This window comes from Thamnophis elegans, chromosome 6, assembly GCF_009769535.1.
Source record: "Thamnophis elegans isolate rThaEle1 chromosome 6, rThaEle1.pri, whole genome shotgun sequence".
In the NCBI taxonomy this organism is placed as follows: Eukaryota; Metazoa; Chordata; class Lepidosauria; order Squamata; family Colubridae; genus Thamnophis; species Thamnophis elegans.
Window position 1 is genome coordinate 37,505,650 of NC_045546.1, and position 144,179 is coordinate 37,649,828.

Here is a 144,179-nt window from a genome sequence, read left to right on the forward strand (position 1 = left end):
AGGAGGGGAACAATCACAGAAAAGCCACCCACCATAACCATTTACCTCGCTGAGTATTATACCCTGAAAAAAAAGATTTTATATATATTCCAGGTATTGGACAGATTCATAAGAAAAGAAGCAGTCCTTCAGGGACCCAGGTTCAATTTAAAAAAAATATATGTTAAATACAATAGACTGAATTTATACACACTGGGAATGTGAATTTATGTTAAAATGTACTGTTGGTTCTCCCATTGTTCTAACATTCATGGGCTAATTAGGTGCCAGTTGGTTCTTTTAGGATTCCAGACAACAAACAGACTTGTTGAGCTAAGGACTCACAAGTGTAATGAAGCAATATCAATTCCAAAATTAGATATACCCAAATGCCTTTTCTGCAAGCAAGAATTCTCAGAAAGACTGAAGAAAGATCCCTTTTTTCATGCCAGCTGGAACATAGTATCTATCCAGTTAGGCCTTTGCTTAATTTCCCATTCTCACACTGTCTTCTCTTGGCTGTTTTCATGTGAGGACAGTAATATGATTGAAAAACTGGAGATGCCTATCAAGAGCATTCCAGATGAGATGTCTTTTCTCCGCATGTCTCAACTCATTCTCCATTTTTGTTAGTTATATACTGGTAGTTGTTAACTACAGTGATAAGGTTCAGACAAATAATATACCTTTTAGGCTAGCAGATGTATATACAACAAGGTCAGTACACAATAAGATGATTAGGAGGCAATATTCTAAGTAAGTATAATATAAAGTTATCAGAGGGTGATTAAGAGAAATACAGCATTTAAAAGCAAGGACATAATACAATATTTGGTTATACTGGTTAACATGGAGTTTATATAGGATTAACTTATATTAATTTATGAGTTCACATCCTAGTACCTCCTTGTCTTTTCTTCCACATGAATACTACACATATCATTAGGTGGCATTTTATATTAGCTAAAACTTTTGAAAGACCTTTTAAAAGACCATATATAGATAAAGGTAAAGATTTCCCCTATCCAGTAAGATCTGATTCTAGGGGGCAGTGTTCATCTCCAAGGGAACCAACTTTGTCTGAAAATATTTCTGTGGTCATGTGGCCAGCATGACTATGTGTCAAGGTGCATGTAATGCTGTTACCTTCCTCCAAAATAGTATCTATTTATCTACTCATATTTGCATGCTTTTCAACTTCTAGGTGGGCAGGAGGCAAGTAAAGGAGCTTATCCCATTGCGTGGCACTCAAAACTGAAACCCAAGCTGTCCACTTTGTATCTAACAAACTCTGCATCTTTAACCACTGAGCCATCGCACCCCCCCCCCCATTACCATGGTGTACAGTAATCAACCTGGGAAGATACTAAAGTATTGAATAATCTTGATAAATCCTTATATATCAAGAAACTATTCCATTTATTTATCACCTAAAATTAGAAATAATACTTCACATTATTGATGATTTAGGGCATTGAGATAAGTTCAAATTAAGATGTATAAAGTCCCTAGATAAAAAATATGACCTTCAAAATCTGTTTCTATTCCTTAGAAACTGTTAAACTGGCCATCAGGACTGCCTGCAAATTATACCTTCAATTTTTATTCCCTAATTCTCATTGTTGGGGATAATCTATTTTAGGTGTTATCTATATCTGTATAACCAACCTATCTTCTCTCCCTTTTCTTCCAACCATCTTCTCTACCTCATCCCAATTTATATCTTACACCACTCCATGTGTGGGGTTTGGTAGCATCCTTTCTAACTAAAAAAAATGATTAGTACCTGATTATTATTATTTTTTATTATTTGCCACCATAGTTTAAAACCGCTCTCCTCCTGCTTTGATTGTGATAAGTGATAAAAGTGATGAATTTGTGTGAAACTTCCCTTACCTCCCCCTCCCCCTCAAAAAATCTTTGCATGCCTTTAATATATAACATAATTATATATGTTACAGGAAAAATAGCCGTAGGTTCTATTTAAGAAGTTGCCTTATGCTAAATCAGACAATAGTGGTTATTTTGGTTAAAAAGATAATCTATATCAGGGTGGCCAATGTATAGTCCTCTGGAGTCTGAACATTGCTGAATTAAATTTACAGAGGTTCAGACAATCTAAGCAGTTGAGGACCAGCTAAGTCTCTTAATTAAGAACATAAGAAAATATGAAAAATGAGGCTGGATTAGGTCAAACGCCCATAGTACAGTATCTTGCTTTAGTAGCAACTGGAGAACCATATATTACCCACTCCTGGCCTATAGTGACAGCAGAGGTTTCATTCATGTTTCTCCAGGCTAATTTAGGGATGTCACAAATTGAAGGTAGGATTATTCACATGAAAATGTGTATTCTAATTTGAAACATCATCTCAGGAAATGAACTGAGTCTTATATTAAATTGCCTTCTGTTTGCCCCAAATCAGAATTTTCATTTGCCAAAACCTTTTCCATTGTAGCTGAAGGAAGCCAAGATCAAGCATTATGGGACGAGCTCATAGTGGCTCTATTGACTGACAGAGATCAATGGAGGGACTCCATTTGTTTTCCATGCAGACATGAAATAACATTGAATCAGGCCCACTTCTGCTTAGGAACCCTGTGAATCACATTAAAGTATAAGTTCACATGACTACTTCCCCTTCTCTGTACAGTGTCTACATATAATGGAGTGTCTGCATGTCTCCTCCTGTAATTGATTTAGCAATGCTTTCTTCGTTTTACTTAATCATGTTTCCACTGTCAGAGATTATGCACATAACGTTTAGTGTAGTTTAATAGTGCACATATGTGGGTGGGGGATACAGGGACATTCTGCCTGTCTTTGTTTTGTATTGAAGAATTTTGTTTGTGTGTGCTGACCCAAGGTTGCTCTTCGTGTATGTGAAAGTTTAATTGCATGAAGAACTGATAGACAAGGCCCTTCTAATTAATGCACCAAGAATGGTGCAAACCAGAGCTCAAAAGATGAAAGCCTGGCATTTGACTGATTTAACTAAATCACATATTCAAGCATTGCATTGCTTTAAGGACAAAACCCTTGCCAACCCCTTTCACGGTCTTTGAGAATTATTCGCTTTTCTTCAGCAGGATCTTATAAGCGCCTCAGTGGACTTTCAATGTTTAAAGTTCTTTTCATTTATTTCATGTTTTCAGATCTTATTAAAACTCTCAAACTTCCAGGCTGACAGTTTGCACATTAGAAAAGGGAAAAGGGAAGAACTAAATCTTTCTACCTCTGGGATCTCCTACAGATATTTCAGAGTGCTGTGAAATATGCTCTGGTATTCACCAAGAGGGTGTTTTGGTGGGGAAAGTCATTCAGGCAGACATGCACAATAACTTTGAATTTTATAGCATCATCTGGCAATCTCCTGCTGCACTGTTTCCTCCAAAACAATCTCAATTGCAGAATATAGAATTTTCCATATACTCTGCCAACGAACTCATCATGTTTAATTGAATAACTGTCTGGGACTGAAAGATTGGATTGGGCATTACAAGATATATTTTTTTATTCCAGAAATTCAGCTGTTAATAAGTAGAATGGACTTTCAGCTGAAAAATCTACCCATTATCATTTAACCTACCAAGAGCTTATAAGTAGGCTTAATTTTAAATGCTGGACTGAAAAGTGGAGATGGTGACTTCTGTGCTCTTGCTTGCTGGATGCTTGCAGACTCCAGGCAGCCTGATCTCATTGTTCACTGGGTGAGAAGGAAGCTGATGAACTATGAAGGACTCCAATAGCGAGAAGTATTGCTCAGGGTGGCTCAGGAGAAGGGGAAAGCCTTGGGAGACCTGAGGCAGATGACCTTGGACCTTGGTACTAAGTCTCCTCCCCTGAGGCCCTATGTGCTCTGCTTAATAATCAATGTGTTCATTTAATGGCTGCATCAGATAAAACAGAGGTTGGGGGTCATTAAGCAGTGCCATTTCACTTAACAACTGTCACTACTTGCAGAGTCATTACAGTCATATATCAGGGACTACCTTAAGGAACAATAAAGGGGCAATATGCTCCTGAGTATTCCAGGATTTATGCTAATTTACATCTTTCTTATTTTTTTAAAAATGTGTACATGGATTAAGTTCAATGTATTATGTAATATTATGTTGTTAATATTTTAAAATGCATTACCCTTTTCTTTAATATATCAGTATTTTTTTTCTTCAGGCAAACTTGTTTAATATCAAAGAGCAAAGCCAAATTCAGTATGCCTCTATTCTCATATAACTATTAAAACCAAAGTATAAAATAAGTCGGCTGCACTTCTAGACATGAAGTAATCTTATGTTTCTATTTAAGACAATTTGAGATCATATCAGAAAGCTTTATTCACTAATCTTAAATCTATGGAATCATAGGATATTTAGTTTTCAAAGATTGCCATCTTGTTTATCTTCTTTACTGCCACCTCAAAAGTCCAGAAATAGCATCAACACAGAGTTGCATACTGCTGGACAATGCATGCAATTTTTGCAAGATTGGGTTATAAAATGCATGTGCATCTCCCACATATTTGAATATATGTCAGCACTAGATTTTTTTAAAAAATTTGAGAACTGCATTATTTTTATGGGTTTCAATCTGTGATGATAGAATGGACAAGGCTGATTTTTCCCCCCAGCCTGCTTTGGGGTAAAGAATGGAAATGGGTGTACTTTGTGTCTCAGAGGCTTAGCACACACATTTCCTATACATAAACTGTCAAAAATAATCCCATGGTTATACTGAAGTTCATTCTCTGGAATGTATCTAATGTTTAATAAAGAATACATGAAGGCTAGAATCAAATTCATAAGAGGTATCAAGAGGTATGTATTCATTGTCTGAGAAGTGTAAGTAAAGAATCTGTTAAGCTATATCTCTAATCTTTTTGTCCTACAGTGCAAAAAAAGAGCAACAGGGCAAAGGGTAAAGGGCAAATCTTATTTTTTTTCATTTGGGGAAAACAAAATGAGGGGCCTTTAAAGCTACATTTCCAACATTTTCATATGTATTTTAGTATTATTCTAATTCAAACAACACATATCAACTACATTACTGATGAATGACAGAAATGTGATCTTGAAATGCTTTTGGGGCTCCAAATTTATATTTTACAATATAAATGCACTGGTAGATTGTGGGTTTCCAAACTGGCAAGTGTGTTTAATTACTTCTGATTAAATTAGTTGAATGGCAGCATTGTAGTAACAAGTAAAATTTTAAAAAATTATAAAAGCTATCCTGAGTTATGTAGCTATTAGAAATATATTAATAGGATGTGTTGGTTTTAATGTTTTAAATTTTAAGAAACTGTTTGGAGCACTGTTGATTTTGCTCCTTATAGTTCTCTCTGTGACTTGAATCTATTGCAGGGCCATCCCAAAAAGATAGGGAAGATCTTACAGAAACATAAATGTGAGAAGTTTAGATGAGCACCAAAGATATTTTAGATCTTGCTAAATTTCTTTCTTTCTTTTTTCAGAGTGATCGTATCATTTTCTATAGATTTCTGATGGATGTTGGATATTTTTTTTTTAGGAACTTGCTGTAGAAAGACAAAAGAAAACACCAGTGTAATAACTTATTTTCTCAGCTGAATATTTTAACAGTATTCTGGGATTGGGAATTGAGCAAACGAATAAAATATTTAAAGACCGCTGTAAATATTTTACTCTTCTTATATCGAGCCCAAATATTTTCCTGTAAAATTGTAATACAATTACTGAACATATTTAACTTTTTTAAGCTAATTTTTTAAATCTCTGTTTTTGTTTCTGTTTTTTGCTAATTTCTACATAATAATAGATATTGAAACAAATGAATGAATAAATAATGCTGAGAAATTCATTTCAGGGCCTATGTTTATATATGTTTTCTACTAGTAAAAATTTTATATGATTTATAAAGGATAAAGTACTAGACAAAAATATGTTATGACATGCTCAGAAAATTTGAATGAAAGAGCCAGACAGCTTTATAAATACAAATTGTCTGCTGTTTCTTTACTGTTAAATTTCAAGATGAAATGGGATCTTCCCAATATGTTCAACAATATTTTATCATTGTATCAATTTTTTATCTGATTGGTTGGTTGTTGAATTGAATTAATGTACCCTAATATTCTGCCAAAATATGGTTTACGTGGCAGATTTCTGCTAGACTTCTTTGAAACTAGAGAATTTAAAGCAGATTTCAAAAATCTGCTTGGGAAATATGGAAACTGATTTGCTGATTTAGACTAACCTGTGAGAAGTAATTTAGTCACAAATTATCACTTTTGTTGATATGCCAGAATTCAAGCTAAATGAGGGAAAGTTCAAGTCTTATAAGACAGCCAGTGTTTCCAAGATTGGCCTCTTTAAGCCATATGGACTTCAATTCCCAGAATTTCCCATTAATTTCCAACATTTTTAATCATTGGCTATGCTTGCAAAGAATTGGCTATAGCACTAAATTACACCATTTTATTGAGAAATTCTTTACTTTTTTATATTGTTAAACATTGTGGTTTATCTGGCTTGGAAATATTTCTCACAAAAGAAGCATCAAATTCTTCTCACAAAACAATATTTAAGGGGTTTCACTCAGCAGAAAGTCCACCCTCAGCTGATATAACAAAACATAATGTTGCGATTAGACAAAAGGATTGTTTAGTAAAATAAAATACTGTTTATACCATTACCAGCTAAATGTTTTCAAAAGCAGTGATGCTTAAAATAGGAAGTTAATAACCTTTTACTGATTTGCTCACCGGGAAGTGATTCTTAGAGATAAACTGCTTCTTAGCCTAAATAAGTTATTTATATAACTTTGCATATTTGCCTTTGGACAATATCTTTCATTCTGTAAGGTATTAAGAGTTGAAAAGGAGGAAAGATGACATGGACAGAAGAATTCATGAAAGGATCCTTCCCATGAGGTTAAAATACAGATTTAATGACCAGAAAACTGCAAAGATTGCTGATGAAACCATAAATCTGACTCCACATCTGCTATATGTGGACTTTCCTTCACACACAATCTCCACATACAAAAAAAAATGCATTGATTTTTACAAGTATAATTTGAGGGCAAATGTTGCCGTCAAACTATCTTTCCTGTAGCATATATTATTTTAATCTTCCCAAATTAAAGTTATCATGTCTTGATTAGTTTTTATAACTGTATGTTTCTGTTATAAAGACTAGCTTTGGAAGAAGGTCTGTGGGAACATCCATTGCCTTCATTGTTAACTTGTGTAATTCCTGGATGTATCAGCAGTCATCTGTAAATTGGAAGTACAATTCTCCTTTGACAACCTGATCAATTAGACCAGTTTCTTCCCAGGTTTCTTTCTTTGACTATTAAGAAATGTAGTCTCTTTTCTCTTCTTATCTGATTGTTCACTAAGCAGTACCTTTTTTCCTTATCCTTCAAGATTATTCCCACCATGTGACACTGAATTATGGATTAGTTAAACTTTTGGCTTGGTCCAACAGAGGTCTTCCTGTTGTAATGAAGTGACACAGTTGGCTTTTTCAAACCTCAACAAGAAGCTGCTAGTTGACTATAACCAACATGACAGGACCACAGTTGGAGCCAAAAATAATTCAGTCAGCTCATCAGAACAATGATGGACATGACAGAACTTGTACATTATAAGACGACATAAGAGATTTAAAATGTGTAAAAGGAAGATAGGTGCTGATGTGAACATATGTTACTTCACTGAAGGGATGAAAGGCTCAGTTGAGTAATCTGTTATTCATAAACATATTATTAGAAAGTTGGCATGAAATTCTGAAATTCCTAAAATAGTCTGTTTTTATTCTTTTAATTTATACTCAGTAGTTATCATGTTCTCACCCGGCCTACACCAATACAAATCGAGAGGTCCTTTTCTGGATTTATCTATTTTAGTAGACAACAAATGTAGATGTTTAACTACAGAGGTTGGGACTTATTTCTACCTCTATTTGTTGAAAATGACAAAACCATCCTGAAGAAAATTTGAAGATGGGGAAAATAAAAGTACTCTATTCCATTTATGCAGTGCTGGCACACATGGCTTCTAACATAATAATATAAGAACACTCAATAATGGCATTGATTGATTGGTTGGTTGACTGACAGACTGATTGATTGATTGATCATTGTGTACAGGGTAAGAAAAATGACCTCCACAGAGATATACACACTCTGTTATCAAGATAGTGTGTGGGTGGGGGGAGGGAATGTGTAATTTCAGACTGTCCAGATAACATATGGTAGTGACTCATATATAATAAATACATATGTATACTTTTTTCTTTTAAAAAAAGGAGGAAGATATATGTTAAAATTAAATATGTATATTGAAAAGGAATTATAAATACCATCAACATAAAATGGAGCTTGCTCAGCGGCTGAAATACTCCAAGTAAATAAGAGGAAGAGTGCGAAGCAGAGGAGAGAGGTAAGGGGAGAAGAGGAGGAGAGAAAGAAGGAGTGGAAAGGGGAGAGAGGAGAAGGAGAGAGGAAGGTGAAGTAGAGAAGAGGACAGAGGGAAGAAAGGGGGTAGGGAGGAGGAGGAGAGAGGGAGAAGAAAGTGATGGATAGGGTAAAAATATGGCGCATGGAGAGTAGAAGAGCAAAAAATCATTTTTAGGAGTTGATGGTAAGTTGAATTGATGTAAACATTTAACAATATAATATGATATTGATTATGTTATAATATACATGTGGTTATTTGTTATGAAAATGCAAAAAATAAAAAACTTTACACACACACACACAAACAGAAGTGACTCAGACAGATACTTCCATAATTAATGGAAGGAGAAGGAGACTGTACAACTCAATAGATTTACAAATTTCTGTTACTCTAGCTAATCTCAATTAAAGTAATTTGAGCCTACCCCTGGACTTGATTTCTTGGTCTAGTCTACCTAGTGAGTCTGACAGCTTGATTAATTTCAATTTAGTCACCGCCTGACTCTGGAAAGTTCACAAATAATAACAAAAAACACTGCAAACCAAAAGCAAGATGGGATCCAGATGCAAAATTCAGACAGAAAGTAAAAATAACAAAGATAAACAAGGAACCTATCCATCTCATCCTAACTCTGAGAGAACAACCAAGTCTCCAAGGCTTTAGAGAATGCCAACAGGGTGAGAGCAATATGGAATCTCAGTCCAAAAGGCAAGCATAGGCCATGGCCTACAGCAGAAGAGGTGTGTTCCACAAAGCTGCCCAGAAAGGTTATAAATGATGTCCTTATCCTATGTGCATTACTACATACTCTGAATGTTGCTAGAAATCAAAATTGGAAAAGACATATCAGCAATTATTCTATGTAGTAGATTACTGAAAAACATTTAAGCCATACTATTAATTGTGAGTCATTAGCATATGACTTTTATTCATATGATATTATAAAAACAAATGAAAAATCACAGTTAAAAAGAGTATCGTACTAAATAATGTAAGTATAATATAATTATACTATATCTAGACAAATAGGCAAATTGTAGGTTTGAGGAGTTCATTTTTTATTGTGGATCAAGCCTTGAAAAGGGATGTCACAAAATCCACTGAAGGAAATCATAGGATTCAGGATAGGAAATATCATGGCCCTTTAAAGCCTTTAAAAGACTACTAATATTAAAATTAGAAGTGTCCACCACTTCAGAAATAATGTGCATAAAGTGCTCTGAGGTTTGAGGGAGCACCAGTGTATTTGCTGCAACCCTGACAAAAGGTTCTTAAAGAGTTGAAGATAGGTGTTATGGTGGCAATCCTACACACTCTGAACCATCTTTTTGGAATCCTAACTAAAGGATTCCATTAAAGTGAAGCCAGATCTTCTCACCCTCGCCCCCAGCGAAGGTTGCAGTTGGCAAACTGCACCAACCTAACTGCATATTGCTAAGCAAATTTACTCAACATTTCTTCTGCACTTCTTAAATCATTGCCATTCAGATGGAAAAGAAATAACTATTGATTTAAGCTAAAATATATCAAGTAATTCCAGAAGTTAATTGTTTCATAGTGCTAATTGTTTGCTCTTGAGCAAATTCTGTACAAACACCAATGAGATTAGTCACAAGTATGATTTTCGCTAGTTTTCATAGTAGAGCTTGGGAAGACCATATTTTCAATGATGTGGCCTTAAAGGGCCTGAAAATAATCTTGGATGAATTCTCAAATTAATTTGAATCAAAACAACTGTTTGCATTATCAAATATGTTAATATTCTGATTTCATATTAAAAAGAAAATGTGCTTCACTACATAGATGAGGAGTTATTTAGTGACAATACCTTTTTTATTTTATTAGTTTCAGTTTGCATTGAATTATCACAGTCATCCAGCTCCATCTTCTGGTTTCCAAATGCACAACACCACCTTTTTAAAATATGCATGGCTGTATAATGGAATTAAATTACTGATTGTATAGCTCCCTGATGTATCATTAGTAACAGTGTAGTTAGCCATTTTTACCAGCTATGTGCAGGATACCTACTTAAGTAGATGTTAATGTCCATATGCAAAATGGAACATAAATTTTTATTATTCCCCATTCCTAAATAGAAAACTGATTTCAGGATGATAGATAGAGGAAGAAATGGTAGACAGAAATATAGATTTAACAGTCTTCCTACATTTCTTTGAGTGAAATTTCAGCTTTTCTATACTTGATAGTTAAGCAGAGGCTGCTCAACAAACTAAGCTTGCTACTTTCATTACCATTGATCATCTAAAAGCAACTAGTGGTTAGTCTCAGGAAGATGGATATTGTGCTCAATAGTGGGTCAACATAAAAGATTAATAGTTAACTTAATGAAGCTACCTGATATTGAATACTAATTAGGTGCAACTAAGCTCTTCATTTGAACAATAGTTTAGAGAGCCACTGAATTCCTAACAAGACAAGTTCTTAAATATACTGGGAAGAATCGTGTTAACTGTTTTTAATTTAGTTCAATTATAAATATTATTTAATTTAAATTTAGTTTTTGTCTTCACTCAGCGCACAGAGGTGGTTTTGCCTGGCTTGGAACATGCTATCAACATGCCATTTACAGATCATGGAACTTTTTCCTCAAATCAAACAAATACTAAAGATTATGTCCATCTCCTCCAAGGCAAGATGCTTAGCCCGGAAAGTTTACACTGTATTTTTATTCAAGAAGGAACCAGATGAAGATAGTAAATGAACCAAATATTGAATGGTGCTCTTAGCATTTTTGTGTGCAATTTTATCTTCTAAGGCCAATACAACAGCAATGGAGACAATTTGTTAAACAATACTGGAAGTTGGACTTCACTTTCTTCAACTTATCTATAGTTCATCTCGTCTAAAAGAAAGGTGAAATAACTCTTCATAAAACTACATTGTAGAAAGGGGTCACCTAAATCATCTAATTCAACTAACTGCCCAGAATATTGTGTGAGACAACTCCATTATAGAGAAATGGCTCCATTTCTAAATTGCTTTTCTTTCAAGAAGTTCTCTCCAAGATTAAATCAAAACTCTGATATTTGAGGAATAAACTTCCACAAGTGTTTCTTCCTCAAGTCAAAAGCTTTTTGTTTCCTTCTTTGTTGTAACTGTTTTGGTGCTGTTCACCACATGTGTTATTTGCTTCTGAACAATTTAATTTTTATAAGTTTTTTTTAAAGAGTTTTGCCTAGAATTTTGAATAGTGCATGGTGAATTTTGAATAATGATTCTAGTGATTGTGTAAGGATAAAAAGTATGAATTCTGGATTGAACTGCTATCCTTGATTTTCTTAGCTGTCTATCTCTCCATACATATAAACCTATGGACACAAGTAAAATATAAAGGCATGGATAATTCATATGTTAAAATAATAATAAAAGCTAATGCTTGTATTCAGAGGGCCCTTTTAAAGAGAGATTAGGTCTCTTCCACGTGGATCAATACATCAATCTGAAATATAGTTCAATATTTGAAATAATCAGGAATCAATAGTTTTTATTCATGTCAGCAAAACGTCATCATTTCATGTTTTCTTATTGCAGGCTACTGACTTCAAGGGATCCAAACAATGGGAAAAAATCCATTAGTGAACCCTAACAGTAAAAAGAAAGTGTATATCTTTGTGATGTGTGATAGTGGAAGTGGGTGGCATCTTTCTGAGAATTTCTAGTCCTGGGCTCTTTAAAATATCTTGCTTTCATTCATTTTAAAGGGAAAAATTAATTACATCTGTGAGAATATTCTGTATCTCAGGCAAACTGTATTTGTCAACCATGTCTCAAAATATCTGATATATTCTTCCTAAGTAAAGTTTTTAAAAAATGCAAATCTTGATCTTGTTCATGTTTATTTCAAAGTCCTGTGACTAAACTCAATGAGTCTTATGCCAAAGTAATTTTGTATGGAATTCAACCTTGAAATAAAAAAGAGGTTGATTGGAGCAATTCCACTTCAAAAAAGTCCACTTGAATTATGTTCCAGCCAACTCAGAACCAAACAGAGAATTCCAATTCAATATGGTAGAAGAGTTCAAAGGATAAACTGTATCATTTAAAAAAAAGCTATAAGTATTTCTCTTGTCCTTATAGATGGCATTGAAAAACCAACTAGACTATATACTGTAAATGGAATGTCCACTTGTACCGAGATTGACACATGAAACTTATATCAAGTAATGTGTCTCATAGTACAAGTAAGATGTTAAAAGTTATTTAGCAGCTGTTCTTTTCTTGTCTTGTAAACTGCATGGGGTTTGATTTATATCTCTCAGTTGTGTATTGTGAAAAGTTCAAAGAATAACTTAAAAAAAAAAATCCCTGATGATAACCGTTAGAATTTTAGCAGCTGGTTTACACTTATATAGCTTTCCTGTCAAAGTGATATCACTATTCCAGCCTGTTTCAACAAAGGCATTGAATCCTGCTTTATGAAGTCTTGAAAAAGTGTCATGTAGGAAAATGCTTTAGTCTTATTTTCTACCAATTCTCATTCATTACTATGGAAGAAAAGGTGTCTTCACCCCAAAATTTTCTCCAAAGCCAAAGAGAATTTGAGTGAATGTTTCATGGCTGGAGAGTTATGTACCGGTATTTCCACTTATCAATTAAGAATTAGCTTCTCAGGACTATGTTTACTTCTGGGTATCCTGTCTAAAGGGCTGCAGCTTTGCTGGCTTCTCATGCTTTATTAAATCCCAAAAGAAATATTGTTGGAAAAGTCCATGAATCTGTTCAAAATGATGTGCAGACCACTAGAGGAGCCTAGGAGGTATGGAAAAGCAGATAACAATAGTAGCAATCCAATAGAGAAGAAGCATGCTGATTTTTTTGGCAGCAGTATGGAAATGATTTACTATTCTGTCTCTTAGGATGTTTGTTCAAGATCTCAACTTAACCTGTAGCTTCGTGGTTTTCTGGTGGTATTCATCAAAGCAGTAGCTCGCTTTGGCACTGCATAGATTTTCTGAGATATGTCAGGATCAGTTAGATAAAGTTCAAACATCACTAAGATAAATTTTCAAGTACTGTGAGAATAAAGTAGAAGAAAACTCAAGAAACTATAAGGCAGGTTTTAAGATATTATTTCTGACATTCTCATTGAATCTTACTAACTTAACTTTCGTATGTGGTTCTGTAGGATAGAAGCAAATGGAGTAGAGAAATTGGGTACCACAACTGAATATACATCTAAGATATTCTTTAAAATAACTGAGAATGAAGGAATGTATTGCTTCATTTTTCTAGGTTCTATAAAGGGCAAAACACACTTAATAAATTAGCAAACATCCAATGTTTAGTTGATACTATAGCTATGTATATTTTAAAAACAAATTAGGAAAAAATCCTTCAGATCTTGTGAGAGTAGTGTACTGATTTGTATTCATTAAAGCATGACATTGTTTTTGAGACTTCCATTTTAAACCTTTTGAGCTTAAAATAATGATGAAGCAGCAGAGTGCTGAAAAAAAGGAAAGACCATTTTAATGACCAGAACAGAGCCACTGCATTTCCCCCCAAATCATCACCAAATGATGCAGAACCCCACTATGTAATATTTATTTATTAATGTTCCCTATTATTTTAAAAGTTCAGCTAAAAATTTGATATAAGGTCTAACTTTTATTCATAACATGGACTAGTAATATTTATTAAGGCATTTGCATTAGATATAAACTTGGTACCAGAGTCTAGGAAGTATGAATTGGTAAATAGAATCATCTGTATAGGCAATCATGTATGTCTCCAGCATTCTCTTAGAAGCTGAGTAACAACTTGTAAATCATCTAGTTATAATTTAACATAACAACTTTTGCAAAACATGCCATTTAGATGAAGACAAGTGCCTTCATGTATTATTTCTTGAATCTCCATATTATCTTTTCCATGTTCTTACTTAAATGAAGTATAAGATCATTAGCTGACTTTTCAGAATTAATGAATTTCTCCTCTAATGCTAAGACTTATGGACAACCATGGGGATTTGGTCATATATATATTTGGATTGGTGTGCTAGTAGGTTTGAAGAATGTCCTTTAATATTAATAGGTTGCCATACATTACTTCAGAAGTCAACTACTGGATAAAAGAAGTTATTTTTAAGTATGTGCTGAACTTCATGTCAAAAGCAGAAGAAAGCTGTCCTCAGTTTTAACCGTGACAGTCATTGAAAAGCCTTTTGTTTAACTTTTCTCTCCTCATCCCCCTACCCCCATTATATTAAACTTATGCAGTTTTGGCTAGAGTTCAGTTTTTGAGTCATTGGTGTGAAGTAGTTTATTCCAAAATGTTTCAGGCTTATCAATGGTTTCCTTTGCATGTTTTAGACAATGACTTGTGATGAAATCAAAGAGAAGATTCTCTTTTGTAAATCTCCTAGGCAGTCAGTTGGTCACTTGCAGTTATCTGTCGATTCTGTTTTTATATATATATATATATATATATAACCTATTTACAAGCAGTCCTACAAGGTATTTTTTTTCTCAGCCTTCTGAAATATTCTTTGATTGTAATAATTCGGTGAAACATTCATTTTTTATACTTGTTCACAGGTGAAATTGACAGCTGGAAACATTTAGAGATTTTTAAAATAGTTTTGCCCTACTTTGTAACAGTGAATTATCTTTGGTCTCAAATGTTCCAACAGCTGTTTACAGTAATCTATGTCTGCAGAAAGTAGTCTTTCTAAACAGCTAGAAGGTAAGAATATTTGCAATCAACTGATCAATGGAAATCATGATCTTAGATACTTAGATTTATCTAAAGGTAGAAATAATTCTGAGCCATTAAGACTCACAAGTTGTGTGCACTGGGCTTTTTTTCAAATCAGATATAAATCTTTCACTTGACAAAATACATTTATTCATCCAGAAAAATAGATGCTATGCTGCGAGATAATAAAATTAGAAGGTTGTAATTCTTGTTGCAAAATCTTATGTGACACTGAACTGTTTTTGCAGAAATATCTTTTTTCAATAACTCTGCAGTACTGGGATGTTTCATAAGAAGACATTGTAAATATCCATATAGATCATCAACCAACCCAATAAGTTGGCTATATCCTATTCATCATATTCTGTTTTGTACTATTTTTTATAAATAATATAAAGTTATCTGTTTGGATCTGTAGTAATTATTTCTTTACAAAATTGAACTTCATTGAAAAAAACCCTGAAAATTTGTTTACATTTTTCAGTAAGAAGAAATGCAGTAGTTGTTTAAGAAGAGATGCTGTAAATAAAAGCTTATACAGCTTAATGATAAACTTATGATACGCATGCCCAAAGTGGCACGAAGTCATCACCCATTGCTCTTTCAGGTTCCAGTAGGCTGGCCAGCTGGTCTTCAGACATGCAGGAGTGCTGGAAACTAGAAGTGTAGCCGCCTGGGTGCGCATGCGCACCAGCCACCTAATCTTCCAGTTTGTGGTGTGCATGCGAGTGCGAAGACCACATAGTGCATGGGAAACCTGAAGATCATCTTCCCAGCATATGCATATACACTGGGCGGCTGGTCTTCTGGTTTCCATTACGTGCACGCATCCTCACGTTTCGGCACTCAGTGCCAAAAAGGTTCACCAACAGTTATATAGGATTGAGATTACATCTATTTAATATAAATTAAGACCCATATTTGTTTGAACAAATGTTTTGTTCTTTTTGTTTCTTTGTCAGTTTGACTATTACCCTTGAAACATTATTACAAGTTTAAGAAAATGGATGTGCATCAAGAGTTCAGTTCCTATCCTATCCTGCCCTATCCTACCCTACTCTATCCTTTTCAAAGGACAAAAGGATCTTAATTGTCTTAATAAAAAATGAAATATCCTATTTTTATAACCAGAATACATAAATTAAGTGCAAATAGATGTTTTCAGCTTTTATTCTTCCAAAACACACATAGAATACAAAATATGATAACTAAAAAACTAAAAATTTTGAAATGACATCAGCGATGCTACCCTGATGGGAGGTTAACCTTGGTTCTGTCCATTCACGTTGGACATATTTTTGAAATGTATATGTTCAGAAAACAGATTATTGGAAATAAAACAGCATTTACAGTTCAATCCATTTTGTGCAGAACAACCAGAGGTTTCCTGTAGATTTTAAAAATCAGAAGGGTAATCCATGACTTCAGGTCTCGGATGCAACAGTAGTGGGCAAGAATGGGATCTAATGTCATTCTGTTTGGAAATGGCTTCATCCAAATCCAACTCCCTATCATTAATTTTCACCTCCATGCAGCCATTGTAAAAAACTGTGACTGGAGTTGCCTCAACTGGAACATCTGAATAAAACACAGAATAGTTAATACTAATTCACAAATTAAAAAATAAGTTAACAGGATAAAAATGTTTACAGAAAAATCATATTTGATATATGAGTTTTTCTTAAAGAATTTTGTAATCATTTTAATAAATTATCATCTCAGTAATAAAACTGATCTCAAAACATTCTTGATATCACATTGTGATATTACCTCAGAAATAGAGAATCTGTATTTCTGATTAACTCTTACAGTTAGTGGTACTTTTAGTGAACTTACTATCATATTTTTCGGAGTATAAGATGCAACCTTTTCCCTCAAAAAAGAGGCTGAAAATCTGGGGGTATCTTATAATACAGCATTTTTTGCCTCCCGAAATCCCAGCCCCTTCACCAAAGTGGCAATGCATAGCTTGTAGGAGGCTTTCAGAGAGCTCCTGGGGCCTGGGGAGGACAGAAATGCGCTGTTTTTTGCTCAACCCCCCCCCCCCCAATCCCCAGGAAAACTCTATAAGCTTCCTAAAGGTTATCCATGTCCCTTTTTTTGGCAAAAAATGGGTCCATTTTTGCAAACAAATGGGCCGGTTTTTGCTTGTTTTTTGCACTCTACAAGCCTCTTAAGGGCTATTCATGCCTCTTTTTTTTTAAAGGGCCCATTTTCATGAAAAATCGGCCATTTTTGAGAGGTTTGCAGAGTGCAAAAAAAAAATTTTTAATTTGCTTTTTCGAAATTTTCAAAACGTCTTATATTCTGGTGTGTCTTATACTCCGAAAAATACAGTAATTTTATAGGATAGAATTGTTACTACTACTGATTCTTACTTATAAAACTGAGATACTCTAGTATCTAAATAGGAGATCATGCTGTGGATATGTTTCTTAGATAGATTAGAAATTCAACCTAAGATATAAAATAGGCTTTTCACTTTAGATAAACCCACTACAAATGGATTGTAGAAAGCCCAAAACATGGATGTGTTAGTGCAGCTCCATTATCTGATAATGTATTATAATTATTATCATTCCACTGACAGAAACTATTAAATATTGTGTAAGGAATAATTTCTTTTAATAAGAAATTATTAAACCACTAAGTGTTGCAAAACACAGTGTGAAATCCATGCCAATCTATTATTTCTTAATTGATTTTCTCAAGGCTACGCTGAGCTATGCACACAATTAAATACCTTTATTGTCTAAGTGAAAAACTGAAATGTTATCATTTCATGGATGATTCTTATGCATTTTTCCGAATTTCCTGGAAACCCATCCAACCATAGTTGGTGAGTGTTGGAGTGGATTCTTTTAAAGCTTGTCTTCTTCACATGTCTAGAAGACTGTAATCCTATGTGCATTTACTGAAAGTTAATAAGAACAAGTCTTACCAGGAATGCCCCCTAGGTAGGTGTCAACAGATTCATTAATTGCTTCTTCAAGGACTGAGAGATGATGTCCTGAATAGGTGATAGCTGAATGTGAATCAGCTGTAAGTTCAAGCTGTTGTCTACTTATCTTGAGTCTAACTTGTACTCTTTTTGAGGTACACAAATTTCTTGACTCTAGGTGAGCAACAATGACATTCTGAATAGATACAATGATTTCCTAAGATTCGGAAACAAAATAAGAGGGGGATAATCAATTTCAGTTTCTATTTCAGTTTTTCATACCCAGAAAAGCTTTAACAGAATTAGCATCATCAAATAATTCAGAAAATATATTTCAATTAAGTGACAAGAACAAATAGTAGAAATATGAATATTTAAATACTAGTGAGAATAATTCAATGTTTGATAGGTGAATAAATCAACTTATTTTTCTTAGTAGCATTTCAGTAAATCATAATTAAATGCAAATTTACAATTTTTGCAGCCTTGCTGCTTTAACATTTAGCACCAACATTTTTCAAACTGTTTTGTAAATGTAAACAAAATCATTTTTGACATGAAGAACCATGTTCCCAGAAATATACATCCATACATACATACATACATACATACATACATACATACATACTAAACACACACACACACACACACACACACACACACACACACACACATCATCTTACAGCAGATGGCTTATTTTTTTTAAATCAGAAGCATTCAGGGTTTTATTAAAAAATTAAGATGGCAGAAAGATCAAAACTCTGTCCAATTTGTTGCATGCATGCGTGCAATCACATTTTACAAGCTGGCCATATAAATATGATACATAAATAAATGCCAGGACTTCAAATTGTGCTGCTGAAACTGCCATCTTAACTTTTTTGACCTCCATCCTGCAGTCACTGCTTTTTTAATTATCTTTTCATGAAAATTCTGCACAGTAAAGATGTACATCACAAAAAGATTTCTTTATAGAGATGCACAGATTTTTTTCAAACAACGAATTGCTCTAAGGACATTTTGAATGATGTGACTAGGGAGAGGGGGGAGAGAGGGAGAAATGTATCTCAATCTCCCAGGGACTGGTGAAAAAGATTAATTTATGTTTGTCAAAATCAAACTAATTATATACACATCTAAACATAATTACATCTCAATATCTTATCTGGATTAAGCCAGGGAAAATTCTACTGCACCTTGGTGGCATCAAATTGTCATGGCAAAGGGACTAAAAAGTTTCCTATTATTTTTCCCTGTGTCATGGAGGTACCAGATACCTAGGTTAATTGTCTCCATCAGGAATACATGTAGTGGGAACAAAGAGTACCTGTACATTTGTTAAGTTGGAATCCACAATAGACAAAGCAAGAGGAACTGTTTCACCTGAAACCAAGGCAAATATTACTCCAGTGCCTGTGGATGGACGGATAGCCATTGCCACATTTATTAACCAATCATCTGTGTTGCTTGAAATGTTATCTGTTTCATTTTAAAATAAGCCAGAAAGCAAGAGAAAAGAATGTATCAGCCAGTTACAAAATAATCATTTATTCTCAACTTTCCTACATACAAAAAACATTTGAAACAGCTTATTTTACTCTTTCCTGAAACATTAAAAATGTTCTATAACACTACTTATAATTTTTCCCCAGAGTAGCCACCTTATGTATTTCTCTACCCTGATCAAACTGAAAAGCAGACTGAATATAAATCTTGAAATATTTCTGTAATTTGCCAGCTCATATATTTACAATATTTGCAAAAAAGAGGTCTTCCATCATCAGCAGCTTTTATCCAATAACCTGGATAGAGAGATCATGACAACAGTTTAGGCCTATAGCTTTGAAATACTTCTGCTATGACCTAAAAGGATATTTGGGCAGAAACACCTACTTTGTAGCAGTGATGAGAGTCAAAAAAATTTACTACCGGTTCTCTGGGCATTGCTTGCTGGGTGTGGAGTTGCTTGGTGGACATGTCAGGGGAAGGATACTACAAAATCTCCATTCCCTCTCCACTCCAGGGAAAGGTTACTGCAAAATCCCCATTCCCTCCTGATCAGCTGAGACTTGGCAGGCAGAGAATTGATGGGGAGGGGCCAGTCAGAGGTGATATTTACCAGTTCTCCAAACTACTCAAAATTTCCACTACCAGTTCTCCAGAACTGGTCAGAACCTGCTGAATACCACCTCTGTCTTGTAGGCAAGACTCCATATTTAATTCAGCTGCACCAGCCAGTTTGGTGCAGTAATTAAAGTATCAAGTCAGGAAGTTGGAATCCATGAGGTCTAATTCCAGGTAGCTATGAAGTTAACTGAGTGACCTTGAATCATTCACTCTCTCTCAACCCTAGGAAACAGGCAATAGCAAGTTACTTCTGAAATCTTGCCAAAAAAGTAACTCCAGATGTTATTGTTCTTGGACCCACATACTTCAGGCACAATAGCTCCCAACCTCAGCATCTTCTGTTTGGATTACTGTTTCAATCTGCCTTTGAAGAATATTCAGAAACAAAATATTGCAGCTCAAGTACTGACAAAAAAACCCACAATTCAACAAACTAAAACCACCTGTTTGGTTATTGTATAGGTCTCCTATAGACCAATGTTACCTACAGGTTTTCTGGTAAAATTCAAAATGCTGTTACCAATGAAGCTTTTGATGAATTCTGGCTATTTTGGGGACTTTCTGTTCCAAATAGAATCTGCCTATCTTGTACATTTAAATGGAGAAGGCATGTTATACATTCGTATCTATCACAAAGCTAAGGATCCTAGAGTAGGTCTATCTATTTGGTTGCTAAGAGTCAACAGTGGCACATAATATGTCAAACAATCAGTTAATGAACCTAAGGGAGAAAGGACCAAAAAAAGTTTCTGGTCTATGGTTGCCCCAATTAAAATGGTACTTCCCTATTAACAATTAAGAAGAAAGCAAAACCAACCTTCTTCATAAGGCTTATTTTGGGAGAAATGTTTTGCCATATTATATATTTAACAGTGTTGTGATGTTATGACTGTGAATATATGTGTGGATGCATGTGTGTGTGTGTTTGTGTTTGTATACACATATATAGACAAACGTGCACCAATGCTATCCACAGTTCATGATTAGGTGACAGCATAGAAATTGTATTAAACAAGCAAGCTTACTGTAGCTAATGTGAAACTTTGCCATGCCAGTGCCAGGGTAGTAAGATCCCTTTCCAACATTTATTAAACAATGTTTGCTTTGCTTTTCTTGAATGAAGTCTTTTACGCCAGAGGTTCCTTGATTTAACAAGTTCCAACCACGAATACACCCATCCAAACGGGGGTTAATCTGTAAAAAGAATTATAGAACTGATTATGTCATTCAAAGAATATTATCTGAGACTGGAATTTGCAATGGATTTGTCGATATGATTTCAACTTTACAATATTGGCAAGACAGTTGTAAATATATACAACATTAATTTTTAATTTTAATGCAATTTTATTTATTTTGTTAAGCATGTATAAGATAACAGATGTACTTAAGTATAAACATGATTATGAATACAGGAAATGGATACGAATAAGTGGAGACGGTAGCAGAGGGAGGTTCCTGCCAGTTCTAACCTCTTCTATAGAAGAGGTTCCACAAATCTACAGTGCCATTTAGAACCGGTTCCAGCTCCCTCCCATCCGCACATCATCAAGATGAACAGTGAGAGGAGGAATTCTGGGAGTTGAATTCCACAGGATTTTTTTTCTAAAGGGTTATGGGTGCAAGGATCTTGTAACTTGACAGCTTTAAGACTTGCACATTTCAATGCCAGAGTTCCTGAGCCAACATGACTGGAGGAGGAATTCTGGAAGTTGAAGTCCACAAGTCTTAAAGCTGTCAAGTTTGAACATCCCTGTTTTTTTTCTAAAGGATTAGGAGTGCAAGGGTCTTGTAACTTGACAGCTTTAAGACTTGCGTGCTTCAAATGCCAGAGTTTCTGACCCAACATTTTGGTTTATAAGTAAGAGCGTTGTTAAGTGAGTTTCACCACATTTTACAAGTTGACCATGCCCATCCAGTCACTTGGCTGGCAAGCCACTCCCACCTGTTCGCATGGCTGACAAGCCACTCCCCAAAGCAGGTCACACCTACAAAAGAGGTTCTAAAAAATTTTGAAATCCACCACTGGACAGTAGGCACGTTGGTGCGCTTATGCATGCCCCATTATAGACCTCTTAGGAATGGGGTGAGGTCAATAATAAACAGTTTAAGAATAAAGTTATGGCAGTTTGGGAATGAAGCCAGAGTCAGGTAGTGCATTCCAGGCATTGACCAGTCTGTTGCTGAAGTTGTATTTTCTGCAACCGAGTTTGGAGCAGTTTACATTTACAAGTTCAGAGTAGAGATGCCATACTGGGAATCTACTTAAATATCTATCCTGTCATCTATTTCTTTCTCTTCAAATCATACTCATTTTCACAACTTTCCAAGGGATAATTACTGTTCATTAGCCACAAAAGATGACAAGGAATTTCTCTCAAGGTGGTGAGTAGTTTCTTGGGAAGAACAAATCATCTCTTAAGTAGCTTTGCAGAAAAAAAATGCTAATTTCAGGGAATAAAGTCTTTTTCTTTGTAGATACAGGTAGTTCTTACCAAATGATCATTGGGATTAGGAACTCCATTACTAAGCAAAATGATCATTAGGAGTGACATTATGTGATTACACCGACTTACAATGGCAGGTCTTGCAGTTCCAATTGCCATCATTAGGCAAATCCCGCAAAGTATCTCTGTCACATGATTGCCATTTGTGACCTTCTGCCTGCTTTCCTAGTGAGTTGCTTGTCAGAAGCTGGCAATGAAAGTCACAAATGGTGATCATGGGATTTCAAGATGCTGCAATGTCGCAAGTACCCAAATGGCAATCACATATTTGCAGAGATGCTAAAATAGCTGCAAGTACAAGTAGTTACGAACTCTTTGTTCACTCCCATTGTAACCTTGGTTATTGAAGAAGTGGAAGATATACAGGGAACTACTTCTATCATAAAATTATACAAGTTAGGCAAAGAAATAACAGGGGAATTTAGCTTTTCTCTGCTATCCAATCTTGTGATAAAAAGTTAGTAAGCCATTTTGCCAAGGTATCTACCTATCTGGGATATTTAAAACATTTGCTAAAGAAGTGTGTTGTGAAACATTTCTTTCAGATATTTTGCACTGCCTTTTTAACTATACAGCATATTATAAATAGTCTGCGCCCTAGCAGGTTACAATTTTAATTATTTTCAGAGTTTTCATTGATGTAATCTAATCCATTAATTTATTAAATAGTGCCACATTAACACAAAGCAATGTTAAAAAGCTTTCCATAGCCAAATATATTTCTATCTTCATATAATTAAACCCTAAGTTTTGGTTGTTCTCATGACATCAAATAATGTGACCAACATTGAAATATAGTTTGAAGTATGACTTATTAAGGTGACAACAGCTGTCAGTGTATTCTTAAAGTTATGATGATCTAAAATTACATGTAACAATCTCTTTTGCAGATCAGGTTTTATTCTAACCTTTGGGGATATAATCTCAGAAGGGTCACTTATTTTCCTGGTTTAGAATTCCATGAAGCCATATTTCAACATTTTCTATGTACACCATTTGTTCATTGAGGAACAACTGAGTCCCACAAAAATTTGGAATACGAAAATACATGATTGGACTCCAAGGGAAGGGACATAAAGAATTACTTTCAGGGTAACACTTGCAAAAATACCTGACAGCTGGGATCAAACATTTCTTTCTGCTGAAAGCTAGATGTGATTTCTACATGTCAGGCAAATAGCCAACTAATGATCAGTTAGAATGTATTTGCACGGCATTTTTTCAGTCTTTTGTAGAACTTGAAAATGCCCAATTTTTTGTGTCAAAAATATGAAAATGAATTATCTTTATGTTAAAAATGTTGCAAAGCAGATAGCTCAGTAGATAGCCTTGAATTTTCAACATGGCTACATTTTCAAAATAGCAATAATAGAATCTTATAAGTAATACATTCAAACTTATTTATGTTTATACTCTTACTTCAGGCAGGACTGAACTATTATTAATCTTTACTGCCATTTCATTCTGTTACTAGTAACTCTGCCCTTTATTTTTGTCAATAAAGTAGGAAGCATATAGTTTTCTTCTCTAGAATGGTGCTTTTCATTGTAGAGTGTCTTTATAAAGAGACATCTTTTTTTCCTTTTTTCTAATAATAAACATCCTTATTGTCTTTTTGCAGCTATCTCACTGAGTGCTTAAAACTGAAGCTCCTTCTCCCATCTATACTTTACTTCCAAATTACTGCAGGACAAATGCTACTCTAGCTCATGAAAATGCATCAGTAATTTCAGTATAAAGTGCTAGTAAAAAGAAAAAGAAAAAAAAGAATCATTTTTGAAGCTATAGCACATAACAAGATACTTCTTCAAATTTTATTCCTTCAGGTTAGATCACTCCACTCTTATTTATGCATGGAATAATAGGCAATACAAGGTTTTTCAAGGGTTTTTTTTTTCATCGTTTGAACTCTGATCCTGCATGGGGATCAGTTCATTCTATAGGTGCCATGTGAACCTAGGGGGAAAGGGACCCTCAAATAGGTGTGTATATTTAATATATGTGTAGGAATATGTGTGTAAATGTGTGCATTTCACCACATTTATTGCCTTTTCTCAGCATTTTATAGTCCTGAAGTATAGTCTAGAAGTGTTGTGGCCATGATTTCCTGGATTCTAAGGTAAAATAGTCATGCTATTCAAGAATTCAAGAAATCATAATCAACGCTTAGTGAGAACATTAGATTAACACTCTAAAAATTGTAGGTATAGATTAAATTCTTATTCTAAAAATAAATTTCTAAACTTGATAATATACAATATACACATAATATCTACAATGACAGTTTTAAAAGAAAAAAAAAATCCAAACATTAATTGCTATACCTACATTTACTGCAATGATGCCCCAACAAATACTACAAAAATTACCAATTTAATGATATTGTTGTCCATTCTGCGAGGGAGTCCTGCAATGTACACTTTTGTGTCCAAAAAGCCATTGGAAAGCCTGAAAAGAGGTCTTGGGTTATTGATGTTCATCACTGCTTCTTTCGCTATTTTCACACTGATGCTATGCTCTAGTTCTTCCACAGAGATCTAAATATTAAAAAAAAAAGTATAAAAAGTGTATAAATGCTGAAAATCTGTTCCAATCCAGCAACAATGATGTGTGTGAAGTAAGATTCTGATTTGGTTGAATGGATTCACGTAACTAGGACATTTGCTAAAAACATGAGTGGCCTAGAGGTGGAACTCATGTCTCACAATCAGGAGGCTGTGAGTTCAATCCTAAGAGGCTGATATTTTTCTCTCTGGGCACAATGAGAATTTATCTGCCAAAACAAACTCCCTATTGGCGACAGGAAGGGCATCTAGCCAGTAAACACTCAGCTCTATTCAGTTGCCCAGACTCCACCCTGCAAGGGCTTATGGGGTCATTAAAAGAAGATGATGATTTGATAAAAACAAATTACAGTGGAACCTCCGGTCATGACCGTAATCTGTTCCAGGACTTCAGTCGCAACCCGATATGGTTGTGACCGGAAGCGAGACCAGCTGTGCATGCGTATACAAAAAAAAAATGGCATGGCAGGGAAAATTGTCACGGTTCTGTTTGATTGCCACCTGAGGATGTGTTCGTGACCAGAGTCAAACATTTTGTGGATTTTTTTGGTTGGCACCCAATTTGGTCATGGTCAGAAACATTTGTGATCTGAGGTTCCATTGTAAGCAGTTTAACATACAATGGCACAATGTTCTTAGTGAAATCCTATGGGCCCTTAGCATCTTTTCATGTATCCATCCAGAACCCACAACACATGATTTGGTTTAATATACTGATAAATATAACTAGACACTTTGAATTAGTTTAATTTCCTATAGAATACAAAGGTGGATAGGGTCTTCTAAGGTGAATGTAGGATCTTCTAAGCAGGTTAAGGATGGTAAAATCTAGGTGGAACTCTGCAAAGTGGAAGGATTATGATGGAGGAAGGTGATAGTTAGCCACCCTAAAATAGAGCTAGACAGTGCTAGCTGATGAAGTTTTATTGTTTTGGCAGACTAGTGATAATTGATGATCCTGAGATGCACCAGACAGTGTTATCCTGTTAAAGACATATTAGTTCAATATGTTAGACATATGTTAGACATATGAGTTCAATATATTAGTCTGGGGCAAGAGATGAAGCAAAACATTATTTGGAGAAAAACGTGTTGAAATTGGGGACTGATATAGAATAATTTGGTACAGAGGGCTCTCTACTTTTACTAGCAAGATACTGAGCCAAAAAGTATTCCAGAAAATCTTGATTATATAACTATAATACCCTGTGACCAACTGAATATATTATTATAAATATAAATTTTTTTTAAAAAAAAAATCAATCCCCAAACTTTCAATATGCCTTTATGTTGACTTGGGCATAGATAATAATAACTTTTTAATTATTGTCCTCAATAGATGGGTTATTAATTCAGATTTTGAAAAATATGTTAGAGGAGTACATTATGGTATTTAGCTCTTGTATATAAACTTTGCATCTAGAAAAGAGAATGCAATGCGTCGATTCAGTTTGGCAATTCCAGTCTCCTGTTAAGTAGTCCAGAATACAGCATATAACATTTTTCAATCCCACCGTGTTATTTTCTCTTTTCAAGCAACTGAAACCTTTGCTTCTAAATTCTAAAGGAATTCTAAGACCGAGCAATGAATGTCTCAATAATTTTTAAATTCTGGATTTAAAATCCTAAAGTCTTGACCCATAATTTAAAGTATTATAAAAGTCTTGGCCTATGATTTAAAGTATAATAAAACACATACAATTGTTTCATTTAAACAAAATGATAGATTATATTACAAGTGTATTACTTTAAAAAAGGCTTATTTCTTAAAGCTGTTTTTCTCTGTATGTTTAGATTATTTATATGGCTTTTCAGTTCACAATAATGACTCGGTTTTCAGGTTCTCATTTGCTGAAAAAGACTTACCATATGCCACAAGCCATCATTAATAGTTTTACCACCACTTGTTACTTTTGTCCCAAGCTCATTTTTAAACTGAATTTCAATCTTTCCTTCACGTAACGCAAGTAGAAACCAGGATGTACTGTTTATGGTTTCAGCATACAGTATCACACCCTCCTTATCATAAGTCCGGAAGTCAAATTCTGCAGAAAATCTGAATTGAGAAAAGGGCAAGCCTAAAAATTATGCAGCGAGAAGACTGGATATACACACTAAGAATGTTGTTACACATATGCAGGTATGATATATCTGGACTGAAAAAACTGATTCAAGATAAAACAAGAATTTCTTAATGAACATGAGAATTTTTCATGGTTAATGCATTTACAAATAACTTGAAAAATAAAAAAGTGATCTCAAATAAGGAGGAGGGACCCTGAGAAAGATAATAAAATATGAAATACACAGAATCAAAATAATTTATTTAAAAATTGTTATTCAAGTATGAAATGTACACAGCACAAATTAAAAACTGTATGATAAAATGAGTGCAAAACTTTAATAATAGTGGAACAAAGAAAAGTCAGTAAAATTAACGATGCTACAATGTGATTGAAAATTGGTAAAAAAAAAGTTTTACAAAAAATATATGTCATCCTTGAGCCCAAACTTTCTGTTGCTAAGTGAGACATTTGTTAAGTGAGTTTTGTCCCATTTTATTATCTTTCTTGCCACAGTTGTTAAGTGAATCACTGCCCTTGTTAAATTAGTACCACCGTTGTTAAGTGAATCTGGATTCCGCATTGACTTTGCTTATCAGAAGGTTGCAGAATGTGATCATATGAACCCAGGACACTAAAAACCATCATAAATATGAGTCGATTGCCAAGCATTTGAATTTTGATTACATGACCATGAATGTGAAGAACAGTTGTGTGAAAATGATTAGAAGTCACTTTTTTGAATGATATAACTTTGAAAAGTCACTAAATGAACTGCTGTAAGTAAAGGACTACCTGTACATCTCCCTTAATTATTTTCAAAACAATAAATATTGGAAATGCTACAACAAAGAAGTAGCATTTTATTGCATGAAATGATTATGGGAAAGACTCAAAAGTACCAAAAAGAAATGCACCAAAACATCCATAAAATTTACTCCCAAAACTAAAATCATATTTTTTTTTTAAATTGGATATGTGTCCAGAAAATATGAGTTATGCTGCCAGCAGCAAGAATCAATTTGACACAACAATGGAAAAAAGAAATTTGCTGTCAATATATGATTGGGAAACTAAAATTGGAGAATATGCTCCATTGTGCATGCGCGTGCTGGCCAGCTGACTTTGGCCTTCTTTTGAGGCTGTTTTTTCCTCCGGAGCTCTCTCGGAAGGCTCCGGAAGGCAAATGATGGCCCTTCGAGCAAACTGGACTGCCATTTTTTGCCCTCTGGGTCGCTCGTATAGGATTATGGGTGTGACATGCCCATGCACGACCTCCCCGCGCTCCACGCGCTCCTCCTGCTTTTGGCACGTGAGCCAAAAAAAGGTTAGCCATCACTATATATACAGCTGTGTGAAAAAGTCCTGCATGCTTTCAGTTTTAAGCTGTATTTACATGTTTAATCAACTTTTCACTCATAGAAACCACACAAAATTAGTACTTTGATGAAAATTTCTGTAGTCGGATTGAGATGCACAATTTTTATTAATATAACCAAAGTCTTTTTAAGGTTTTAAAGTCTTTAAATCAGCAGCGAGCTTTGGCTGACCAATCAAAATGCACAGAGGCTAAATCTATAAGCCAATCAATGTTGTCCTACTCTCTGACTATAAATAGGCATGAAAAGCATCGAGAAATTTAATTTAGATCTGGTTGCAGACCAGGATCAAGGCCTTTACTTTCACCAGTACTGAGCAGCGGCATCACATCATTTGCTTCGTAAAGAGGGTTACTCCTGTACAGAAATAGCCAAGAGAGTGAAATGCCATCATACCACAGTGAGCAGAGTGGTTGAAAAATACCAAATAATTGGTTCAGTTGATGACAGACTCCACTCTGTAAGACCAAGAAAGTTGACAAAATGGCAAGATCGGGCTTTGCAATGCATTTCGATGGTTGACAGGAAGCTCATCTCACCTCAGATTACAAGAATTTGGGGTGAAACATGTGATGTAAAAGTGTGCACAAGCACAGTGCGTCTCAGACTGCTTACCAGAGGGCTCAAAGGCTGCAGGGCTTGAAGTAAACCTTTGCTCACAAAAGGTCACTGCTCTCATCGACGTGTGTGGGCCAAGAAGTATGCCAAGTGGACCAACAAACAGTGGGCCAAGGACATCTTCATTGACAAGAGCAATTTCTACTTGACTGGGAATCAGTGCAATAAGTATGTCAGAAGATTTCCAGCTGAAGAATTTAGGCCGTACTGCCTGAATCTGTGAAGCACCCATTGCACGTGGTCATCTGGGGCTGCTTCTGGTATTGGTCAGATACAAATTGTGCAAGGAATCATGAATTCCAAGCAGTATGTTGAAGTCCTGTAAAAGACCATGCTTCCTTCAGCTCAGCAATGTGTAGGGAAGGACTTTTACTTCCAGAATGACAACGCTCCTTGTCATCGAGCCAAGTCCATCCAGCAGTAGATGAAGAAGCATGGTGTTCCACTCCAGGATTGGCCAGCTCAGAGCCCGGATTTGAACCCAATTGAGAATTTGTGGGCCAAGATTGGTTATAAATAAGCAAGAAGCATCCGAAGACCAAGCAGGAGCTGATTGAATCCATTATTGCAGCCTGGCACCACACTGTCACCAAAGATCATGTGCAAAGGCTTATACAGTCTATGCCAAAGCAATGCCGCCTGGTGATAACTAATAAGGGCTGGCCAACTTCATATTAGTAACTATGTTTGGTTACCTAAATGGTCCTTTTCAGGGCCACAAACAATAAAAATGTTAACAAAACACTAACATTGGCCTTAGTAATTGCAACATGTATTCCACTGGGTGTGCATCAGTTAATCTGTTTTCATAGTCATTGTAAGTGTAAGTATGCATTGTAAGCATGCAAGAAAATTCACAATTTCCATCCAAACAGCACCAAATTGCAAAAAGCTTATGCTTTTCACTTAAAAACCACCAGTATTTATTTAAATACAACAATATTTGAATAGCAGTTAGCATAAAATATAATAAAATCAATGGCCTATCCAAAAAATGTCAAAAACCGCAAACCGTAAACGGTGCAGGACTTTTTCACACAGCTGTGTGTGTGTGTGTGTGTTTGTGTGTGTGTGTGTATTCACTGCAAGAAGTGATGCGGTGGCTCAGTGGCTAAGACACTGAGCTTGTCTATTAGAAAGCTCAGCAGTTTTGTGCTGCGTAATGGAGTGAGCTCCAATTACTTGTCCCAGCTTCTGCCAACCTAGCAATTTGAAAGCATGTAAAAATGCAAGTAGAAAAATAGGAACCACCTTTGGTGGGAAGGTAACAGCGTTCTGGGTGCTTTGGGCGTTTACCACATGACCACAGAGACGTCTTTGGACAGCGCTGGTCTTCGGCTTTGAAACGGAGATGAGCAGCGCCCCTATAGTTGGGAACAACTAGCACATATGTGCGAGGGGGAATCTTTACCTTTTATTCACTGCAAAAATCTAACCACAGAATATAGTTTTTGAAGTAAAAGATAAAGTGTTAAAAATAAACTAATTTAAAAAGAAGTCAATAACAATGACAGATGTCCAAAACAAAGTGTGAAAATATTTAAACAGCATTATTGGTTTTGGGAAAAATATGGAGGGAGTTGGGGAAGAAGGAAGCTACTACCAGCTTTGTTTTGTTTTATCTATTTTATGTGCATATGTATGCCTTTCTCTTTTCTTTGGTTTTGCTCTTTTTATTGTTTTCTTTATCTGCCAGAAACAATGTTACACAATAAAATACAATTAACTGGCATTGATAAAACTTCCTACACCTTGTTATATGCTCACCACAATAGCCGTAAGCAATAGAACTGCATTTATTTGCATGCTTACCTATATCTACTCACCTTGTAATTTCTGGCAATCTAAACCTCAAATACAAAACAGGGATTCCAATGAATTGTTCTGCCAGATAAAGCAATTCATAATTTCTTTCAAGATTCAAAGGGAGACAATCTGGTATAGTCTAGAAATAACAGGAAAAAATATATATTAGGTAATGATTCTTCCAAACTCTTCTTCTCCAAATCTACCTGCCATTGTTGAGGCCTATTATTAGTATGCAATATATTCATATAGTTAATATTTTCATTGTTTTCAAAAGTAAATTGCAACCTTAAGAGGCGAAACACAAAACAGGATAAGAAAAGAAGATTTAACCATATACTGTCAATTATAATAACAATCCATATAATATATCCTATTCCTGCTCATTGCAGAGACACTAAAAATCTCATTGATCCATTGTTTCAGTGCCTTAATCCAAATCAAGCTCCCTTTACACACATTGTTCTTTTTTTTAAGACATCCAATTGTTTATAGAATGAATATTGCTTGTCTAATTTTGACTATAATTTGGACTCGGGCTAAAACCTGACCTTTATAACTTGTCAGTATTTTATTATGATTGATGACATACAATATCTAAACTATATTTTACAACTTTAGTCACAGAAATCTTAAACTTTTATCTGAGCATCTTTAGTCCTCTATTTATAAAATAAAGTCATCCAGCTCAATCAATGTAGCTTTTGGGTAGTGTACAGCATAAAAACAAACAATCAAAGGGAAACAAGATCTTTCATAATAATAAGCAATACAATATAAGAATATATGAATACCAACAATGAAAAAAAATGTAGTAACCAAGTACATCAGGGATCCCCAATCCCTGGGCCAAGGCCTGTTTGCAACCAAGCTGTGCAAGTGGTGGGCTGATGCGCACATGCATGCGCACAACTCAACTTGAATGAGTGGTGGGCCAGCTGTGTGCTCATGTGCATACATACACATTAGCCAGCTTCTTGTGTCACACTGTTCCCCTTTCCCCCCTAGAGACCCCAAGAGCAACGATGGAGATCCAGTAAGTCCGAGTCAGACCGAGCGCTTTTAACATCCAGCATCAGAGCCTACCTTCGGGCAATTAGGACGACTAAAAGAACACACATTGCCTCTCTGATTGCTTCCGCTGAGTCGCGCCCAGCCGCCTTGTTCAGGATAACCCGTTCCCTCCTAAATAGGAGGGATACGGGCGATCCTTTGCAAGGCAGAGCTGAGGATTACGTCCAATTCCTCGCGGATAAAGTTGCTCAGCTTCGGACGGACCTGGACTCCAATTGCGCAGAGCCAGCTGAGGCACCAGGGGAGAATCTGGCTGGACATCACTGGGTTGATTTTCAAGCTGTTACCCCTGAGGACGTGGACAAGGCCATGGGAGCTGTAAGTGCCTCCACATGTGTACTGGACCCGTGCCCCTCCTGGCTGGTCGCTAACAGCAGGGAGGTGACATGGGGCTGGATCCAAGCGGTTGTTACCGCCTCCCTTTGGGAGGGGTTCTTTCCCCCCACTCTAAAGGCGGCGGTGGTGAGACCCCTTCTGAAGAAACCATCTCTGGATCCAGCCGTCTTAAACAACTATCGTCCAGTCTCCAACCTCCCCTTTGTGGGGAAGGTGGTTGAGAAGGTGGTTGCCTTTCAGCTCCGGCAGTCCTTGGAGGAAACCGATTATCTAGATCCCTTCCAGTTAGGATTTAGGCCAGGTTACAGCACGGAAACCGCTTTGGTCGCATTGATCGATGATCTCTGGAGAGCCAGGGACGGTGGTTACGCCTCCGTCCTAGTGCTCCTTGACCTCTCAGCGGCTTTCGATACCATAGACCATGGTATCCTTCTGCGACGACTGCGGGAGGTGGGGGTGGGAGGCACTGTCCTATGGTGGTTCTCCTCTTACCTCTCAGACAGGTCGCAGTCGGTGTTGGTCGGAGGGCAGAGATCGACCCCTAGGCCCCTGAATTATGGGGTGCCGCAGGGTTCGGTCCTGTCCCCCCTCCTGTTTAATATCTACATGAAGCCACTGGGTGAGATCATTCGACGGCACGGGATAAAATACCATCAGTATGCGGACGATACGCAGTTGTATCTGTCCGGCCCGTGCCAACTCAGTGAAGCGGTTGACGTGATGTGCCAGGGCCTCGAGGCTGTTAGGGACTGGATGGGGGTTAACAAGCTTGTACTCAATCCAGATAAGACCGAGTGGCTGGTGTGTTTCCCTCCTACTAATTGGCCAAGTGTTCCATCTCTCAGGCTGGGGGGTCAAACAGTACGCCTCTCAGACAGGGTTCGCAATTTGGGAGTCCTCCTGGACCCACAGCTGACTTTTGAACACCACTTGTCCGCTGTGACCAGGGGGGCATTTGCCCAGGTTCGCCTGGTGCACCAGTTGCGTCCCTACCTGAACCGGGAGGCCCTCACTACAGTCACTCGCGCCCTTGTGACCTGTAGACTGGACTACTGCAACGTGCTCTACATGGGGCAGCCCTTGAAGAGCATTCGGCGACTCCAGCTTGTCCAGAATGCAGCCGCGCGAGCGATCGTGGGTGCACCTCGGTTCACCCACGTAACACCTATCCTCCGCGAGCTGCACTGGCTGCCTATTGGTCTCCGGATACGCTTCAAGGCGCTAGTCATCACTTATAAAGCCCTTCATGGTATTGGACCTGGGTACTTGAGAGACCGCCTGCTGCCAATTACCTCCTCTAGACCGATTAGATCCCACAGATTAGGTCTCCTCCAAATTCCATCCGCCAGCCAGTGTCGACTGGCGACTACTTCGAGGAGAGCCTTCTCTGTGGCTGCTCCGACCCTCTGGAACAAACTCCCCGTGGAGATTCGAACCCTCACCACCCTCCAGACCTTCCGCAAAGCCCTTAAAACCTGGCTATTCCGACAGGCCTGGGGCTAAAAAGCTTCTACCCCCTTCTCGAATGGTATGACTGTTGTGTGTTTTAAATTATGTATTGTTGCGCGTTGTTTTAATTTTTTTTTCTGTATCCCCCTCCCTTAGTTGAGTTGTGAGCCGCCCTGAGTCCCCTTCGGGGGAAAAGGGCAGCATATAAATAAAATAAACATTCAAACATACATTCAACAACATTCCACCGGCTGCCAAGCCTCAGAGCTTGGGGACCATTTAAGTACATAACAAAACAATCACAGGGGATTCCTAAGTAGCCCTTAATGCTTTGGCGATTAAGAGCCAGGTATTAAGGGTTTTTCTGAAGGCAAGAAGAGTGGTGTATTGAATAGTGGGAAGACAGTACCTTTCAGAGGTAATCAGAGAAATGCATTCGTAAATGGAACCTTCTGGGAATGTGTGGGGTGTGCAGATATTCTTGGCAGAAGGCAATCTTTCAACTAACCTGTTCCTATGTCATGTAGAGTTTTCAAGTAATAAGAACATATATTTTATTAATATATAGGAACTCTGTTTCGAGGCCACCTTAGCCAAGAAATCTGTCCAAGAGACTTTTCTCAACCCCCAACTTACTTTACAAAACTGCTGTTGTGTTGATATAATTAAATCAACATATATAATTAGATCAATATAACTGCTGTTGTATTGATATATTAGTAGATATAATTAGAGGCTGCTGCTTTGAAATTTCAGAGGAAAAGAAGAATATAAATCTAAGTAATAAAAAATAAATTGCTTTGAATACAGAGAGAGAGAAAGTTATGAATAGATCAGTAAATCAGATTGCAGAGTGCAGAAATGGATGGTAAAAGATGTTTAGCTGTCTCTTGGCATCAAGAAAAAATAAAAATAATTACAATTGTATTTCACCTCACAAGTTGTCATATCCTTGGAAAGCTTGAAACCTTTCTTGCCATCACAATAGCATGTGAAGCTTCCTGGAGAATTGACACAGATTTGGGAACAAGTGTTTTCAGCACATTCATCAATATCTGCAGGGAAATGAACAAAATGAATCAACTGGCAGAACCCTTGAGAATCATGCATAAATAATATGAAATTGAAGAATTGAAAGAATAGCACAAATGCATATTTAGGTGGCACCTAAGAATTCATGACTTATAAAAAATGGATGCAAGTACTCCTCTGCTGTTTTAAAATAATCAGTTACCAGTTACACCAATTTGATGTCATAACTGTCAGGTTTTCAATTTTAGGCCACAAATAACAACAAAGGCTTACTGGATGTTTGGTAGGATGCCATTACTATCCATTTATCTTGGCAAGGCTTCTTGTACTACATTTTCATGATTTTTGAAAAATGCAATTATAATGTCTCAAAAACGTATTTTCATTGTATGCAAAATATCCTTTACTGATAGACTGCTTTAGAAAAGACTGCTGTTTCTAAATTCCAATAGTTTAAGCTTTTTTCCCCAAGTTTCACTCATTAAATAAGCAACTAGAAAATTATTAGTAAATGAATACTGTGGAAAAGGCTAATGGATAAAAACAGTAATTGAACTGAGGTATTCTTGCTAAGGAAATTGCTGTGTTTAGAGAAATAATAATAATAAATTTGCATTGTTCAATAATACTCAAGGTTTTATATGCTATTACTGCATATTACATATTAAATCAATAACATCTTAAATATAGTATTTGGAATTACAGTATACACTACTTATAGCAAAAACCAGTTCAATTCAACTGTATCATAGATGTGTACATCTGTGTGCAAATTCTGAATACTTGAGAAACCTTGGGAAGCAATTTTCCAGAAAGAAAATGTGAGCTGACCAAAATTATCTTGATAAAGCAAATTGAGCTCTCTATTGTATTGGCCAAACACATTCAAGAATTTGGAGGCATATGGCAATGTGAAACGCAGCATTAAAACTTTTTGAAAAAAAATCTTATTTATTTATCAAATTTATGTGCTGCCAATCTCACAGTTCAGACAAATCTGAGCAGCTTGCATCAAGATAAAACAATTGTTCTGAGCTTTTAAATATAAAAATGGGTTAAAATTAAAATTGCAATAATAAAACAAGCTAAAACAAGGATTTGGGAGAGAGAGGCGAGGTGCCTTTTTTCTTAGTATACCAACCATCTCAAACCAGCAGCAGTTTTTTCAGGACCCAGTCAGAATAGCTAGGTTTTAAGACTTTTTCTGAAAGCTGAACGCCCCTTATACAAAGTTCTCTTTTGGCCTTTCTCAGGCTGGAGAATTCTGGTATCATAAAGAATTAGGAACAAAGGTGTACAGAGTAATCTTGGAAAAAGTAATTTAATGATTTTTTCATCTCAGAATTTTATCATTTCCTAACATTGATAGAGTAAAGCACATCTGGATTACATGCTTTATTTTATGGTCTATATGTTTGCTGTGCGTGTGATTTTAACTTTTGCATTTTAGATATAAATAACATATTTATGTTCTATACAAACCTAGACACGGCATATTTATATAACATATATTTTGCAACATGGAATTTACATGAAATCAAAATGACAATTATCTCTATAGAAAATTATAGTAAATTCTCTACAAAAGACAAATTAGCATTTTGTTTAGGAATCTACTGAAAATAAATATATATACCTTCACATTTCTTTGTAGTTGAATTGTAGATGAAACCAGTTTCACATTCACATATATACTTCCCAGGTGTATTTTTGCACTGTGCTGTCCCACAAATGTTTTGATACAATGTGCATTCATTCCTGTCTATACATATAAAGTGTGCATTAATTTCCCCAAAAAGGGAATTGTTACTTTTCTATTCCGTTGCAATTTTATACAATGGAATAAAGATGGAAAAGTTCGTTAAATGTTAACTAACCACAAGAAATTATGGACAATATAAACATATAAAATACAAACAATGCAAAAGTTAATAGGATGTGGACATTTTACTAATTGTAAGGATTTGATTCTCAGATGTTTATTAAATTGTTGAGGATTGTTATCTCATTTTCCACATTATTGCTAGTTTAATTTTTCATGAATTGTGTAAGGTTTCTTTCATGTTCTCATTCTAAGTTAGGCTTTCTGAAATTCTATTAATATCATCTAGCATGGACCATAGAGTAATAAAATGCACAATCCAAAATGTATAGAAAGGATTATATTTAGGCAGGGGTTTGTTTTGGAAGTATATACACTCTCCACTTGTTAATTAAATGTAATTATCCTTATCCATAGTCCAACATGGGATGAAGGCACTCACATTGCATTTTGGGGTCTTAGACAGCACCCCCATGCCACATTTTGGCTTTCAGGTTGACGCAGGTGGACTTCCAGGCCTAAAATGTGGTGCAGGGGCACTTCCCCCATGCCCCATTTTGGGCCTTGAAAGCCTCCTGGACTAACCTGGAAGCCAAAAATGGGCGAGGGGAAGGTGTGGGGTGTCTGCACAGGGGGGTGGGGGAGCATGGGTGGGATGTCATGTGCGCATGCACGGGGGTAAGAGCCCATGGGTGGATTGCACATGCATTGCATAATGGATGTGGGCACGCGCATGTACTGTTGCGCACACACTTTCTGCACTTGATGACAAAAATTTTAGCCATCACTGTGATAGGGCATTGAGGACATTCTAAATATAAGATTGTCAGGCTGGTACAAATCTTGTCTGAAAGCTGGAATGCTGCTGTTGACAACCTTATGCTAGATTACTGCAGTTTCACTCAATATGCAACAGTTTCCTATGTTCCCATTTAATGTCCAAAACAGGTGCATTGAAATTTGCTTGTATAGCCATTGACATTATGATTTAGCCTTTTAGTCTTATTTCATAATATAAATTGAACTTTTGTTTCCAGTGTGTTGTCATTTGTGCTTTCTGACTTTTTCCTTACCACTGCAGCCCATTTTATTTGGCTCTATATAATAACCATCTTCACAGTAACAGCGGTAGCTTCCAAGAAAATTAACACAAATTTGATCACATCCTCCATTTTTCTTTATAGGGTCATCACATTCATTTATATCTGGTGGGGGAGAGAAAACAACCTACTGTCATAGGCTGAACTGACACATGAATATTCAACATGAAAATATATGATGAAAAGATACACCCTGTTATCAGTTAGTATAGTGACCATACCTTCTTCACATTTCCCTCCTTGCCATCCTGGTTTACAAATACATGTGAATGTGGCTTGTCCATCTCTGCATTCTTCATAACCCTCCATATTGCATGGCAAAGGATTACACTGGTCTGGTATTACTGCAGGAAGATTACAGAATCAGAAAAGTGCTAATATTATAACCAGCTCTCTTTTAATTCTGTTTCTTCATTTTCATCCTAAAAAAGAAAGGACTTCAATGACTGAAGATATCCTACAGATGCAATTATAATTTTTGCTGGACCTTTCAGCTTGTTCTCAGATGCAATGCGGAACAAACTTCTGATCTCTTGTAAGTGAATGCTACCCATTTATTGAATTTATTTACAAAATTTCCTATGTAATTACAAAATTATCACAATTTATAAAATTAACATTTTAAAATTTCATAAAAGATTATATTGAGAGTAAAAAAAAGTTACCAAAACATAATCTGTTCTTATTTTCCATATAAACTCAATCAAAAAGTTGGCAGAAACAGCTTCTTTCTTCCTTTTTTCTCTAGGTAGCTAATTTTGGCAGCAAATTTGTTTAAACCTCTGCATGGAGAAAGTCACAGAGAGAAAATTGCTACCACTAAGAAAGCTGTTATTTGTCCTTGATGTCTCCATTTCAATCGATGATAGTATCACCAGAAGAGCCCCCTCAACAGGATTACATAAGCATAGTAATACCATTGTGTCATAAATCATTTAGGATTTTATATATCAATCTGGCAATTTGAACTAGGTATTGTAACACTAAGATAGCCTGTGAATGTTTAAAGCCAAATGTTATATCAGGATATTAAAAATTCTGACCATGTGAAAATCCTAAACTCTTACCAAAGAAAGTCCCTTTCAAAGTACTATTACAACAAATGAACTGAAAGAACACTAGAACATGCCTTATATCTATGTTTTCAAACAGGGCAACTTTGAGGTAAGTGAACTTGCTGGCTTGCTAAGGATTTCTGGGATTGAAGTCCCCACATCTTAAATTGCCAAGTTTGAACAAAACACTGTATTGTATGAATAGGTATTTGCCCAGGACTGGTCTTAGTGAGTGAACCAGCTAAAAATGAAATAAAAAATCCATGCTACTTTAGCCTAATGACAAAGCTGAGTGAAAGAGAATTCTCAGACATCCTTCTTCCTAGAGAAGTCATTGACTCACAATGTATTTGTAGATTATGCCAAAAATAAAGAAACCACATTTTGGCTCAGTAAACTCAGTCTGTGTTAACTGGCAGCACTGAGACATAAAAATACCTACTGTACTTGTCAGGTGCTCTGCTGAGGCTACAAGCAAATTTGTTTCCATATACGTGTAAGCTAAGGATGCCATTGTAATCAATTGATAGATTTGTGTTTGTTTTGCTTTTCCTGTTGTCCCAATAGCATGTGCTATGACACAAGCACAATTGATGGGGGAAATGAACATCAGAGAATTAATTGTCACTAGAGACTATTTAGCAAGATAACATGCTCAGGCATGCTTATCACTGATTCAATCCCCAGAGTCTTTAATGACAATACAGAACACATCAAGGAAGAATGAATAAGAACACAATTTAACTTGAGATTGCACAAACTTTAGTGCAGCAGTCCAGTCCTCAGGTAAGATAATTAAAAATGATTCCCTCTAGGCCTTCTGTGTTCTCATGGATAAAAGACAGAAACAGTTACTGAAGAATAAAAATATAAACTGTACTTTGGAGCTTTTCAATTTCCTTTTGTAATCTGAAGGAGAACCAGACTATAATTTCATCATTACATACAAGAAGAAACCCTTTACAAGAAGAAAAGTCAAAAGGAAAAGAACTTCACTCAAGTTGTTCCCCAATTTCTTTCATACACTTTTCATTCATTTGTTTATTAAAATAAATATTAAACTAAATATTTCCCATTGTTGCATTAAAGGAACTAGGTAAATGTATTAATGCAATCAATTGCATTACTAATTGCAATTATTTTACATAATAGTTTCCATCTTAGTTCAGAAAGTATAAAATCAGTGGTGGGATTTACTTATCTTCGCTACTGGTTCGCAAATGTGAGCGTTCATGCTCGCTCCCTCACATGTGCCACCTTCTGCGCATGCGCACCACCTTCTGCGCATGCGCACCACCTTCTGCGCATGCGCACCACCTTCTGTGCATGCACACCACCTTCTGTGCATGCGCAAAAGGTCATGCATTATGTCGGGCGATTGGGAGAAGCCTCCTGGAGCAGCCGCTGCCGGTTCGCCCAAATCGGAGAGGACTGGATGAATACCACCTCTGTCTAAAATGTGTAAGAAATCATACCTGTTACACAGGACCGCAGATCAGTTGGAGAATCTGGAGTCAGTGATGGCATTCTGAAAATTCCAGTTCTGAATGAAGCCAGACAGTCTGTGAAAGCATTAATCACCTTCAATTTATTGACCTGCTATAGCCACTAAAAACAACATTACATGGTACAGGGCTTCCTGACCTATATTTCTTCTCACTGAAGTTATGGAAATGTGCACTTTTAAATGTATTATTTAAATGAATGACGGAGTTTTATCAGTTTTTTTCCTTTTCCTTACAGTGAACAGTTTGATCCAAGATTTAATGGCATGTGAAATTTACTGTGCTGTTATACAAATCAGTCAGTTTTCTGACAGTTTCTGATAAAAGTAGGGAATTGAAAAAATGGTAGCAAAACCCCGGAGTTCAAGGAGTTTCTCATAGCCTGAAAAAATTGAACTGGTTTTTGTATTTGGCAAGTATTTACACAATGTTATATCTTCTAGTTTTATTATGAATGCTGATGATTTTGATTTCACATGTTGAAAAGCAAATAACCTGAAGCAGATCTGGCGTTTTACCAGAACAAGGGATACGTGCAAAAGAGCATCACTTCTAACCTTCTACTTCAGTCAGACATAAAAAGGGAACAAAAAATATAAATTGATTTATATGATTTAGCAATTTAGCAGAATAAATATAACTTGCATTTTATATATGGAAGTAACTTTATTTTTTTTCCATTGTGGCTTCTTAGCTTCATTATAATAAATTAGAAGATTTTGAATTATATGCCTGTTCATTTGTTCTATACCCCTTGTTGTCATAATCCTGATACTTCACATTCTGTATATGCTAATGTCTCCACTAATAATTAACCCATCTCTGCAAAAACAACAGATTGAGAGAAGGAACAAGAAACCAACACTGCAGTTACATTTACTTAGGGGTGTAGCTAGAAAATTTAATTCTTCGTGGAAATAAAGTCATACAAATAACCCTATTTTGACTGGCATTTGTATTATTTAGAGATAAGATTTACTTAGTACTGTAAAAGACAAATAATCACATGAGTCATGGAACAGCATCACTTCTATTAGGCCATTTCACTTCAGAAATTTACTAGGCTCCATGTTCTGTCACTTTTTCAGGCCCTGCATAATCATTTCTGCTCTCCCTTTGTTGTGAGGTCTTATTTTAATGTAATAGTGTAATTTATTATTAAACTGCTAAGCTACTGCCACTGGTTTATACTGAAGAAATATGTGCCCGTATTGAATTAATAGAGACAAAGAATAATCTTGATTGCATAAAATCTGGTATAAGTGAACAGAAAAATAAAACTGTTCAAGGATACATCTGTGATGCACTCTATGTAACAAAGAAAGCTTTGTTACATAGCAAAACAATTTTTAGTTGTGGCAAAAACCGTTACCATTTAAACAGTAACATACATTAAAAAAATAGTAAACTTACCTAAATACCTGGGATAGAAATAATCCTGTTTTTTAAAAGAAGAAATGAATTAGAATGTATATTAATTGATAATTAATCAAAGCATAAATGGTTTGTTTAAAATAATGTTTAATTGTTTAAAATAAAACAATGATGATTAATAGCTGGACTATAAGGTTATAACACATAGTTTTCTATATTTTATGTTATTAAATAATATCATAAATTTAATCTCTGCTTTTTAATGTAAATAAATGGATGTAGAAAACTATTATTTTGAAAATGTATGCATTAAAAGCAATGTTCATATATTTCACTGTTATAACATATTCACTGAAACCCATTTTATTGCAATGCCATAGAACTTAAGGGTGGTCTGGTTTGAAGGAACCAGAACATCTCTGCAGAAAATTGCCCATGGGCATTCTAGGCTCACAACAGACCAGATAGAAGATATGTCCAGTGTACCCTCGGCAAATCCCAACCATTAACCACTGTAGTACAGGGCCATCTTAACACCATTGTAGGCCCCAGGCAAAGCAGTGTACTGGGGCCCCTTTGACAAGTACTCACAGGAATAAAAATGTAAATGGTTGATAAAATTAAATATATATTTATTTTATTGGCACTTCCAACAAAATCAGTGTTGAAACATTAAAAACATGCTGTGCAGCAACAACTAATCAAAATGATAAACATTTGAACAGTACACGAGGCTTGAAAAACATAATAATACTCAGTAAGCTATACAGTTGCTGTACTTATATGATACAAGGTGCATTGAAGGGTTAACATTAGGGGTGGGCTGCTGGGGGTTCGCAGGGGTTTGGGAGAACCTCTAGCTAAGATACTGTGCAGTTTGAAGAACCCCCAAATCCCACTCCTAGCTGGCCCCTACCATCCCTCCCTTCGCAGGAGTCCCATTATGGCCCGTTTTGGATGCAAGTAAGTGCAGGTGCGTGCACAGGGTCGGGAGAGGGTGAAAAACAGGCCCACCAAAAGTTCAGGAATGCTGGAAACAGGCCCGTTTCCAGACTCCAGAAGGCCTCCAGAGTTCGGGGAGGCCATTTTTGCCCTCTCAGAGGCTCAAGGAAAGCCTCTGGAGCCCAGGGAGGTCAAAAATGCCCCCCCCAGTTGTGCATGAAGCTGCCTAGGCCACGCCCATCATGGCCACACCCACCCAGCAAACGGGCAGAGAACCCCTTGCTAAATTTTTTAAAGCCCTGGTTAACATACACAGATCATTATGGGCCACCTATGCTCATGGGGTCCACGAGCAAGTGCCCATGCATTAAGGCAGCCCTGCCTAGCAACCACAGTGAAGCATCCCAGATCTGGTCCACAGCAAACAATGTGTAGGAAGAAGAGGAAAACTGCTAATTTCAAATTGAAAAAATGAAATACAACTTTTGATTGCTTGAACAATAGTGACCCCAATATCACAAAGACAAATGGTAAAACATGGGTACCAAGGCATGTGTGTGTCATGATTAGGACAAAATGAGGATGATCTCTCTGCCATGATTATTTGAATTTTGGGGAACAAAACACCAAAGATCGGAGAGCTCTTACCGTTTCGGGGTTATTTTCAAAGATTTCCCTGGCTTCTTCTCTATTGCAGTATTCTTCAATACACTCCCTTTCCATATTCCCCTTCTTGCTTTCTTCCATAAAGGAATTTGCACGACGTTTTCTGACCAAAAACTGTGAGGCATGATTCTGAGACAAAACTAAATTAAAACAAACATTTTGTATTAACATAGAATTAAATTAACAATCTTCTCTTGTGTCTTCAAGTAATGCCAGAAAAAAAAATTAAAGTTCTTAAAACTGTGAGGGCTGTTGTTAAGTCAACATACAGAACTGGAAAGAAAGACCAAGCTTTCCTTGATTTTCCTAAATCAACTCAAAAATGTCAAAAACACAGAATTACACAAATTCACCATAGGTACTTTCAGAGGTGGGCTGCTGGAGGTTCACAGGGGTTTGGGAGAACCTCTACCTAAGATTCTATGCAGTTCGGAGAAGCCCTAAATCTCCCTCCTGGCTGGCCCCGCCCACCCCATCCCTCCCAGGAGTCCACACGTGGTCCATTTTGGATGCAGTTAAGTGCAGGGCATGCCCAGAGGCTTGGGGAGGGTGAAAAACAGGGCTACAGAAAGTTCGAGAAGGACAGAAACAGGCCCATTTCCAGCCTCCAGAGGGTCTCCGGGGCCTAGGGAGGCTGTTTTTGCCCTCCCAGAGGCTCAAGGAAAGCCTCTGGATCCCAGGGAGGGCAAAAGTGCCTTCCCCCGCCGTGGTGCAGGAGGCCAACTAGGCCACATCCACCCGGCAACTGGGCAGAGAATCCCTTGCTAAAATTTGAAAGCCACCCCTGGGTACTTTAGGTTAAATTATTAAGACTGTCTTATAAGTGATTATTTTTAAATTTATGAAGTTGATATAGTAGTTTCTTTATATAGCTCATTCTTTACCCACAAGAATCCCTACAGACGTAGACCTGTTTTTTGAACATTTATATGATTTAACAGTCTTAATAGTAACAGAGTTGGAAGGGACCTTGGAGGTCATCTAGTCTAACCCACTGCTCACACAGGAGACCTACGTATATTAGGGATTCAAACTGCTGAACTGCAGATCTTTCTAATCGTCTTAGCCACTGAACCACCTAGTCAGGTAATATGTATTCCACCTCTGCTTTCTTCAGTAGTATCTCTGATGAAGAACTCCAGAGAATTCAAAAAATTCATTGACTTTTATGAGGATTTATATGAATAATACATTGTTATGACCAAATTTTGAATTTGGCTAATTTTCCTTCTTGAATCAATATCTTATTTTGTTATTTTTAAGTTTACCAAAATTTATTTGCACACAAAAGCTACTTCCTTTAAGAGATGCTCTTCTCCATTCCTTCTTGAGCAGATTTTTTTTTAAAAAAAACTCTAGGCAGCCTTTAAATTTGCTATAATCATAAATGCCATGATCAATCACCGTTTTCAATAGAATATGTATAGCCCTTTGTGCTCTCTGAGCTTGGTTGTTTGCTTGGATCAGTTCACTGTAATATTACTAGTTGAGAAATGAACCATCTACAGACAAATAATCAAGTTTAGAAACAGCAATAACCTCTTTTTCCAACTAGACTTCTTAAATTATGATGGAATTACAGATCTGGAACATGAATTTCAATTCCAATGTTCCAGGGTAGACAACTCAGGTATATCATTTTATACATATGCTCCAAAGTGGCCAATGTCAATCATTTCATACACCAAATGTAATTGTAGCAATGTTTGTTATACTACATAAGTACAAGTGTCACAAATATGTTGCATAAAAATCCTGAACCCAAACAGCCATGCTCTATGTATGCATATATTATTATTTTCCTTTTGATGGTATTTTTTCTGGGTATAGTCAATTGACACAATCCTGAAATATTTCTAAAAATTGGTTGTAAAAGTTTCTCTATCTCTAGTTCAGGGGTTTCAAACTCAAGGCCTGGGGACGAGATCCAACCCATGGGGTGCTTAGAACTGGTCCATGGGGGAGCCATGGAAGCAGCAAAGGACTGGCCAAAAGTGCCTCTACCAGTGAAAACAGAGCTCTGGAGGACCGCAGGCGGCCCTTCCGAGCTGTTGTTTTCACTGGCAGAGAGTTTCAGGAGGCTGTCGCAGCCAAAAACAGAACTCAGGGGCCTATTTTTGCTGACAGAGCATTTGGGCCACCATAGGTGGCCCCGATATGAGAGACAAGCTGGCCATGCCCGTCATGGCCACACCCACCCTGCCCCCCCAAGGTCAAACACAACCCTGATGTGCCCCTCAATGATACCCCTGCTCTAGATAATGAAGCAAAAAGATAAAGAAATCATTTGTTTGGGAGTCTTGTTTATCAGACTTTATGAAAACTATGCTGTTAGAGTTTGAGAATCAGAAAGGTGAGTAAGGAATAAGGAATACAAAGAACATTTGTCCATTATACTACACAAAGCACATACATAGTTGAAATATCTACATCCCTATTTCCAATCTGAAATATTGGCAGATACAACAGTCTTGTTACAGTGCCAACCCAGTGTCAGTACACTCTTCATCACTCCAATATTATGAATAGTAGTTCTTTAGTGAGAAAAATCATCCCCTTTAATAACAAATGAAAGTGATAACTGCTAAGTACATAGTGCTAATTTACAGAGACTATTGTAAAACACTGGGGGTGGTATATAAATCTAAGTGCTATTCCTATTGCTACTCCTACTGCCATATTCACTATCCTCCTTGTAACATCTCAAATTTGTAAATATAGGTAGACCTTGACTTACAACATTTCGCTTAGTGGCCGTTCGAAGTTACGTCACTGAAAAAACACAACAATTTGTCACACTTATGACCATCACAGCATCCCCATGGTCATGTGATTTACATTCGAATGCCTGGCAAGTGGTTCATATTTATGACACTCACAGCATCCCAGGGTGATGTGATCCCCTTCTGTGACTTTCTGACAAGCAAAGCCAGTGGAAAGCCATATTTAGTTAACAACCATGTCACTAATTTAACAACTGCAAACTTAACAAATGTGGCAAGAAAAGTTGTAAAAGGGGGCAAAATTCACTTCACAAATTTCTCATTTAGCAACATAAATTTTGGGTCAATTGTGGACGTAAGTTGAGGACCACCTATAACTAGTTTCTTACATTCAGCTGTGAACAAACTGTGAACATTTGTAAATAATTTATAAATAGTAAGTATGTATTCAAATCTACAAAATGTTATGTTTAATTTTGAAACCACATAGCAGTTTAGTCAACTGCTGTTCACATAGGCCAGGGACTGCGAAATATGGCACGCGTGCCAACTGTGGAGCCATTTGTCAGGGCACGCGAGGCATTGCCCCTGTTAGCTGGCCAGCATGCATTCACCCTCCCCAGGCTCCAGAGACTTTATAGGGGCCTGGGGAGGGCAGAAAGAGCCCTTCCGCTCCCGAGGCCCTCCAGAGGCTTCAGGAGGGCAAAAACATTCCTATGGGCAAACCAGAAGTTCGGGAATGGACTTCCTGTTTGTTCGTAGGGTCGATTTAACCCCTCCGGAGCATTCAAGGACCTTCAGGAGGCTTCCCTGAAGGCTCCGGAGGACTAAGAACGACCCTAAGAGCAAACCGGAAGTGACTTCTGGTTTGCTCGTAGGGTCATTTTTTTCCCTCCAGAGCTTCAGGGAAGCCTCCTGAAGGTCCCTGAAGCCCCTGGAGGGCCTCTGGGAGACAGGGGGCTGTTTTCACCCTCCCCAGGCTCCTATAAAGCCTCTGGAGCCTGGGGAGGGTGAAAACAGCATGCAAAAAATGTGGGGGAGTGCCTGTCATGCACGGGTCACACATTGCATTATGGGTGCGGCACGTCCATGCATGACCCCCCCAGTTCTCCCCCCCCCTTATGGCACGTGACCCAGAAAAGGTTTGCCATTGCTGGCATAGACATTTACTGAGACAAGTAATTTGATCCTTAACCTTTTCAATCAGCTGCAAAAGTTTAAAATAACTAGCTAGTATTTTTACTATAGGGAACAGAATATATTTCTGTATATATGTCAAAATGTTTAGGTCTCTTCTAAATCGGATTTACTTAGGACAGATGGACATGTCTAAAGATAGAATATATACTAATTTTAGGCTGTAAATATTAATGTTGGATTCTTTCCAATAAAAAATAAACAGAATATTTGAGTAATCTAGCCCTTTTTATTAGGGTAGAGTTTATTGACTTCCAACAGGTACAGACATATATAGAGAGTTCAAAAGAAACACATACAGCATAAATAAATGTGAAATTTTATTGAGCAATTGTTCAAAATCATGGATGTTTTGTGTTTTCAAGACCTTTTCTTTTTGTATAAATGACTGACACAAGGAGTCTTTTTCTTTAGATCAATCAAGTGATCTTCCATTGATTGTCACAGAAATTGACAATAACAATATGTGTATATGTACAGTAAATATGCTTAGGAAACAAGACCAAGTAAAAAGTTGATATGATAACTGTTCTGTCCCCCCTTCTCCGCTCGTTAACAGACGACAGGCAACAAACTTAAAAGGAACTCTCTTTATCAGTCCTCGGCTCAAACTGGCTTCGAGCCCAAAATAAACCTAATTAAAGTCTCTGCCTGAAGATAACGGAATGCAAAACAAATCTCTCTTACGGCAACACAAGGTGAACAAAAAGAAAGCAAAGCACTTCTTCAAATGTCTCTACGAATCAGGGTTACAGAAATCAAATCACTTCTCCAAATGTCCATCCAAGAAACCACGACCGAGGATCAATGAACGTTGAAACGAATGAATGAACGTTGACTCCTGCAACCAGGGCGTGGCACCATCCGTCCTTTTATCACCCAAAGACCCACTAACGAGTCCCAGCTGCATTGTCAATCTTGCATCCCGAAAAGACTCACAGAAGACTTCTGCTGAGTCACAACAGATAACCCTATCATGTATCTTACTGTACCAAAAGAAATTAGAAATCACTGCTTTGTTTCTTTCTTTTCCTTTTTTTGCTCACTTCATTTTGTCTGCCCTCCTTTTCTCCCCATTATCTTTATTTTATTTCTATTTTATATTAAGAAACATAAACCCTAATTATACCAAATAAACCCTAATTAAAAAAGGAAAATGACAACAGTTCATTTTATAAGGAACATGTGTATAAATTTGCATAAAAATAATAAACAAATAAAATTCAGAAACTCCAAAAGCTTAAATATTGGAACAAATCCAACAGGGTGACACTCAAAGATATCAACTGTAATTCTCCAGATTTAGACAAGTCAACTCACCACATACCAGGCACATGTGACCACTTTCCATTGTATGTGTTATATTATACCATACGCAAGTATGACTTGCTAGTAATTATGCAGAAGTTTGCAGCTTTATTCTATTAGAAATTGTTTCTAATAGAAATAATTATTTGCTATATAACTCTGTTGCCTACAGGCGTTAAGATTTTTTTTAAAAAATATTGTTTCAAATAAAGAAGTAATTTAGATGCAGAATGTGCATTTTTCAAATCAGTAAAACCTAGGCAACCTTATTGTTGCTTTGTTGTTACAAAAAATAGACCTCTTTTCTTCTGAAAGTGCTAAAACTGGCAGAAAGAAAGTAAGAATTTCAGCAATTCTTCTTTGGTGAGTTCCTTTGCCTATCATAGTAAACAGCAGAGCAGAAAATCCTTTTGATTCTAAAGTTCAGAGAAAGAATTTGAATCAATGCATACATAATCCCTCAAGAGGCTTTAACGTTACGAAATCCAGATCTTGAGAACACGCCATAGCTTTTAAATGTTTCAAGGAGAAATTTTATCAGCATATGTTACTCGGGGAGGGCGGGGGAGAATATCTGTGCATCTAAAAAGTAGCACCTTAAAGCTTAATACAAGTATTACAACATATGAGTTTTGTGAAGTACAATCTCCTTTTTATTCTTGATGTAAAAATATTCGTTAGAAATGAACAGTGTACAATTTTCTCTTTTTATTTTATTAGATGTAAGCAAGGATACAGAAGTTATCTACATATTTAACAACCGTAGTATTACCGTTTTGACTTTTGTAGTATTATAGATTTCTACTTTATCTCAAATATAAATTTCTATGTCATATCGCACATTCTCCATATGGGTAGCAACTATTTACTATTGTTCAGTTGCTCAGTTGTGTCTGACTCTTCACAATCCCATGGACTGATCACTCTAGGCCTCCCTATTCACCACTGTATCCCATGCTCAAATTCGTGTTCATTGCGTCAATGACATCATCCAAACATCTTGTTCTCTGCTGTCCCCTCCCCCTTTTGCCTTCAATGTTTCCCTACATTATGAGACCACTCATTTTCCAATGACTGCTTTCATAACCTTATAATTAGATAAGAGAATACAACTTATATAGTGAACATGATAACAGTAGCTCAATGCTTGTGTCTAAATGCTACTATGCACGGGATTCAGCTTCAATTATTGTATTCAATTATTGATGACATTTGAATGCCACCTGACTCCCAAGATCATTGAATGGCTTTAAAAATCATCATAATTTGTGAAAAGATAAAATAAGCTATATCCATAAGGGTCTACTGTTTTAGCATGTATCCAAGCAAATTAACTTATACCAGCCATTTTGTGGTAATGCCACAAAACCTGCCTGTCAACTAAAAATATCACAATGCTGGTGAAGTAATCTGTACACCCACAAAGGAAGATACAAATTTAGTTTAGTAAGATTTTCAACCAATGAGTTAATATAATAATGAAACAAGTTGCCCCAAATATACCCTTGTTTGATGTCTTTTTATATTGAGGTTGTGTCTGATAATAGCCCTGATGATTTAGTTATAAGTTATATACAAGTTATAAGTTATATACAAGTAGTCCTCAAATTACAATGACCTTACATAGTTATGACAAGCTGAATGAATGGTATTTATGAGCTTGAAGTTCTAACTATTGCAGCACTTCCTCCAGTCACGTGATTGCCATTTGAAAATTTCTTGCTGGCTTCCCACAAGCAAAATCAATGGGGAAGTTGCAAGTCACTTCCATAAATCTTGTGTTCCATAGCAGCCCCTTTCCACTCATATTCCATAGTCATACCTGCCAGTAGCTCCAGACAGCTTGTCCATAGTGTAGACTGCATAGTGACTATCTGCAATGCCCACTGAACTGACTGCAGCTATCATTAACCAATCTGCCCTAGTGGCCCATCTTCTGTATGGAGTTTCTACCCACAGCACTATCCCACATCTCACAACACTTGTACAAGTGCCCATGCTCCTGCTTGGGACTCCCATCTCTTCTGCTAACAACACAGTTCTCCAACCAAGACTGCTGGGATTCCCATGCTAAGTGATGTGGTCAAATAACATTATGATTTATGATTACATCACTTAGGAATTCAGGTCCTAATTGCCATTGACACCTGAGGACTACCTGTATGGTAATATAGCTTACCTATAGATGTTCACTCAATTTTATTTCATGGAATGGCGCTGGTAATCAGGAAAATAATCACAATTATAGTATATATTTCAATAAAATTTTATAAAATGAATTTAATCCAAAGCCATCCCATTTTCCTTAAACCTATATTGTTTTCATCTAGCCAATTAGGCTAGACATAGATATCTAGCTTAAAGCTTATTTAGAACACTCAGCAGGCTAATTAGATTATAATAAACAAGATCTGATTGATTTGACTTCTGTTTGATGTTGATCTTCATTCCTAGGATATTATTTGACTTATGCAATAAAGATAACTGCAACACCTTTGGACCTACCAATCAATATTAACAAAAGGGGACAAAGTTTTCTCTTGAACATTTTCTTACATCCAGCTGTGTTGACAATTTGGTAATCTCAAGAGTCTGTACCTAAAGACTATTCACATGAACAGTCTGTATTAAACCGTGGTTGTATAATGGATCCAAAATTATCCACAGATTGGAAATTAAAGTGCATTTCAAAGTTTCAATTGATAGTTAACATCCCAGAACATGATGTGAGCAATACTTTGAATGCAGCCGTCACTTAGTTAAAACAGTGGGTGAGATCAAAGTAGTGATAGGATTTGGCCCATGATCTATATAGTTTATAATTAACTACTAAAGAGTTATTTACAATAACATATTCATGGTCAGACCAGCATACAGCATTAGAGACAGTTTCCTGTTATTCTTCCATATATTTACATGATGTGTATATTATATTTATATTATATTTATATTATATATAATTTTCTTGGCTTTTTAACTAGTTTGTTCTACAATTACCAACAATAGATCATTCTAGCTTTTGCTGCAATTTGACACTAACTGATGCTGTATTCTCCATCATCCTTATACTTAGTCTGCTTTAATGGTTTTGTTTTGGCTACTTGAAAATCTTACAACAGGATATGTCACAGCCCACGTGCCAAGCCTGAAGCAGTTCTGAAGGACTTCAGTGGAAGTTAGATTTGTTGTTCTTGATACCATAAGATTCTGAGAATTTTGGTAAATAATAGGATGAAGTATCTCGGTGTCCTAGTTAAATCTGTAAAAGTCTATATGTTCTATACCTACAGTTTGTTGAAATTGTACCTAAGCATGAAAGTTTTTGGATTACTAGAACATACTTAGTTATGGATTTCTCTTTTTTTCTCTGTAATTTATTTGTGAAATTGTTATGGAACGAAATAGGGAAGGGGAAAACAATCAAAACTATATTACACTTAATGAAGGAAACCATGGGCTGCTAATGAATCTGCTTTCATCTGCTAATTGAACCTAAAATTAAGATGTTGATCCTTTCTGTCTTATCCAACTCTCCAAGGGACAGCAGAAAACTATTTAGGCATGAAATCTGCTACCCCTAACTCTTCTGCCTCTGTTTCAAGTCCACACAGTCACCTGATTTCCCCCCCCCCCAGGGTAATGAGTAATAAACCTAACTTTTTTTTTTTTTTTTTACATCTAGAGGCTGCCTTGAATTGTATGAGAATAAGGAACACACCATTACCATCAGACACTGGAAAAGCTAAGCATGGCTTAAGTTTGTGTAGGATTGGCATGTATTGAAGACAATGTTGTGAGAAACATGTTTTCAGTTACTGAAGATTACTGAAGATTTACTGTAGATGAAATCTCTAAACAGACTGCATGTATTATTTAAATGTATTTGTGGGAAGACAGTAATCTTAATTTTAAAAAAACCACAATTGTCATCCTCTACATAAAATACTTGTTTAAACTTTTCATCGCAGAACTAATTGTAGTTTGTTTAATACTTTTTATTTTTAATATGATTTCACAATACACCAAATGCCTCCCCCCTTATTTTTGCTGGGGTTAGAATTTTTTTTTCTCTCTCTCTCTCATTGCAATGATAATTACTCATTCTCCTAGTTTGGCCTCATTACAAATATGGTTGCTTATGGAAATGGAAAAGATATTTGCTTAGCAAAAACCAAAAAAGCTATTTCGGATCCTGCAGAGTTTAAGGGCACATCAGAATCTCTCGGACAATCCTGGCAACAAGGAACCAGATCCACCTAAGCCTGCGGTGCCATAAACTAGAACAACGTCCCATTAAACTCCGTGATATTTATTTCATTGAGTAAACGTGCAAGTAATCAGGTTGCATCCCTAGGAATTCGAAGGGCAGATAATTATTTTCACAAAAAAGACTATACAGTATGTCGGTATAGAATTCTTCCCGTTACTATTCTTTACAATCTCTTCCAACAGACGGCTTGAAGAAAGCACAAAACAAGTCCAAATTAACTAAAAAAAAAAACAACAAACGCAAGCCCCACTGAAACTCTTATCGAAAGATGGAAAGCGGACCAATTTTACTTACACGTCCTTGCCTCCGAGAGGGAGATCGCGATCGTTGTAATAAAGAGGCAGTAAATAAGCAGGCAAACAATGTCGAGGAGTCTCATTCTGAGAAGCTGAGAGTTAGTAGGCTAACTGGATCGGTATATCTTCTTTCGGAGCTAAGAAGCGGATGCTGGCATCTGCTCTGAGTTGAGTTGCCGTTTGGTTGTTCGCACGATGCCGGGAAGAGAGGACAGTGTTCTGCCCGGTTCTAGTCCTCCTGCGGAGCGGGAGGGAGAGGAGACTGGTTGGGGGATGGCCTCATTCGAAGGCAAGACAGTTCCTGGAAGCGGTCCTGTCCATTTCAAGTGGTGGGTAAACAGGAAGGCCGAGGGGAGGACATTATGGCACTGGCCCAGAAGCTGCTGAACCTCCCGGCGGGGCTGGTCTCGCTAACCGTTTGCTCAAAAGGACCCTCTGTGTGCGTGTGTGTCCTTCCGTGCGCGCGTGCGAGAGAAAGAGGCAGAGAGGCGGCGAAATTGCCTTTTTGGTTGCGTTCTTCTCAAGGCTCATTGCCAACAACACAGAAATGGCCAGTTCACCTTCAACTCATTCCTCCTTCCAAAATCAAAGCTGCCCTTTGGCTGTATTTGCATAGCGAGCTAGAAAGGAAGCCACCAGAGTTTTAAGCACGCGAGATCCCAGCCTCTCTGGCTAATACTGCAGCTCTGCTTTATGTAATCTCCAAACAATTGATTTTGCTGAATAGACAGATGCATTTAATTTTTTGGAGAAGGTGTGGTGATGTCCACTGTTTACAGTACATAATGTTGCAATTTTAATGTAACAAGGCTTTTTGAAGACTTATCTTCCAAAGACATCAGTGAATTGCTATATGTGACTTTAAATGAATTGTTATCTAAGTAGTTCAATCTTGGCTTTAATTACATATTACAATTGAATTCTTACTAGACATAGCTTATTGATGAACAAGAAAGAAGTTTGCATGGCATCTTAAGTGACATCTGTTAATGAATCCTATTGACCTAAAAAAAATCTAAACAGACACATAAACTTGTATTACAATGCTGCAGTCCTACGTGGACCAAACGCTAGAGAAATCATGACCCAATGGTGAAGATGCCCACAATTTTTTGTGGCCAAATAGTCAGTGAAGTATCTGCAATTCTTAAGGCAGCCATTTTGGGAGAGGGGGGGGGTCTCAAAAGAATTTTTGATAGACTGCATGGAGCTCCTTTTTTGTAGCCCTGATGTTCAGATTTGAACTGCAACCAGTTTATTGACATACACTTTCATGGATTGGAATCATTTTGCCTCTTTAAGACTTTGATCATTGTAGAAAGTATAGAAAAAGGGCAGGCAGACCCAGGGAGCACAGTCTAAAATTATCAGCCTGGAGTCTTTACATTCCCTACTTTAAGTCCAACTTTTCTTAAATTCCATTCACTCTTATCTGGTGTGAATTTGATGCCGGGCTGTTAACTGACTAGATTCATCACTAGATTCATCGGCAATAAAACTGGAACAAAGTATATACTTGATTCTAAGCAACTGACAGAAAGCCTCAGCAAGAGTAGTAGCTTGGCTGATAAAGGTAAAGGTTTCCCTCGCACATATGTGCTAGTCGTTCCGACTCTACAGGGGCGGTGCTCATCTCTGGGGGTGGTGCTCATCTGCATTTCAAAGCTGAAGAGCCAGTGCTGTCCAAAGACGTCTCCATGGTCATGTGGCCTGCATGACTGAACACCAAAGGCGCACGGAACGCTGTTACCTTCCCACCAAAGGTGGTTCCTATTTTTTCTATTTGCATTTTTACATGCTTTCAAACTGCTAGGTTGGCAGAAGCTGGGACAAGTAACGGGAGCTCACTCCATTATTCGGCATTAGGGATTCGAACTGCCAAACTGCTGACCTCTCTGATCGACAAGCTCAGCATCTTAGCCACTGAGCCACATCCGAAACGGAAAGCTAAACAGGGAGTTCCAGGGCTTTGGTTACACTAGGAAGCTGGGAAAAATTGTCCTGGAAAAAAGCAAGGGCAATCAGTTTTGTAACCTTACCAAGATAAGTGCCGAGGTATATTCACAATTAAAAAAAATACTTTCTGTAATAGGAAATATTTGTCTGATAATTGTTTTTACAAAGGCCACTTAACAACAGCAACAAAAAACTTCAGTCCATACAGGAAAATCCATTAATTCAAACTTAAGGGCACAATATATACACAAGCTTTTCTGATCTCAATAAAGGCAACAGTAAACAAAACAAAAAGGGAGTAAAGGTTGTGTGGGAAGTTATCATCCAGCCCTCTCACAGAAAAATGAAATATCCTAGGAAATATTGAAAAGGCAGAATATTTCTCTGGATGTGAAAGGAAAGAAACAGTTTTAAAAGACAGAATAGTTGCCTGTAGCTTCCTGCCCATCCCCACTGGACCATTGAGAAGGCCGGCTAGTCCCTTTTACATAATAAAGACTTCTCCACTGCAGCTGCAGGGGGAAGTAATGTTGGAACTTTACTCAACTGATCACATGGCATCTGAGAACTCATCCATACCTGGATTCAAAACACAGCCTACAGAGTAGCCCCTGCATGGCCCCATGGGAGTCTGACAACCAATCAGAATACACTTCTTACACAGGAACAGGAAACAGAGAGGTGGGACTAAGCAGGGTATAAAAAGCCTAGCAAGCCCCTCCTTCAGACCTTCTCTTCTTCTCCACTAACATTGAAGAATGTGATCACCTTTTCTGTTCAGGGCTCAAGCCATGTGGCCCTGTCCAACAATAAACCACCTTTCCAAGCAGCCTCCATGTCTCCAGTGTCTTTTTCCCCACTTGGAGCCGAACCCAGAACAACATTTCTTTCAACAGTTGTGAAAAAAGGATAAATATAAAAGGTTTACTTTACCAAAATACACATACATACATCTGGTGAATATTTTATACATTCCAAATCCTTCTTTACTATGAAGGCTAGTATTCAAATGAGTGTAAATAATTCCATTGTGAATTACAACATTCTAATTAAATGTAAGATAATCAAATATAGTGCATATAAAATTATGCAGTAGTCATAACTCCTAGACAAGCTAGATATTGGTGGTGGAATACATTTCAAGTTAGGATAGCTAAAATAAATGAAGAAAGCAAAACAAGTAAAATTCATACATTTCTGGAACATTTATCATTTCTAATATAGTGAATTATAGCTTATCAAGATAGCTTTTTTGTGGAAGGGAATAAAGCATGCCTAACTGCTAGGGTAGCTAAAGTTATTTTTGTTGTCTGATTCAAAATAAATCCTTCCTCAATCAAAAATTTAAGGAGCTTAAAACAGAATCAGAACAGTTCTTCAAATGGCACCTGAACCACTTCAGAATCTGTTCTTTTTGTAATCCCACATGGGTTAAAGTTAAGACCTCAGAAACATTAAAAATAATAAAAACAAAAATGTTACTAGGTGAGGCTCCTTCAGAGTAGAAGTAGCAGAGTACTCTCCTGGAACCCTTATTAGTACTGGGTCAAGAATAAGTGATTGAAGTCTTATTGAATTACAAGGAGCTTGACCTTTGGTAGGTAGTCAAGTAAGAATCAATAGTCCTGTAGCTCCTACTCGGTCTGTTCTCCTTAAGCAGGAAACATTGGAAATGTTAAACTTCTCCAGATCTGTGATCATGCAATACACTACCAAATTATTATTATTTTATTTGACGGTCATTATTTCAGAATGAGATTATATTGAATCTGGCTACAGACAGCTTTGTAAAATCTGATTTTTCCCCCTTCCTCAATCACTTTTCAGGAGCGCACGCGCATAGGGAATAAAGCAGCAATCCAATTCAAGAATTCCAGGCATCCGTCCGTCACTCTGGTAAATAAATCCCGCCTCCTTGCGGGACCCGTGATTGGTGGGTGCCATCAGTCAAGGAATCCTTCATTTGCTGTTTTTTTTCCACATTTGCGGTCTTCTCTCTCACACTCTCTCTTTCTCTCTCCCCCTCACTCCCCCTCTTGTAGCTAAGGGAGACCGACGTAGTTACGCGTCCTTCCTGCGTACGGTTGCTATCGGAGACTAGCCAATAAGCATACTCCGGGAGCATCACGTGAAGACGTATAGATAAACCTGCGAAAACGGCGCGGTCACGTGACTGTGTAGAACGGCCGCCCCGAGAATCTATGGCTACTATAGGATTTCTCAGCGACGGGGAGACGAGAAGACGGTCAGGAGGCCCTCGGGGGCGGGAGAGCTTTGTGAATCTAATTTAACGTGGGGGCGAGGGAGGCGCCTGGGCTGCTTGTTAGAGGCCGAAGACTTGGCGCATTCCTTTTTTTCTCCCCTCTGGCCAGCCTAATAAATCACTGTAACAGGGCAGTTCTCATAATTCGGTCCGATTCGTTCAGTACTGGGCTGCTGGGCACCGCTGTTATTTGCTCTGGTAGGGCAGTCATTCGCGAATCCAAAGATTTGGTGGCGTTGAATAACTGTCCCCGTCCGTGCGTCTCTCGCGCGTGAACACGCTTATGCCTCGGGCTTATGACACAGGAATTTAAAATGGATTATGAAATGCAATTAATATTTATGCTGCTTTATTGGAGAGTACAGCACATCGTAGAATATAAAAGCAGAAGCAGTAACTTTCTAATTTAGGACCAGAGCTTACAATTATTTGTAAGTTTTGTATAGCCAGCTCACAAAATACACTTTTGGGGAGTTGTACATATTCAGTCTGTTAGGCATTACAGTGTTTTTTTAATTACAGTTGTATTGGCTTATATTTGGTGTTGTACATAAGGTGTCATGAAACACTCATGCATGTATGAAGTAGGGTTGAAAAATTAGGTGGCTCAATCTGACAATAAACTGCAGAATGAACTTTAGTTATGATTTAAAAGCCATCCTTGATCCATGAAGCTCTCTGACTTCGCCATGTTCCTTAATCATAAATAAATAAATCTATTGCTTTTATAATTACCGGTTCTACTTCCAGTGCTGTTAACTACATCTTTAACTGCATTTTTTAAAACCACCTACATATGCTCCATTAGAAGTTTTGGATACATTCTACAAATCAGCCTACAGCAGATCTTATACCTAATTTCATGTCTTACGAATAATACATGTCACAATTGGATGCATAAAGCTTTCATTTCTTTTAGAAATAACACTATTAACAATTTTATGATGCGCCTCTCCTTTTTTTAATTCATTTATTACAGAATCACCTACTTTATTATGTAGTTATATTAAGGAGATTGTAAAGTGATTCTGCCTTGTTATCAGTCTTTCTGATAGTGGTTGTCTAGTGTAACAAACCAGTGCTTGCTCAGGTGTGTGACTGTAGTCTTAAAATTCTAGGAAATATTATATTTTTTGTATTTAAATCACTGCCAATTCTTTATTGCCTACTTTGAATACAGTAAACTTTAAAAAAAATAATATATTTTGAATTTATGGCCCACTTTTCTATCCATTTGAAAATAAAGAAAGCTTTCATTTTTTTTTATTTTAATTTAATTTATTCAACCTGTATTAGTTGCACTTTTCCTTTGATTTGTTTAGTATTAACATTTTTTTGTAAAAATATTTTACGTTCTGGGAATTCTGGGAATATTGTGTTTTTGCTGAATGTAGCTTTTACAATTCCAATTTTTGATTGGATATTCAGTCAACTCCTTGGTTAAAGAATGGGGTAGAAAACTATGGCTATATTGTTTCATATGCATGCTTATCTAAAAATTGCTTTTCTTGCTTAAAAGGAGCGTGTGCTGCACTCTGACTGTAAATATAAGATTTTAAATAAATGTGGCTCCACAAAATAAAGACTCATTGTAGGATAGTGCTTGATATGATATAGAAGTAGTGAGATTGGTTTGGAAGAATAAAGTTACCAAGAACTTATTGTGTATTCTTACTCTCCCCTTTCTTTGTTTTGGTAATAAGGCAATATTCAAACTGATCTCTTCAATCCTGGATTGAATATTCTGGAATTAGTCAATATACCATGCCTGCAGTTTATTTGGTGCTCTGAATGGCTGTTGGAAAGGAATGTACAGTCTGATGGCCAATTGCTGCAGCTGGCTAAAACGGTGGCGAGAACCCCTCAGGTAAATGACCAGGCTTTAAAATACTCAGTTTTTAGTAACTTTTAAGATTATCGATGGTACAGCAGGTATGAAGATATATAGACCTGTAATTAATTCATTTTCACATAGAACAGACCAAGGCAAAATATTATCTCAAATATTATAAGGAAGATTTTCTCTAATTTAAATTAATTATGTCCTATATATTTTTAAAAGTGTAGTTGGATGCATGGAATGTTATTGATACATGGGGGGGAATGGGAATGGTGGAAGTTCCTATTAAGATCAGAGGGAAACAAAACAAAAGTATATTGTCCATTTTAAGATTATGACATTTCTTTTTGTGCTTTTTGCCTATTCTGTTGGCCATGCTGCAAAGACCTTACATTAGGCATACTTCAGTTATACATTGGCCCTATTTATAGAGAACTAGGCTTATGTGAATTTTTTTTGAGAAGACTGAAAAAGTAATGGAAAGGAAAATAGCCATAAACAGTTAAGAGACAGCAGCGGGGTCTGTTGGTAGCTCATCCTATAAAAAGGCAATTTAGCCTAGATGGCTAATAAGCATTTCAAATCATTGAAAGTGATTTCATCTTATTGAATTTACTATACATTAGGATGAGAAATTTATTTTGCAGTTTCAATGATACTTTATTTACTCCACAACTATCCTTAAAGGTATTTTACTGAAGTTTCTGTTATCCAAACTTTTTTGATTTTGCTAAAGTTTGTGGATCTAGACCCATGATGGGGGTCATGGGGGGTAATGCGTTTGGGTGGGGAGCGGGGCACACATGGGGGTCTTGCACGTCCATGCGTGGTGGGGGAGAGTGGGGGTTGCATTGCATTTCTTTTGGCACATGGTGACAAAAAGATTAGCCATCTAGACAGTTAGAAGAATTCTACATCATTGTTTAGAAGCAGATTGCTAGTCCCATAGTTTGTAGTTGACTCCTTTGATTCCTATGCTAACGTAAGGTTTAATAAATCATTTTTTGTTTATATGAGACCCAGAGTGTCTGATTGTAATGTCAAAAATAGGCAATCAATTTTCAGCAGCAGATTTTTTTTTGTTTTTTGTATCATCTATTCAAAAAGGAAACTTAGTTTCAAACTAATTGATCCCTTCTCAGTAGCATAGGGATATGTAAAAAAAACCTTTCCCTTTTCTGCTTTCTGCTGAAATAAAAATTTGTACAGGCAGAAAAGGAAACATGTTTTTTTTTCACATATCCTTATGCTACATTGAGAATGGAGCAACTAAACTATTTAGAAATCATCATGGGTACTTTGTTTGAAACTAAGTCTCTTTTTTAAAATTTTTGAGCAACTCAAAATTTATTTCAAATTTGTTCTTTGCATACAATCTCTGTCTTGTCTTGGAATGATAGAATCAGGAAGTAAAAATGTTGTTCCTGGTGCATAAGAGTTGCTATAATAGCATAAAATAATTTTTTGAACTCTAATCTTATTATGATTAATTGGGAATAAGGCTTACTGAATTCAGTAGGAATTGCTTATAGCCAATTTGAATTATCTTTGGATATTTGGCTATGTGTAAATTATTGTTTAAATTCTGTATTCTGTTTTTTGCATAATTGTGTATTATTTTCTTGCCACATATTCCAAGAAGCGATTAATACATTTTTAATGATAAAATAATAATGTGCAAGCTTGAGTTATAAAACTATGCAGTAAAAATCAAGAAGTGTAACATCCATGTTTATGGATTGAGCAAAAAGATTATAATATTAATTATAGGAAATGATGTATAATAAATTTATATCTTGATTTTTACCATGGATTTTTTAAAAAAATCATTTTTTCATTATCAATATTTAGTCTTGCAGCTTGATCAGTTCAAGTTACTTACCCAACATCCCACACAGCACATAACCTAATTACTTATATACAGCTATTCCTCGACTTATAACAGTTCACTTAGTGACTGTTCAAAGTTAGAACTGCCCTGAAAAAAGTTACTTATGACTATTTTTCACACTTACAATTATTGCAGCATCCCCATGGTCATGTGATTTACATTTGGTAGTTTGACAACTGACTCACATTTATGACATTTGCAGAGTACCCAGGTCGCGTGATCACCTTTTGCAAACTTCTAACAAGCAAAGCCAATGAGGAAACTAGATTCATTTTACAATCTTGTGTCTAATTTAACAAGTGCAGTGATTCCCTTAACAAACGTGGCAAGAAAAGTCATGAAATGGGGCAAAAGTCACTTAACAAATTTATCACTTAGCAATATAAATTTTAAGCTCATTTGTCTACCTGTATAGATACATTTTAAAAATTCATAATCCCAAGGAAAAAAATGAAAAAGCTTAAGATCTAATTATCCTAACATTATGGATTACTTTTATCCCTTAATTTCTAAAGGCTATAATGTGTTTTATGCATATATAAAAATATCATTCTTGATATTTCTACTTCAAATAGTTCAGTGCTGTGTTAAGTTTAGTATGTTGAGTACCGAACTTGTCATCTTTAAATTTTCCTTTCTTTCTTGGCTTCTGTTATCCATTTCATTTATGGTGGCTCTGGGTTTATACTGCATGCTGATCCATAAAATATAGTTTATAAACTACAATGGTTAATACACACAATATGCTTTGCCAAGATCAAATAAACATCATGACATTTGAGATAAGCGAACTAAGATATGTCTCAATATCAATGAGTTCTTTCCTTTTTTGACATGCCATTTTTTTATTTAATCAATTTTTAAGGTAAGTTTTTTTTTATTTTTCAACATTAGAAAATATAAACTTGGGTAACACCAGTAAAGCTTTTCATTCATAATCTGATTTTAGTTCAGTAAGAAGAAGCTAAGGTCAATCTAGAATGTCATTAATTTCTTTATTTCCTTTTTCTCAATAGATTTTAGACTGTGTTAGTTAAAAATCCATACCGGGTACGGGTTCTGGGAAGTCGGGGGGGGGGGAAGGAGGAGGGGGGGGGTGGGGGGGTGGAGGGAGGGAGGGGTACACACAACAAAAAAAAAATTGTACTTCAATGTTTTAATGATTGACAAATGACATATTTGTGTTTTTTTTAAAGAAAAATAAAAAAGTTCTGTTTAAAAAAAAAATAATAATCTGATTTTATTTCATTTTAACTATTTTAGATCTTTTATTATATGTTTACCTCTCAATTTTCTAATTTCTGTCTACTCAGCCTTTGGCTGCAAACAATGAGAATCTTAGTTCATGAGAGAATCCTTTTAAAATTTCTTCTTCTAATAAATACTCTTCTTAGTTCCAAAATATTTCACTTGTCTTCTCTTCCTCCTTCCATCCCTCTGCTGTGTTCTTCTGTTTTTCCTCTTTCTTCACATTCTACCCATTTTTTCTTAATTTGTCTGCTTTGAACATTTAGAGATTCTGTGCTCATTGAAGTGTATCAGATTTTTATCCAGAGGCAAGATGGTTTCTCTTGCTTCACAATAAGAAATATTCCACAAATGTTCTTCAATATGTATCTCAATATATTAAATTATTCCCGTGATGGTTTTAGTACCATGTTCTACATAGTGTATAACTGAAGTAAGAGTTAAGTCTTCCTCTGTTGCTCCCTTCCCCTTCCTATATTTTTCCATGTGTTTTAGAATTTGTTACAGACCACTTATTTTACCTGCACTTTGTAAAATAAATAAAATCTTCCTTGAATCTTTGCTATTTGGTTTTGGGTATATTGAAAGTATATTTATTTGTTGTAAAATATTATGTGCTTTTTAAGGACAGAATTTTAACTTATTTTTGTTGGTATTTCAAAGGAAGGTGACATTGATCATGGTGGGTCTTGATAATGCTGGGAAAACTGCAACAGTAAAAGGAATCCAAGGAGGTATGTTGGATATTCTATTTTAATCTACAATTTTCAAAATATTATTGTTAATTTTTTTTCAGGTTTAAGCTAGACTACTTGTTGCTATAAGGATTTGATATTTACTGTCATATTTTACTCTGTTAAATCAAACAATATCTCATTGTTTTGGGAGAAAGAAAGTATATATCACCACCACCCCTGTCCATACAATTTAAAGACAAGAAGCATCTCTGAAAATAATACAGATTTTATATTTTAACTTACATTTTTTATTTGGCACTTCTTTGGTTGGTGGAAATATGCATAATTATATACTTGATTTCTTCTTATGCATATTTTAGATTTACCTTAAAGTAAAAGGTAAAGCTTCCTCTTGCACATATATGTTAGTCGTTCCCAACTCTAGGGGACGGTACTCATCTCCGTTTCAAAGCCGAGGAGCCAGCACTGTTCGAAGACGTGTCCATTGTCATGTGACCGGCATGACTAAAGGCTGAAGGTGCACGGAATGCTGTTACCTTCCCACCAAAGCTGGTTCCTATTTTTCTACTTGCATTTTTACATGCTTTCGAACTGCTAGGTTTGCAGAAGCTGGGACAAGTAACAGGAGCTCACTCTGTTATGCGGCACTAGGGATTCAAACTGTTGAACTGTCGACTTTCCGATCGACAAGTTCAGCATCTTAGCCACTGGGCCACCGCATCCCACTTAGATACCTTAGAATACCCTAAATCAACTCAATATATCCTCTGAATAAAAAGAGCTAAGATACACCTAAAGGCTTATCTGCCCTATTTATTTAAGTGACTGTTCTCTAAAGTCAGGAAAGTCTATCTCTGTATGTTAGGGAATTCCACTTCATGCAAACTTAGTTCCCCCAGTATATCAACACTGCATATGGAATTCTCTAGAACCTGGCTAATAAGTTTCATTCAAATTCTTTTTGTACAGATCTGAAATACATTTTCAGTAAAAGCATGCTTTATTGTAATATTACTGTTGCTCTGAAATAAGTATTAACTTTGATATGCTCATAAGCTAATTAGTAATGCTATTATTTTTTACTTGTACAGTAAAATAAAATATTTAGCATTAGTATAGGCCTCTATTATAGCTTGGAATTAATTAATTGGTCATATCAAAATTCTTATTCAAGTTTCATTGAACTGTCTCTTATAATATATTTTAATTTTGTCAGAATCCCCTGAAGATGTGGCTCCAACAGTTGGATTTTCTAAAATCGATCTTAAACAACAATGGTTTGAAGTCACAATTTTTGACTTAGGAGGTGGAAAACGTATTCGGGGCATTTGGAAAAATTACTATGCTGAATCCTATGGAGTAATATTTGTTGTGGATTCAAGTGATGTGGAAAGAATGGAAGAGACAAAAGATACAATTTCAGAAGTTCTAAGACATCCTAAGATATCAGGGAAACCTGTATTAGTGTAAGTAAAATAAATTTAAGAATATTTAAATATTACTTATTAAAAATGAGTGTGCTGCTGTTAAATTATTAGAAATAATGGAGAAATTGTGTTACATAAATAAAGCCCATGATTCTATATACTCTTTTATATGCTAGTCTTTTTTATTTTAGTAAATATTTGACTATTATGGTCATTATAACTATTCGATTTTTGATTATTGATGACTGATACAGTATTAAAATATAAATGGTTTATTAAAAATGCCATTAAAGAAATATGCATGCCCAACACAAGAGGGTGCAATTGATGCATTTTAAATATTGTTAACTTCTGAGAACGGACATTATCAAACAAACTAAAAAAAGTAGCCAAATGTTAAGATAGTTCTCATCGGATAGAATTTTCAAATACTGTGATGCATAACATTCTCTCACAAATGTTCTTAGTAGAAAAGCCCTTATAAGATTGCAATATTTTGAACTTTTCTTTAATGCATTTATGAAAAAAATGACATTTTAAAAACGGTATCTTCTGTATTTTGCTATAGGTTTTCAGATTCCATTTTTTTCATCTTTCATTCTAGGGTGTAATTCAGGTTATAAATAACATTGAGATACAGGCTCTTTAGTTGATGTTGCTGAAGAATTTATTTACAAATACTCAATTACCCCAGAGAATATTTGTATCCCAGAAGAACTCTCATTATTTACAATAGAAAATTTGTACCCATTGTATCCATAAAAATAAACCTAGTCTTTTACATCTACAAATAGGTTCTTCCTATTTTAAGTGTTTTGGTTGGCATTCTTGGCACTGACATTCTCATTGTTAATAATCTGTGTATGTGTTTGAATCTAATTCTGAGAAACATTTTTAGATTGAAAATATTTAAATATATGGTTATTTGTGGTTTTAAATAATGAAGCAGAATTGATGAATAATTTGAATGACTTGCTGTGAAAATGATTTATGTTGACTCTAATTGTTTAAGAAAGCAGTCATGCTAGCTACATTGCTGAAAATTCAGTAATATGAAGGAGAATTTCAAATCCTCACTCATAATACGTTAACTGCATTTTCCTTATACCATTTTGGATTTTTGTTTACTACCTCAGTAATTCCAGAATGCTAAAAGCAGTAGATATTCATCAACGGTATCTTGTCTTTTTAAACTAAAGCAAACTAAACTTAACAGTAATTTGTTAGTGGACCAATTCCTAAGCTAAAGTATACTTTAGCCATATACTTGGGGTAGAGACTTTTTTTCGGGAATGGGAAAGTCCTTTTGGGCCAGGCCCATTATAGAATGTTCAACATGCATTAGCTGCTCATTGAGATTTGATAATAAGTAAACATGACTGACTTCCCACTTTTGTTGCTATCTCTTTAAGCATTATTGAACCCTGATAAGAATTAATGCCAGATCAATGTTGAAATGACTTTAGGGCTTTTTATATTATATATTAGTGGAGGAAGCTAAGATTTAAATAGGATTTTTTTTTCTGGTAGTGCATGACAGACTATCAGAAAAAGAAGAAATGCTATCATTTTAGATAGCATGAAAGACTCATTTTAGAACAATGATTAGTCACAAATTGCTTGTATATAAATACAGATTCTAGACATAGAGCTAGGAGTGGGGGGTGGGTTATCTTATTAATTAAAAATTATAATCCTTTACCGGTATTTATTCCCAGGAAATTATGGTTAGTTAACTGTTCATAATCTCACATTTATGAGCCCACCCACAGTCTGTAATGCGGTCCACAACATCTACACACCCAATAGCTCCATTTTGCATCCTCTTCCCCATGCTTCTTGCTGGGGACTCCACCTGTTTCCATTTCATGACCCACATGGTCCTGGGATTCTGACAATAGCCAGGATTGCAGGTGCTAAACAGTGCAGCCATACGGCATTGTCTTTACAATTGCATTATTAGCAATGGAAATCCCAATTCCGATTACCATCATAATCCGAGAATTATTATAGTTTCGTATTAAGTATCAATCCAGTTTTTGTGACATGCTTCACAAACAATTGCTAAAAGGAAAAAAGTATGATAGACTTACTGATGCTTAATTTTTCTATTGTGTTAAAACAGCTCATTTTTGCATAATACAAAGGTTAACAACTTTTTACACTGTACTAGGAGAACAGCAGGTATTGCTATGTTTACAAATAAGACATGTTGTAGTAGCAATATTGTCTGCTTGAAAGAAAACAGTGAAATGTAACAGGTGGAATGAAGCAGAGCCGTGACAGAAAAGATATACCTCTCTTTCCTAGCCTAGCATTATGTTATTTTCTGAGCAGCTCCTTATCTTTTTTTTCTCTCTATCTAGCATTCTGTCATGAATGCTGAACCTTGCTTAACTGGCTTTTCCTATGCTGCTCCCTTTAAAGTATGTCCACTCAGCATTTATTTATGCTGCAAGCCATAGAAAGAGCACAGCTTTATTTCTTTTACAGTTGGTTAAAAATGGCTTCTTGTGCTTTTGACCATGATCATTATATACAACTTTACATTGTTCATTGTTGCATTTATTTCTTCATCTTGGTGGGGGATTTTGGAGGATGGGTGGGTGGGTTTGCATTGGTGACTTGACAACTTTTTGACAAGTAATTTATCATTGCCTTCTTCCTAGGGCTGAAAGAAAGATTGGGATAAAGTCATCCAATTTGCTTATTTGTAAAACAAAACTAAAACTCTGTTCTTTCAATTTTTGGCCTTTAGGCAATATACCAAACTAGTTGTGTTGTGTGTTAGAGAAGAAAATATAGCAAATAACTATCAATAATTACACATAGTATCATAAGAACTTGCTAGTATTTTTCATAGGCCAATATTTGGATTATTTCTATCACCTATCAGCACATTACCTTCTGTGTCATTTGGGAAAGAAAAACACAGTTTATATGGAACACATTGTTTTCCAGTAAAGTGCCCCTGATGTATGATTGCAGTATCTTTTTTTTCTTCCTATTTTTTTTAGTATATATCTATAGATTTATTTTTCCCCCAGGCACCATGTTTTTTTAAAAAAGAAATATTTGCTTTAAATATAGAAATCTTCCTCAATAGCACACAGGCCTTTCTACTATACTGTTGCCATTATTGGTCCTTCAAATGATTTTAAATTAGAAGGTTGCATTAACACGAGCAAGATATTGCTTGAAAAAAAAACATTAATATGAATTTTATTGACTATGTTGGTCTGACAAACCTTTCTGGTTGGTACTGATTTTTATGTGTAGGAAGTAACTATTTGTTTTAAAAATTGAGTATTTGGGGAAAAAATCTTTACAGTAAAAAAACATCTCCTGCTGCTGGGAGTTTTTTCATATTTTATTTTTTTAGGCTCTTTGTGCCAAGTCTCAAGTTTGAATTCAAAAATGTGAATGAATTATTTTAAATGTGTGAAATTTATACTTATTCTACCTTCTTACGGTCCTCTCTCTTCAGACTTTATTCATGACTTGTATAAAGTCAGAATTGTTTTAGCCTTATAATTGGGAAAGTGTGACTTAATCTCAGTTAAAAAAGTAGCCTAGATTATTGTTTTGGGATTTTAGTGAGGATAGAGATGATATAGTGTAAACTATTGTAAGCAAAACAAGATTTTGCATTTTATACAAGTGAAGATAACAGCTACTACGTGATATGTTGGGGAGGAAATATTAATTTAGCTACTCCAGTGTTTATTCTAGATTTTATAGTTAGTTGTTTGTAAGATGATCAACACTGCCCAAATTTATCCTTGGAAGTGGAAATTAGTTCCTTGCTTGATTTCTGTTCCTATATTAGTAGTGGTGAAAACATGCCTTAATCAATTTTTATATTTGTTTGTTTATTCTGAGGTCAAAATGAAAACTTAAACTGTTTTGAAAATAGACTGGAGCTTTGTCACATTTTAAAAATAGTGTTTTCCTTAGTAAACTGTATGAAACACAAATAAACTCGGCAGTCAAGAACTTAATGTTTGTAATAGTTGTATAATTGGCTATTATTAACATTTTTAATTATCTTGCGTAACAGTAAAAATAGATCTCATTTACAATAGTAATTGTCTTCATTCCTGCTAATAACATTTCCTAGTTTTCTTCTGTTTCTGTTTTCAACCTATTTACAAACCTGATTTACATAAGGAAAGAGATAAGTTAAAACTGGATTATATAGTTCCCCAAAAATGATATTTTTGTATCATTACAGTAATCCATTGAAGAATTCTATTTTTGTTTTTGAGCAAAGTTGCATCTCTAGTTATTTCAACATTTTATCTAAGCTTGTAATCTATGAAATAATTATTAGTTATAGAGAAAAATGAAAAGCGTGTTCACTTTTTACTATTTAAATATATAGTGGTTTTCCAGATTTAATATAATCAATATTTAGGCTTCAGTTTTAATTTTGATTTTAGTTCTATGTTTCAGATATATTTCTATATTCCTTGTAATCATAGCACAAAACAATTTCTTTGAGTTCTCTAACAAGTGGATTTTATGTAGTTTATTTTACTCTTTCACACACACAGACACACACACATGTGTGTTTATATACACACACGTGCACATACACACACACATACTGCCAATATATGTGTATGTATGTATATATATATACATACATTATATATATAAGCTTTTTATACTGGTGATACATTGGCAGTTTATGTAACAAGCAATAATGGCCTTCAGGAAAAACAATATTTTATACATATTTATACAAACTAAATATTTATTTGTGAAATATGATTGACAACCAACAGAAAAAGTGTCTGATAGCATGAAAGTTAACTTCCTTGCAAAAGATAACTTCTTGAATACAGATCAAGTTATAACTGTAACAAAATTTAACTTTGTTAAATGAACTGCCTCAAATAATGACCAGCCATGAAACTTAAAAAAATATCATCTCTAAAAGTTGTGCAACAAAATGGAGGACACTGGGTCTTTGCAAGCTTTAGCTGTCCATATGACTGCCTATAGTAGGAAGTCTATAATCTAGCTTTTAACTCCTACCTGAGCTCTATAGCTCAGAATGACAGCTAAAGCTTGCAAGGACCCACCATTATCCATTTCATTGCACAAATTTTGAGATGACTTTTTTCAGTTCAATAGAGAAAGATTTTCTTTCCTTAGTCACTTCGTTCTTCTGTTCTTCAGATGGAGTCAAGGTTAGAATTTTAAAAGGGGTAGAGATTGGAGAGTAGAGAGAACATTTAGTGGTGAGGGAAGATCAGCAAGTCCATCCCTTCCAGCTTTTTCTCTCTCCCTCCCTCTCCCTCTCCCTCCCTCTCTCTCTCTCTCTCTTTTGAAGAAATGTGGCTTTCTGGGGGAGACAGAGAAGCAAGGGAAAGGTTTTGGGAATCTTGTCATGAAGCTGCCTTTCATGCAAAGGTCAACTTTCAAAGCCAAGCAAGAGGCAGCCTTCTGCTGGCCAGCTGATTCGGGGGGCAGCTGACTGACACACAAAGCTCTGAAAGCAGCCAACAAGGAATTGATGACTGCTTCCAAGAGGCATGGGAGCGGGCCCAAGTGTTGGAGGTCTCATTGGAACGGGATGTGGAGAGCATCCCTGTGGCCCCTCATAAGGGCGAATGACCACAGTGGCACTGTGATAACTTTGAAACAAGGTCATATAGTTTTGGAGTGTGAGTCATAACTATGAACTATTGTTAAATGGCCTGTCGTTTCTCAAGACTACTTGTAATTATGTCTAATTTCCTCTTCTCTTAGTACATACTATTAACACACTTATTGTTTTGTTTTGGGGATATTTGTATGCTTGCCCAGATTATTCTGTTGTGACTTACTTAGAGACAAAGTATATTTTCCAAACTGAATAATTTTTTTTTATAATGACATGACTATTTGTACAAGGCTTTTGGTTTGTGCTTAATTTTTATAATGAATAGCTGGTATTCAAGTAGTATAATATCATTAATACAAGGAAATGATTATTTCTTAAAAGGTTCTTTTCAGTATTACCATAATAACATATATTTTAAATATTTGGAGACTTTCAATAATGGAAAAACTGCAAGGAAGGGTTTTTAAAAGTAAAAGAATCCTGAGTTTGCTGAAATCTATTGCATACATAAAGACAGAGAGAGATTAGTGTATGACATACATAGCCGGGGAAGTCTACAATGCTTTTTACCATAGCCATTACAACACCATGGTCTCATGATCACCATAGGGTGCTAAGGAACCAGGCTCACAATTATGATGTCACAGGGATCTATAGTCATGTGATTGCCATTTATGATAATTTCATGGCAGGCTCTGACAAGCAAAATTTATGGGGAATGCAGCAGGGAAGGTAGCAAGTCACTTGGGTAAGCCACCTTGCACATGTGCAGCCTTTGCCATTACCCCCTCATCCTCCAGCTCATTTGTAGCCTACACTGACCTTCTTAAGCCCTGCCCAACCTGCCCCAACTAACATGTAGCTTGCATTGAACCCCCACTGTGCGTCCCTCAGTTCATGCTCAGCTTATGCTGGATCTCTCAAGACATCTCCAGCTTCTCCCAGCCTCTCATAGCACTCCTGTATAGGCCTCCCAAGCACTCTCCTGATTTCCCCCCTTGGGACTCTCACCATTTCCTGTTTAATGACCTGCATGTTTTGGGGTTATGATTGCAACTGAAATTGCCATCGCTAAATGACGTAGTCACAGTACGTAGCTCTTTATGACTACAGGAAAATTTTAGAGCCTGCCGCATGGATGCAGGGATCTTACTGGAGTGACTTGCAATCTTCTCTGCCAGCTTTCTCATTGACATTGCTTGTGGGAAACCAGCAAGGAAGGTCACAAATGTGATCACATGACATATAATTGTGAGCCACATATCCAAGTGCCTGCTTGGATTGTAAACATATGATGACCTCAGGGGTACTGAGAGGGCTGGATCAGCTCTTCAGTTTTAATTGCCCAGAGGACAAATCATTTGCAACAGGAGCAGCACCAACAGCACAGTGCTTTGCATGGATTCTTTTTTCGATATTTAGCTGCCAGCCTGAACTTTTCTGTTGACATTTGGACATAATCCTGAGTGTTAATGATTTCCATTTCAATGCTGTTGATCATTTCACCTTGTTCGTCTATCAAAAGTGAGATTTGAAAAAAAAGGCCTTTTAAGTCTTTCACTTGATTTTCCAGACTGACCAGTTCTCGGTGTCTTTGTTCAATCTCAGATAACTGAGTTTTAGTAATCTTGACCTCTGTGAGCAGATTTTCATTGAAGATTTCCCATTTCCCTTGTTCAACCATATTATTTAGTTCTTCCTCTGATACCTCTTTTCCTGCCACTTCCAACTGACGCATAATGAAATCCTTACATTTTTCTTGTTTGGTTGTTATGGCATTATTGTACATAATCATTATATTTTGGAAACGATGGAATAGGACTGCACGCTGGGAAGTGAGGACTCTTCTAAGGGCAGATGATGAGCCATGTTCTTTTTCTTCCCTCTTCACTATTTTTGAAAGATCATCCAAGCCCTTATTAATGTGCTCTGCTTGAGCTTTAATTGCTTTTGTATTGCTGCATTCTTTTTTAAGCACACTGAATCTTCTCATGGAAGCCATAAAACTTTTCTGCTGCCGACTAAACTTTTGAACATCCATTGCCAAACGATTAATGTCATTATGAAGTTGCTGTATTTCATGCAAGTACCTTTCAGTTATGGGCTCCTTTTCAAAAATAACAGCTGCTTGTTCAAATTCTCCTTGTTCCTCTCTAATAATTGCATCAACAACAGGATTGTTCTCTTCTAATAATTGCAGTTCCTTTGCTCTCAGTTTAAGCTCTTGAAGGCGGTCTTTCATCTTCTGTTGAATATATTAAGGTTCAGAAGTATTAAACCCAAGGCAGCAGTGTATACCTAAGAATTAAAATCACTTTCATTAGCATTTATTAATCCACAATCATATTAGATAATAGCAGAAAATGTTATAAAGAAAAGTTGCAGAAATTTGCCACATAGTGTAGCAAACTATTTCTTGTAGACTCTTTGTATCCATTTTAGAAAGCTGTTTCAAAAGCTATATGGAAACTGAAATACACACTATTTTTCACATCTTACTACTGGTATATTCTTTCCTGCATTTTATCCATTTTTGGCAAATTAAAATGATCAACATATAAACTAGTATTTTAATACACATATATGAGGTTGATAGAGTTTTTCAGAATGGGTAAGTTCAGTGGGTTCCAATTTTTTTAACAACCGGTTCTCTGCTGGCTGGGCATGGCTGGGGTGGATCACATGACTGAGTGGGCACGGCCAACTCTACATCACTTGTGTGGATGGTACCTGTATGGGACAGGCATGGTAGGAGAGGGAATCCAGGGATCTCGGGGGCGGGGGGAGGAGAGGAAAGAAAGAAAGATTTTGTGTATGCGTATGTATCAGTGAGTGAGTGAGTGAGTGAGTGTGTGTGTGTGTGAGAGAGAGAGTGAGAGAGAGAGAGAGAGAGAGAGAGAGAGAGACTGTGTTAAGCTAGACTGGGAAAGCTGTCTGCAAGAGGAAGAGAAGCTGGGTAAGCTGTTTTTTGGGCTGTTTTCAAGCATTTTTGGGGGCTGATTTTGGCCTGAAAATAGCCCCAAAATGGCCTGTTTTGGAGGCATATTTCTGACTGTTTTCCTGTAGTTTTCATGGTATTTTTGGTCTGATTTTAGCTGGAAAAATGGCCTGTTTTATGGGTATTTTTCGGGCCGTTTTCAAGCCGATTTTTAGGCTTTTACCCTTGAAGCTCCCATTTTTTAAAAAAAAAAAAAATTCCTGTGCTATTTCATGCTAGCAAAAAAGTAAATACACTTACTTATTTTAAAGGGACTATTTATTTTTAATTCTATAGTATATTGCTTTGTAAAGGAAGGGCAAATTATAAATGCTTCTTTGCTTTTTGTGGATTTTTTTTCTGCCATTAAAAAAATGGTCTGTAAGTCCTTGAAAATTTTTGTGTGTGTGTGGTAACTCTAAATAGTCCTTTCTGGAATAATAATGCATATTTTTCTTTTTTCTTACACAATCATTGCCTCTTAATAGTATACATGGTAGATCAGAAATGTATAAATAATTTGGACCAAAAATTACCTTGGGTTTTGAATGCCAAAACAGTAAGGACAGAAAATGTAGGTGGGACGGACACACACACACACACACACACACACAATTTAATTTAAAACTCTTCCATTATTGTTATTTACTGTCACATTAAATTAGAATTTATTTATAATTTAATCTGCTTTTCATGTAAAAAATATCAATACAATTTTGAAGCAACTTCTAGAGAAACCCTGATGTCCAGAGCTGAAGCTTTTGAGTATCTCATGTTGCCCTCTTCTCTTAAAAAAAGAGAAAAATATCCAAGGATGTTCTGCCTGAGTTAGCCCAAATATTGTTCTTTCCACAACTGAAATTTGGAAAATCCTTGTTGATGTTTATTGCAAATGCTATGTATGATCCTAATGATACACGGTGGAGATAATTAAGTTAACACTCCCAGAGAAAGACAGCATGGTTAAGAAATGAGGTGGAGTTATTATATACAATGGCTTGTAATGAAACTAGAACAATCTAGATCAATCCTCAACAACAAACCTGAGTTTTAAGTACTGCATCACTATTGTATCAACATAGATCTGTGACCTATGTATGTTAATGCTATAGGGAGTAAGAAAGTAAGAGTCCTTCAAGAAGTAAAATTGTAATTGTTATTTGTTGAGCAATATTAAAAATACTATCTGTGAATTCCCAATGCCAGGGTTGGAAGGGACCATTTCTGTAAATATTTTGTCTGCTGTTACTGATGACTTTATGCTGTAAATTTGAAAGGCAAATGCCATATTTCTCCATTACAGGTAATCCTTGACTTACATCCACAATTGAGCACAACATTTATTTTGCTATTTTGTTAAGTGGGTTTTGACCCATTTTATGCCTTTCTTGCCACACCGTTGCTAAGTGAATAATTGCAGTTGTTAAGTTAGTAATACGGTATCCATGTTGACTTTGCTTATCCTGGGACACTGAAAGTGTCATAAATATGAACCAATTTGCAAATATCTGATTTTGATCACATGACCAAGGGGATGCTGCAACAGGCATAGGTGTGAAAAACAGTCATAAGTCACTTTTTTCAGTGCCAGTGTAACTGAGCGGTCACTAAATTAACTGTTGTAAGTCGAAGACTACCTGTACATAATTAAAGTAACAATATCTTGGATAGCACTGCCACAGAAATCTCAGCAATTGAGTAAACCATTAATGATGAGAAACTTACCCAGCATTTCAGAAGCAAAGGGAAGTAATATTTTCTGGTTGAAAGTACTCAAAAAAAAAAAAAGTTAAGCTGTGTTAATTGCAGTGTTTATGCAAAATTATTTTTTCCAAACTACATTCTAGGGAAATCTAAAATTATTTACAGCATCTCCATTCACCTCCTCTTCAATGAATAAAAAAGCAGAAATATGACATTAGAAACAACTTGTTTCCTGCCATTTCTTGTGATAAATGCTATTGGGAAAATACTATTATGCAAACTTTAGAGCAATAACTGTAAATTCTTCAGGCTAAATTTATTTTATGGATTCTCCCTTCTCTCCTATTTTAACTACTCACACATATTGATGGTAAAGCCAAAGAGAGATCATTTGTAACTACAATTTATTTTTATCCCGCCTTTATTTCTTATAAATATCTCAAGGTGGGGAACATACATAATATTCTTTCCTTGCCGTATTTTTTCAACAACAACAACCCTGTGAGGTGGGATGGGCAGAGAAAGAGTGACTGGTCCAAGGTCACCTAGCTGGCTTTCATGCCTATGACAGAACTAGAACTCAAAACCTTCTGGTTTCTATGCTAGCACCCTCAACCATTACATCAAACTGGGTCAAATGTGACTTATCTAAATAAGAGTGAGTACTCTAAATAGTATAATTCCTAAATAATGTACCAAGGTTCTTTGCAAGGCTTGACGGGATTCACAACTGAATCTAAAGGAGCTTTCTAAAATCAAAAGTTTTAAACTCATGTAGATTAACACAAACATCAAAGTGCAACAATAAACGTGTTATTAATCTCTTTGTGCTGCCTTGGATGAATCAAATACCAAAATAATTCACAACCAATTTCAAAAATTACATTTTTGGTAAGCAAAGGCAGGGGTAATAATGCATTGCACTATATTTAGGTAGCAGCATGCTGATGAAAATATACCTTAACAGAAGAAGTAATAATATTACTTCTTTAATAAATTTTGTTCAAATAATATACATAATACAGAATTATGGAGGTCCTAAAACAAATTTGCATGCTAACACTATTAGAATCCATTGTTATAGCTGAACTGAACGGCTGAGTTTCTATATTCAGTATTTTCATGCACAACAGATGATGTCATTGCTAGTAAATGTACACATACACTTCCCTTCTCATAATTCCTGAAATAAAAATGCTGAAGTTCCTCAACTGCCTGTTTAGACATTGTCTTAGTAAAGGATTTTTTGTTTCTTTAATTCATTTTCAAACACATGTAATAAACATTATCATTCCCAAATCAAAACGTGATTTATGTACACACACACACAACCACACAATTGTTCACTTAGTGTTTTCTGTGATTTTGTTAATCTCACAACAAGATTTCTCTGTGGTCTATAAGAGTGTCAGTCAATCCATTGTCCAGACCACAAACTCTATTCTACCTTTATTTTTCAGTAACCCAGTTTTAAAAAGGAAAATTTGTGCGAAGGAAGAATGTATTTCCTGGCATGCTTTCAAAAGAAATTACATTTAATGCATTAAATACTTTTCAACAAATTAGCATTTCTGTATTAAAGCGATATATTTCTTCAACCATGTACAACAGAAATAAACTCGCATTTAGCAGAGGACAAACATTATTTTACACACATTAAATATTACACATTTTAATTAAGATTATTTGGCATATGATAAACAAAATACACTTACCTTCTTCTTTTTAAAAATCCTGTTTTTCAGTATCGTTTTGTACTTAAGGATATGAGACTTGCATTATCCATGTGTGCATGCTTAATAGATCTGGAATGTTATTCCCGTTTTAAAAGTTTCTGCTTGCTTAATCTCTCTAGAACTTAATTACTTAGGAAGTGTGTCTTGAAAAACCATGGATCGAGAGAGTCTTAGTTGGTTATATGGCTGTGCAGTAGAAAAGCATGTTAGTTACTTACTACTAGAGAATCTGGTTCTGCCTGTTAGAGATACTGTATAACCTTTCTTCCAAGGCGGGCCGTTTTATTCTAATGAGCCAATACCAGGAAGTGTTTCACCTAACTCTCTCCTTACTGTAATTTCTACCTTGTAATGAAAATATATGTTGCTTAATACTAGTGCTTTCCTAAAATTAAGTCCCTGAACATCAAATACTTATTATGAAAACTAGGAAAACATTGAGGAAGGGAAAAATGCATTACCAAAAGTTTGCTTATGCTTTTAGTAATGTTTTATTAGTAGTTGTTAACTTCCACTTAGCTTTGTATTTTTATTCTTTTGGTGTAAACTATCAAAGCGTAAGCAATAAAAAAGGGTTTTTTTTAATGAAAGGAATATATTGTTAACAGAGAAAAACTTCTTTGAAATTATTGCTGATAATTGAAGAGAATTATGGATTTGCTTAAATGGTCTATATGCAAACTTAGTTTTACCCATTTTGCTATCTGTTTGTTTTACCCATTTTGCTATCTGTTTGTATTGTCAAATTATTATTATATAGCTGAACCAATGGTGGGTTTCCATTTTTTTTACCACTGGTTCTCCCGTGTGCGCACGTGTGACGCTTCTGTGCATGCACAGAAGCGTCCGGGTGGGTTGGCGAAACCTCCCGCCGCCGTCACTACCAGTTCACCTGATCTGGGCTGAACCGACAGAAACTCATCTCTGAGCTGAACCAATGCATAATAAATTGAAATGCTGTGATGATGCGGTACAACACATCATTTTATTCATTCATTCAATATATAAAGTGGTGGTGTAGGAGAAGAGCAATTCTTATATAGTATTAATATTAATTATTAAAATTAATGAAAACCATTGAAAATAGTGGATTGTACTAAAGTGGAACACATCTAGGTTTCTCTGTCTGTCTGTTCTCTGTCTGTCTGTCTCTGTCTCTCTCTGTGTCTTTGTCTCTCTCTCTGTCTTTGTCTCTCTCTGTCTTTGTCTTTCTCTCTCTCTCTATCTCTCTTTCTCTCTTCCTCCCTCCCACCTCTTTGACATTAAACTCTCTGAATCATCTGGACTTGTACTCTCAGCCCAATACACTTCATAGAGTAATTATACAGATCAGCTGGGGAAGAACAGTGCATACTATACTTATCTTCTTTGTATGATTCTGGTATAACAGTTGCCCGATGCTAAAATAGGTAAATTTGCAAACTTACGTTTAGAGAAAATTTTACAGAGAAGCTGCTTCTCTTCTTTTGTATATGTATCTCTAAGTATAATTTCACTTTTCTTATGCAATGCTTCTTGGTGGTATTCTACATCATGATATTCTCCATTTGCAATCCAACATATTTTGAAAAAGCACTGAGCTGAGGAAGGCTACTTTAGAGAAACTTAACAAAATAAGTGAAGTACAAGGAGAACACTTTCTTTTTACTAAGCATGCTCTTGGTTCCAAATCAAAGGTTTTAATGCAGTTTTTGTCAGTACTATTTATCTAGACATTTTCACCCTACAGGTGGGAAGAATGTTTGCCTAAATGTGCTGGTTTGTAGTTCATTCCTAAGAAATGGAAATACTTTTCTAAGTTTTTAGTAACTTTGCTATGACTAAGGAAAATTGATATTTTTCATTGGAAGAACAAAAATGGGAAGATCAATTTTATCAACGTACAGGCTTCTGTATATTTTAAATCCCTTGTTTTTTCAAACATATCTCCTCCATTGAGTTGCCAACCTGTCTGTAAAATTAGGGTAGCTTGGAACCTTATCAAACAGCTAGATCACAAGCCTGGAAAAGTCCATCTGTTACAAGTACAGGACTTTTTATAAACTTGCAGCTGATTCTAAGAAAGTTTGCAAGTTTCAAACTTGCAATAACAGTTGTTTACGCTTTTTCTTTTGAATTTAACTTTTGATATCAAAATATTTTACTCTGACATAGTTGAGTTATGAAGAAAGATATATAGTACACAAACACTTCCACCACAATCCTAGGGGTATTTATTTTGAAGTGAACCCAGTGAAACTTTCTCCCATAAAAAGCTCATAAGGTTGCTTTTTTACAACATAACCTTGTAAGCCTATTGTCGTCATATGATCATCAGAGTCAGACTTAGGTATTTCCACATAAAAGATTTTCCAATATGATTTCCCACATATATTTGTTTTTCAGATTATTCTAAAAAGGGCAGCATTTTCAGGAGCTATAGTTTCTAGAAAGTATAATAGGAAAATAAAGCTTTAATTGCCTTCTACAGAAAATTATTTGAGTTCAGTTCACCCAGGATGGGTTCGATCAAGATATAGGCTTTCTGACATTTTAAGATTAATGAGAAAATAATTAACCATTTGTATTTATTCCACTGAGAAGAAACTGTTAATAAATAGGCAACAGCAATATTTATGTTTGGCTATGGAACAATGTTTTGTGTCTTTCTTATTATTTGTATAGATTCTGCTTATCCATATTGATTTGCATTGATTTTTAACCACAGTAGGTAGCATTACCATATTTTTATTTGATCTTTTTTCCCCTTAGATTAGCAAATAAACAAGACAAAGAAGGTGCCTTGGCAGAAGCAGATGTGATTGAATATTTATCTCTTGAAAAGCTTGTCAATGAGCACAAATGCCTGTGTCAGATTGTAAGTGCATTTTAAATAAGATTAATTTCCTTAGACATGTTGCTTGGCAGAATTTTGAAATAAAATTATGCAATTCTATCACTTTATTTTTCTCTATATCATATGCCTCTTTATGTCTGATTAGTGAAGGCCATGAGAAAGATGATTTGGTTGCTTATTACTTGGATGATAAGCAAATTTCAGAATGTCATTTCTCAGAAAAGTGCTTAATGGACTATCAGTCTGTATAATATCAGTTTTTTTAAAAGCATTTAATTTCCTGATGAAGCATACTATTCAGGTACTTCTATCTGTATTGTTGGTTCCTAAACTGAGAAGGCTAATCAGTTCAGCCTTTTGAAATTGTCTGATCTGTTATGGAACCACAACTTTCTATATGTTATCAAAAAATTGCATCGAAATATCCATATAGTCACCAGGAGCTATGATTGATTTGAAAGACCGTAACAACAACAGCAACAACATGCTATGGAAATACAGGCTTTTGTTAACGGTTATATTTTCTACAATTCACTAATACAGGTAGTCCTTGACTTCGACCACAATAGAGCCCAACATTTATGTTGCTAAGTAAGAAATTTGTTAAGTGGGTTTTGGCCCATTTTACGACTTTTCTTGCCACATTTGTCAAGTGAATCACTGCAGTTGTTAAATTACTAACATCATTGTTAATTGAATTTGGTTTTCCCATTGACTTTGCTTGTCAGAAGATCACAAAAGATGATCACATGACCCCAGGATACTGCAACCATCATAAATATGAAGCAGTTGTCAAGCATCGGAATTTTGATCACATGACCATGGGGATGCTGCAACAGCCGTAGATGTGAAAAATGGTTATAACTCACTTTTTTCAGTGCCATTGTAACTTCAAACATTCAGTAAATGAACTGTTGTAAATCGAGGACTACCTGTACAATGAAGACATGATACATTGATGGGAAGGAAGATTGTTCTTGACTGGCATGCCAACATTCTCCATACAAACCTTTCCTTCCCCATATGAATGTTTTCTATAAACATCGAATGTCATTTCAATTGTGTTGAAATTATAGGTGTAGGGCTGTCAGGCACAACTGAATTTAACAGTGCAAGGCCTCCCAAATATCCCTTGAACCTATGATTGGTTTCTCTGAAGGTCTTCTTTCCATATGGTATTCTTGAAAGATGCAGATGTTGATTATACTGTCTTGTCAGTAGTGGTATATGGGATTGATAGAATACAGTTATATTAATTGTTTTGTTTTTCATATTACATTAATAATTTTAAGCTGGCATTTCTGAAAATGGAGCAGGCTTTCTGAAAATAGAGCAGTGTGTAAATTGAAGTATTAACTTGAGCTGCTTCAGCAGTTGAAATAGATAATATTTGAATGAATGAATGCATGAATAATTAAAAAATAAATTACAGATTGTGGTTATTTTCAAAGTTTGTTTTATTACAGAATTGGATTTACAGATACATCCAGTTTAATAAATGATATTGTAATTTGTTCTTGTTTCAGTTTATTTATGTAACTTACAATATTTATTTCAGTTTTAAATATACGTTTTATTCACTTAGATTAATATTAAAACTAAGTGAGTTATGGTGGCAGAAAGAATACTGCTAAAAACCAAGGAAGAATCAGAATGCTCAAGAATACATTTAATATACTTTCTGTTTTTATTATTGTAAAGTACCAATGTTGCACTTTTGTTGAATCTGGAAGCAATGAAACACAATAGAGAAAGCTTTTATCTATCTATCTATCTATCTATCTATCTATCTATCTATCTATCTATCTATCTATCTATCTATGGAAGAAGAGAGAGAGAGAGGGAGAGGGAGGGAGAGGGAGAGAAAAGATATATATATATATATATATATATATATATATATATATATATATATATATATATATATATATATATATATATATATATATATATATATATATATATATGTGGATAGGGAGACTTATGGAGATAAAAAGTAGATACTCTACATAGTTTAATGGATACAGGGTGCTAAGTATCTGGAGAAGTAGGCCAAGAAGGAATAGAATGAAATAACCAAAAGGAAGATTTTAAATTATTGTGGAAATGAAATAGAACAGGATAACAAAGGTTTCAGAGATAGGCTATTGCAGAGTGTAATGTTTTGTGGCAGAATATTTGTTTCATTTTTGGGAAATAAAATGTTGACTTCTTAAAAAGTTAGGATTTGAAGACAAGAAATTCTTGTGGTAATTCATTGGGAGCAGCAACAGTTTTTGAAAAGTAATTTCCAGAGCATATAGACAAACCTGAATCTATATCCCTCTGGAAAGCTGTGCATTAAGAGGTGAGACGGAATAATTGGATGGATCAAAATATGAACAAGTTATCATTGACAAGTATGCTGCAAAGTCATTTTCAGAAATTGTCAGTGGGTCCATAACTTATTGTTCAATTTCATATTGCTATAACAATATGAGGTAGTGCTGATTTTTCCGTTGGTTATAGGAGCCTTGTTCTGCTATTGTGGGCTATGGAAGAAAAATCGACAAATCAATAAAGAAAGGTTTACTTTGGCTGTTGCACACTATAGCAAAAGATTTTGATGCCTTACATGAAAGAATTCAGAAAGACATCACAGAACAAAAAGTCATTGAAGAGCAAGAGAAACGAGAGCGAGCAGAAAGAGTGAAGAAGATAAGGAAAGAAAGGTAGGTAGAGTAAGCCATTCATTTATGTGAAACATTTTATAGAACATTACAGATTGGATTTCAAGGTATTGTACAGCAAAGACCAGAATATGTAGATCTAACATGTAATACACTCAGTAATTGTGTTTTCATATCAGACATGACATGACATAGTCAAAGCTGTTAATAGTGATCATCTAAGAATGATATTTCCAATCTGACCATTGTTTATTCAAGACAAGCAATAAAGTCCAGAATCATACTGGTGCTCATCATATTTGTTGAATTCTAAGGTAATTTTGTCCTTGGCTAGAAATTATGGGCTTTAACACCATACTTTGTGCCTGGTTGGAGAAAGTTCATTTAGATGCTCTGAAGGATTTGCAAAAGTGGGTACTACTTCAGACTGGTGGAACAGAAAAATGCATTTTCCCTATAGCAGTGTTTCCCAAACTTTTGACATATGTGTACCCCTTCTATAATTTTCATAACGCTGAGTACCCCTCATAAAAAAACGCTGAGTACCCCTCATAACTACATAAAAAAATGTAGTTAATGATTTTCACGCTTTCATCCAGAACTTTCTGTAGATCAGCGGGCATCTTACGTGTTGCCAAAGCCTCTCTGTGTATGCAACAATGTGTGGATATGACATTTGGAGCAACATTTTGAATTCTTGCAACGAGTCCTTTATTAATTCCGACCATACTTTTTGCTCCATCTGTGCTTATTCCAACACATCTATTCCAATCAATTTTGTTCTCTTGCATAAATGTATTCATAACATTAAAGATATCTTCTCCTGTTGTGATATTCCCACGTGATCCCCACCAAACTCCGGTGCAACGCGTACCCCCACCAAACTTCCCGTACCCCTGCCCTATAGTATAATTACTATACTTAATCTTTATTAGTATTTCCTCATTTTATGCTAACGTTGGGCAATGTGTCCCAGATTCTGAGAGAGTCATAGTATCAGTGTTCCAAATAGCATCCAAAATTAAATCAGAGTCCAAAGCAAAGTATTGCTCTAAGTTCCAATTTATTAAGAGAGCCATGTTGGCACATCTGGGGGAAAATCCGAATCTGAGCTTCCTGGTTTTTGCCCACCCAGTTGAAAGTTCATGCTCTTGTCCCCATACCCACAAGTCCATCACATGGTCCAATCTTCCACTGCCATGCTGGCAGTTCCACCCATCCAGTTCCGGTCAGATGCAGAGGTGTAAAGACAAAGGATAACCTTAGATTCTAGAAAGGAATTTTATTTTGGCTACATAGCATTTTACTCCGTACCATGCCCCCTCTAATTTTCCCACAATAGAAACAGCATAGTAGAATAATAGAAAGTGTGGCAGGCCAAAGATCCAAAAAGGAATATGGCCTCAGGCCTGACACCTACATGCAGAATTTATCATGATTTGATATTATATTTGAATTATAGCCAAAAAAGAAAGCAACTTATCATCGATACCAGTGATGGCGAACCTTTCTGGCTCAGAGTGCCCAAACCAGAAGGCGCACGTGTGCATCAGTGCATGTGTGCCAAAGCGCTGGAAACCCAAAGACCAGCTGGCCAGCGTGCATGCATGTATCGGAAATCCAACGACCAACTGGCTGAGTTGGGGTGACAGACGCGTGCCCACAGAGAGGGCTCTGCGTTTCACCTCTGCTACACGTGCCATAGGTTCGCCATCATGGATGTATACAGGGCGGGGCATAACCTTTTCCTAGGGGGTCACAGCAACACTTGTAATAACAACACAAATAATTCATACACCATTCGAAAGCCCATCAAAAACTGAGTTTATTGACACGATTTAATAGTCAGTATGACCACCATTAGCCCTTCGAACAGCATTCAAACGAGGTGGATAAGAACACAACAAATCTTCAAACAGTTCCGTTCGATTTTCCAGATTTTTCAACACAGTTTCCAAATTCATTCTCAAAGTTTCAACCGAATATCGATTTTGACCTTGCTCCTGAATCATCAGAGCTTCCACTTCATCCTTAATTATGGCCCCAATGTTCTCTGCCGGATTGAGATCTGGCGAATTGAGATCTGGCTCCAGCATCGCGAGCCTCTCGAAAGGCAATGCATTTTATTCTGTCAATGATCCTTTGTTCTTCCGAATCGAATTTTCCAGCCATTCTTAAAGCAAATTTAACATTTAATAGCTCATTCAATTCAGTTTTTTATGGGCTTTAAAATGAGGTGTCGCAGAAGTTGTAAACTGCTGTCGATCTTGCTGTGACCCCCTAGGAAAAGGTTATGCCCCGCCCTGTACATTCAACTTCTGAAGAAAACAGTGTTTGTTTTTAACAATTTAATACATGTATTAACTTGTTCATTGAATATGGAATTAAAAAAAAAACTAGATCTGCCACTTCTAGCAAGAAGGAAAACTTAATACTTTTTTCTGGCCAGTGGGTGGAATTCTGCTTTTTTTTCACTCTTTAGCTTTGCTTTTATAAGGAAGTAGTAACTTTCTTTATGCTCTATCTTAAAAGCCAAGAATAACCAATAAAATATAAAACATAAACATTGGGATATATAATTGGAGAGGCTGCAAAAGAAGTATGAAATTATGTAGATGACTCTAGCATCTGACATCAACTACTGTGATGTCAGTAGTTTACTGTGACAAAAAAGGTTGATCTTTAAAAGAAAGAATGAGTGACTTTAGAGTCAGGCTGATATGGACCAGGCCAAGCTAGGGATACCTTAGCAGCTCCTCTCTTTCCAACAAACATGGGCAACTGTGGTGATAATCTTGACCTCTCACAGACATACTGTGGTAATAGCAATGGCAGACACACCTAACAACAGTCAACACCATCAGCAATTCTCTGACAGGATACATAGAAGCTGGTAAAAGCACGCAAGTGCTCTTATCTCCCTGCTGCAGACCAAGACTAATAAATCTGCCCATTGCTAGAATGGTGATAAGAGAACCAAATGTCAGAATTGTCAGTATGTGAGTAGACACATATTCCATAACACAGGAATAAGTAGGACATGAATCATAATGGTTTTAATTTCTGACCAAACAAGAACAGATAAAATGGTTTAAAATCTCAGAATTCAAAATTGGACCAGTTTTATTATTCAGATAAATGTAACCTGATTGGGATTTCTTAGTGACTCTTCACTATATTTAAGTTTTCTTTTACCTAACTAGAAAAATAGTAAGATATGCTTTTAGTCAGCATACCAATGTATGATGGAAATATACCTTATTCCTGAAAAGAATACTCACTAACTTCAACAATTTAAAATTTATAGTCATTTAATTATTTATTTTACATTTACCAAATATTTAGAATTGATAATTCCTTGATATTTCCATCTTTTATACAGAAATTCATATAATATTTTTTAAAAATATACAAATTCAAGTCAAACTTAATCAGGCAAATAAAACATATTTTTATTATCTTGATATAGGAAATCTGTTTGGTTTATAATAACCATTTATTTCTGTTGAATTCAGTTTTGATTTTAACCCTTTGCTTTAAGGGCAGAACAGAATATATATTTCAATAAATTTTGAAAGCTAAGTTTTTCTAATAGAAGAATTGTAAACAACGTTTCACATTGTCTTCAGGTCAGTTCTTTCAACTTCATGTCCATCTTTTACAAGTTTATCAATAATTACTGCATTTTGATGTAATGCATATGAACGGTTTTCAAAATGTGTAATATCCTAAGAATTTTTAATTTTAGTTGATTCAAAATATCTTCTTAAAATACCACCAGAGAACAAAAAGAGAGAGAAGAAAATGAACGGGAAGGAAGGAGCATTTTGGATGAAGACGACTCTGAGCCTGTAACTGGAAACCCGTTTCAGGCCATATCAACTATAATCACTAAGGTATTGGAACAATCACCCCCGGAAAATATTTGTGACAAATCAATTCATTGTTCATGAGTGCTTTAGCCAGTATTGTGTGTTTTTGAAACAAATTCAAATTCTTTTATATTTGGCCCTTTTTCCTTTTTTCGTGCTTTCTGGTTATTTCTTTATTTTTCCTTTGTTTTCTGTTTAATTTTTCTTGTTCGTCTTATTTTTGTTATTAATAACTATGTTTGCTTCCCTACTAGACCCTTTTGCTTGATTGATAACTAATTATGATGTATTGGGAAATTTGAACCCATTGCTATATAACATAATATTTTGATAAGTCTCTATCAAAATTTCTTTTGAGATTCTTCTTATCTGACTATACCAAAGTAATTTGTATTTTTCCAAAACACAGAAGAATTTGTGTTCCTGTTCTGGGATGCATCATGTAAGAGAAGGCTGTGCTAATGTTAGGTTGCTATTTATGTGTAGAAAACCAGAGGGACTTATTTCAGTCCTATGTTAGGACTATTCCTTCTACCTTTGATAAATCATTGAGATTAAGAGCCATTAAACTTTCTGAGCTTCTCTTAGGCAGGTTCAGGCCATTAACTTTGTCAGAAGTGTAACTGGTTTCTATTTCAATAATAGCTTTCTGTTGTCTTTTCTAATACTGGCCTCCTCTAATTGTTTTCTCTAAGTTTTTAAGCTTCCTTTTACTGTGGCTTCCTGTTTCCACAGCTTTTTTTCAACAACTACCTACTTTTTCTATGCTTCCTTAATTCTGTAGGTGGAGAAAAAATGTTCAGCCTTCTCTGAAAATTAGGTGGTATTTTTTATCTGGTTTGGATAGGATTGGTAAGAACTATTCTAACACTACATATTAAATATACATATATAATATGCACGTTTTGTTACATTGCTTAGTGTAAGGTCACTTTTGCTTTAGTTTAGTCTGTTATAGTTGTGTAAGTTGTTTGGACCTTTCCTGTAAAGCTGGATTCTAACCCAGTTGCCAATTCCTGCTTGGGCTTTATAAATGTTGTTCTCTATTATATATTCCAAAAACTCATCTATATTTTTTTCTTTTGTTAATTCAGGGATTTTAATATTTTGAGACCTTTATTATGAGATGAGGAAGGAGATCTTATGAAGAAGATCTTATTCACATTCCTAGAGTAGTTATAGCCATAATTATGTACTACTATTATTTCTTTCAGTTACCCCAAATGAATCCTTCTTTCTGATTATTCTTGCTCTAGTCTCTCTTGTCTCTGTTTCTGTCCAGCGTCTGTCCTATTCTTAAGAGGTCCTTCGGTGTAACTTAAATACTGCCCCCTCCCCAAGAACTTTATTCCTCCCATAAGAGGAAAATTCTCAGCACTCTCAATGCCTTCCATATTTTCAGTGGTTTCTTATTTCTGTGCTGCTACCAGATATGAACAGATGTGTTTGGTCCCAAATACTATTAAGTCAAGATTAAATACTTAACTAATTTTTGTGGTGGCAAGACCAATTTTTAAAATTTATTTTATCAATTTACTTTTCTTTTACATTTACTGCTGCCTGCTATATCTGTACCCATTTTTGTCTTTTCCTAAGGATCCCTTGCCTGGAGGCAAAAGACCAAAAAACAAAAATTATTTCAAAGTTCTCCTAGGATTTTGGTACCTTATTTGCTTTTCTACTGTTACAGCTCTTGAGCTGTTTCTCCTGTAAGGATTCCTTCATCCCTGCCATCCAGTTGTTTAACAACAAGGTCAATCCAAAACCTTTTTTCTAGATTCTACTTGCTATTGCTGGTGTTTCCTACTGCACATATCTATTTCTTTGCTGACCTCTTCTTTCAATGTCTCTCTTGATGTCTTTGATCTCTTAATTCTTTGCCAACATGAATAACACCTCCAACTGCTTATAAGAAATACAAGCAGAACTTCTTTTTCTTCCAATTTGTCCCATATAATGGCAATCAGTTTCCTAAATATTATTAGTAGTCAATAAAGCAAAGAAATAAAAAGCATAAAATATCATCAGTGAAGCAATATTCACAAAAGATTTGCATTAAATTTGGTACTCTTTTATTTATGAAAGGATGCCAGACTTTAGGAAAAAAGTCTGTTGACTTTTTTGCAAGTTTTTTGCAAGTTCTGCAAGTTGACTTTAGGGGAAAAAAACCTAAGTGAAATAAGTCATTATTGCTATTTCATGCTGGGTAATTGAGAAAGCCAAAGAATTTTTTTTAAAAAAACACCCATAAGTATATTTTCCATTTGATTATAGAAAGGCTTTTGATTGTATTGATCACTTCAAGCCATGGAATGTATTTATAAAAATAGGAACACTGGAACATTTTATTTTCCTGATGCAAAATTTATTAAAGGGACAGCAAGCTACATGGCAAAACAGATTGGTTCCAGGCTATCAAAAGCATGTATGCTTTTCCCTTTTAATAAATCTGTGTATATGCAGAGTGTATGTTAAGGCAAACTGGATTTGAAGAATATGAGTGTGTTTTTAAAACTGACTGAAGAAACATCAATAATCTATGTAATGCTGATGGCACTATTCTGATAGCTGAAATATAATATATAATAATTAAACTATGAACAGTAAATTAGCCAATAGTCAAGAAATATGTCACAGACTAACACTTGATAGAGTAGCATCAAAAGTCTTGGAAAATATATTTAGATGCCAGGATCTCAGAATCAGAATGGTGCAGGCATTGGTTTTTGTTTTTTTTCCCTTGTGTCATTGTGTGGAAGTTAAAGTTGGACTTTGAAAAAAATCAGAAGAGAAAGTATTGCTGCTTTTCAACATTAATATTGGGGAAGATTTCTTACAATGTAATGGATAGTCATGAAACCAAACAAATGGATCATAGAATAGAAGTGTTGCTCATTTAAAGCAAAAATGTTCAGACTCAAATTATAATACTTTGGCCAGTTCAGGCAAATGAGCTACTTCTCTGGAGATGTCTATAATGCTGGAAACGGTGAAAGCAAAGAGAAGAGGACAGCCAGCAGTAATGTGGTTGAAGTCCATTTCAGCAGTATGGGCAGAACATGGTTGAAAGACCCAAAGGATCAGATAATTCTCTTGGAGAAAATCTATTTACGTGATTGTGAAGAGTCACTATAAACTTGATCGCACATAATCAGTCAAAAGATACCAATTTTGAAAGTTTTATAATTGGTGTCTTTTTAATTAATTTCTTGTAAAAATAGTCCAGAGTATGAAAAAAGCTGCCATGATATCAGAATCAGTACAAGTAATTAAAGGCTTAGTATTCACATGGGGAAAAATATTTACTTAATATTTTAAATCTATTATCCATAGCAATATGTCAATAAAATTGCATAGAAATCCATAGGCTCATATAAAGAACTGAACTAAGGCCATTGAGAATATTTGCACAGTAAAATTTCAAATACCTGAAATTCAAAACAATTAAAATGTGAAGTTATATAAGCAGTTTTCTTAGAAGAGCTGAATATTAATTAGAGACTCCATTATATGAAATTTGAGATTATTTTATATTATTGATGATTTGTTATCCAGTAGGAAAGGCTAATATAAAGACATAAATATACTGTATTTTTTGGACTATAAAATGTACTGTACTATAAGATGCACCTAAATTTACAGGAGGAAAACAAGAAAAAACATTTTTGGCCTCCGAACACTCTGCAGTACTCCACACAGCCCATTTTTGCCAAAAATGGGCACATTTTTAGGCTCCCAAGTCCTCCATGCATCACATTTTTGCCCTTCCCAGCCCCCAGAAACACTCTGCAGGCCAAAAGCAGGAACATTTTTGGCAAAAATGGAGCGTGCAGAGCACTGCAGAGTGCTTCTGGGGGTCTGGGAGGGTGAAAATGTGACACATGGAGTGCTTTGAGCTCCAAAACACCCATATTAGGCCTATAAGACACATCTAAATTTTCACCCACTTTTTTTAGGAGCGGGAGAAGGTGTGTCTTATACTCTGAAAAATAAAGTAGATCTTAAGCTTGCCATGATTTGTGTGTGTGTGTGTGTGTGTGTGTGTGTGTTGCACTGTCTGCGAAGTTATTGTGGAAAACATCTTAAGGATCTGAAAGTGCAGTTATAAAAAATATTGATTTAGTGCCTGGTCTAAATCCATAATAATGTATAAAAACAGTTTTGTAAATTTAATATTTGAAATGTATTTCAATAATTCTTTTAAAGTATCCTCTGATTTGTTGTTGACATTAACTCCTCCCCAATTAACACTTGATATGCTGCTGTAATAAATTGATTTTTCTTCTATATTTTGTTAGAATGAAAAGAAAATTGAAAAAGAGAAGAAGAGGCAAAGGGAAGAGAATGAAAAGATTGCTATTGGCTTGAAACCTAAAACAAATCAGGAGATAATAGATGTTCAGAGTCTGAACAGTGAACAATCCAACGAACAGAGACTGATAGAAAACTATAAATCTGCAATAACACAACAAATAGAACACGAAGATGAGAATGACCAGCAGATCTCAGAAAGTCTTGACTCTGGTGATAATGCCACTTTGAATCCAGGAACAGGTAGACTGATAAGAATTTGTAAATGCTGTGTTACCAGCCAATTTCTCTTAGATCTTCGTATACACTGCTTCTGATTTCTCAGAATAATTTAGTAAGAACTGATGAATAGCTTTTCTATTTACTCTGGAAAAAAACAACAGAAAACTATTTAGTATTCTTTCACATTTTTTTTTTGATTCAAAGAATCTTGAGTGAGAAAGACTGATGATATTTAATTTTTACTGAGGTTTGCAGAGGTTAAAACCCCTTTATACGATTCCTGTTAGTTTTTCAAAAATTTATTTCAACATTTGAACTTGGAGAGAGAGGAGAATATAGCTGCTAGGCAACCTTTTTTAAAAGGACAAGGAAAACATGAGCTGTCAAGCAGTTGATAGATTTTTTTTAATTAAGTGACAAACTTAAATTCCAGGAGTCTATCATGAATATATAGACTTAACTGAACATTACATAATTAAGTAAGAACTGTGTGCTTATTGCAAATAAATTTGTGGTATACTTTGATTAAAATCTATCTTTATGTATGCACAGATGTTTTCTACTTGCAGTTCAAATTCTTTATGTAACATCAATTATTTATTTATTTATTTATATTTGATTTAGAAAACAGTAAAAAGAAAGCAAAGAAACTAAAATTAAAAAGGAATCATCGAGTTGAGCCAGTCAATTCAGAAGAAATTGTTTCCCCACTTCCTACTCCAATTGCAATTCATGCACCAGGTGAGCACAATGTGTATCAGTGTTTAAAAGTTAAGGTCTTGAACACATGAATTATATAACTTCACATGAAGTATTTAAAAAGAAAAGATTTCTAGAGTAAGTATATGACACTGGTAACTATTGTGATGAAATGCCTAGCAGATCTTGGGAACATAAAAAAGGCAGCAAGAGAACTAAGGAGAGTTAAGGGTAATGAAGAAGAAAGTCCAGGAAAAAAGAAAAGCACGAAAAAGATATTTAGAGTAACACTGCCTTAATTATACTATACTATATACTTGTGGGGGAAAGTTATTTTTATGGTTCATGATTCTGTTATATTACCTAATTCACAATAAAGATATTTGCAGATTATGGCTCACAAACTCATAAAACAAGAACTATTTGAATTTCTGGAAATAAATTTATTGCTAATAGAGTAATATTACAGATTCTTGAAAGCTTACTAAATAATTCTCCCACTTAACATACATTGTTAAGGCAGTTGAGTCTTTTTCTCATGCTTTCCTCTATTCCCTGGACTCTTATCTCTTAGAAATGACACTGTTTATTCTCTGCTTTGTTCTGTTGTACCCTTGTGCTCCCAAGGTCTGTTAAATATTCCATCCCAGAAATTTACATGGCACATGAAAAAAGCCTGGCTTATAAAAAGGATGATATCTTATTCTTCAGTTGAATGAGAGAGAGATAACAAAATTAAAAACTTTTACTTTTATTGCAAACTAAACATTTATTTTGTCTCATTTTATTTTTTGAGGGGGGGGTGGGTTATAAAAAATAGTGTCATAAGACCTGTATAGAATATTGCTTTATTTGTTTGTTTATTAAATTTTATGCCTTTATCCGCATCCGAGGAATAAATTTTCAATATCAGAGTCTTATCCTACGGAAATTAACTTATACCCCAATATGTCTACCATGCTCATCAATAGTAAAAGTTCTGATTTTCTTAGTAGCTTGAGATTTACTTTATCAGAATTGTTTGATTATATAATTGCTGTTTGATATATTTTTTTTCTTTTTGGCAGTTGGATGGGAAACACCAAAAGTTAACAGAATTCGAAAACTTGAGCCCCTTGGTGAAACTCATCATAATGGTAATTTCAGTGGAATTTGTCCTCAGCAACATATATTTTATTTTGCATATTGGCTTAATTTTTTTTAATTTTGACTAATTTGATGCTTCTTTAAGAACAATCCATAATTTTCACTCCTTGTTTTTCTCTTTAAACTATATGTAAATGGCATCTACTTAATTTTATTTCATTCTCTTTGCTTCAGGACAAATATGTTGCTTATTGAGGTGGCCATGTAGTTAGTTGTATATTGCTCAGAGGGGAAAAAAATAGAACACATTAAAGTGCAAAGGACCATATCCATTCTTAACTATTCACCCAAAGAAGGTCTGCTATGAATTGCTATAAAAAGATTTAAAGTAATATTGAAGATCACACTTGAAATAGGAGAAAAATATCTTCTGAACAGACAAGCATTCACAAAATCTTTATTCTTTCTCTTCTCAACACCTATAAATATTGAACCTTAAACATAGTTTAATCAATTGCTAAATTTTATAAGGTGCGGCAGAAGGGAGGTAGAATTGTTATGAATTAAATAGGCAAGAAGACACTGTGTGCCTATAGTTACTTATCTGAATATCTAGAAACCATTTGTAAATACAATGCAGTTTTTATTAGCATATGGTTTTCTAAAAATATAATTTTGCTGTTAATCTTATTGATAGTAGGTGAAAAGTTTTAATTCTTTCTTAGTAGATACTGATTTGTAATATTCTCTTTATTGAGGATAAGAATTATTATTAATAAGAATTGTTGAATGATAGAATATATGTCATATATGTATGGTTGGTGTTCATTCTCAGGACTTCTAAAGTGATCTTGAGCAATAACACTGCAAAAGACTAATGCCTGGCATGTTAGCATGTAATATTAAACTAGATCAAGGTTATCCAACTTTCTCTAGCTAAGGGCTATATTTTACCTTTGAATGGAATACCTAAGGCCATACTTCCAAAAAAAAAAAAAAAAGAGGACATGGTTAGACAAAAACTAAATTTTATTTCATCTATGGTTGAATGCATTTAAAATTAGTTAATTAATTACAGTTAATATGGCGAGCCCCATATATTTCATTTTTCCCCTTCTTTCACATTGAAATTTATGAAGTAGCAACTTTTGGAAGAGTTGTATAATGATAACTAAGATGTTCAAGCTTTACTTGCAGCACTATGGCCTCAGAATATACTTCTCTAGATTAGAATTTGTATGGAAAATTTATGTGTGCATAAATCTATATTTTGTACATAAATTGATTTCCTTTGCTATAGACAACCGTATAATTTTCAACAGTTTGTTTAATATCCATATTTCTTTTTAAGGAGTATAAAGAAAAGAAAATGAGAGAAAGGACAAAAAAAAAGAGGTAGGCAGGAGAAGGGCCATGTTTTTGGATTATAATCTTTTTGCTCTTAACTATCGGCCTGATTGTATCTGGGGTTAAAGTTGTCATTTCTTGGACAATATTTTTGTTATTTAGTGGGATAAAATTATTCTTACGCAATAAATACTTCTGATAGCAATAAATCAAGTTTGTGAAGTTGTACAGATGAGATATTTCCTATAAGCTTGATTTTCAACTCGCTCAAAAAATACAATTACTTTCAATTTTGCATGTACTTTCAATTTTTGTCAATATTTCACTTGAAAACATGACAACTTTGAGATGATGAAAGAGATACAGAAAGAGATCTAGAATTTTAGATTTTTAGCTTCCTTGTAATTGAACTTTTCTATAATTTAGGCCTTAAAAAACACAAATATACACCCAATTTTATTCTTCCTTGTTAAATATTTTTCTATAGTTTTATTCTTGTTGTTTTTAAATAAAATTATATTTAGGTTTAAATCAGCTACTAAGTGACGTTGCGTTTCTTGAGTAAGAGACCAGTTTCAGTCATCAGTCTTTAGAAAAAGGAAAGGGAGTTGCGAAATTCTGATCAGGCTGGGCAAAAGGAACTATAGTGGGGAAGGAGCACAATGATCCTTACCTCCAGAATCTTAAATATCAGGGAAAATTTAGCAACAGAATAGAGAAGTCACAATTCCAAACTATAGAATTATTAGATACAGATATTCCTCCCTTAAAAACTGCAACTTTATCTCTAAGCAGTGCGATTGTTAAATGAAACATTATGACTACACCTGACTTACGACATTAGCTCTACTGCAGTGATTAAGCAGATCACTCATGGTTAAGTGTGGTGTCACATGATTGTGACTTACAACTTAATGCCAGCTGTCCTGCTAACTTTGCTTGTCAGAAGCTGGCTGTACTGATCCCAATGGTGATTTTTATTACCATTGGACACTGCAACAATCATAGATGTGTGCCACTTGCAAAGCCCATCAGTTTGACTACAGATATGCCATGACAGCCATATGTTGCACTCATGTATCAGCTGTGAAAAGGGCAAAATCTGTCCTGGTGATCATTAGAAAAGAGACAGAAAATAAAATTGAAAACATTGACATTCCTTTATAGTAATTTGGTATATTTGCATCTGGAATGCTGTGATCAGTTTGTCAGCATGTTTTTAAAAGGACTATAATATTTTTGGGAAAAGTGAAGATTATGGAAATGAAAACTACTAGGGTCTTGAACCCCTTCCTTATGAGAAAGTCTAGAACATATTTAATTTAGAAAAAGTATAAGTGACTGGAGACTAAGTTAAAAATTGAGGTACATAATATCATGCAATAGATGGAGAAAGTGAAGTGAAATTTTTCCTCCTTTCCCCCAGGAGCCATACTGTGAACCTGACTGAAGGTTTTAGAAAAAGTACTTTGATACACAACAATCAATTTTTGGAATTCAGTATTGCAAGATGTGATGTTCAGTAATTTGGGTGGCTTTTAAAGGGAGTGGATACAATCATGAAGGACAATTCCAGTAAGGGCCATTAGTTCTGAAGACTAAATATTATTTCTCAGCTGGTGGTGTATGCCTTCAAATACAAGTTGCAGAAGAACATCAGCAGGATGATTGAATGTCTCTACCTCCTGTTTCTGTGCACTGCTGGAGCATAGGTTGGCCAGAAAAAGCAAAATACTGGACTAAGACAGACTTAGGTCTGATTCAGCAGTTCTCCTCTGTGAAAAGGATCTTGTTATCTTAGAATATTATTGTAAGGATTTGTAACCAAATTAGTTGCATTATGTAATCCAACTCTACACTTGAAGTATTTTTCATTTGTAGAAAATATATAGGAAATACATAATATTCTGTTAATGCCATATAAAATAAATAAAAACATACCTTAATATTTTGCAACAGATTGAAATTTCATAGGTTTTCTTTGTTGTAGAGTTTAAACAGTTTGAACAGATAACATTAATGATCAATTTATATCATGGAGAGGAATGAGGAGTATTGATAAATGAAAGGAAAACATGATGTTTCAATAGATATGACTTAAAAATCTCCTAAAAATTGGTGAATATAATCAATGCAACGTCCTGTTCTGCCTCTTCTGAATGCATTCACTATCTTTTTATAGCTTTATAATTTTGCATATTCTAAGCCTGCCTGATGAATGTCTTTTAATTCTTTTCTAAAATGGATGTTTCTGTTCTGTTCTAACATGGTTTAATAATTTGACACTTGCCTTGTTTTCCTTTTTGATATTCTGTTTACATTAAAAAATACATTCATAAAAATCCTTGGATACTTGGTTTTGCAACTGAGTGCAATCTGCTGTTTACATCTCCAAATCACTAAGGTTTATATCTACTTTAAATCTTCAATGTTGGTTGCTGCCGATTTAGAATTAGTTGGGGAAATAGGGAAAAAGATGCTTCTTACAGAAATGGTTCTCTGAAATATTCCTTTTATTTTCTGTATTCTTATTGATTTGATCAATATTTGAAACATAAGGTGAGTTGAGAGTGGCAGTGCCAGGGATTTTTGAGATAATTATATATAATAAAGAATACTAGCCATCTGGTATCAGTTAATTTAGATTGTTCTTATTATGTTTAACCAAAAATTCCTTTATGTTTTCAACATAAATTTGTACCAGTCGGGAACAAATTCCTCCATATGTCTAGGATGGGGTAGTTGTGGGTGGAGTATTTGTAATTCTAAAACTGTTTCAAGTGTGTTTGTCTTTTTACAAGTCATTCTGAAAATAAAAGTTATAGCCAGAAGGAATGACAAAAATGTAAAAGAGAGATTGTGAAACTGATAAACATGTATAACAAACATGTATCTTTCAGTATATAAATTTTGCACAAGATAGAATTATCAGACAAAAGCTAAAGATTTCTATATGCATATTAAAAAAGTAGAGAATTTCATGCCTTTTTTCTGTTCAGTTTACAATAGTTGGATAAGAGGGATATTGTCTGTTAATTTGATTTCTTTTCTAATTTGTGCTTTAGATTTCTATGGAAAGCCATTGCCGCCACTTGCTATCCATCAAAGACCTAACAGCGATATGCATGGTGTTATTTCTTAACCAGCAGTCACTTTGTAGCTTTCAAGAGGAATCCAAAATAACATTACATTAGACATTGCTTTCTTTTTTGAAGAGATACCTGCTATTCTTACAAGTTGCTGGGCAAGGGCATCACGGTTACATTGGGTTCCTGGTAAGAATGTTTCTTCTAAATGTTAACAATCCTGCTTCCTCAATTTACCAGCTACTCTTCAAAGTTGATATGGAACAAGGAAACTCATACAAGCAGAATTCTTGCAAAAGAAATGACAACAGAATATTTATTTCCCTTGCTGAAAACAATACTCTCAAGACCAAACTCAACTTGATTATGCACATACATGCTTTCAGTTTGGCTAAATATTTTTCTATATTCAACACTTCAAGAGCTTTTTAAAAAGTACATGCATGCTCAAATGGGAAAAAATACAAACTGTACATTTAAACAATTTGATATATTTTTATAGCATTTTATTTGTTTTAAAGAAATTATTTGGTCAGCAGAACTATTTTGACATACTAAAAGTCCTACCTATATTCATAAGTATCTACTACATTTTTTTGGAAAAGCAATATACTTGTGTGCAATTTGCTTCACAGTTTGCCTAATTGTTAATTATGTCATTTTATCTTGTTCTTTGTCTATCAGAAAGAAATGTGTATTGGAAGGAAACTGTATTCATGTTTTCCTTGATGGGAAACAGCACTTTGGAGTTAATTGACACGATTAATTTTATGTTCTTGGAGCTAGAGGGAGAGGGAACCTTTTGACTTTCCAAAGGACAGAAAGAAATGTCCTTCAATTACTGTACAGAGTATTCATGGCTAGTGCTCTTGCAGTACTTGTTTTATCTTGGGGAACATGTGAACATATGGATTGGGGAACTAGGGCTGTGGGTCACTTTAAAGTAAGTAGAAGTAGAATTGTAAAATTGTATACCTCCTTACACCAAATGTAACAAATGTATCTTCTCCCAGGCTTATGAGGCAAGCTTAGCTATTTTAAAGAGTAATAGGTGGATGCAATGTTCATGTTCCTTCACAATCCAAGCCTTGGCTTTGAATTCAAATTACTCCATAACTTTTTTTCATTTATGCAGGGACATTTCCTCATTACATTGGGGTTTCATATATGCTGAAATAAATGAAAATGTTTATATAAAAAAGGTTATCTTTCTCCCCTGAAGATTTTTTATTGCTTTAGTGGTTGGTAATTGCAAATATTATTCTAACATCATTTCTAAAAATATTTAAACGCCTTTCTTTAAAAAAACATTGCAATCCATTTTTACTTCCTTTTTCTTCATTGCATATTAGGGGTAAATGATCAAAATTTGCATATGATCAGAGGTTTCTCTATATGTTCAGATAGTGAAAGTAATTGAATGGCTTACAAATATCATAAAGCCTTAATACTAAACTGAAAAATCTGTGAATGTAATGAGGTTTGGAAGTTCTCACCTTCCAGCAACATCTTATTCAAAAGCTTCTGTTTCTTTGCAGTTTAAACTAATGCTTTTGTTCTGCTTGATAAAAGTAATGCCCATGTCATGAAACCAATCGGTTTGAATCCTTTCATACATGATCCATATCTATCCTAAAGTCATATAAAAATAGTCTCATAAACATAGTCAGTTGCATGTATACAAGCTGAATGAGCTTGCTGTTGTAAGATTACTTTCTGACTAATGTAAAAAAATTATGTGCATAATTCATGGTACATAATTGTTTCCATATATATGGAATTCCTGAATTTTTAGATCACAAAAATTGATGTTTGTTTTTCATTACTCCTTTTAGTTAACACTCAAACCTGTTAAGGACTGTCTTACTTTCTTGAAGCTCAAAAACATTTTTCCTTTCTCAAGGCTTATGCAATAGGACTTCCTCCTTACCCATGATGTATTTTTCTCTGCCTCCAGTCCTCAAAATCTGTTTCAAATAGAAGATTTTCTATGTGGAGAACATTTTGAGGGCAACTCATGGTTAGGGAGAAATACTTATCTTCTATTTTATTAGTGGAAATAGATTCAATAATGAAGCATATTCATGGGATTTTTGTTGTTATCAGATGCATAAGTACTAGGAATGTGTTTTTAACATGTTGACTTTCCTTTTGTTTATTATGGATTATTTATTGAATAGTACGTTGAATGTTTTTATGTCTGAAATAAAGATACACAGAAATGTGATTTAATATTTCATAGTACATTTCACTTCATCTGGAACACAGTTTTTATTTTCTTAAAATTGTCAGTAAGTTTCATTAAAGACTGGCTAAAGAATCAGTTGAAGTGTGATATATTTTCAAATTTTCCCAAAGCATTTGAGCACAAGGTTGGATGGAGTAAGACTTCTGTTTCAGAAATTATTTTAAAGAAATACTGTGGCTCTTGTGTGAGCACATCATTTCTCCATTCCTCATTTTACCAACCGTATCCATTCGATCGTGGAGGTGGAGTGGGGGAAGCAGTGCTTTAAAGGGTTGAGACTAAAAAGGTGAAATGACTTTAAGGAGTTAGTTCATTGAAGTTAATGTACTTTAAAGCAGCTACTACTTTTTCCAGGTTTCCTAATGTAGAGCAAGAGTTAGCAACTTGGAGTCTTAACAGCTTTTGGACTACAGCATCTTAACACCTACAAAGCAGCAGTTTGCTTATCTCTGCTGTAGAGACCAGCATACCCTCTTGTTACTTAGCAAAATGTATCAGTTTGAAAAACTGCAAATCTGCTTCTTTGGATAAATGGCAGACATGGCAGATGTACAACTCACAAACATCAGCTAGTTGAGATTCACCCAGTTCATTACTTTGTCTAAGTGCTACTTCACAATATCAATTGCCTCACCTATGCTAGGTTTTTTAAAATGGAGAGGGAGAGCTTGGAATCATCCATGTATTTTTGACATCTCAGTCTATATCAGCCTACCAGCAGTTTATGTAGATGTTAAATGGAACAATGAGGGAATTCATAGCCATAAAAATGACTATAATGCATAGATCTTTGTGATTCTGATTTTTACACAGTATTCACATGAAACTACCATCAAATCGGACATCTGCATTTACTGAGCCGTTACAGTTATAGTCCCAGCTGGTTTTGATGCTACTCAAACAAAAAGGCCCCAGACTGAAATGGATCATGAATGCCAATGAAATTTCCACTCAAATGAAACCACAATCACATGTAATTAATCTGCATATAATTAACCATAAAATAAATGTTAGAATCTAGTTTTACAACTGGTTGTCCTATGATTTGCTTCAAGAAATCCTTTGGAGCTCATTTCTATAGGTTCATTTTTGTAAGTCTCCAGTATTCCACATCTTATCCCATTCCTTAAGCAGCTTGGGCATTGCTCCAAATGAAGAATTACTGACCAACTGTCAAAATGAGTGATCAGATTATAAACATTTGCTATTAATGTCACCAAAAATGTACATTTTATATGGGATCCAGCTAAAATTTTCCAATTGTACATGACACCTATCTGACCTGATTTCTGATACCACCACCATGCAAACATATAAAACTCTGATTTGGACCCTATCAAGTTTTTTCATTGGGTGTATCTGCACTAATTGTTTCAAAATGACATAAAAAATGCAGATCCAAGAGACTCATCATTGTGTTTTTAAGATTCAGAAACAATTACTAGGAGCCAATGAGGATTAGTGAAGTACCAGGGGGATCCAGGGTCTGCCTCCCTAGAGAAGCCCATTAGTACCATTGGGCCAGCCTACGTTGCAGGGGTTTTTTGAGAGAAAACGGGAGTACTATGTAATTTGCCTTCAACTTCAAAACAGAAAGTAGAAGATAAATGAACTACTTTTCTAGTGTTAGTAAGAAAAACTAGATGGACTGTCCTCTTGGTAGAAATTAAGGGAGCCTTGGTTTTTCAATAAAGCATCAATTATGTTTGAAAAAAAGAATACTGGAAAGCAAAGATCAGACTCAAGTAGATCCTGTTTTTAGAAGCTGGCTTTTCATTTGCATGCCGTGCTTCCGACCCACAAGGAGTTTTAAAAAAGGAAGATCCCAGCCCCACATTCTCTCCAGCCTAGTCTGATGCTGCTGCCGGAGAGGAGTCGTCAGCTCCTCTCCGGCAGGAGGCGCTATTACCCTCCCATCGTCCTCTCTCCGCTAGTGACTCGATTTTCTGAGACGCTTCCGCCGGCCTTTTTTTTTTTTTTGCGGGGGGGGGGGGACGGGGGACAACATGCGCGCCGCTTCCAGCGTTGACCATGTTCGCGCGGGGAATCCTTCGGGCGAATTTGGTTGCCGCTCGGCGACACAGAAAGGAAAGTTATTCCTCGGCGGGGAGGAGCCAGGTGAGTGCGAACCGGTTGAGAAACACCGCACTTTTGCTTGGCCGCGTTTCCCTGCCTTTCCCAGAATGCCCAAAGTCAACTTTTAAGTGGGTAAAGTGAAATTATATCTTATCGGAGAAGGGGATCTTGCCTAGCTTCATTTCGCCAGTCAATCAATCAAGAAAAAGATTTAGACCACATTTCCGGTGTTAAGGGAAAGTTGCATTTCTCTCTCCCCCCCCCCCCTTGGGTTAGAAGGGGCTTCTACAATTTCTTGCGAAAAACAATAGCGCAAATGCCTACGTTTTAGGCGTTTTCTTCCCACTATACCTTCAAAAGGTGTAAGCGATGTGAATAACCCCTATTGCAAATAATATGTCCCTGAAATCGGTCTATTTTAGGGACATTTACCAGTTAAAATGTAACTTGCATACAGGGAATTTATGCTCTCTTTCTCTCACACATGTCATATCAGAAAGAGTCCACATCAGAAAGAAAGCTTCAGAAGCAAATATGCCAGGCGGTTCTCAATCATTTCGAGAAACAATACTCTGAAGAGTTGGGAGGAGCATGGAATTCAGTAAGGTTAATTTCTGTTTGGTTTGTTTTCTCCTTTCTCTCTCCTCTTGACCCCAATCCATCCCTTTTCAAATAATTAAAATTGTACTTGTCCTCAAAATGCGAAAACTTTTTTTTATTTTATTTTTTTCTTATAAAATGGAGCCATACAATCAAAGCTGAACTGGTGGTATATCAATCACTATAAAAATATAGATAGCAAAATCCTCCTCCTTAATGATCATGCTCTTAATTCAATATTTCCTGATATAATATTTAGGAATATAGCTCCCATCATTCCCTGGGGTGGGATGTTTAGGAAAGGGACAAGATTGGCACTAGTCAGCATTCCATACTGGAGTCATTTGACGTGTATGCAGACCTTATGAATGATTTATTGTAAGATGATCATTACAGCTTGATAAAATTGGGTGATGTCAATTTCAAAATAAATGCTTTGATGGTTTTTTATAAAAGTGTAGCAAGAGGCAGAAGAATTGCTCCTGTAGCAGGATCTACAATTTCCTAGCTAATTCTGCCTGGTGTGAAAAACTGGAAAGACAATCTAATTGAAAGAAACAGAAGGTCAGAATAGCTAAAAAGTGTAATGCCCTACTTTCCACAATAGATGTTGCAAAAGCAGTATTTCTGTATTTTATTTTTCAGATGGTTTTAATTCTAGAACTGTTGTAAGTAATACACCAATTAGAAAAGAGAACCACAGATGTGGTCTCTCTGCAGTCCTTTCCCAGCCTACCACAGATCCACTTCCTTTGGCTTATTACAGATGTCAAGAGCCCCCATATTGGAGAGCATTATATTCAAAATTCTTGTAAAGAGTAAGGAAGCTCGTCCTATGAAGGTTGTGTATGTGTTGAAGAGAAGTGAAATTGTGGAATTTACTTTTCCATCATAAGATATCTTTGACATAGAAAACTATATTTTAAAAATCAGGCTTAATAGTTTTCTGAATTGGTTCCACAGATTCAACTCAAACTAAACCTTCTGATTCCAATGCTAGTGCTTCCTCTTAATTGTACCATATATAATGGAATATCTGCATATATTTTTCCTTTGCTTGTGAATTAGATACATCAATTTGTGTATCTGCTTTATAGTTTCTTAGGTAGAGGAAGAACACTTTTCCCCATGTTTCATTTTAGAAAATTACATGGGTTTATATACATATTTCTTAGTTTGAATTGTGCTTCAAAGCTATAGTCACAACACTACTCTGTCACATATTTACATTGTGACAGAAAAGAAAAGAGGTATACTATAAACCATTGTTTCTCAACCTTGACAACTTGAACAGAAATGGACTTCAAATCCTAGAAGACCCCAGTCAGCATGGTGATTATAGTAGCTCGAAAATTATATGATTTTGATAAACAGTCTCTTGGTGATACTATTTCTTTCCACTGACCCAATATGATGTGTTCTATCTAATTATATCAATTAGATATAATTAGATATCTTTTTTCATACTAAGATCCATATTTAGCTTTTAAATGGCATTCCAAGAGTTACTTTCTGCAGGTTAGGCAGAACCTGCACAAATGTTACATAAATGTGATTCAATTAAATTCAAATTTAACCACAATTAGAGGTATTAAACATACATATGATCAGTCTCTTTGTGTAATTTTCCTCTTCTCAATGGGTTGCACCCAAGATTTTAGGAAGACATCATAAAGGTTGTACAATAGTTAGCATTTATATCCTGTCTTATTTTTGTTCACCCAAGCCTGGCTACACATGACTGATTCAAGTTCAGCCCTTGGTTGAATTTACACTGTTCATTTAACCAGGTGACCTTGTAGTTGAAGTTGCCTAATAATTAAATGTGTGCTGCCTTAAGATTCTGAACAAAGCTGGAATATTAATTTGACATATAAATAAAAAAAGTTTTAACTTTGGCTTTCTGTTTTGCAATCCCAGCTCATTAAATTAATTTATTCACTATTTGAATACAGAACATGAATTAACTCAATAACCAAGTTAAGTAAGTCATATAAAAACAGACAGTAAATTCCAGGAGCGTTGAATATTGATCATTTGACCCTTAAACCAACAGCCTAACCACTACAATGCCTTTCTTATAAGGTCTTAACAATAAGAAAATAAATTGGGTAGCAAGTGATAAAAGACGTGAATTTTTCCTGATTTCAAGGCCACATTTTGCAACTCAAATCCTGCACCTTTCACTTGTGCATACACATTCAGAGTGGCTTATTTCAGATTAAAAGATGTGCAATATGCTGTCCTGTTTTAATTGCCTTCATATGTAACTGAATCTAGAAATTAATGACCATCAGTTTAACCTCTAACCTTTCAGATACAACTAGTCATATTAATAAATTGTTGAATTCTTACATATCACTGCATACTTGGATATTTTTTTCTTTGATCTGCAGGGAAATTCTTACAACACCGCAATACTGGCAATATGCAGTCCTCCTTAATAAATTCAGTTGCTCTTCTGAAATGGAGTCTTATTTGAGTTTAAAGAACTACCGCCTCCTTTTCACAAGCCCTTCATCCTCTTTTCCACAATCATTGAAATGTTACATTGGTGATGCTCCCGAAAAATTCCCTTCTCAGAAACACAGAAATGGACAATTAAAGGAGTATTACTTGCTAAATGCTGCCTCTCTGCTGGCAGTACTGGCTCTGGAAGTAAAAGATGGAGAAAAAGTATTGGATATGTGTGCTGCCCCAGGAGGTAAATCAGTAGCCACATTGCAGTATGCTTGTCCAGGTAAGAAGGAAAGAAAGGAGTCCCTGTGGATTTTATTTTTCTAGTCATAACCAATTATAGGGGACAGTACTTATCTCTATTTCTAGTGGTTTTGAGCCAGCAGTGTTCAAAGGCATTTCCATTCTCATGTGGCCAGCATGACATCACAGAGCACTGTTTCCTCCCCACCAAAGTGGTACATTTTTATCTACTCACATTTACATGCTTTAAAACTGTTAAAGTAGGTGAAGACATGAGCTTACCCTGTCACACAACTTCTCAAACTTCGACTGTAGGTTTTCCATCCAACAAGCCCAGTGTGTTAACTGCTAAGCCACCGTGCTTAGGTAAACCACTCCAATAGTGAACTCAATAATACATTGTTAGCAAGCTTGTTCCCCAAAACACATTTAACAGTTTATTCAAAGGCATTAAAGAATGCTCTAATGGCATTCTTTTTTTCTTGATTTTAGGCTGAAACCAGGAATTAATTTATATTCCAAATATAGTTGACTTGAGAAAAGTGTGGCTTGGCTATGTATTTTTTTTTATCTTAACTTTCTTGCATAGGGCTTTTACAGTCAAATGAATATGATAACTTGAGATTCCGTTGGTTGAAGCAGACACTAGAATCCTTCATTCCAGAATCTTTGATGAGTCTAATTACTGTTTCTCTGAATGATGGAAGAGAAATAGGAAATCTTCAGCCTGAAAAGTTTGATAAGGTATGTCTATATTGGCTAATAATTTTATAGAGACTAAGTTTTTCTCTTATCTCTTGTTAACTTATCTAATTAAAATATATTATAGTGATTGTTCCTTGTACAGAATACAGAAAAATCCATTTTTATTTTTTGTTCAGAAATGTAGCATTGGTTTCTTTTGGTTCTCCTCTCCAAGAATAATAACAACATAGAATAACAGGGTTGGAAAGGACCTCGGCTGTCTTCTAGTCCAATCCCCTTCTTGATTATTTTGGACAAATGGTTGTCCAGTCTCTTCTTGAAAACCTTCACAGATGGAGGAGGCAAGTCGTTCCACTATTTAATTGTTCTCAGGCTCAGGAATTTTTTCCTTAATTTTAGGTTGGATATCTTTAATAATCTACCCATTGTTTCTTGTCCTGCCATCAAGTGCTTTGGAGAAGTCATTAGACTAGACATTCCTAATTCTTTCAACCGTTCAGCATAGTGTTTAGCCTCCATACCTCCTATCTTTTTTGTACTCTTTCTAGACTAGAGTCTCAATATCTTTTTTATATTGTGGTGACAAGAATGAGACACAGTATTTCAAGTATGATCTTACAAGTTCAGTATAAAATGGTACTACCACTACACATGATCTTGATACTTTCAATCTGTTGATGCTGCTTAAGAATGCATTGGCTTTTTGCAGATAATATAACAGAATTATTCAAGGCTTCTACTTGGAGGATTTAGTGGCTTGGAGGTCCCATTGTCCCTATTCCTGCCTCATGTAAGACTAGCAATTAAAAATGTAATTATAAAAACTTTTAAGAATATCCAAAGAGTATTCAACGTGTGTCCATGAATCTATGTACATATATTTGTGCCTGGAGTGGGAAACGTAACTACATCCACACGGTATCCTGATAGTTCAGGTGTGCAGAATACACTGCATATGCTTTCTAGGTGGTAGGTTGTGAGTAAATCACTGACCTAGAATTGGGTGATCTTGCTTGGGGTAAAATTCACCATTGTAATATAACGAAATGTAACCCATATTGTCAGGCATATTTCTTCCATTAGCAAGGAATTCTGCCGTTAACTTTAAAAAACTTAAATGTAGAAATAAGTAAAAGAAACTAGAATCAAAGTTAAATAATTACAAGAAGGGAAAATATGAAACTATGTTAAAAGATAGATTAGTATCCCCACAGAATAAGTGGAAATTGTTACAGAATGCCAGTGGTAAGTGTGAAGACATTATGAATGCATGCATGAAAAACATCCTTAATAGCATAATGAAATAAATGACAAATCTATGAGAAAATTGCATATAAGAGAATGATTAATGAAAAAAATTATGTAAAAAATGTATAATATATGGTTATGCATCAAGTCTAGGGACTTAAGGGAATTGGTGAATTAGTGAAGTAGCTCTGTATTAACATACCTTTGCCTGTTTAGCTTGTTTTATGGTTCTTAATGTTTTTAATAATGATTGTTATTTATAAAGATGTTGTTTTTTTAAATGTATGCTGCCCAAAGTCATTTGTTTATGAGATGGGTGGCTACATAAATTTGAAAATAAAGTCCGTATAGAGAAAAACAGCTGAAAAGAAGTAAGAACAAGCAAGGAAAGGTTAAAGGAGAGAAAATGCAGAGTGATTACAGTGGAAATAAAATTGGAAGTGGATAAAAAGGTTTGAACAAAGAACCTTCAACAGAGAGAACTAAATTAAAAGTAAAAGTGATGAAATCATTTGGGATGAAGTCAGTGAAGAAATGCTGAAAAAGTGTTTTAGAGATGTATAGGGGAATGACAGTGATGTATTGAATGTAGAATTGAAATGAATGGTCTAAAAATTAATGCCCTTGGTTGTGGAACACCCTTCCATCTGAGATCTGGCAGGCTGCTACCCTCCTAGACTGCTGGAAACCAAGAACAACCTTTTCCCCGCAAGCATTGGGATTGAGTGGGAATGGTACCTAGAAAAACTTAAATGTTGACAAATGTAGGGGATTTTTCTTTGGCATGTCAGGAGGTTTTGTTATAAACTTACAAAATTTGGATTTTTAATGTTATGAGAGTTATCCAAGGTTATGGTGCAAAAGCTGAATAGCCACCAGAGATGGGTTGCTACTGGTTCGCACCGGTTCGGGCAAACCAGTAGTGGAAATTGCAACTGGGTCACCGAACCAGTAGGGACGGCAGGCTTGCCACACACCCAAACTTGATCCCCATTCACCGCAGCATGTTTTTTCGACACTTTTAAGGTTCTGTGCATGCACAGACCTATTTACAGGCAACTGCGCACATGCACGGAGCTAAATCTCACACATACCGAACCGGCAGTAACACAGGCAGAAACCCACCCCTGATAGCCACATAACACTTCTTAATAAAATGAAATATAACATCATAAATGCTGTCAGGTTGAACTGTGAAGTGTTTTGTGTGAACATTTCGTTGCTAATTATTAATGTATGCTGGAATAAAAAAGATGTCTGAGAATAAATGAAATCCTTAGCGAATGGTTTGATCTTGAGTTAGGAATGGACCTGTATGTTTATGTATTTATGGACAAAATGCATAAGGAGGCTTGTGATGTTACAGATGTAGTGTACTTTTGGTACAGATCATGCTGTGTGGTTGGCTAAGAATTCAAATTATTAGTATTGAATAGTAGACATTGTAGGAAGAGAGTCTATTGAGACCAAATATCAGAAGATGTAAAGATGGCAGAATCTGTTTCAGCTAACAAAATAAAAACTGCAGCTCATGAAAGTGTATCCTTTCAATAAAATGTATTAGTTAGGGAAAGTAATTTCAGACTCCTAGAAAGTGTTACATTGTATAACATATCAAAGGTTTCAGGTCTGATAATGAATATATCATACACCGGGTTGGTTGTATTTGACAAGGAAAATGGTATGTGTAAATTACAAGTTATACATATATGTATGTTGTCCTGTGACAATTTGCAACAAGACATTAAACCGCAGGAGCTTCAGGATCTAAAGGGGAAGGGCAGTTCAGAAATGTGGAAAATAATAAATAAAAATTCCATAAAGCAATATAAGCAATAAATAATATCAGTGAAAAACACATATACATATACACATAATCCAACCCAGCAATTTAAAACAAAGATAGTCAGTAGCAATTTTCTAATTAATTTTATATCTGATAACTGGTTGTAGTCAAATTATTATATACTCAAAAGTGCATGTAAGTGTAAACATACTGCCTGCAATGGAGGAATGGTTGATGAAGATGATGGAATTTGCAGAGATGATTAAATGGACTTCTTTGACAGAAAAATACAGAAGTATTTGTTGCTGTCTGGAAACCCTTTATACATTGCTTGCATGAAGCAGGAAAAAAAACTTCCAATATTGGAACATTTACAGCTTCTGGAGGCAAGCTGTTCTACTGACTAATTGTTCTAACTGTCAGAAAATTTCTTCTTAGTCATAAGTCGTTTCTCTCCTTCATTGATTTCTACCCATTGCTTCTTGTCCTACCCTCAGATGGTTTGGAGAATAGCTTGACTCCCACTTCTTGGTGGCAAACCATGAGATATTGGAAGACTGCTATGGTGTCACCCCTAATCCTTCTTTTCATTAAACTAGGCATACTCAGCAACTGTTCTTTATATGCTTTAGCCTCCAATCTCTAATCATCTTTGTTGCTCTTGTCTGCACTTCAGACAATAGGAAACACATAACTTTATTAGAAGAATATAGTTAAGATTTGTATTTGCTGCAAAGGATTTCTGTTTTATCTTTCTGTACTTTTGTCTCTTTCTGTTTCCCTTTTCTTTCTTTACTTGTTATTAATTTTGGATAGTTTTTAATAATCTTAAAACCTTTAATAAACTTTATACCAAAAAAGCAATAATTTGCTAATTAAGAAAGAAGCATGTACTAATAAAGTGCACTAAGTTTAGTCTTCCATTTTTTTACCCATTACAGTAAAATCTTTTGGAAGCTCTTGTATTTTAGACTATGATATAGTAAGAAATATTTCTAAACTTTTATACTTTCATAAATATTTGCTCAAAAAGAGGTTAATGCCATCTTGCTTTTATACAGACTATACATATGACATGAAATACAAAAGGTTGTTTTTTTAATGTTTAAACCAGTGACACCTGGGGTCTTTGTTAGAAAGCATGTTATATCAGATATAATATTTTTTCATAACCTTTTGCTACCTTTGGAAAAATTTAGCCGTCATAAGAGAAAATTAAGGAAAAAATAATGGAGGCATTTTATAGCATTTATATACTTTTGAATTACTCTTATGTCATAGATGAAGTTTAAGATCTGTTTATTATTCCAGGCTGCAGGTCTTAATGGATTTAAGTTCCAGGAAGACAATATCCTACTGGATGTTAAAAGCTTTCTGACAACAAGAACACAATAGAACCAATTACTCAGACTTATTCAAATGATGTTTAGCCATTTGTAAGAAACGTCTTAGTTTGGTTAAACTAACTATTACACTTTAACTCTGAGATTCTGTTTTGTGATTCTACTAAAGCTATTTTTTTTGTTGTTGTTAATTATTCAGATCCTAGTGGATGCTCCTTGCTCAAATGATAGAAGTTGGTTATTCTCTTCTGATACCCATCAGGCTACTCTGCGTTTAGCACAAAGGAAGCTATTGTCTGCTGTGCAGATACAACTGCTCAGGTAAAAATTGAAAAGAAAAAGGGACTGCTTATTCCCAGAATGAAGGACGTGCTAAATCATATTCTGAAACTCTACGTCTCCTTGACCTATGTATTATCCTCTCCATATGTAGTCACACTGAGACAGTCATTGCTCCAAAAAGCATAGAGCTACACTGCTTTCTCCTGGTAATTACCATAGTGTCTAGAGACCACCATTCAGGTTTTCCTGCTGAGTTCTTTCGCATTTGTAACTAGGACATTCCCAAAGTGTGGAGCAAGGGAAAAGCATCAGGCATCCATATCTGAGTTTTAATGTACTTGAACAACAGCAATAGATCAATGCCTGGTAATCTTTTTAAAAACACCTTAAGCAAAAAAATTTTTTTGCAATTCTTAAATTGAAGTAAATAAGTAAAAGTAGTGAGTACCAAGTGTCCTTTAATGTATAAATTCAAGTGAAGAAAGCAATACAGATAATCTTTGACCTATGATCTGTGAACTGTGATCATTACAAGTTACTCAACACTGAACCAATGTGGTTACAACCAGACCTTGGAGTTCCAATCATCCCAGGAGTCCTATGATCACGTGATCACAGCCTGGATACTGGGCTACCTGCTCAGACTTATGACTGGTTGTCAAATGTCACATGATCACCATTGGCCACCTTCACACTACCTTCTCTGACCTTCCTCTTGTATAACCTTCGCCTAGGTTCCCATTTGGCAGCAGCCCCTTATATGCCTGTATCCCTGAGATTTGCAACTTCCTTCTGACTTCCACACTGATTTTTTTTTTGTGGGGTCAGCGGGAAGTTTCCTTGCTTCATAATCATGCGATTGTGGGATTTTGTGACAACTGGGATTTCAAGGATTATAGTCGCTAAGCAATACAGTTGCACTTTATGATTGCATTGCTGGAGATAAATTCTAGTCCCATAAATTGAATACCTGTAAGAAGGATCTATGGCAGCCTTTGTCCCTAACCTACTTCTTTTTCTGTGTATTGTATTACAATTCTCATTAGTGAGCAATACTGTCAGGGAATTAAAAGTCTAGTACCATCCGGTAGACAATGTGGATTTAGACATTGGCATGAGGTGGAAGCAGTGCTGGCCACTCATGGATATTCTGTGATGGAACTTAATAGTGGCAACACAATCTTCCTTGTCTTAATCTCATCAGCCTTCAATATTGTCAACCACAATATTTTTTTCTGAATGGCCTGCAAGGATTAGAAATGTGAGGCACATTCCTACCTGTGCAAGTCAATTCAGTCAGTTTAACAAAAGGAAAGAGGTTGTCTCAGGACTCGGTTTTCTCTCTGGTTCTGTTTAAGATAAAGCTGTTGCCAATTCAAGTTGAGAAGTTACAAATATAGGATAAAGCCCAGTTATATATTTCCACCTCAGGCCAAATTGGTGATTTAATGTGGGTGTTTTACTTCACTTAGAGGCTAGTTTATTGAGGGGTTGTAATCCATAAGCAAATCAAAATGAATCATAACAAATTACATTCTCTAGCAGAGAAGCACACACACGGACACAGAGATACATGGAGAATGCACATTATTGTTACCATAATTTTCTTTTTCCTCATAGTGTTATGTAATGGGAAGTCTCTTGGAGACATATTTTAAAATGTACAGTATGTACAAAGCTAATTATTATTTATAAACTTTGTATATAAAGAGTCAGTTGTTTTACTTAGTCTCTTTTCTCTTCCCCATCCTAATTGGAAAATTCTTTATCCCTATCTTAAGTATAAGATTCAAAATTTCACTTCCCATTTCTATTTAAGCCAGCCAGAGTTCTTTTTAGCTATCGTCTGAATCCTGATTACAACTTAATTTATCAAATAAAGATTATTATTTTTCTGTCTTTGGTTCAAATTATTAGCCATGTTATAAAGTCCAACAGCATGTATTTTAGTTTTATATAAACTAATCCCTTGTCTCTAAAGAACAGCCAGTTGAAACCAATGTGAAAGTCATAGCATCGCTGAAGGTTGCCCAGTTGTTACATAACTGTTAGATTTTTAAACACTTTACTGGAAAAAAGTTTAGATACATATCAGAATAGAATTCAAAACAAGGACAATTCAATAGGAACGAACACCTTGGGGCAGTGAAAATGATAGACCACAGGTGTAATTTCTCAGGAGCCTTGCACAATGTTTCCTTAATCTCTTCAAAGAATCCACCAAATTATAAAGATTAATATTATTGAATTATTTTATGCATATTAGTTAATTAAAATATATAATTATTAATTAAGGTATCCAGTTTGGTGTAGTGGTTAAAGCACCAGGCTCAAAATCAGGGAATTGACTTCTAGTCCCAGTTCAGGCACAAAGCCAACTGGGGGGAGACGTCACTCTCTCTCAGGCCTAGGAAGAAGGTACTGCAATGGTAAGCCAATTTTGATAAATAAATAAATAATTGCAGAGGCTTGTACAGGCAGTTGCAAAGAATCAACACTGACTAGAAGGCACCACATATAAAAGCCAGTGAATTAAAATTAAAGTTTCTTTTTTCCACTCTTTTGCTCTGATTACTTTTTGGAGTAGATTGCAATCCTTGGCAAAACACAGACACACATGTACAAAATTTTGTACCACTCCTTTGACTTGATTTCTTTTATTCGTTGGAACATTTTCAACAATAGTTTTTAACAAATTCACTTTTTTGGGGTCCAGCACTATTGTCCTCTTCACATAACAAGCTTGACGGACAAGAGAGGGGCAGTGAATCAGCTATGCAAGAGAGGTGAGAAAAAGGATACATTGACCTAGACTGCTAGATGTTAAATTTAGCTTAAGCAAGCATAGAGTTGATTTAGATTAAAGTAGCTTACTCTATTCATTTATGTGAACTGATATTGAAAGGTTAACTACTACTTACCTTTTCTGAGATAGATCCATAGAAACAAGGTCTTTCTAAAATCATTGTCTCTGTTGCCATTTTTTTCTACTTCTCCATGGCAACACTTGTTGGGAAACAGAGCAGTGAGATACACTTAGAAATTAGTAAGGTGATAGCAAAAGCACTCAGACTTATATACCACGTCATAGTGCTCTACAGCCCTCTCTAAGCAATTGACAGAGTCAACATATTGCCCTCAACAATCTGGGTCCTCATTTTACTGATCACGGAAGGATGAAGGCTGAGTCAACCTTGAGCTGATGGGGATCAAATTCCTGGCAGTGAGCTGAACTAGTATGCAATACTGCACTCTAACCACTGCACCACCATGGCTCCTAGATAAAAGTCCTACCCCCCCCAAAAAAAAAGCCTTACCTGCCCATACTGCAGTGCCAACATTGCAGTTACAATACGATTCAATAGCAGAGTTGGAAGGGACCTTGGAGATCTTGTCCAACCTCCTGCCTAGGCAGGAAACCTTGTACCATTTCAGGCAAACGGCTATCCAACATCTTCTTAAAGACTTCCAGTGTTGGAGCATTCACAACTTCTGGAGGCAAGCTGTTCCACTGATTAATTGTTCTAACTGTCAGGAAATTTATCCTCAGTTTTAAATAGCTTCTCTCCTTGATTAATTTCCACCCATTGCTTCTTGTTCTACCCTCAGGTGCCTTGGAGAATAGTTTGACTCCCTCTTCTTTGTGGCAACCCCTGAGATATTGGAACACTGCTATCATGTTTCCCCTAGTCCTTCTTTTCATTAAAAAAGTTGAAAGACAGGACCATCTTGTGTGTTATTGGTGTGTATAGAGGAGTCAGCAGGCCAGGCAGAATCATTTATTTTATGCAAAGAGGATCGATGAGTATTGTTTAAGAGCTGCCTTTCTTTTCAGACAGGTTTGCATAGAAATTCATCTTAATTTTACAAAGTAGGCCTATTTTTACTTAATTAGCACTGAACTTTTGCAAAACATTGTTTGGTCATTGCTAACCATCTCTGTATTCTGCAATATATAGTTTAAATCAGGGGTGTCACACTCATGGAATCACAACGGTGTCCTGTGACGTATTGGGACTTTTCTCCCCTTTGCTAAACTGGGCATGGGTGTGGCCAGTGTGTGACACATCCAGCCCATGGACCGTGAGTTTGGTCTAAATAGTATCCATACCTTTTAAACCTGTTAAGAATATTCAAAATTTTGAAAGAACAACACTCAAGTTTACTATAGATTTCACATCTCACGTGGAATCTGCCAAAATTCTCTGTATAAATGGGGTATAATAGCCTCCCCTCTGTGACCGCAGGGTCCTAAGTCAAATTATAGATCATATAGTGATCAGGCTGTAAACTGGATACCAGTCCAGTATCTGATTTTTTTTTAATATAAACGATACTGTGCTTCAATGGTTAGATGGCCTACACATTGGTATTTGAAAATAGATCTTTTAAACATTTATATTTTATTGTGTTTTACTAATCTAGGTGAAATATTAATATATATTGCTAGCAAGGAGATTAATAAGCAAGGGTTTTTCTCTTTTTTTTCTTCTTCAGTAATTTATTGTACCTTATCTCCAGCTATTGCTCATACATACTCAATGTCAGTATAATTGAGAGAGGAATAAAATAGTTTATTTTCAAGGAAGTAGAGCTTTTTATGGAAATCTGTCCTAACAGCATCACAAAAAGGGTTGGGAGGTTTGTGTTTTCCTACTCCTTTGTCTTAGGAGAAAGTAACTTCCTACCAAAAAAGGAAGCCTGTGATTTATAACCAAAATATGAGTGTCTTATTGCAGTAATGCATCATGTCACCATTTCCTTTGGAGAAATCAATCACATTTAAAAACATTGACCTCCTTCAGTTTTCTTTTTCCAGTATTTGACATATAGAATCCAATTTGTGGACTTCTGTCTGTAGGAAACATACATCATTCAGTGAAATTTTTGCAAATTTGTATAAATCATTCTAAATTATGTCTCTAAAATGGAACATTTTTGACAACAAGAATCTTGTTGGCAGAAAAAAATACTAGCAAGCTGAAATTGCCCAATTCCCCTAAGCATATTTAATCAAATTGGAGCCTGTTTTCTTGAAAAAAAAAAAGAAATTGGAGCTTGATAAAATAGTACCTAGCTAAGTGACAATACAGCAGTGGCTAATTTTCACTTTCTTCCTCTGGTGACTTTCTGTACCTGTGTACTTCAGAGGCCAAAAACCTTTAAAATATCCACATGTCAGCCCTTGATTACAAAATCATTTTCCATTCTCCTGTATAATTTCATACAATTTTCCTCTAGGATGCAGTAGAAGAGTGCAACTAGGAAGCTTTGCTACACTACCATTATGCAAATGAAATTCACCAAGAGCATATTTCAGAATTTAATCTTGAAATGCAGGGGAAAAAAATACTAACATTAGCTTCCTAGCTAAAATTGCACACGAAATTTACTAGAGAGCTCCAAGTTTAGGATTTAGAGCGGATGAAAATTATCCTAACCTGCCCTGCAATGTCATAAATCACACAATGGAAATGTTATGATATATTAAGATTAAAAAATACAAGTTTTTTTAGGATTTTGATATGTTTTTTTTTTTTTTGGACCCATGTTAAAATACAAGTAAAATGTGTTTTTTGCATTCTTTGTTTCAAATACATTCTATGCCATTACCTGTCACATGTTGATGCACTCTTACTATTTACTCTCAATTATTCAACCAATTGTGTCCTGAGTACTTCCAGAAGACATAGAAACAAATAAGTAGATTCGGGTTAGAGAATGAGTGTGTTTCTGGAATTCAATGTTTGCTGGACATTTCACTTATCAATATATTTCATTGTTATATAATATACTACAAAGCTCTCATACTTTTCTCTTTTGGGTAAACTGAAGGTATAATGACATAAGAAAAAGCAAAGCAAATATCTAAAATTGACAAACGACATTTATATTAGCTCTCAGGATCTTTCAGTTACAATGTTGATCCCATTGCTATAAAAATCTATGAATCATCTGAAAACAAATACAGCATTTTCAACTGGTTTCCCCTCAATCAACACTTTTTTTAAAAAAAAATGATCCTTCTGATCCAATAGAGACTTCAGTTGGGAAAAAATTGCATCCTTTTTGAAACTCTGAATTTTACATTGTGGAACTTCCCAGTGAAGTCCAAGAGCTGCCTTTTTTACCCAGGCTGTTACTCAGTTACCGGATTAAATGGTAACTGAAAAACACACCTTTTTCAGTTACCATTTAAAAATGTCTAATTGTGCTGTACAATTTGAAGTTGAATTTTTTAAAACTTAAATAGTCTCTAATCAATTTTACTTAGACAGCTTATATTTTAATTTGCTTGACTTTTGGCATTCAAGGCCCAGAGATGTTGCTCTAGCTGTCTAATAACTAATATTCTTCTGCTAGCGATTGTGTAACAAAAGGTATATAATGCTGTGTAGAAGCAACATTATCCTTTAATAAGTTACCATTGCACTTTAACCTGAATTCTATTGTACTGCCTTGAAGCCTGGCTTGGCCGAGCCCATAGAGATTGTAGCACAGCATTTGTCGATGGTTCTTTATTAGAATGCCAGGCAAAGCAGTTTTAAAAAATGGCAAGGCTCTATCAAGGCCTTCTAAGAAATTACTCTTGGAATGTCTGGCAAATCTTCCAGCAGCTGCATCTACATGTAGTTAGGACTATAAATTGTAAAAAGTTTCAAAAGTCTTTGTATAAGACTCCCCATAATTGAAGGAACACTCAATGTTAAAGAGAAGTTACCATCAGTCTGGAGGAACTGATGGGAACTGAGGAAAAACGTATGCCTATGATATTAGAGAAACAAATGCTGGAAACTTGATCTAGGGCAGAGGTCTTCAAACTTGGCAACTTTAAGACTTGTGGACTTAAGACTGTGATACTTTTAAATATAACCACAATCACTCCATGCACACACTATTTTTTTCTTTTTCTTTCTTTTTTCGTTTCTGTTATAATTTTGCACCAGTGAGGTTAAAACAAATTTCGTTGTATTTAAGTACAATGACAATAAAGATTATACTTATACTTCAACTCCCAGAATTCTCCAGCCAGTTCTATAGGCAAAGCTTTCTGGGGCTTCATTTGCATTGGCTCAGTACTGTTCAGCCCCATGATAAATTGTATGTTGTGGTTACAGATAGAGTTTCTTGCATCTTCCAATGAATTTGTAAGGAAAGAGTAGCGGGCCGTTGCCATAAGAAATTGAAATCAAATTACTATTATTATTATTTATTTGTCTTGTATGCCGCCCACTCCCGGAGGACTCCGGACGGCTCTCCATAGACAAGGGAAAGGGGAAAACTAGACAAAGACAACATATTTGATGTAAATATGTCACGTTGATCAATAAAACTAGGAAGGGGGAAACAGATTTCCTCTTTTATAAAGAAGGAATGTAGGGAAGAATGTCAATGCTATTTTTGTGGTTTGAATGGTTTGGAGCAGATTTTTTTCCCTGCTGATCAGATCCATCTCTGCAGTCTCAGAAAATAGTTTCTGCTAATGAACACAAGATGGCAGCATTGAAATATGACACACTGTCCTAACTATCTGCCCTGTTTTTTTTTTCTTTTTTAATATGGAAAGTACATAAATTAATGACAGAGTTAATCTTGGCCATTCTAGTAGAATGCAGAACATGTAATTACTCTCAAGCAGTGGGTTGAGAGAGTGAAGTTTGTAACATGGATTGCTATATCATTTCTCTTTTCTGATGTATACCTGCATCCTTTTACACTTAAGTGTGAACAGGTGACCCAAAGCTTAAACTGTCTAAGTGCAATAGGGCAGCCAATCACAAAACTGTATTTTCTTTTTGGCATTTTGCAGTAAACAGTGTTTGGTGGAAAGCTGTGAATGTCTTTGAGTGTTTTACAATTGCTAAAAATTTGAAGTGATAATTATATAGTTCTTCCTCTTCAAAGTACAGCTTTTTACCAGTTAAAATTAATTAAAATTTGCAACACCATTTTATTCTTTAATTTATTATTCAGAATTTTATCCAGAGACTGCTGCTCAAAAATAAGAAAACTAATGTAATCATAAACAATAAAGAAATGCAATACAAAATAGTAATTAAAACACAATACTTCTGATCAACCTTTGAAAATTGCTCTCCAGAAAAGTTATCTTTAACTGATTCTGGATAATGTTAGAACTAGTTAATAGGAAGCTATTCCAGAGAACTGGCTCCATCACAAAAAAGCTCTTATATCTGGACTCTGATGTCCCAGAAATGAAACTGTTCATCCTGTTTCTCCTGGTAAAACCAAATTGGCCATGCCAACTCAAAGGAAAGATTCAATCCTGGAGGTAATTTAGTGTCAAGCTATAAAGTGCTTTATATATTAGAAATAAGAGCAATTTTGGTATGATTAAGACATTCTGTCCTTCAGAATAATCCAGAAGACAAAACAGTTCCCTGAATATTAACTGCCTTTATTGTAAAGTTAAAGTCTTGCAAGTCTGAAAATACATCTATCTCCCCTCGTCTTTACTTTCTAAGGAGCTAAGAAGGGCCTTTTCTAACATGTTTTCCATACCTCTGTTCCTTCAGTGAGTTGACATGTCTCTTATCTAACCATTGCCCTAGCTGCTATTCTTCCTGTCTTTCAAGGATATTCCCACACAGTGTTACATATACAGACATTAAACATCTTCACACACCAGGATGATACTTTGATAGCATCTCCAGTGTGACCTGGGGTTGCAATATATTACAGTTACCATTTAACCCACTGAATAATCTCTGTCTGTCAGTCTCTCTCCCCCTCTCTCCCCCCCTCTCTCTCCTTCTCTCTCTCTCTCTCTCTCCTCTCTCTCTCTTTCCTTCTCTCTCCTTCTCTCTCTCTTTCTCCCCCTCTCTCCCCCCTCTCTCTCCTCTCTCTCTCTCCTTCTCTCTCTCTCTCTCTCTCTCTCTCTCTCTCTCTCTCTCTCTCTCTCTCTCTCTCCCTCCCCCCCCACCCAGATACTATGGTAAGGTGATACCTTAGTGACTGCTGTGTATTTGATAGCTGCTCTGAAATAAATGTCCAGTTGATTTCTGTAATTTAAGAATCCTATATTCTTAAAGTTCTGTTATTTATAAGTGGACCTCATTGTACGTTTAGTTTTCAGTTAGTATGGTGCAAGGCTCAGGTATTTTTTGTAAATCAGGATTAGTAGGCTATCCAGTTCCTTATAGCTAGTTCAGTAAACCAATGACAGGTTGATGCATTTTGTCCCTTTTCTCTTAGTTATTATTTTCTCTAAATGTTAGTTTAACATTTTGTCAAATTTTGAAACAGAATGAGCTAGTTATCTCCTATGGGCAAAATGTAGTATATCCTTCCAACATTTTAGTAATGGATTCTATTGTATGGATTGGTTGAGCAATAATAATCACATGCCATTACTGAAATATTAAGCTTAATCTACATAAGTATGCACATTTTTCTGGCAGCTGAGGACTCCAAGTGTAAATATGTATGCTGATGAATCCAATTTAATCGAATACATTTATTCTTTTTTGCTTTTTTTGCTTTTTTTATTTAACAGATCTGCAATTAAAGCGTTACGACCTGGAGGATATCTGGTTTATTCTACATGTACTCTTTCTAAGGAAGAGAATAATGATGTCATAAATCACATCCTTGATTCCTGCAGCAATGTTTTGCCAGTGGATTTGCACACCCTAGCCACTTCAGTATCCAAGGAATTCAGTTTTGCTGCCAATGTCCAACAGCATGAACTTTTGGTACTTCCAGAAAGAGGGAAAGCATGGGGACCAATGTATATATCTAAATTAAAGAAAGTATGATTCATGAAATGCTTGTGTAGTTCTTGTGAATCATAATGACAGGGTTTGACAAGAGTGATGAACATCTTGTGATTCATACACCACTGACAAAAAACAATTTAAATAAATCTTTGTATTTTCTTTTTGAACTAAACTACTTAAAATATTTGAGAAATTGCATGATTCATATAGAGAAGAGATTTCTATTAAATCCTATATTGCCGCAAAAGCTGTGGATACCAAAGTTGGAACTATTTGGTATAGATCTATTGCTTCCAAAGAAAAACTGGAATAGTTTAAAACAGCACAAAGCAAACCTATTCTGAAGTTAATTTCAGTTTCTAGCTATTGGAAGTAACTCTTACATTTTTTCCTAATTTGTGTTCCCAATGGTTAGATGGAATATTCAGAGAAATGTTCTGAATGATAACCTGTCTTGAATGTATAATGGATTATGTTGAAAAACACTGATTTCCAATTAAACCATATTCAATTTTTAGTATGTAGGTTCTTCCTGATAGCCAGAAAGAAAGCAAACAGCACTTCTCTTTAAACCAGCATGATTTGTCCTTCTGGCCTAAAGAAATACCTCAGAAAGAAAACACTCAGAACTTCCATTTTATCTTCAAGACCTATCCAGACAGTTGAAAACATGCATTGGCAGTTGTCTTGTGAATATACATCTTTTGTTCCACTTCTTTAAATGTTTTTTTCCCAGTTACAATATGTATGTTGTAATGGAAAGAGGTAATAATTTAGGATAGGAGAAAAAACCTAGACAATTTCCGATACATCTGGAAACCAATTTAAGCTCCATTATTTATAAACAGTTAATGAAGTGTAACCACCTGACATAATCAGATACTTTTATTTTACATATAAGAAGCACATGCCAACTTTTCTAGTTTCCCAGATTGCATGTCACTAAGCTAGTTTCTCTAACTAAATAATAATAATATGGCAATTCAGCATTCCTGGATATAGTATCAAATGGTTTCTTTTCAAAAATCAGGAAAAACAGTTAATATGTAAATGAATAAATAAATAACCCTTTTATAATGAGGCTAGTCTAGCTTCAAGAAAAATCATTCTGAGCTAGCAAGTTCTTCCTGCAAGTGATTTAAGTTTGCCACTGACAATCACAGATTATATTGAAACAATTTTAATTGTTGCCAGAATGTACAATAGGGCAGCTCTGTTGAAATCACCTTTCAAGAGCTGATCACCAGCAAATGTGGTACTTTGGTTTACATGTTTGGAGATAAATGTAGTAAATCTATCAGTTAAAAAGCAACTTCAAATCTAGAATGAGGAATAGCTATATTCAACACAGTATTGCAAGGGCATTTATATATAACTATTGTAATTACTGAAGTAAGAAAACTGAGCAAAGAGTTTATTCAAAATCATGTTAGTATTTTTCCTGAATACCGTATTTTTCAGAGTATAAGACACACCAGAGTATAAGATGCACCAGGGTTTTGAAGAGGAGCATTTTAAAAAGTAGGTAGGTAGAGAGAGGGAGAGAAAGAGAGAGAAATACAGTAGGTAGCGAGGGAGAGAGAGGGAGTAGTTAGGTAGGTAGATAAAGGGAGAGAGAGAGAGAGAAATAGAGATAGAGAAATACAGTAGGGAGGGAGGGAGAAAGGGTATGTAGGTAGGTAGAGGGATAGAGGGGGGGATACAGTAGGGAAGGAGGAGAGAGGTAGGTAGGTAGGTAGATGTTTCCAAGTATATTTATCCATGTGCTGGAGAAGGAAATAGCCGACAATCTGCAGCAACTAACTTTGTTTCTGCTGGCACAGCACTTGATCCATGTAATTCTCATCAATCAGTTAAAGAGCTTTCCAAAAGGGAAAAAAAGTTTTTGCATTCTGCAAACCCCCCCCCTTTAAAAAAAAAGGCATGAATAGATTTGGGGGGGGGCTTGCAGAGTGCTCCTAGGAAGGTGGGGGGGCAAAATGAGCAGAAAACGGCCCGTTTTTTGCGAAAACAGGTTCGTTTTTTGTCAAAAAAATTGCATGCATAGCCTTATGGAGGCTTATAGAGTGCTGCTGGGGGAGGCAAAAAACGGCCCATTTTTGCTTATTTCTGCTCCCCCCCAGCCCCCAGGAGCTCTGAAAGCCTCCATAAGGGTATGCACAGCCATTTTAGTGAAGGGGCGGGGCTTCGGGAGGCACAAAATGCTGTACTTGATATATAAGACGCACCCAGATTTTCAGCGTCTTTTGAGGAAAAAAGGTGTGTCTTATACTCTAAAAATACGGTAACTGTCTAAAGCAGACTTCTTTAAAAAATGGACTGTTTTGTAGGAAGTATATAGCCAGTCTCTTTACACAAGACTATATTTTTCTATATTCTCTGTTATATTCTCTGTGTATACCATATTGTGATACATTTGTTTGGAACTCTTAATTTTTAAAATGTGTTCCCTTTCAAATAGAGATTTGTTTGGATATATAAAAGTATGGGAACTAAGTCATTCATGAACTTTTATATCTTCTTAGTGAGTGCTAAGAAAATTGCAGAAATAGTAACTAGGGAATTTGTTATTTCAAGAACAAGATTGTAACCTTTGTATGCTTTCACTAGCTGCTTGTTTATTAATTAGTTTTGTTCTCATTCTGCTGAAATAACACAAAAATGTCAACATCCAAAATGTTCACAGCCAACATCTAATGAAATAAAATTCAAGGAGACTTACCATATTTTTTGTACTATAAGACGTACTCCCCCCCCAAAAAAATGGGTGGAAATGTCTGTGCGTCTTATAGAGCAAATATTGTGGTGGGGAGAGGGGTTGGTGTGGCAGTGGCATTCACTGCTTGCTGCTGCTGGGGAAAGCTGCAGCCTTCGCTGCCAAACAGCTGATTGGCAGTTGGCTTCGCCTCCCGGAATACCGCTAATCAGCTGTTCCAGGTGCAGGGATTGCTGTCTGCCGCCTAGAACAGCTGATCGGTATTTCGGGAGGCCGAGCCAACTGCCAACCAGGTGCTCCAGAGTTCCCTGGCAGCGGCAGCAGCTCAGCTCAGTTGACCGGTGGGCAGTGACGAGCCATGTGCTGGGACTGCAATAACGTGCTGAAGCTGACTAGGCTGTTTGCTGCAATGATGCTAGTCAGATGAATACCGGATGGATGGATTCTGGGAGGCAGAGACAGATTTTGTTTTCTTGTTTTCCTCCCAATAGTTAGGTGCGTCTTACGCTCCAGAGGGTCTTATAGTGCAAAAAATATGGTATATTAACAGCAATAAGACATAACATCATAACAAAGCTAAATATAATTATTTAAACAATTCAATCAATTGTTGTTATCAATTAGATAATTCAAAGGACAAATAATTTAAGATGGCGATAGCAGACTTTGAATAAATTAAAGAAAAGTTCCAGCATCGTCAGTAGCTTCCAGAATGTTAGAAGGAATACATCAAACCTTAATTCTAAGAGAAAAGTATTCTAAAATATTCCAAAGCTGGAGTAACAAAAGAGAAGCAACACCTCCTTTATATCTTCATAAAAATGGCATAGAACCAAAAACACCCTAGGAAAATGTACTGAATGGACTGATTCAGGTAGAAAATTGTCTTATAGATAACTAGGCATCCAACGATAAAGAATTTTATAGGTCAACACCAACTCTTGTTTATGCATTGAGCACAAAGAAATAGCTTCAGTAATATTTTTATCCAAGCAATATATTCTATAAATGGAAGCAAATGTTTGTGTAGTTGAATTCTTTCCGGCATATAACCTAAAATATTGATAGTGTATGGAAACATAATTCTAATGAAGAATTATTTTGCTTTGAATCAATATCACATCTTCCTTTAAAATGAAGTCAAGTTATCTTTTCTTTTTCTATATTATTAACTCACTCTAACATTTTAACTTCCTGTTCTGAATCCAATGTCAGGCTCTAAAATATGCTATATCTCCAACAGGGTAAAAAAAAAACATTTTGCTTTATATATATTTGTGTAAGCAAAGCGGGTTCATTGTTTCTCTATTATAATGTACTGTCATTTTTAGAATAATCTGGAGTTGAGAACGTTTTTACCGAATCTTACCTTCAATTTATCTCCTTCAGTCCTTATAAAAAAAGGAAACATAATTTAGACTTCGATGGTAATTTACATAATAGATGACTATGAAATACCCATTGACTCATATTGTACCAAGCCAGTACTAGAATAGAATAGTAGAATAGAGGGGTACAATTTGAAATCCAGATCTTCCAAATCTTTGGTGTTGATTCTAAACGTTAAGAAGATTATAATTTTCATTTTGATTTATTTTGTACCTCAGAACAGTGACTACTGACTTTCAACAACAGGTGTTGAGAAAAACTCTGAGGACCATAAAAAAAAACTTAGGCTGAATGTACTGAATGTTCTGAATGAAAATTGCCCATCTCTAATGCAAAAGACTGGATTCTATTGTTTCCAGCTGAGAATCCTTTCAGCTCAGTGCCACTGCACATTTTAATAATTCTCTAAGCCTTTGAAATGCTGAAAATTATCAGCAAGTATCTGTTATCTCTCTCTCTCCATGTCTGTCTATCTGTCTGTCTCTCTCATCTATCTTATCTAATATTACTGCATGTATCTATAATATGGAATAAAGAAAAACAAGGTATAAACATCTTGCAACTACTGAGGCATTTAAAAGGCATATCTGAATACCTTGAAGGTGCAATATAGTGCACCAACAGTCATGGGACAAATGATGTTGTTTATATGGTAGGAAGTGCATTTCCTCAGAATAGGCCTACATAGAAGTAAATCCTGTTCTCTAGTACTTCTTTCCAAAGAACTTTGGCTAAAATTGAAGAATTACTTCAATAATAAAACTTTTCTTTTAAAAAAATAGATTGTATTACTTTAAGTTATTTTTAGCTACCAATGGTTGATCCATGTCTTGAAATACATACGGTATATTCCTGGTTGTTTGCTACACTTTCAGGTAGTAAATACTGATGGAGCATTTTTCTGCATTTTTAACTTGAGGTCATTCCAAATACTGTATTACATGCAGTATTGGTGGGGGCACAGGGGGGGGGGGGAGGAAATTACTGGTGTTATCTGTTTTCAGATTGTCATCTGAATGTATTAATAAGCATCTTCCTTTATATGATTTTTCTTCAGGTTTCAAGGACAGTTGTCTAAATTTTATCACTCAGAGAATCAATTTAAACATATAGGAAAGCTGCCTTCTGCTATGTTGGGCTGACTGGCAACAGCTCTCCGGGGCTTCTTATCCAGAACTAAAGATGACAAAAATTGAAGCTGAGATCTTTTGATGCAAAGTCTGCTCTCTAAAACTGAGCTACAGTCATTTTCTCTAAAGTAAGTGTAAAAGAAAGCTGTCAGATGGTTTTTATATCTTTTAAGAAATGACAATGTGACAGCCAAGCTGGGCGCATTTGCATGTTGTAGGTGCTATTACAAAATGGTTGCTATGGTTGGCATGGCATGACCCAAAATTTTACCAGAGAACAAGGACATTATCTTCCTGCTGTCCAGATATTCTTGACAGGGAGTCACACTTTTAAACAAAGCCTTGGGTTTTTATTACTATGCTTTCCTAACTTCACTCAGGGCTACCTATGGAGTCTGCATATTCCAGGAGCATTCTTGGAATAAAGCTAATGTTATAGTCTAGGCTTTGGAATATATACTGTATGTTCCCACTTTATTTTAAAAGTGTAGTGAAACATGACAGCTTGGGAACATTAAAGTTTTTATCTACATATTTATTGATTCCCATAGGCAGCAGGCCTACAGTCCCTAATTCACCATATAACAAATTATCCATTTTCTTTAAATTAGTATATTAGTACAATCTGGCTAAAAGAAGAAGAAAGAGAAGAAAAAGAAAAGTAAATTAGAAATTCCCTTGGCTGTAAGGCTAGACTGGGAAACCATAAAAAATGATGACAATAAAAACATTTATCTTAGCATTGTTCAGAAAATATATACAGTACAGCTATATCCACACATAAAGTCCAAATGAAATTTCATATGTTTCATCATCATTATCATCATCATTATAGCCATTGCCTATCTCCTACAGGATGAAGAACTCTTCCGCATGTTTCCAACCAATACAGACCTCAGCTTTCTTTTGCCAATTGGACTCGCAATACATGCTGATGTCATCGATCTATCTTGTTTTCATCTTTTTATTGTGTGTTAAAAGGGTAAAAAAAAAAGATACGGTCAAGAGTGAATATATTAGCATAATAAACATGGATTTAATGCAAAAATAAGTGACCAGTATGAAAAAAATATGTTGAGTCAGTGTGGTCATATAAATAGAATGTATTATTTATAGAACTAAGTGTTTGCTTATCTTATACACAATCATTTTAGGCAGCCCACAACAGCTAATAAAATAAAAGTTAAACGGTAATGTCACACTATGCAAAGGAATGTCACACTTCCTACCAGTGTTATAACATCCATCAAATCCACATTTGCTGGGCTAATTCCCATCCTAATCCAAGGGGGAAGAGCCAAGTCTTCAATAAAAAAACTGAACTGCAGAACAATTCTATGAAGGAAAAAAAATTGATTGAAAGGGAGAAGATTGGTAGAGCTAATGAAATCAAAATGAGAAATTAAAATAAATAAAATAAACAGCACTGTGTGATGTATTGGGCTGATCTGAAAGCAAGGATAGAAAGATAGTGAACGGAATAGTTGTGGTGCAGTATTATAGTCTAACTCTACCTACAATTAGGAGTTTGAACCTGATTCAGCCTTCCATCCTTCCGAGGTCAGTACAATGAGGAAACCTGTTAGTTGGGGATAATATGCTGACATTGTAAACTGTTCAGAGTGTGCTATAAAGCACTATGGGTGGAATATAAGTCTACGTCCTATTGCTATTTCTATGCTATTGGTTTATACCAGTTTTAGCTATGTTTTCTTTGTCTCATATCATATCTTCAATCTCCTTGACTTTCCATTTATTGTTTATACCTCCATAACAATATTTATTGTAAGAACTAAAAGTGTGATGGGTATATGCATGGCTTTAAATACTATTATGGATGCTTCTAATACATTTGTCATCTGGGAGGATTAGATGCTATGGCTGGTTTTTGGGAATCATACATTAAAAATAGAGGGGGGAAAATCTGGTCATGTTGTGGCTCATTGCAACTCATCGATGCATTCCTGACAGCTAGCCTAATAGTCAGCCTAATATCCCATATCTTGCTTGCAGCAGGGCTACTCAAGTTTCTGACAGCACCCTACTGTTAAATATAAATGCAAGTAAATGTGAAATTTATTTACTTGTTCAGTAATCAGGTTATCAAACTGAGATGGCAAGCATGGGAATGACACACTCATTTCTCTCACCTTTCAAAGTACTGGGTGCCTCCCATACTTAATACTGACTGGAGATAATTTTGCATAAGCTCTTTCATTACAGTCGAGAGACATCTGTCAAAAACAGCCTTCCAGCCTGCCTGTTGAGTTCTTGGGGGGAGGGGAGGATAATACAGTGGGCACTGCATCATACACACCTACACTCATACATTACAGAGCCTCATGCAGTGTTCTAGAAACCCCACAGCTCAGAGGGTCCTATTTAGAATGCAATGTAGGCAGGAACTGAAATAAAACAACTCACTACATCAACAAAAATGTCATAACCTTTTCTCACGGATGAACTATGAAACTATTTTCAGAGCAAGGTTCCAATGTTAAATCAAATGAGAAATACAAACACACAAACTCTGCATCACAGTCTTCTTCTTAGCATGGAACAAAGAGGAAAAATAATTATAGATTTATTCAGAGCATATGATTCAATTGGGTATTTGTTATTAATATTTGATAATTTGATCTTAAATTTAGAACGCTGGTTCAGTATTCCACAAACAACAGTGGGATAGTATTCAAGACCACCAACATTTCTAAGTTGAAAATTCATAATTGAAAGAAAGATATAAAAAAACCAACCAGGATTATTGCTGCCACCAGAAAAGGAAACAGTGGAGCTGGCTATATGATGGCTTCCATGCTGAATATGGTCATAGAAGCAGCAGCTTAATTTTAGATTTAGTTAAGTTATCCTATTCAAGGGGCAGTTACAGATGAATAGCTGGTAAGCAGAAATTATACCAATCTCTCCTATCTAAATCTTCCTAGCTGTTGTACAGTCCCCATAATTATTAAGAGTTTGCATAATGGTGGGAATGACGGTGTATCATCTGGGAGCCATTGCTGAAAAGGACTGATTTAATGTGATGGAAGAGAGCTAGAGATTCAGTCTTCCTATTAAATATTTGCTTAATTTGATTTCATCCTAATTTACTATCCCAACAGACAGTAATTACAAACAATTCTATCCAATCAATTAAGATACTTTCACAAATTAGGAGGATGAAAACCAATTTAAGAAAGGTATTGACGATAATATACTGACTATGTATGATGAAAGTTCACAGCAGGAGGGCACAACTTGGTCTGGATCAAGGATTTGGCTTTTAGAGTATCAGTATCAGTTGGCATCAGGAAAAGGCTAAAATACTTTTATGCTTATATCATATTATTAGATACATTTAATTAGATGGTCACAATTAATGTTTTCTCCTTCTGTTGTATCAAAAAAAAATATAATGCAGTTCAGGGCATAGCAACTCAAGGAACTAACCTCCCCAATAAAAAACACAAAGGGAAAAAGAGGGGAAATACAATCTATCTTCGTGATGAAGTCAGGCTATTTTAGCCATGTACTTGTCCATTCATAATGAATGAAGATAAAACATTTCTATTGATTAAATAGAACATATATAAAATATGGGAAAAGATAGCTCAAGGCTGTTTTTGTTGGAAACGTGGAAGAAGCCTTCATCCTGCAGGGGATAGACAATGGATAAATGATGATGAATGATGATGTTGTTGTTGTTGTTGTTGTTGATGATGATGATGATGATGATGGTGGTGGTGATGATGATATAAAATATAAGAATGCACAATTTTTTTTAAAAAAAACCAAACCCCGTCACATGACCTACTTCATTTATCTGTTCCACTTCTTTAGTAATATTCTTCAGATAATAGTTGCCCGCAAACTTAATTTTAAGGAAAAGAACTAATCAGAGAAAAGTATCTATGAAACAAACTGTAATTAGATAAATAGGAGCAGAATTCACTTAGTTCCCAAAAAATTTCTTTCCGTTTAAAGAACCACAGCTTTATATGCATATGTGCAGGAGCATTACATTTAATTTGCTTTAAGCAAACTACTTCATTTAATTTGATTTAGTGTCAAGATGAGGCTATATTTTCTACAGACTGGAGAATTCAGAGGAAGTATTTTATGTGATGCTTTACATTTTGCTTTGCTTTTTTCTCCCATACTAAAATTAAAAGATAGGCACTATGTCGAATGCCTCAAAACATTTCTTTTGGTGCTTGCTGCTGGTATATTAAAAAGGTTACTATTGTAAGATGACTGTCAAACACACAAGCTAAAAGAACAGTTCTAAAGAACAGGTTATCAAATAGTAGAAAAACAGTGCTGATATCCAGGGTGCTTTCTACTCACCATATTTTCAATCACACAACTAATATGAGCTTTTTTATGTTGGGGAATATGGGAAACAAAGGCTGAAAATAAAAAATTCTAAGAAGCCTCTTATGACCCCAGGACTGTTTTTTTCCTTAAGTCAAAATTCAAATAACTGTTCATAACAACCTTGCTGCAAAAAAAATCTTTTTTCACATAGATTGAATTATTAAGCATGATTTTAAAATAAAATACCAATCTTGTTAGAAAAGGGTGATTGCTTTACCAATCCACATTTTTCGCTAACAGCATTTAATTCTAATTTTCAAGTGTACATTGAAACATTTTGATTTATTTATTTTTTCAATTATGAGATACGTCAATATTTCCTTTCTCAATTGTTGTTTGTTTAGATGTCAGTTGTTCTGTGTTCAGGAGTGCATAAGCATCACATTTTTCGCTCTGACTTCTAAAAATGGTAAGTGTTATATAAGCCCTTGAACATATTTATAAAATCTCACATTTTTTTCCTCTGTGCATGCACAATTTAAGGAAAATTGATTTAAAAAACTTTTTCTACATTAGCCTTTTGAAGGAGAAGTGAACCTTAGCCTCCTTGGTGACATTTTTCACTTCTAGATAATATTAATTTTAAATTTAAAAGTATCGAGGAAACTATAGTGGTAGATGAATAATATAGTGTCATCAGCACAGTGTTCAGATATGATCTGAGTTTCAGGTCCCATACGTTGGAAATTCTGTGACCTGGTTGACCATATATTCAAGGCACAAATTGGGATACTAGCAATATAGGATGCATTATTGATATATGTATGTATGTATGTATGTATGTATGTATGTATGTATGAATGTATGTATGTAAGTATGTAAGTATGTATGTATATATGTTATTATATACATATACTCACAACAAAACTAACATTGTCCTCCTTGCCATACTCAAAAAAGGAAGTAAAAGCAAACGGCAGAATGTCATATTTTTATCAAGAAAAAGAATCAGGGTTAAAAATCAAGGAGATTAGGGTGGGGAAAAGATTAGGTCATTTATGAGGGGAAATTAGGTTGCTTCTAATTAAAGATTCTAGTGAAATTCATGGCATTTGGGGATTCACTCCCCTCTCCCATCTTCATCAGAATCTTGATGAGGGCCAGTTTGTACAGCATTCCATCTGCACACACAGAAAGAATCTGTGACGGAATGAGCAGAGGTTATAGTCAAATGTGCTTCTAAAACAGTGGTGAAAAACCAATTGATACTTCACACAGTGGACTGTAACCCTAGACAGAAAAGAAAAAGGAGCTGTTCTCTAGGAAATGAGCTTTCTATAATTCAATCAGACAATCGGCATATTGGGATGAATGTAAACTGATAATGTGGACAGTATACAGTAGAAAAAGATATCAAAGAATTATAAACAATTTGTGTATCTTTTTTTTCCTGATAAATGTTTTTTTTTTAACTGAAACTCTCAAACCTTTTAAAATGTGGCAGATATGTTATTAGAAATATGAACTAGCCTGCAGGTTTGGAGATTCCATAAAGTATAATTTTCATCTGTTGCCTGAAGTCCTATAGTCTTGCGGTGTAGCGTGGTAAACCTTTACCTACTGGAAACCTTTGATTTTAATAGATCTGCTGGATGGCCTGCCTGAAGCTACAGAATTGTTGCAAACCTAGTGCCAAAGAATGATAAAACATTATCACTTTTCTGGCCCAGGAGATCTTTCTATTCCCTGTTGTTTTCACTGAAGATTTATTGAATTGTGCCCCTCATATTTCCATTATCAAGGTTGGCAGGTATAGTACTGTACTTGAAAAGTGTTTTTAAAAATTACCTAGAGACTATTTTATGTGATGAAAATAAACCAACCTCTTGATAGGTTTTCCTGCAGAATAAATTACATTAAAATATTGGTGGTAGTAGTAGGCAAAAATAAATCAAAACCTTAGAGATGTGAAAGCTGTCAGACTTTGTGGTTTAAACCTGGCAGATTCTAACCAAATATTTGGTTCTTGGTATAGATAATAGATAATCTTGCTAAATAATAGCCATTATTGTACCCAAGGATAGAATCTCTTTGGGCAGTTGATTTCCCTCTTCCTACATGGAGATGCTTTTTATCCCCGAAATGATTTAATTGCAGCATTTATTTTCCCCTCTTTTCCGTGATTTAATGGTATGTAGGCTTGTGCTCCTCAGCCTTAAAAAAAGGCAGCTGTTGATTGTTAACGTAACATATATTTTTGCCCTGAGAACTCTAGCTTCCAATGCAACTCTACAAAAAGTAGTGCCTTAATTACTTTATCAAAGATTCTCTGTTTTTCCATATTTATGAGAAGACCCAAATATTTAAAGAGATCTATGCAAAAGAATCAATTAATGGATGAAAGAAGTAGTAAGCGATAACAATGAGGATCTGTTCTATGTATCCTTCAAAGCTCTGGAGAAAAATGCATAGTTCTCCTATTTTAGAGATGATGGTTGACAGATAATGACAGTATCATCTTCAAAATTTAGTTCATGGAATGCAGTTTTTATTGTGACTACCTTTCAAGATGCTACGTACAGTACTGTATTATGGATTAAATTGGAACATCATTATGGGTATGATTCTAAATTCTATTAAATTTGGATCCAATCTTGTTTTAATGACATTCAAGTTATAAAACCTTAATTTATTTTTATTCTATTTATTGAACAACTTCAGATAAAAAAAACCATGGACCAAAGCAAACTCTTCTATTTTTAATACAACTCATTTTAAGTTGAATATTGTTCTAAGAAGCTCATTAGTCATTAGGATTGTTGCTAATACAGGTAACATTTAAAAAAAAAAGTAAGTTTAGAGGGATCCCATGGTTTCCAATCTATAAGAGCTTTAGATTTGTTTGTTTGTCATAACAACTACCTTTAAAAAACTGTTATTTCCTGTAAAACCAGGAAAGAGATCAAGGCAGCTGATGTCTAAGGACATAGTCAGCTCTGTAGAGGAATACTCAATTTCAGTCATGAGCCTTAAATAGCAAGTCAATAGCAAATTGAAGAGAAAAGGGCATGATCAATATATAAATTATGGTTGAAGGTCTAAATGAGAAAAATAAGGTTCAGATCTATTACAACTATTCTTTTCAGTTCCTCCTGAAATCAACTGGTGCTCAATAGCTTTTGCCTTAAAACAATTCATGAGAAGAATAAAAAAACTCTGCCCTCTACTCTAGGTCTCTAGTGCCATTCAGCCCATTGCTTCTCCATTCAGTGACAATGAGACTCCTTAAGACTCAAGAGGATGAAGTGTGACTTTAGAAATAGCAATAGCAATAGCACTTAGACTTATATACCGCTTCATGATGCTTTACAACCCAATCTAAGCAATTTACAGAGTCAGCATATTGCCCCCAACAATGTGGGTCCTCATTTTACCAACCTCGGAAGGATAGAAGACTGAGTCAACCTTGAGCCTGGTGAGATTCAATATGCCAAACTTTTGGCAGTTGGTGATCAGCAAAAGTAGCCTGCAGTACTGCACTCTAACCACTGTGTGACTTCGGCTCATTATCTACTTAATTAATTAGGTCTTTGAACAACAGAATTCATAGAGTTTGGAGGAATGCGATCCAATACAGTTCTTATCCAACGGTCTTTGGATAAGGAAACCCATGGGCTCAAGTCCCCTGCTTTACACAGTAGCTGTTAATGTTTCTCTACCTCCTCCAGAATAATTCAAATGAGCAGAGCATATTCAATAAAACATAGAACATAGCTAGGAAAGAAAAATGGAACATACTGAAATGGTGTTAGAAAGAGAAAATTAGATAATAATGAACATGGTATAAACCACCTCGGGTGCCAAAAGCACGAGCATGCACACTATTTCTTGTGCTTGCGTACCCACCCACATAACTTAAAGCCCCCCATGCCATGCCCCCTGTGCATGCCTGTGTGACCCCCCCCCCACTGGCCCACGCATGCGTGCACGGCTTTCTTGGAGTCTAGAGAGGGCAAAAACAGCCTCCCTCGCCCCTCAGAGGACCTCCAGATGCCAGAAATGGGCCATTTTCCAACTTCTGGTTTGCGTGTTAGGCTATTTTTCACCCTTCGGAGGCTTCAGGGAAGCTTCCTGAAGCCTCTGAAGGGAGAAAAACACCCCCATGGGCAAACCGGAAGTTTGGGAATGGAATCCGCAAACCCATGCTGAGGGTTCTTCCAAGCTTCCAGCCGAAAACATGGAAGCCCAGAAGCAGCTTGCAGGAAGGGCTTGGGAGGGTTGAAGCCAGAATGGGAAGGAGAGCTAAGTGTTTTGGGGTGTCTTGAGCCCCTCTGCTTCTTGGGGGAAATAATTAGGATGACTTGGAGATCAAGTCAATTTGGCCTATCAGCCTGGGAAATGCCCTAAAAGAGGCCAGTTCAATAAGGCGGCTATTTCTACCTGAAACTCACCAGTTTCCAATGCTGAGGAGGGAGAGGCTGTAGTTCCAAGAGGCCTGCATGCAGCCCCCAGCAAAAAGAAAAAGAAAACACAAACCCAGAGCAAGATCTCGTATCGAAAGCAGGACCCTTGCCTGGCTCCATTCTATAAAGAACCATCCAAAGTTTGGCTCTTTCCTATGAAGCTTCCCAAGAATTCCAAAATGGAACCGGGGGAATTTATTCCAGATTAATACGAATTGAAACAATGCTTACCCCCAGTGGACTCTGCCAATCCTCCCAATGTTGCAAGCAGGAGAGAAAGGTGGGGAGGGCAGAGGAGGGAGGGTGGGAGAGAGAAAGGGCATAAATGAGATAGCAAATGGCAAAATCCCACCTACCAGTAGAACTATCCAGGAACATTTGGAAAGAACATCCCAGCCACAAATCAGACACACACACACACACACACACACACACACACACACACACCCTTGCATTTATCTTTCAGTTTTAGCCAGCCTAGCTAATCTTTATTCTCTCGCACTCTTTTTAATTTTTAAAGTTTTTTTAACTGACAATTTGGGAAACAACCAGGCCACTTTAGCCAGGCTGGGAGCCTGGCTTGTTTTTAACCAGAAGATCAACCATTTGCTGAATCCGGATCCAAGGGGCTTTGAAAGGCATCTACCGATTGATTTGCTGATTGATCCAAAGAAGGGGGGGGGGGACAAACCAAACAGAACAAACTGAAAGGAATTTGGAAGATCAGAAATAGGAGAAGAGATCAACTGAAGAGCAAAAGCATCTCAGAAAAGGAAAGGCATCTCAGAAACACCTGATACTAAGGCAAAGAAAGCACAGCATTCTTCATAAACTGAGTTCCAGAGACTCCAGCGGGCCCACAGTCTATTCCAAAGACCAGGGTGGGGGAAGGAGGGTGGGAAGAAGGGTATTTTCTTGTTTGCTATTCTGGCAGATGCAGGGCAAGAGACACTCCACCTGCAAACCTTCCTCACCAACTGCTCGGTCAATGGCTCAGGCCGAAAATGCAGAGCCCGTAGTATTAGGCTTCTAGAGGGAATGGCTGGCTGTCTCTTCTCAGTGTGCATGTGCTTAGTTGTTTTTTAAAAAGGGAAGGATAACGGGAACCGGAGGATGGGGTCTCCTCCATAGCAGTCCATGCCAAGCCGGAGCTTCCTGTGGCGACTTACTTCTCCAAGAGGGCCAAAGCTGTGTTGGGGTTGACAGCAGGTCTACCCATTCCCAAACTTCCGGTTTGCGCATTGGGCTGTTTTTCGTCCTCTGGAGGCTTCAGGAGGCTTCCCTGAAGCCTCTAGAGGGCGAAAAATGGCCCAAAATGAAGGCCAAAATCAGCCGGCCAACACACACATCCACGTTGTAGCTGACAGGGCAATGCCTTGTATGCCCTAAGAAATTGCTCTGCATGCCATCTGTGGCACGTGTGCCATAGGTTTGCCATCACGGGTATATACAAATTACAGAAATGGAATCCAAATTTTTTAAAAATTGAACTTTTTGCAATGAATAAATAAACTTTTTCCTCAGTGCACATGGATTTATTACAGAAACATGTTCCATAATACTTGGGAACATGCCACATGTTGAATAAATTGTGATGTAGTCAAATCATTCCATTAATATGTTGTGTTAAATTTAGATAGGACTCGATCTTGGATCAAAATTGCAAAGTTATAGCCAATGAAGAATCTCAAATGACCTCATAAAGCAATAGATGATGGGATACTGGCAAACAGACACAAAATCATAACATGGTACAGTAAGGATATGCTGGCTCCCATCACATTGGATGGTACTTATTACAATATTATTTTTTAATAAATAAGAATCTAAGCCGCGGTGCTGCAGTGGTTAGAGTGCAATACTGCAGGCTACTTCTGCTGATCACTGGCAGGTCAAATCTCACTAGGCTCAAGGTTGACTCAGCCTTCCATCCTTTCAAGGTCGGTAAAATAAGGCTCAGATTGTTGGGGGCAATATGCTGACTCTGTAAACTGCTTAGAGACGGCTGTAGAGCATTATGAACCAGTATATAAGTCTAAGTTCTACTGCTATCTCAATCTCTCCCTCCTTACTCCCCTCTCCATTTCTGTGAGAGAGAGTGGGGGGACAGAGAGAGAGAGACAGATTCATGTCTTTTGCAACATAACAACAAATGTTTCTGGATTTCTTAGGAAGACATAGGGCCACATAAAAGCCCCCTCTTCTCCATATGACTAATTAATCAAAGGTTTAAAATAATTTACACATGTATAGGAAAGTATAGGCAACCCTGATCAAATTGAATGTTTGAATCAATGTGTAGGTGACCAGAAGCTGACTCAACTTCTACATGAGGCAAACGTTAAAACAAATAAAATCTTACAACATCCTGCAGACCCATCAACTGTCACCTGAAGTTTTGGATGCAAGAAACTATATTTTAACTTGGCATATCAATGAATAAAGCACACTTATCACTCCACATCTTTGCAGATTCTTTTGGAACGCTGTTTGCTTTCAAAATAAATATGAATTATGCACATGAAATTAGAACAGCAAAGTCTTGTCCTAAGGAAGATCTAATCCCATAGATTTTTGATCCTGAAGATATAACCTACACATCTGTGAACTATAAATTTTTGCTAATTCATTCACAAGAATCTGTTACCTTAAGCTAGTATCAATATTTACTTTCAATATTAGATGCATAAAATGTACCTTGTGTGGTTTTAAAAGGTTTTTTAAAAATATGTACTATAAGTTTTAGATATGTCAGCAAGAATTTTGCATTTTATTTGAGCAATTCAAATCTCATTACATTAAGCAAATACTGTACTGGAAGAAAGTGGATCATGTAAATACTCTAATATACTTCTACTTTAATATTCATAAATTTTCCAGACAACCCTGGGTTGAAAATATGCCATAGCTATTTTTTTATAAATGACTTTAATATCTACTAATGTATGAATGTGTTCATTACTATTTAAGAGGATTTGATTTATTTTATTAGCTATAATTTTATAATGTTCTTTTAATTTTCACCTGCATTTTGTCTATATATTTTAATGATTATTTGCATCCTGTTTCTAAATTCTACTTATCTGTTAGTCATCACAACATAATACCAGTTGGAACTGATATCTCAACTTCATAAATGTATCTGCAGACCAGGTTTTGTAGCATAATGTAGCCTTTGAAAATCAGTTCATAAATTATGACTGATTTTTGCTGTGTATCTATCCATTTCTGGAAATTAGCATGTTATATAAATAGTTTTATATCAAATAAAGCAGATTTTACTTAATTTTTGAAAAAATAGGATTTGCTGATAAAATATTTTGGATCACAAAAAGAAAAGCATGCATAGCAGTGATGGCAAACCATTTTGGCTTGCATGCCATAAGGGGGGAGCGCAGGGGGGTCATACACGGGTGTACCGCACCCATAACGCAACGTGTGACCTCCCCAGTGCGCATGTGCGCATGAGAGCCCCCCATTTTCTATGCTTTTTTTGCCCTCCCCAGGCTCCAGAGGCTTTATAGGAGCCTGGGGAGGCAGAAAACAGCCCCCCCCTGGATACCCTCTAGAGGCTTCAGGACCTTCAGGAGGCTTCCCTGAAGCCTCCAAAGGGCAAAAAATGACCCTATGAGCAAACCGAAAGTCACTTCTGGTTTGCTTGGAGGATCGGTTTAAGCTCTCTGGAGGCTTCAGGGAAAGGCTTAAACTGACCTTCCGAGCAAACTGGAAGTGACTTCCAATTTACTTGTAGGATAGTTTTTAGTCCTCCGGAGACTTCAGGGAAGCCTCCTGAAGGTCCCTGAAGTCTCCAGAGGGCTTAAACCGACCCTACGAACAAACCAGAAGTCCATTCCTGAACTTCCTGTTTGCCCATAGGGCCTTTTTTGTGCTCTGGAGGCTTCAGGGAAGCTCCTGAAGCCTCTGGGGGGCTCTTTTCGCCCTCCCCAGGCTCCAACGGCTTTATAGGAGCCTGGGGAGGGCGAAAAATGGCTTTTAAAAAGGCTGAACTCAGCTGGCCAGTGCGTGCATGCATGCTGGCCAGCTGACAGGGCATCGCCTCGTATACCCTGACAAATGGCTCCACCTGCCACCCGTGGCACGCATGCCATAGGTTCACCATCCCAGATATATAGTATGTGATATTTATTTATTTTTTGAAAAGTTTTTTTTTATTTTAATTGAACAAAAACACACAAAAAAGAATCATCCTTCATTACATCTTGTAGAAAGCGTGATTGGTTACAGATAACTTTCGTGCGTTTCTTCCACAGTCATTACTTATAGTTCATATTAGATTATACAGTTTAAATCAAAAATCTTTGTATATCTTATATCAGTGTACCACAATTCTCATTTGACTACAATTATTTGACCGTGCTTTTGCCTCAAATCCTTCATACTTAAAGACACAAGCGCATAATGGCATTCATTAGCTATTTCAAAAATTCCTCCAATAACATTACACTTTTATGACATATTTTAAGTAAAAGTCAGTTAATAAAGTTTCTAAACCTTTTCCCCTTCCCCCCCCAACTCACTGTTTAGAATTTAGATCCAAGTTACTTTTACCAATATCATAGCATGTACATATTATTAAACAATGTCCATTGACATTTCCTTGTTGTTATAATTGGCTAAAAATAATTTACTATTTATGTCCCATCTCCTCTCATCAGACCCCCCCCAAAAAAACCTTACACCTTTATAACGATCTAAATAAAAATTTGTTAATAAAATTATAGGTCTTTTTCCCAAATCGCAATTTGCAATTTATATCCAAGTTTCTTTTACTAGTTTGCCAGTATATGTATATATCACTAAGCTATATCCATTATCATTTCATTATTGTTATTATAGGTAATTATTTGTTAACAAATAAACATTAATAACAAACTAAAACAATCTAAGAGTTACTAAATTTCTACTTATTAATCACCAAAATCAACAAATTTTTTATTATCAACTTTCATTGTCAACCTGTATCTTTCCAGTAACAAAACAGTCTTATCTCTCTTGCCAATTGTGGTGACAGTCTTCTTTTTATCTCCTTTATAAGGTTTTTATAGACTTCTCCCCGCACTTGGTTGCTTGAATGATCTCTCAGGTAATCTTGTTGCCCTCCAGCTGCTACTAAAATTAGCTTGTCTTTGGTTGTCAATCTTGCTTCTGAAAAAAATTTCTCTTCTTAAGTCCATCATCATTACCATTTTTTTTTCTTCTGTATCTTGGAAACTGGGGTAGAGCTCCAATTCGTCAAATTCCCTTTTCCATATTCCCTTCTTTCCACTTTCACCCACATTTGCTCCCTTAATAAATTAATCTACTGCCTTGTCTTTATCTTCTATATCTTCATTCTCCCCTTTAATTTTTGGGGCCTCAAACCCTTCATCTTTTGGTGTTAGGAAAACTAGTTTTTCCAACTTCTTCTCAATTCTCCCATATCCTTCCAATAGATTTTGAATTCCAACCAAGATATTTTGAAATTTTAAGGTTTCCTCATCTGAATATTGATCCATGTTTCCAAAAAGAAGAAAGAAAGAAAGAAAGAAAGAAAGAAAGAAAGAAAGAAAGAAAGAAAGAAAGAAAGAAAAACAGCCACTGTCACTCTAGTCTTCCAGGCCTCTTTTATTTATTTATTTAATTTTAGGTTTACTTGAACACAAGTTCTTTTATGCTATTCAAATGAGAAGGGTTCTGTTTTTTTCCCCTTCCCCTGCCAAAATAGTTCTCAAAGGCACCTGTGAAAACAATTCATGCCCTTGGCTCTTTATCAGTTCCTGTAAACAAGTTGCAAATCCTTCAGCTGCAAAATCAGTGAAATAAAGAAGGAAAGAGAAGAGATACATTTTTTTCAAAAACTCCAGCCTCTGACCTCCTAGTGGCAGTGTTGCTACTTTTCACTTTATAATATTTATCTCTGGCTTATAGGAAACAAAGTTATTTAGATTTCTTTTAATAACAAGTAATATGAAGAATTGTTAAAATAAGAAGGAAGGTTTTAATCCAGAAGTCAAGAAATAAAGCAACAAAAAGCAGAAGAAAAAAACCAATCCGTTCACTTTAAGAGGAGAAATAACAAACATTGCGAGCACCTCAATCTACAAAGAATAGTTACAAAGAAAAAAAAAACTTTCCAAAGCAATCCAATTAGGGATAATTTCGCTGCTCAATTCTTTTGCTTAAGGATCTATTTTGGCTTTTAAAAAAATTTATTTGGGCAGTCTTTTGCAAAATAGAAAAAATACCTCACCAGATGGACTCACTTTCTCTTTTCACTTCCTTCCTTCTGGAGCCGTCCCGACTTCATCAGCCTGGAGGGTGTCTGTTTATCGCTGGCTTGAAGAGCTTCCCTTGGGTCGATAAGGGACTTTGTGATGTCTGTGAGTCCAGCAAGACTTCATCTTCCTGATCACAATCTCTACTGGACAGTTTAGATCTCAATGGACCATCCAGCAGCAAAAGTGTCAACAGCCATCTCGGAGTATAGAGACCGCACGTTGTGACATCACAACATTGGCTCCTCCTTCCCTCGGTATGTGATATTTATTGTAGCAATATCATTGCTACTACTTTAGTCACTGAAACCTTGTTTTTTTAATCTAATATAAAGCATGATGCTTTAACTTTAAAGTTCTAAAAACATCATTTTTGCTTTATGCTTTAAAGTTCTAAAAACTTTATTTAATACATGTCTCATGATGAAAAAACATGTATGATGAGAAAAATGTGTTTGTGTGGGTATTCTTTTTTTGTACTAAAATATTCACTGTACAATGCTACTAGTATATTTAAATCTAATTTTCATAAATACATATTCTGGAAATTAGCAATGTTTTTAAATACTGCTTATTCTTTTGATGTATCTTTTTCACCAACTTTATATAGATCTGGTATTACTTTTGTCATAACTTGTATCTGTAAAATTTTACTGAGCTCTCCTTTCCTTTCCTTTCCTTTCCTCTCCTTTCCTCTCTTTTCTAAAACAAGTATGAAAACATGATTTTCTTTTCTTTTTCATTAGGCTTTTAAAAAAGCTATGCAACTGAGTTTCACTTCATTGAACCCATCCTGTACAATTGATAATATACATCTTCTGATTCTTTTAGATGATAATTAGAACAGTGTAACATTAGTACAGCATGAATTAACCTTTGCACTCTCATATAAATATTCGATGCAGCTGTATTTTCTTGATGTGGAATGTTCTCAGAGATTAGCTATGCTCCCATTAGGTTTCTGAAACACATAGTATTGATTGGTACAAAAAGGCACCAATTAGTGACTTTTGAAAGGTCCAGAGATTCCTAGATTAGTTACAGCATGCCAGAATGTATGGATTTTCAATAAAAAAGGATAAAGAAGATAGATGTGTCGACTTTTGAAAGGGAAGAGTAATTATTCATTTCATTATGAAAGATAACAGCCTGTTTATTTTGCTGTGGTTTGTAGATTTTTCTTTCACGTTTAACAAATACTAGATTTTTAGATAAGTCACAGAAACAGAATTGGAAGGTACATCAATGGTCATCTAGTCCAATCCCCTTATGCATTTAGAATCTGCATGAAACAACTTTTATCACCTGCTATCTATAACTTTTGGCAGAATCCTGAAACTTGACTCTGTAAGCGTATTTAATGAACACACTTCTTCTCAACAGCTCTTGCTTCACCTTTTTGTGGCTAAATATATTTTTAGACAGCAACGCAAAGTCTTATGTGGAAACTAAACAGTACACTGACATGGTCTGCTGCAATCTGGTTGTTTCATGAATCATAATTTCAAATCAGTTCATGCAGCACCAGAAAAGATTTCTATCTAAATTGACCTTCAATTAAGGGTTGGGGAGGGGGTTGGGGGAGATGCTTTGTGTGTGTGTGTGTGTGTGTGTGTGTGTGTGTGTGTGTGAGAGAGAGAGAGAGAGAGAGAGAGAGAGAGAGAGAGAGAGAGAGAGAGGGAGGGAGGGAGGGAGGGAGGCTAGATTTGATTTTGTAAATTGTATAGAATCATGCAGTTGGAAGGGACTTAAGTGGTTATTAAGCCTGTAAAAACCTTGTCAAAACGGATATGACTCCATTAATAACCATCTTGTTTAGGAAGAGAAATTTTCATCTAAATTGTGATTGTAAGTCTAGGAGTACTTGTAGGGGGACAAGAACAAAGAATGGCACACATTTCAATTAAGATAATTGTAATTCTAATCTGTGATAAATACAGAATTCTGGAAATTCATGAGAAGAGTACTCCACTCTTCTACTCACAATACGTAGAATTCTCTATGCCACCAGGCTTGAAATTTTGGGCTTGGGAAATCTGGAACTGCATCGCCTGCGGTACAGTCTAAGCACAGTACACCAAATTGTCTGCTATCTGTCAATGACTTCTTCGGCTTCAACCTCAATAATACACGGGCAAACAAATGATACAAACTCAAGGTAAACCGTTCCAAACTTGACTGCAGAAAATACGACTTCAGCAACAAAGTGGTCAACGCCTGGAATGCTCTACCTGACTCTGTTGTTACATTCTCTAACCCTCACAGTTTCAACCTTGAACTGTCTACTGTGGACCTCATCCCATTCCTACGAGGTCCAAAAAGGGGGCGTGCATAAGCACACCAACATGCCTACACTTCCTGTCCTACTGTTTCCATTTATTTGTATTCATTTCTTTTGTTCATATCCAAGATTAAATTCTTACCTGCAATCTTGTTTATGTTTGACAAACTAATAAATACAAATACAAAATGCCCTGTCACCCCATCCCTATTTAGGGTAAGATAATTAAGGCAGAGTCTCTTTGAATGATATGAAATGTGCCTTTCCAGCTTTCTCGATGCCTGAGCTAAGTTGCTGTTTGCGAGCTGCATAATAACTTGGTTTCTATCTCTTGATTATTTACTTGCCTTTCTATCCCTTTTGCAACTTCCCCACAATTTCTTACTATGACCTCTGTCATATATTTTCAGCAATCAGACCACCCAAATTTGGCAATGCAGGAAAAAGATACCAAAGGTTGGAGTGAGGTTTTATATTTTCTTCCTTATAACCTCATTATCTGAATGGCACTCTAGTGTCTAATTTTGAGTTTCTCTCAGATAGCTTGTTTGATATATTTAATGAAACATTTGCAGCAAATTGAATTTCTAAGTAATTATATTAAATTCTGTTTATCATATGCCTGATTTATTTTATTTTATTTTATATTTTATTTTATTATTTAACAATTTAAACCCTTGAATAAAATCCCAGATAAAAGCAGAGTTAAAAACAATTTACAATTTACAAGTTAGAAGTAAAAGTCTAAGTTAAAAATTCAGAAGGCTTAAAAGGTAGTAGGAATGCCCTAAAGCAACCAGCCATATAATACTTAAAGTCATGAATGAAGACAAATATATGTGTCTCAAGATAATGTTGCAATTGGTCACTGAACCTCATGCTGGAGCCCATCCTTAGGGGACTTCTGTCTACCAGAATGTGTGCTTTGGGCTATTCTATGCATACAATTTATGTGGTGCTTGGTTGTTGATTGGGATATTAATGGCCAGCTATTAAGTTTAAGCCTCTGGTCTCTGTGACCAACCCAGGTTACTTACTTTTTAGGAATTGGCAAACTGCCTAAAATGTTAGATTTTTATGCAAGATGACAAGAGAGAACTTATCTGAGAGAACGGGATATTAGCTTGAGAATTCCTGAAGTATCAAAAGTCAAAATCAGAGTAAAAATTGAAAAGAAGCATCAAAAACTTTATCTCTCTCTTCAAAGCTGGATTGCTTATTCCTTTTCAGAGAATCCTAGAAATTGTATAGTATTAATCTTAAATGAAATGTTACAAATGTTACATTTTAAAACTGATGATTTTAAACCTCATTTCATCTTTTTTGTATATGCCTTATAGCAGTGTCAAACTCGATTTCTTTGAGGGCCGCATCAGTGTTGTGTTTGACTTTGGTGGGGGCAGGGGGCCCGTAGGCATGGTTAGCTCAACATCATTCATGTTGGGGGCGCCTGTGATGGCCCAAGCGCTTTGCCAGCAAAAATGGGCTCCTGAGCCCCGTTTTTGACTGTGACAGCTTCCTGCAACCCCGCCAGCAAAAACAGAGGCACTGCGGTCCAGTCCTTTGGTTTTTCCAGGGTGGCCCCGCGGACTAGATTTGGTGCCCACACCTTGAGTTTGATACCCCTGCCTTATAGGATGGATGCAAAATATTAGTCTTAGAAATTATTTTTAAAATTCAATTTTATGAATAATAAAGAATGTATCTGCTTCATGCAAAGTTGAAAATGATGTGCACAAATCTATTATATTTTGACTAATTTCAAATTAATCAGTTCACAAATTGGTGAAGGTAAAATTCAATAACCATTAGCAAAGATATGGAAATATAATAGAAAGCTAACTGCACCTTCCTAATAATTTCTGTTACTATCATGAAAGTTACTGTCTAACTAATTTATATATTCTATAGCTGTATTCCCACACTGTGTTGAGTCAGAGTGTGATTAGTTTGTTCTTGGCAAACTGTATTATCTGAACCCAGACTGTGCTTTGTTAACCATGGCTTATGATTTTCTGTCCAATCAACAAACTGGTTTATTCTGTAAATTAAAATGAACCATTGGGTAGCAGATTTATTTTGTAATAAAATAAACAGTATA

The 144,179-nt window shown here is 35.7% G+C and overlaps 4 protein-coding genes across 10 annotated transcripts; 2 read left to right on the forward strand and 2 right to left on the reverse strand.

Moving 5' to 3' along the window:
- Window positions 1-16,295: 16,295 nt before the first annotated feature.
- Window positions 16,296-53,779, reverse strand: PROS1 (protein S). Its single transcript, XM_032219272.1, has 15 exons — window positions 53,296-53,779; window positions 43,486-43,643; window positions 41,935-41,959; window positions 40,492-40,578; window positions 38,183-38,305; window positions 37,935-38,066; window positions 36,676-36,801; window positions 34,941-35,062; window positions 31,169-31,287; window positions 27,149-27,338; window positions 25,088-25,255; window positions 21,237-21,405; window positions 19,412-19,563; window positions 18,085-18,301; window positions 16,296-16,721 (listed from the first exon to the last, which is right to left on the reverse strand). The coding sequence occupies exons 1-15, from the start codon at window positions 53,378-53,380 to the stop codon at window positions 16,540-16,542; spliced, it is 2,055 nt and encodes a 684-aa protein (XP_032075163.1). The 5' UTR covers window positions 53,381-53,779; the 3' UTR covers window positions 16,296-16,539.
- Window positions 53,780-57,356: 3,577 nt separating this feature from the next.
- Window positions 57,357-98,227, forward strand: ARL13B (ADP ribosylation factor like GTPase 13B). Of its 3 annotated transcripts, none has more exons than XM_032219833.1 (11): window positions 57,357-57,498; window positions 59,220-59,383; window positions 63,159-63,229; window positions 64,410-64,659; window positions 79,403-79,508; window positions 81,996-82,198; window positions 85,938-86,052; window positions 90,327-90,582; window positions 91,186-91,302; window positions 92,328-92,396; window positions 93,698-95,749. In XM_032219833.1, the coding sequence occupies exons 2-11, from the start codon at window positions 59,325-59,327 to the stop codon at window positions 93,703-93,705; spliced, it is 1,254 nt and encodes a 417-aa protein (XP_032075724.1). In that variant the 5' UTR covers window positions 57,357-57,498; window positions 59,220-59,324; the 3' UTR covers window positions 93,706-95,749. The 3 variants fall into 3 exon arrangements, with proteins under 3 accessions (XP_032075724.1, XP_032075722.1, XP_032075723.1); XM_032219831.1 differs by lacking the exon at window positions 93,698-95,749 and adding an exon at window positions 96,759-98,227 and having other exon boundaries at window positions 57,358-57,498; XM_032219832.1 differs by lacking the exons at window positions 57,357-57,498; window positions 93,698-95,749 and adding exons at window positions 57,505-57,714; window positions 96,759-98,227.
- Window positions 69,434-76,870, reverse strand: STX19 (syntaxin 19). Its single transcript, XM_032219834.1, has 2 exons — window positions 76,631-76,870; window positions 69,434-72,532 (listed from the first exon to the last, which is right to left on the reverse strand). Exon 2 carries the CDS (start codon window positions 72,474-72,476, stop codon window positions 71,592-71,594), a length of 885 nt encoding a protein of 294 aa, XP_032075725.1. The 5' UTR covers window positions 72,477-72,532; window positions 76,631-76,870; the 3' UTR covers window positions 69,434-71,591.
- A 2,778-nt stretch (window positions 98,228-101,005) lies between the features above and the next one.
- Window positions 101,006-129,523, forward strand: NSUN3 (NOP2/Sun RNA methyltransferase 3). 5 transcript variants are annotated; one of them, XR_004255638.1, is made up of 8 exons: window positions 101,006-101,145; window positions 101,600-101,709; window positions 104,100-104,443; window positions 104,993-105,147; window positions 109,685-109,806; window positions 119,285-119,483; window positions 124,670-124,870; window positions 129,464-129,523. XR_004255638.1 is itself a non-coding variant. In XM_032219965.1 (6 exons), exons 1-6 carry the CDS (start codon window positions 101,059-101,061, stop codon window positions 119,544-119,546), a joined length of 1,080 nt encoding a protein of 359 aa, XP_032075856.1. In that variant the 5' UTR covers window positions 101,006-101,058; the 3' UTR covers window positions 119,547-119,555. The 5 variants fall into 5 exon arrangements, 3 of the variants coding, with proteins under 3 accessions (XP_032075856.1, XP_032075858.1, XP_032075857.1); XR_004255637.1 differs by lacking the exon at window positions 129,464-129,523 and adding an exon at window positions 125,598-125,797; XM_032219965.1 differs by lacking the exons at window positions 124,670-124,870; window positions 129,464-129,523 and having other exon boundaries at window positions 119,285-119,555.
- The last annotated feature ends 14,656 nt before the right edge of the window (window positions 129,524-144,179 follow it).

Excerpts from the sequence above, each read along its gene's own strand:
- PROS1 (XM_032219272.1), bottom strand. The coding sequence starts at position 53,380 with ATGAGACTCCTCGACATTGTTTGCCTGCTTATTTACTGCCTCTTTATT. Across the intron at positions 27,339-31,168 it reads AGATTGCCAGAAATTACAAG|ATTTTCTGCAGAATTTGACT; the intron begins GTGAGTAGATAT and ends TTCTCAATTCAG. Across the intron at positions 16,722-18,084 it reads CTACCTAGGGGGCATTCCTG|ATGTTCCAGTTGAGGCAACT; the intron begins GTAAGACTTGTT and ends TGTTTTATTCAG.
- NSUN3 (XM_032219965.1), top strand. The coding sequence starts at position 101,059 with ATGTTCGCGCGGGGAATCCTTCGGGCGAATTTGGTTGCCGCTCGGCGA. Across the intron at positions 101,146-101,599 it reads CCTCGGCGGGGAGGAGCCAG|AAAGAGTCCACATCAGAAAG; the intron begins GTGAGTGCGAAC and ends ATGTCATATCAG. Across the intron at positions 109,807-119,284 it reads GTGCAGATACAACTGCTCAG|ATCTGCAATTAAAGCGTTAC; the intron begins GTAAAAATTGAA and ends TTTATTTAACAG.
- ARL13B (XM_032219831.1), top strand. The coding sequence starts at position 59,325 with ATGTACAGTCTGATGGCCAATTGCTGCAGCTGGCTAAAACGGTGGCGA. Across the intron at positions 90,583-91,185 it reads CACTTTGAATCCAGGAACAG|AAAACAGTAAAAAGAAAGCA; the intron begins GTAGACTGATAA and ends TATTTGATTTAG. Across the intron at positions 91,303-92,327 it reads AATTGCAATTCATGCACCAG|TTGGATGGGAAACACCAAAA; the intron begins GTGAGCACAATG and ends TCTTTTTGGCAG.
- STX19 (XM_032219834.1), bottom strand. The coding sequence starts at position 72,476 with ATGAAAGACCGCCTTCAAGAGCTTAAACTGAGAGCAAAGGAACTGCAA.